The 137,424-nt window shown below is 40.8% G+C and overlaps 16 protein-coding genes across 18 annotated transcripts; 10 read left to right on the forward strand and 6 right to left on the reverse strand.

The window, feature by feature from the left end:
• Positions 1–7,556: 7,556 nt before the first annotated feature.
• LOC102716131 lies at positions 7,557–10,920 on the forward strand. The gene is made up of 5 exons (XM_006654376.3): positions 7,557–8,056; positions 8,717–9,169; positions 9,282–9,659; positions 9,742–9,809; positions 10,353–10,920. Exons 1-5 carry the CDS (start codon positions 7,616–7,618, stop codon positions 10,564–10,566), a joined length of 1,554 nt encoding a protein of 517 aa, XP_006654439.2. The 5' UTR covers positions 7,557–7,615; the 3' UTR covers positions 10,567–10,920.
• A 3,455-nt stretch (positions 10,921–14,375) lies between these two features.
• LOC102716412 (protein PSK SIMULATOR 1-like) lies at positions 14,376–21,282 on the forward strand. Of its 2 annotated transcripts, none has more exons than XM_015837656.2 (13): positions 14,376–14,481; positions 14,550–15,209; positions 16,353–16,678; positions 16,771–16,863; positions 16,944–17,034; positions 17,834–17,921; positions 18,318–18,415; positions 18,594–18,663; positions 19,531–19,634; positions 19,932–20,048; positions 20,175–20,251; positions 20,349–20,393; positions 20,474–21,282. In XM_015837656.2, the coding sequence occupies exons 2-13, from the start codon at positions 14,904–14,906 to the stop codon at positions 20,985–20,987; spliced, it is 1,929 nt and encodes a 642-aa protein (XP_015693142.1). In that variant the 5' UTR covers positions 14,376–14,481; positions 14,550–14,903; the 3' UTR covers positions 20,988–21,282. The 2 variants fall into 2 exon arrangements, with proteins under 2 accessions (XP_015693142.1, XP_006654440.1); XM_006654377.3 differs by having other exon boundaries at positions 14,611–15,209.
• A 994-nt stretch (positions 21,283–22,276) lies between these two features.
• Positions 22,277–24,937, reverse strand: LOC102716689 (DAR GTPase 3, chloroplastic). The gene is made up of 9 exons (XM_006654378.3): positions 24,788–24,937; positions 24,344–24,490; positions 24,105–24,221; positions 23,882–24,025; positions 23,699–23,785; positions 23,190–23,305; positions 22,901–23,082; positions 22,728–22,785; positions 22,277–22,639 (listed from the first exon to the last, which is right to left on the reverse strand). The coding sequence occupies exons 1-9, from the start codon at positions 24,923–24,925 to the stop codon at positions 22,516–22,518; spliced, it is 1,113 nt and encodes a 370-aa protein (XP_006654441.2). The 5' UTR covers positions 24,926–24,937; the 3' UTR covers positions 22,277–22,515.
• Positions 24,938–35,912: 10,975 nt separating this feature from the next.
• Positions 35,913–39,439, forward strand: LOC102702101 (protein NRT1/ PTR FAMILY 5.10-like). Its single transcript, XM_040524711.1, has 4 exons — positions 35,913–36,297; positions 36,384–36,601; positions 37,779–38,308; positions 38,407–39,439. Exons 1-4 carry the CDS (start codon positions 36,144–36,146, stop codon positions 39,221–39,223), a joined length of 1,719 nt encoding a protein of 572 aa, XP_040380645.1. The 5' UTR covers positions 35,913–36,143; the 3' UTR covers positions 39,224–39,439.
• Positions 39,440–39,996: 557 nt separating this feature from the next.
• Positions 39,997–48,647, reverse strand: LOC102702381 (G-type lectin S-receptor-like serine/threonine-protein kinase At4g27290). The gene is made up of 7 exons (XM_015837123.2): positions 47,312–48,647; positions 45,458–45,577; positions 45,213–45,337; positions 42,899–43,115; positions 42,172–42,421; positions 41,910–42,039; positions 39,997–40,359 (listed from the first exon to the last, which is right to left on the reverse strand). Exons 1-7 carry the CDS (start codon positions 48,645–48,647, stop codon positions 39,997–39,999), a joined length of 2,541 nt encoding a protein of 846 aa, XP_015692609.1.
• Positions 48,648–62,707: 14,060 nt separating this feature from the next.
• On the forward strand, positions 62,708–67,021 carry LOC102702662 (protein NRT1/ PTR FAMILY 5.10-like). The gene is made up of 3 exons (XM_040523794.1): positions 62,708–62,891; positions 63,009–63,226; positions 65,410–67,021. Exons 1-3 carry the CDS (start codon positions 62,783–62,785, stop codon positions 66,730–66,732), a joined length of 1,650 nt encoding a protein of 549 aa, XP_040379728.1. The 5' UTR covers positions 62,708–62,782; the 3' UTR covers positions 66,733–67,021.
• Positions 67,022–70,166: 3,145 nt separating this feature from the next.
• On the reverse strand, positions 70,167–72,204 carry LOC102702943 (amidophosphoribosyltransferase, chloroplastic-like). Its single transcript, XM_040524372.1, has one exon. It carries the CDS (start codon positions 72,202–72,204, stop codon positions 70,549–70,551), a length of 1,656 nt encoding a protein of 551 aa, XP_040380306.1. The 3' UTR covers positions 70,167–70,548.
• A 5,453-nt stretch (positions 72,205–77,657) lies between these two features.
• Positions 77,658–80,670, forward strand: LOC102716969 (probable magnesium transporter NIPA6). The gene is made up of 9 exons (XM_006654379.2): positions 77,658–78,014; positions 78,246–78,302; positions 78,379–78,469; positions 78,603–78,763; positions 78,836–78,963; positions 79,076–79,213; positions 79,292–79,384; positions 79,482–79,599; positions 80,274–80,670. Exons 1-9 carry the CDS (start codon positions 77,861–77,863, stop codon positions 80,399–80,401), a joined length of 1,068 nt encoding a protein of 355 aa, XP_006654442.2. The 5' UTR covers positions 77,658–77,860; the 3' UTR covers positions 80,402–80,670.
• A 6,358-nt stretch (positions 80,671–87,028) lies between these two features.
• On the forward strand, positions 87,029–87,998 carry LOC102717249 (cypmaclein-like). The gene is made up of 3 exons (XM_006654380.2): positions 87,029–87,178; positions 87,290–87,323; positions 87,467–87,998. Exons 1-3 carry the CDS (start codon positions 87,113–87,115, stop codon positions 87,646–87,648), a joined length of 282 nt encoding a protein of 93 aa, XP_006654443.1. The 5' UTR covers positions 87,029–87,112; the 3' UTR covers positions 87,649–87,998.
• A 3,489-nt stretch (positions 87,999–91,487) lies between these two features.
• LOC102717525 (uncharacterized protein At5g49945-like) lies at positions 91,488–95,962 on the forward strand. The gene is made up of 3 exons (XM_040524111.1): positions 91,488–92,644; positions 94,718–94,921; positions 95,239–95,962. Exons 1-3 carry the CDS (start codon positions 91,601–91,603, stop codon positions 95,464–95,466), a joined length of 1,476 nt encoding a protein of 491 aa, XP_040380045.1. The 5' UTR covers positions 91,488–91,600; the 3' UTR covers positions 95,467–95,962.
• A 1,620-nt stretch (positions 95,963–97,582) lies between these two features.
• LOC102717990 (transmembrane protein 18-like) lies at positions 97,583–99,396 on the forward strand. The gene is made up of 4 exons (XM_006654383.2): positions 97,583–97,818; positions 97,920–98,025; positions 98,799–98,947; positions 99,078–99,396. Exons 1-4 carry the CDS (start codon positions 97,678–97,680, stop codon positions 99,171–99,173), a joined length of 492 nt encoding a protein of 163 aa, XP_006654446.1. The 5' UTR covers positions 97,583–97,677; the 3' UTR covers positions 99,174–99,396.
• A 330-nt stretch (positions 99,397–99,726) lies between these two features.
• Positions 99,727–105,933, reverse strand: LOC102718270 (embryogenesis-associated protein EMB8-like). Of its 2 annotated transcripts, none has more exons than XM_040523979.1 (14): positions 105,629–105,933; positions 105,456–105,545; positions 104,851–104,918; positions 104,685–104,776; positions 104,468–104,557; positions 103,500–103,622; positions 103,274–103,351; positions 102,929–103,014; positions 101,911–101,959; positions 101,637–101,693; positions 101,121–101,251; positions 100,958–101,041; positions 100,482–100,548; positions 99,727–100,407 (listed from the first exon to the last, which is right to left on the reverse strand). In XM_040523979.1, the coding sequence occupies exons 1-14, from the start codon at positions 105,877–105,879 to the stop codon at positions 99,925–99,927; spliced, it is 1,749 nt and encodes a 582-aa protein (XP_040379913.1). In that variant the 5' UTR covers positions 105,880–105,933; the 3' UTR covers positions 99,727–99,924. The 2 variants fall into 2 exon arrangements, with proteins under 2 accessions (XP_040379913.1, XP_006654447.2); XM_006654384.3 differs by having other exon boundaries at positions 104,685–104,782.
• Positions 105,934–108,274: 2,341 nt separating this feature from the next.
• On the reverse strand, positions 108,275–110,686 carry LOC102718551 (subtilisin-like protease SBT3.3). Its single transcript, XM_006654385.2, has 3 exons — positions 110,355–110,686; positions 110,023–110,117; positions 108,275–108,632 (listed from the first exon to the last, which is right to left on the reverse strand). The coding sequence occupies exons 1-3, from the start codon at positions 110,633–110,635 to the stop codon at positions 108,529–108,531; spliced, it is 480 nt and encodes a 159-aa protein (XP_006654448.2). The 5' UTR covers positions 110,636–110,686; the 3' UTR covers positions 108,275–108,528.
• Positions 110,687–113,840: 3,154 nt separating this feature from the next.
• Positions 113,841–119,664, reverse strand: LOC102718835 (serine/threonine-protein kinase SAPK4-like). Its single transcript, XM_006654386.3, has 9 exons — positions 119,345–119,664; positions 119,123–119,197; positions 118,663–118,764; positions 118,518–118,571; positions 118,259–118,351; positions 118,051–118,143; positions 115,080–115,184; positions 114,886–114,984; positions 113,841–114,792 (listed from the first exon to the last, which is right to left on the reverse strand). Exons 1-9 carry the CDS (start codon positions 119,465–119,467, stop codon positions 114,457–114,459), a joined length of 1,080 nt encoding a protein of 359 aa, XP_006654449.2. The 5' UTR covers positions 119,468–119,664; the 3' UTR covers positions 113,841–114,456.
• A 9,244-nt stretch (positions 119,665–128,908) lies between these two features.
• LOC102703219 lies at positions 128,909–129,866 on the forward strand. Its single transcript, XM_006655290.2, has 3 exons — positions 128,909–129,070; positions 129,183–129,346; positions 129,452–129,866. The coding sequence occupies exons 1-3, from the start codon at positions 128,909–128,911 to the stop codon at positions 129,864–129,866; spliced, it is 741 nt and encodes a 246-aa protein (XP_006655353.2).
• A 3,177-nt stretch (positions 129,867–133,043) lies between these two features.
• LOC102703496 lies at positions 133,044–134,320 on the forward strand. The gene is made up of 3 exons (XM_040524373.1): positions 133,044–133,218; positions 133,416–133,566; positions 133,984–134,320. The coding sequence occupies exons 1-3, from the start codon at positions 133,044–133,046 to the stop codon at positions 134,318–134,320; spliced, it is 663 nt and encodes a 220-aa protein (XP_040380307.1).
• The last annotated feature ends 3,104 nt before the right edge of the window (positions 134,321–137,424 follow it).

Consider the following 137,424-nt stretch of genomic DNA (forward strand, 5'->3'; position numbering starts at 1 on the left):
ATGATCACAGTGTGACAGAACACGTGTCTGGTGATTCTTGCTCGGCGACAAACCGTCCAGATCAGGCGAAAAAACATTGTATGTAATCTCTCGGTTTTTTTCTCTCTTTAATTTCGCACAACAATGCATATTTCGACAAAACTACTATAAAGCTGCAGATGAAACCTAACTCATTGTGTCAGAGTCTAACATCAAAAATATCAGGAAACTATATATAGACCACAGTTTTACCGTGAAAACTGCGTATTTTGGGTTAGACTCTTGCATCGTTATCTCAAGCTGCATTGCTCGCTCTTGAGTCGTGCCGGCCGATCTGCCCCTCATTTGATTATGCCGGTGAAAGTACGTGGCACCGCCGGCCAGCCGCGCACGCAAAAAATGTTGGCCCGGCGCTCTTTTCTTGAGAAAGCCCAGTGCTCTTCCTGGGCCAATTGCGCATTTCGTCGAGTTTCCTTGGCGGAAAGTCTTTTATCCTTAGGGGTGACACCATGTGGCTTGTAAGCCCAAACTCAGCAGCTCATATATATATATATATATATATATATGACCATTTGGATGATCATTAAAAAAGATCCTTCATCCATATCACATTGCACTTCAAGATATCATCCATATTTATTTTATTAATATTTTGTAATCACCTATTCTCATGTTGATATTACTCGCTTCTCTTGTGATTAGATGTTGAGATATACATGGAGGAGATAACATCTAAATTTGGATTACCATATTTTTGTATGATAGAATGCATGATCCGTTGGAGCCTATTTTTTTCTTCATATCATGCATTTTAAATATAGATAATGGGATGCATGAGCTGCTAAGTTTGCTCTAAGGCCGTGTTCGGCTATCTCAAATACTTATTCAGACTTCCTCGTTTTCTAGGTAAGCACTTCTCGAACTGCTAAACGGTGTGTTTTTTACGAAAAATTTTATAGAAAAGTTCCTTTTAAAATACATTTTAATCTATTTTAATATTTTTATAATTAATAATTAACTAATCATATATAATATATTACAACGTTTCCGCACTAGATAGCTTACCCCAAAACCATTCTAACCAAACGTGGCCTAAACCGTTCTATGTCTCTTTGTGTGTTGTAAATGGATCCTTCTTATCTCGAGGTATTTACATTTTGAAAAAAAAAATGCATTCCACACCTGGAGACAAGATCACATGTCTAAGAGATCATGTAGATGTTCACACCTTGACACAAGCTCGAGGCTACCAAAACTTCAACCTCTTACGTACACTCGGCTCGAGTACATAATAAAGAGTATTTTAATAATAATTTATTGAAAGAAATGATATTTTAAGTCAATCATATTAAATATAATATAATATAGTTAGGACTTAAATTTAATATATAATACCAACACATATTTGTTTATCATTTAAATATATACTAATTCATAATTAACCTACTGTATCATCAAATAAAATAAAAATAGTATATAGCTAAACTCATAAGAAGCTCAGCTAGACAAAGATCACAAGTTACGGATCAGACTTTAAGCATGGTTTGTCTGGTAATTGAACCTAGCTCGAGTCTGAGTCCGAGATGAAACCAGCTCGAGCAGCCAAGGATCTTCGAATTTTTTTAAATAGAGATTTGATTCGGTCCAACAAAAAGTAACAAAAAATGTCTTGAGATAACAGTAACTCACGGTACCAAATCGTTTCTGATCGTTGGATCTAATAGTGCACATTCTACTCAGCTAGATCCAATGGTAGGAAGCGATTTGATACCTCGAGATACTTTTTGTTGAACCGAAGCAAATCTCTTTTTTATAACCCTACTCTGTGCCCACCAAATTGAGGGAGGATTCATCTATCCATTGAGCATTTTTGTTCATCGGTTGAAGATGAAACATGGCATGGAAGCCTAGAGGGGGTTAATCGTTGCCATTCTGCCCATCCACCACCACAGGCAAGATATAGACAGAATCACACGTCTAAGAGATCATGTGGATGTCCACACCTTGACACAAGCTCAAGGCTACCAAAATTTCGAGCTCCTGTGTACACTCGGCTCGAGTACATAATAAAGAATATTTTAATAATAATTTATTAAAAGAAATGATATTTTAAGTCAATCATATTAAATATAATATAATATAGTATAATTAAGACTTAAATTTAATATACAATACCAACACACGTTTGTTTATCATTTAAATATATACTAATTCATAATTAACCTACTGTATCATCAATAAAATAAAAATAGTATATAGCTAAACTTATAAGAAGCTCGAGCTCGGCTCGACAAAGATCATAAGTTTTGAATCACTTTAAGCATGGTTCGTCTAGTGTTTGAACCTAGCTCGAGTCTGAGTCCGAGACGAAACAAGCTCGAGCAGCCAGCGATCTTTGAATATTTTTTTTTATAGCCCTACTCTGCGCCCACCAAATTGAGGGAGGATTCATCTATCCTTTGAGCAGTTTTTGCTCATCGGTTGAAGATGAAACATGGCATGGCAGAGAAGGTGCTTGATCATTGCCATTCTGCCCATCCACGACAGGCAAGATGCAGACAAAGCGGGCATAGTGCCGACCTGCAATTTTTACATTTTGGCTATTTTAAAAAACTTATTTTATAAATAGATCCGTGAAAAATCTTATTACACAAATAGATCTTTTTGACCGCGTCAATGTCATTGATGCCGTCGTTGTATAGGACGGCGCCAATGTTATTGGCGCCGTCCTCCTACCACACGAACTCAACAAAATCATTTGGAGAACGGCGCCAATGTCATTGGCGCCGTCCTATACAAGGACGGCGCTTCGTTGACACGGTCAAAAAGGTATATTTATGCAATAAATTTTTTTAGATCTATTTATAAAATAAATTTTTCAAAAGAGCCAAAATATCATAATTCCACTAGTGCCGACCATATGCCATTGCTAGCCTTTATCTGGTCAGGTAAAACAGCGAGCAAAGCGGCCGATCCACCGGCGCACCACTACGACCCGCGCGTGAAGTCTGGCTGGAAAGCTCGTCTCCCGACGCCGAGGACTGCCGGCCCATACACCGATTCCACGGACGCTCTTCCGAAGAAAATGCTATTATCTCGGTACCACCATATAGTCATTCATAGCTTACCATAGTTTGAGGTTGGGAATAAAAAAAACCATGTATCCCTTCGTAAACGTGAAATGAATAGAAATAAAAGAATAATTAGGATAAAATAAAAATAATTTTAAACAAGAGTAATTGATGAGATAATTAGTAAAATGCTCTGAATTTATATATTTTGGTACAAAATTTAAATCTTGTAAATACTTATATTTTAGAAATATAACAGAGGGAATACCTAAGTATGAATTCCCCTATATAATAATATCCCTCGACAGTTCTGATTTGCTTCACTAGAATTACGAATGTAATTGTAGTATAAACTCGGACAGTTCAAATGAATTTGACATTGAATATTTGGTTTAATAGGTATAGGTTATTATCATTTGTTTTAAATAGTCAAATGCCGTAGAAATAGGAGAGGGAGGGGGCAAAACTTCGCTGTGCATTTTTGTATAATTATTTATAGTATCATGATATATGCTATCAATTTTTTAGAAAGAAATATTTCCTTTTTATTTGGTTGTTAGGTAAATGATAGGCTTCTGTATCTAGATGTAGCATCTCTTATACTGTGAGATGTGGGTAATATTGATCTTAATCTTAAGCTATTTGTTCTTTTAAAAATAAAATAGTATGGAATGATTAAAAATCTAATATGTTTTCAGAAATATAATCATTTCATCTACCTAAATGTTCATATATTGAGATTCCTAGCGGCTCGAATTTAGGGGGCATTTAACTTGTTGTCACTCTTAAAATTAGATTGTAACAGATTTGTCAGCGATGTCTATGATACGTGGACCCTTATATGTCTATGGTATATGAGTCTAGTAACAAATATTTTATCAGCACTTTAAGAGTGAAAAAAAAAAGTTAATTATTTCCGAATTTAGGGAGGTGGAACCGTGTAAGTGAGGAAGGTGAGAGGTCCAAAGGATGGGATGCCCGTCTGCCAAAAGTACGCAAGTTGTAGCAGGGGAGGCTAGAGGGTGGGACATGAAGGATATTTATTTTATTTTCTTTGGAATAGATTTAATTTAATTGTCTAAAATAATGGACCATCAGTTCAAATGAAAAAGAACTGTGAGACTTTTTTTTTCAGAATTTCTAGTATTTTTCTTAATTTACTACGTTGTTACTTGATGGCATATAGCACTGGGTGTTTAGGTTACCCAAAAATTTCAGGTCGGGTTTTTCGGGTTTCCAAAATCAATACCTGAAATTAGCGGAAAAAATTCTAAGACCCAACATTTGGAGTACCCGCAAAATTGGGTTCAGATTTGGGTTACCCATTATAACCTGATAAGTGCTTAGCATTCTGGAAACAAATATTCTAGATATCTTTTGACACAAAAAATAGCAGTTATTCGGTGGCATTCTCACGAAAAATAGCATACTGTAAAGCCACACAGATTGTCTCAAGTCACGTATTAAACTGCTAAAGAAAGAGATTGTGGTTTTACCTGATTTCTTGCCTTTCTTATTAGTTGCGTGAGTGTGGACCGGCGATTTCACCTTTTGGGCTGGACTCAGACTAAACAAATCAAGAGACTGTTGCTCATATTTTAGGTTAGCACCTAAGACACAAACCTGATTGACCCAAAATAAATTCGGATTTTTAGACTTGGAACCCACAAATACAGTTTAGGCATCGGGTTTCGGTTCTTTGGGGTTTAGGGTTGGTTTTATTTGGTCCGGTCTTCGGGTTTCGGATTTTGTTCCCCGTGCTAATGGCATAGGAGCACCATAGATAATGTTTAATTGACTTTGAGCATACATTTGTTTTATACTGTAAAACTTTTAACATTGTCCAGATTTAACCATCAATGAATGCATATAAGTAATATATATTTCTAGATTTATTAGCATTCATATGAATAATAGAAAATGCTAGAAAATTTTTGCATTATAAAATGGATGGCGTAATACGTATACATCTTTATTTATTCATTTTTGCTTGTAAGCCAAAATTTACATTTTATCCTTAAATTTAAAGTTGATTTTGGAGTTTTCCGTCATACTTTGTTTTTTAGTCTTAACTTTTAGATCACTAAGAACATGTATAAAAAAATTTTATTTTAAATTATTTTTCACTTGAAAATATATTATTTGTCATATACCTTGAAATATGTGTAAAGATAACTCAATACTCACTTCAATGCGATAATTCTTGTCATTTTAGACAATGGTATGGTCTCCAAAACCTATCTTTGACTATAATTTTCTCTTATATGTAATAAATAGTTGTTTTTTATTTTTATTAAAGGACTTTTAAGACTTATCTACACACTTTGTATCTTCAAATAAATATGTTTAAAATTATTAACAATCAAAATTTTAAAACTTTAAATTTAGCCTTATCCAAAATGATCATAATTATCAAACTGGAGGAAGGATACGAACACCAACACTTTTATGCTCCTCGAGTAAGTATAATAGTAGATTATAAGCTACTGTAAAGGAAAGAGAGAATAAAAAAAAGTGTGATTCACTTTCATGCAAGAACTAGCTATATACGCACTCCAATAAAAATACACTAAATGCAAATATGAGAGAAAAAAATATGAGATGAAAATTATAGTCAACTCTATAGCCAAACTATTACATGTGTTGGCTCTGATATAAACTTATAGGTAGTAAGTTAGTTTTAATACTCCCGTCACTTTTTATTAAACACTATTGACTTTTAGTTCTATGTTTGACCACTCATAGTATTAAAAAATATATTGTAATTTATATTTTTAATAAAAAATTTAATAAGATGAACAATCGAATATATATACAAAATTTAACAACGTCAATTAGATAAAACAGAGATAGTATTATACGTGTTTGGTTTATTACTTCACTTTACCACGCCACACTGTTGTCATGTCACCGTTCCTTAGGCGTGTACTTGTTTCGACGCCACAACTTTATCATGCCACACTTTCTTAACAGTAGGCCCAACCCATTATATTCACAAAACTAGTGCTAACATTGCCATACTTGTTTGTTACTACATATTTCTTAGCAATATTTTCAGCACATACCATAACTTAACCTAGACTTAGTTATGGTAAGGCTAGACATCAACCAAAGTACCAAACAACCCCTTAAACTTGCTATAACATACATAGGGATGGCAACGGATATATACCCGTCAGGTATTTAAAGAACGTTATCAACCCGTGTAAATATTATTGGCCCACACCCATTCCCGTTAACTGTCGCAGGTATAGATTTTCCCCGTCCCCGCCCGGAGTAAATCAAACCCGACGGGTAACCCGTACCCGAGTACACACCCGATTGCAATGTACATGGATGACAGTAATACAGTATATACTGAACATTCAATAGTGTGTAATTAAATATGCAATTTATGATGCAAAGCCAAAATATTAGATGAAATCATATTCACCAAAATAAAGGATGGATCAAAGTGTCCACTCTCCAAACATATATTAATAGATCAAATAGTTGTAATACAACCATACAGGTTCAATGAGGCAGTGACTAATTTGACTAACATATCACCAGTTTAGCAATCACATCAGACTTTCAGATTCAAGAAATGAGACGGAGAAGAGTCGATAGGTGAGAAGACAAGAGGCGATAGATTGAGACTGGGACGCCGGCGACTCGCGGTAGGGGAGGCGGCAATGGAGTGAAGGTCGGGAGGTGGGACTATACGAGTGCAGCGGCGGCGTCTGTGGAGCGGAGGTCGAGAGGACGCAAGCCCGACCGAGTGAGGCAACGGCGTGCGCGACAGCAGCTTGCGTGACGGCGAGCAGGTGAGTGCGGTGGCAGCGCGCGAGCAGGCGAGTGCGCGCGCGACCGCGCGAGGGCAGCTGCGGCGCGACCGCGCGAATGCGAGGCTGTGTCTCTCGCACGGCGATGGCTGCGGCGCGATGGCGGCGGCAACTACGTCTCTCTGTGCGGCTGCGAGGTACGTGTGAGGAGAGGACTGAGGCACGTGGTCCTAGGGTTTGCAATTTGGGATATGGCCTATTGGGCCAAATTAGTTGATAGACATATTTGGGCCCATTTTAATATACTACTAAAATAAATGGGTTACCCGACGGGTAACGGAGACGGTATATATAGAACATCTCTACACCCGTTGGGGATGGATTTTTATTCATTTTAATACCCGCAAAGAGATATAATTTCATACCTATCCTCTAATAGAACAAATACCCGTCGGGGTATCGGGGCCATTGCCATCCCTTACTACCGATCAGACCGACGCCCTCCTGAAACCGGGGCGCGGCGCCCCTTGCGCCAATCCAGCGACAAGCCCATGCTTCCGGGCGAGAAAAAAGAAGGCGTAGTAAAACAATCCGACGGCCCGTACTCCGTGGTCCACGATCGCGAGGGGACCCACCTGTCGCAAGCCCGTGCACCGCTGCCTCCCCCGCCCGCCCTCCTCCTCCCGCTCCCGCTTCCCGACGCAGCTCGCGAGGCGGAAGGATAACCCCAAAACCCCCTCCACCCCGCCCACTCCACCTCCAAACCCTAGATGACCCCCGCCTCCGCCGCCGCCGCCGTAGATGCACAGGCTCCCCCTCCTCCTCCTCCCGGCCACCATCATTGACGCGCCGCTGCTCCTCGTCCCCTCCTCCTCCTCCTCCATGGTCTCCATCCCGGCGCTCCGCCTCGGCTCCCCCGCGCTCCTCGCCACGCGCCGCCCGCCCCGGTGGCTCCGCTGCGGCGGGGGAGCGGCGCAGCGGGGGATGGCGTTCTCCGTGGAGGCCGCGAGGCGTAGGTTGGAGGGGGATAGCGAGGATGAGGAGGGGGAGGAGGATAAGCGGAGGGGCCGGGCGGCGGAGAGGAGGCTCAGGGCCGGCGGGAGCGCCGCCGCCGCAGCAGTGGCGGCGGTGGGGAGCGGGGAGCTGCTCTCCATTCCCGGGGTTGGGCCACGCAACCAGAGGAAGCTCGTGGACAACGGATTCGAGGGCGTCGCGCAGCTTAAGCAGCTCTATCGGGATAAGGTGCGTGCTTTGCGGGCAGTATGTACAGCATTGGTCTGTTCTATCCAACAGGTTTCAAATTTGGCGCCTTGAATGTGAGTGCTATGATTTGTTGCTGTTGTTTGGTTATTCTGCATAAACGTCACTCGGCTGTAATGCACCAGGTCTAGCATTTGAGTTTGTGTATGCAAACGCGGAACTCAATAAACTTGCGCAGCTGTATGCACTCCTAAAAGGGGTACATTTGTGTTGATAGCTCCCGTAAAATGCTTGCGCTGTGAACAATAAGTTCGTTTAGCCTTTTGTCTTACCTTTTCCCGTATAACGTGAAAAAAAAAGAATCTTACTATATTCCTGTTTATTCTGCCATAGCATCACTAGTATTTTCAGTGAGAGTTAAAATTGTTATTGTTTCCTATATACCGTTCTTGAATTTCCTATGCATGCTGCTCATTTGGTCTGACCGTGTCCTCCAGTTATGCTCTAGTTGATCTACATCTATATGGTATTAAATTTGCGATAGATGCAGTAACCCCGGAGATTTATTTTCTGGGCTTATTTGCAGAAAATCGTAACTATGGATTGACGATACAAATATCCCAAATTAACTTTATACTCCCTGCAAAAAGAAAAAAAACTCCATAGTATCTTTCCTGACCCATTTTTCCCTTGTGCATGCAGTTCTTTGGCAAGTATAGCGAGAAGATGGTTGAGTTTTTACAGAGCTCGGTTGGCATCATTCATAAGAACCATGCTGAAAGTATAACTTCTTTTATTAAAGAAAGCGTTGACGAGGAGCTGAAGGATTCAGACTCATCTAAGCAGAAAAAGAGGCTCACCTTTTGCGTGGAAGGGAATATTAGTGTTGGGAAGTCTACCTTTCTCCAAAGAATAGCTAATGAGACCATTGAACTGCGTGATCTTGTAGAAATAGTGCCTGAACCTGTTGCTAAGTGGCAGGATGTTGGCCCTGACCATTTCAATATATTGGATGCTTTCTATGCTGAGCCACATAGGTATGCCTATACTTTCCAAAATTATGTGTTTGTGACAAGGGTCATGCAAGAAAGGGAATCGTCAGGTGGAATCAAACCTCTCAGACTAATGGAAAGAAGTGTTTTCAGTGATAGGATGGTAAGTCTATCTTACATGCAAATGCTAGTGCAGCAACTGAACAGAACACTGCAGTTGCCTTGTGTCACAGTTATCTTTTATGTGGCTAAACTCTTATTTTGTTATTCATCAGGTATTTGTTCGTGCTGTTCATGAAGCTAACTGGATGAATGAGATGGAGATCAGCATTTATGACTCGTGGTTTGATCCTGTTGTGTCATCACTCCCAGGTCTTATCCCTGATGGATTTATCTATCTAAGAGCTAGCCCAGATACTTGCCACAAAAGAATGATGCTCCGGAAAAGAGCAGAGGAAGGTGGTGTTACTCTTGACTATTTGCAAGGTTTGCATGAGAAACATGAGAGTTGGTTGCTTCCTTCGAAAGGAGGAGGTAATGGTCTATTATCTGTCAGTCAGCTCCCTATGCATATGGAAGGTTCCTTGCCTCCAGCGATTCGGGATCGTGTCTTTTACTTGGAAGGAGATCACATGCATTCGAGCATCCAGAAGGTATATTTCCCCGACCTTAGCTTGCTTGCAAAGCTCCAATACTAAGCATAGTACTTACATAGGTGTGCCTTTTGCTATATAGGTCCCTGCTCTGGTCTTGGATTGTGAACCTGACATTGATTTCAACAAAGATATAGAAGCTAAACGGCAGTAAGTTTGCAAGTCTTCACTATCATAACTGCTGTCCATAGCATTGAATTTACTTCAAATTACTTGGTTCCGAAGGCCCTGGTGCTTGTGAATTTTTAATTTCTTTAACCTTTTAATAAATAATTTTATTACTACACCTCCTAGTTAAATATTTTCATCATCTGAACCATTTTGACTATGTCACCCCTCCTGGTGTGGCATAAAGGGCTGTCATGTCAAGCTGAATGGCGTGCCAGGGTTGCCACGCCAACAACTCAATATGGTAGCGTTGTCTTGCCACATTAGGTAGGGTGGCGTGGCCTGGCAAAAAGGTTTAGATGGTGAAAATATTTACCTTGGAGTTTTAGAAATAAAATTATTTATTAAAAATGTTTAAAAAATAAAAAAACCGTGCTTTTTTATGTTATTATAAAGCTTTGCTTTGACCCTGCTAATGCAGTTTTAGTTATCATTTGTTGGATGTCAACATCAACAGGTAGTAGTGTAAGACCTTGTATATTCGTCTGCAAATCAGCATTCTCATTGTATCTTTTTCCTACACAGATACGCTCAGCAAGTTGCAGAATTCTTTGAATTTGTGAAGAAAAAGAAGGAAGCTCCATCTGAACAAACAAGCACTGGCAAGAACCGTACTAATCCACAGATTATGCTTCCTCCCAAAGGTGGATTGTGGGTTCCTGATGGAAGAAGCCCTTTCTCAGGATCTGCTATGAATCTGGACTTCAGAAGAGCCATGTCATCCTATCTCTCAACATAGGATTTCAGCTCCAAAATGAAATTAGGATCTCACAAACGCACGCCTACTGACCTTGTAAATGCCCTATGCGTTGAGTTAAAACCTAGGTATGCTAGCCACTGATGTAAAATAGTCTCCTCCGCATCTCCATTTTGTAAATGATCGTCTTTCGGGGGTTTTCATGTTTTGTAGTAGCGTCAGCTTCCGTCTATGTGAGTTCTGGTGAGGACCAGTATTTGTATCGTTTTGTTGGTTGCTGACTAGATTCTGTTGAGATGGTCCGGAACTCTTGACATCTGAGAATATTCTCCAGTACTTGTTTTACTGCTTCATCAAGGTTGCCATGATGATCATGCGTTTTTTTTCATGCGGATCAGTGGCGTTTGTTTAACATTTGGGGAGGTGATTGTTCGGCTCTTTTATGGAAAATGCTGAACGATATATTTACAAATAAAAACTAATTTGTGAATAAATTTTCTATATATGTATTCTTATTGATCTAAAAGTTAAGACTGGAAAATAAACTTTGGTGAAAATATATTAGAATCAACCATAAAATTAAAGTTAAAAATTTAAATAATTTTGGTTAGAAGTATAATGAGAAAGCGGTGGTGTTGGAAAAAACATTGGTGGTAGGTAGAGTAAGAGTTGTTGCATGGGCTACCACCCAATTTGGGAAGGCCTCTCACCTAGAGAACATTTGGGCCATCCTAAAAGATTGCATTGACTCCCAAAGACATAATCAGCCATTTTACAGTACTTGGGTTGGAGGTTATTACAAACAAAGTTTAAGTGCCTTAAAGTTCAACTAATCCGTGTCTGAATTTTACCTTCATTTCTTATTACAAGGTGTTATGGTTATCTCTAGTTTCATATGGCATATATGAAACATAATACGTATTCATTAAAATTAATCCACTAGGTAGGTCAAATCATTTCATAATAAAAAAAATAGAGGAGCATTGACGGTTGCAAATTTGAAATAAATTAATATAATTTTTAGGGCCTATTTGGGTGGAGGAAAACATATGATTTGGATTCTAAGGATTAATTCCTATAAAACCATTTGGTTGGTAGGAATAAAATTTTTCTTTCCTACGAGTTGCAGAAAGAAATATATAAAAGTTTTTATCCGTTCAAATATCTTGAAAAAATATTATGGATCAATGTGAACTGAAATTCCTCTAAAACCAAATAATTCCTTAAAATTAATTTAGATAATTTTTTTTAAAAAACAATCATTTAGCTGTTGGAAAGCGTGCGCCGGACTTGAGAGATTTTCTCCTTCCATGCGTTGCCGAATGGAGCCCAATACCCTGTTCCACGGGGGTACTACATAGCAAAAGCTTGCACATCGTGTTAGGCAAATGTCTGTGTTACCCAGAGACATCTTTACTTTGGTTTCGGCGGCTGGTCGTACTTGCAAACGTACAGAAAATGGTGACGCCCTTCCTCCTCCTCCATGTCCGTTCAAGAGAGCCGGTAGAAGAAAAGGCAGCCGGAGAAAACTTAAACGACCGGCCAAAACCCCCAAAACACGGCAACGGCAACGGCATCGGCCAGAATTCGATGCCGTCATTCCCTTCGTCTACGCTAATCCAATTATCCCATCGTCCTGGCAAATGCAGTTTATAGCTGATTTGGACATGAACACTGGATGTCTTGGACTCGATTCATCACCTAACGAAGTGGCGGCGATTGGTGGGCTCGTTCGGTGGCAAAAGCTCCAGTTGCAATAGGAAAAAGGAGAACGAGAAAAGGAGAGAATGGCCATGTGCTTGGAACTTATTTTTCATCATTGATATTTAGATCGTTAAAAACACGTATATAAAAGTTTTATTCATCGATTATATTTTATTTGTGAATATGTCGTTTGTCAATCACTCCCTTAAACTAATTAACAATTGCGTGTTATTTATTTATACTTTAAAACTTCTCATATAAAACCCCTTAAATCCTAAGCATGAAATAAAACTCGAGACTTCTATTTCTAATACCATAATACCATATTGAAGCGTATGCGCTACCAATAAAACCTAATGAAAATACATATACTCCAATAAGAACATTGATAAGCCGGTCAACGTAAACTAGTTTTGCAACTTTTATTTTTCTCCTCGAAAGGTGAATATTCTTCCACGATGTTTACTGCTTTTCTACCTTTAGGTTGGAGGAACGCAAAAGAGGGTGACTCTGACTCTGCCTCGAGATCTCTTCTTCTGCACAATAATGTTCCTAGGTTGGTCTGCACTATGGTCTTCTCTGCATCACCATGCATCACGTTTTCGTCTCCGTGTTTTCGAGCTGATTGATTAAACGCAGTGGTACGTGCTAAGAGCAAGACTATTAATATAGCCAACAAGCTGGTTATAAGTTTTCTTAAAATCTTCTTTTAGCCCACACATATACTAGTTAGCTCTTTATTATTAATGCAGGACCCACATATCACTCTCACAGAGTTTCTTGGTTCCTGTGACCAAACTAGCTACAAGCTAACGGCCTGCTTATACTCTCTCTTAACGGCCTACTTATACTCTCTCTTATCTACTCTTTCCTCCACATAAGCATATAGTCAGTTTATAACCTGCTATTATACTTGTCTAATCATGTTTGTTTTAGGGAAGGCGGCTGTTGAGTAGGCATGTGGGTGAGTGGGTCGATCAGAACATGTCCTCTTTAATTCCCTTTTTAATGAGGTTTCCAGAGCAATACTCCATGGAATAAGTACATTCGGGATATGGCAATTTGACTCAGCGGTGGCCAATCGTTGATTGTTCTTCAGTGCCATCTCGTGCGCAGCCATGTGTCAATTAAGTCTTTCATCTTTTTACTTATATTTATAAGTCAGAGTCAAATTTTTAATATTAGATTTAGAATTAATTTTAAGATTTTTTCATCGTAGTATTTTTTAGCTATTACTTTTATATCATTAAGAACATGTATATAAAAATTTGCTTATAAATTATTTATTGTTTATAAATATATTGTTTGATTTTTTTAAAAAAACCGTTTGACCCGCATTGCCTGCTCTCATCCACGCCGGGTTCTACCCTCCAAGAGAAAGATCATTCTCCTAAACAAGGAGAGAGGCATGTGATGATATTTAGGTTTTATTTGGGAAGTTGGAGGTTTTGGAAAAGCATCTGATGAGTAGTTGGATATTTGAGAATAGAAAAGCTATCTACTAACCGCTCATGCTTAGGAGTAAAGTCCGACTCTTTCGCCTGCTTTCTATCTTATCGGCTGTAATTAGAAGTCGAATTTTAAACTTTACCTTTTGAGTTCCTGTTATTAAAGCTCAAACTACACATCCCTCCTATGTTCCTGCTGGGCACTCTCACTCTCACTCTCACGTTGCACATTTGAAAAAAAACATACGCATATCTAAACAGACCAATTTCTCATATTTATGATCGTTATGCATGAATATATCAACACGGAACAATTTATCGTAAAACCTGGTTTTCTTCATACTTATTGCAATATTTATGGCTTAGCATAACATGTACCTAAAACCTGGCCTTTTGTAAAATCTTCACGAAAAAAATATTTACTTAACTAAAACCTCATAAGCTAATTTACAAGGTAGCCTTTGTAATTTTGTCAACAACAAAATAAAAAGAAAAACCGAGCTGGCGAGCTTCAACGAGCCAAGGTCGAGCTCACCTGAAAGCTCAAGCTAGGCTCGAGTCTGTGCCGAGCCGAAGCCTTGCTCAGCTGACTCGAGCTCGGCTCGTTGACAGCTCCAGTTTGCGTGTACTTGGTGTTCGGGTGGCAGTAGCATTATACCAGCTTGACTTTGCTGCGCTCGCTGCTCCCGGTGGAGTAGACTCTGCTACTTGCTCCCTCTTCCTTCCCATTCATTCCCAAATCCACCCAAAAGGCGCAATCTTTCCTGCCTCCCGATTCGCGCAATCCCCGATCGATCTGCGCCAGGTGCGTGGCTGCTGCCTTTGCCTCTTGAATTCCAGGGAAAATTTTCATTTTTTCCTGTGTTTTTGCAGATTAGAAATTGGGTCCGACGTACTGACTTGCCCCGCCCGCGGCTCCCTTTGGCTTCTGCAGGTTGCTGGTTTCATGGATTGGAGTTGCTGGGACCTCTCTGCGTGGAAACCCTCGTGCTGACCTGATTCGGTTGGGGTGTGGTTGATTTGGGTCTTTGTTTGGAGGACTTAAAGAGTCCTTTGGGGGTGGTTCTTGCAGGTTGTGATTAGGGAATCCTGGAAGATTGTGGAATGGGATTATATAGTTTTCTGTAAATAGGGCGTGAAGACAGTTCTTTTGTATACTTTGGTGCACAGAAGGTGAAAATTTTGGTTAGAACAAGGTGGGGATCAGGATTATTGTGAAGGGAGGGGATGGGAGGCCTCTGCTCAAGGGTTTCAGCGGTAGACAAGTCTCCGAGTGACACCACGCTTGTTCGGGACCAGATAGTTGATCCTGAGCCTGCTGTGATAAAGGGTGCTAAGCTGCCCGTGTCCGAAGAGGCCACGGTGAAGCGGCTGGAAGATCAGCAGCAGTCTTTTGCTTTCTTTGAGAGCGTTGTTCCTGGGCTTGCTTACAATGGTGCAGATGCTGGTCAGGCAGGATCTAGGACACCACAACTGGCCCGGACTCTGTCGCAGAAGGTTGGTTTGGGCAAGAATAAGGCCAGTGCTGCAAAGGTTGGATGATTCTCATGCCCACCGATTTAACTTATGATGAATTAGTCGACAATGTAGCACATTTCGTTAACTGCCAGTTGTTCAAGTGATTCTACAGCCCTTAGTTTGTTAGGTTGCAGTCATATTTGCTGTTCCTGTGCTGTTATAGAGAGATCCACATGATTATTATCATTCAGTTGGTATATAACTATGCTTTGACTATTTTTTTATCCCCTTACACCTCCTTTTGAAGTTGGAATACCTGTTCAGGAAAAATTGGTTGGCTGAATGTTTCTTGGAAACTAATTGTAGATATACTACTAGTTAGCACCTCACAAAAAAACTGGGGGCATCCATGTGTTTCTGAACCCTATTCCTTAATACTAGTTTGTGTACTCAGTTGCTTCTACTCCATTAGCATGGATATAAGTATATTGTAGTGATTATTGCTGGCGCGCTCACTTTACTTTGATTAAAGATATATACCTATAACTCTATGGTATGGGTTGTGCAACCTAGGATACCATTTAACTTCCTCCTGTTGAGTGTTATGATAACAAATTACACAGTAAGTCTAAGTTTGAAACAACCACTTAATGGGCAAAGAAAACTTTGGTAACTTGGACACTTGGTGTTTCAGTATTTGTCTGTGGTAATTGAATTAAGTGTTGTTGATGATAGTTTCCAGTTACTAGAAATAATTACTTTGGTTGTGAATTGTGACTAGTGGTAATTACTGGCAATTAGTTGCAATTTTCATTAGAACCATCGAAAGATCTCAATAAGCTAAACACCATCTCAGTATATACCCAAAACAATCTCATGCCATCTCATACAGTAAACCCAATAACTACATAAATCACTTCATGAGAATCTGCTCATCCTTCCAACACTGTCCGGTTCAGAATTGATTTGTATGGGCAATCCAAAACTGTTTTACTTTTTGACCATATTTGATATTGGGATTCACTTTTCTAGTGTACATCAGTACATATGTTTCAATGAAAACAATCCAGTTTTCACAATATTCTTGTATGATATCCAGAAAGGATGTAGTTTTAATGATCCCATTCTTTCTACAAAGGTCTCTATGTTTTCCTTTATGTAATTTGACAAACTATTCCTTATCTATTATTCTTAACGGTAACTTGGCAATTGAAACAGGTTTCAGAAGTGAGCTCACTTTTAGGAAGGGCTGGTACTGTTGGGTTTGAGAAAGCAGTGGAGGTTCTAGATACACTTGGTAGTAGCATGACAAATTTAAATACTAGTAGTAGTTTTATATCAGGCTCTGCAGCAAAAGGAAACAAAATATCTATTTTGGCTTTCGAGGTGGCAAATACTATCGTTAAAGGTTCCAATCTTATGCGAGCGCTCTCCAAGGCCAACATAAAGCACCTCAAAGAGGTGGTGCTTCATTCAGAAAGCGTTCAACACCTTATATCCAAAGATATGGATGAATTACTCAAGATTGCAGCAGCCGACAAAAGGTTAAATATTTCCTAATAGATATGTGTTCAGGTTACTGTACCACAACCTTTTGTTAAAAAAATCTTGTATCTTAATTGTTTGGTTCTAACAGGGAGGAGTTAGAAATCTTCTCAAAAGAAGTTATTCGATTTGGAAATCGTTGCAAGAATCCTCAATGGCACAGCTTGGATCGTTACTTTGAAAAGTGCAGTTTGATCTCTGCTCTTGTATTTAATGAAGGGTCATGCCAGGGCACTAATCTATATTTTGTATTGATTATTTTAGATTGTCATCGGAACGAATTCCTCAGCATCGCTTGAAAGAAGATGCAGAGTCAGTGATGCAGCAATTGATTGTTTGCGTGCAATATACAGCTGTAAGAATTGACAAAACTATTTGCAAGATTATAAATGTTTACATGTGGCTTCCTTAATTTAATTTTGCAACTCTGAAGTTTAAAAAACTCTGCACCTCTAGAGTTAAAAAAACAATTTTATAGCATTCTCTGCCAACTTTCTTTTTTTCAACCAAGACTCTGTGGGTATTTCCAGTGTTAACACTTTATTTTTTTCCCATAAGAGTTTTGTAACAAGTTTTGGTATTCTACTGTTAGTGCCAGTACGCCAGTAACTATGCAATATACTACCTCTGATAATATGTGCCATTCATCTTGGAATGCATGAAGAAACTATTTTGGTTTTGCCATCAACTCAGTACAGCTATATCCATCATGAAAAATACATGCCATATTGAATAATTTCTGACTTATGCAACAGCACATTATGGTGGAAATTAGCGCCCAATTGTAGTATCTATATTTTTTTTCTTATTTGACATCCTAGAATGTGCGCAGTCAGTGTTTTTTAAACTTTAACCAATGATATACATAAATCCATTTAGTCATATCATGTGAAAATTGATACTGATTGATTTGTCATCATATTATTTCAATAGCATCATATCCTTAATATGGCATATTAACATATAATTAGCAAAGGTAACAAACATGGTTATTTTGAACTGTTGATGTTGGAAACACCGAAGCAGAGGCAGTAGTATAATTTTATTTGGATCCTAACATCCTTGATAAGATTGAACTGATTCATGTTATTTCAGGCTTCTGTTTATAGATTCACATATTGACTTTAATTCTCTTTCCTTCTTTCCCCCCTTAGGAATTATATCATGAATTGCATACTTTGGATAGATTTGAACAAGATTGTCGTCGTAGACAGCAAGAACTGGATGGTTTGAGTTCAAGAGGTCAGTTTGTTTGTGTTTTTATGAAACTGTATTTAACCCATCTGGCCTGATTGTACTGTAAACAACTTTGTGTCATATGAAGTACTCAGCTCTGTATTTATGCTTTACTTCAACAGTTCTGATTAGTGAATAGGCAGTTGCCATTTTCTAGTTCAGTAGTTTTTATGTTATACATTGAACTATCACTATTCCCTTCCTTGAAATATTATTCCCATGGTTGTCCTTTTCTCGTTCTTTTTGATGAATAAGAGTTAATAATATAACTTATGATGCATGTCAAGGATTTGTAAGTATTGTAGAAATTAATTAATTTATTTCTTAATCAATATGTACAGATGGCTGATGATATTTTGACTTTTGTTTCTAATGTACTAAGAAATTTCCTTTCATTTTCAGGTGATAGTCTGCATATGCTAAAGCAGGATGTCAAGAGTCAAACTAAGCATGTCAAAGGTCTGAAAAAGAGATCACTTTGGTCCAAGAATTTGGAAGAGGTTTGTAGCAGTTGCTTTGTGTGTGTGTATAATATTTTATTATATTACCAATGCTGGTTCAAGGAAGGCATAGGTTTTGAATCACCACTAAATGGTTCAACACAATAACCACACTATGCACATGACCTTCTATCATAGCATTCTTCAAGCTCTGAAAAATATTATGCTTTTTCCCCAGGTGATGGAAAAACTTGTCGACATTGTTCACTTCTTACATTTGGAGATTAATAATGCCTTTGGCCTTGCTGGTATAATCTTTATGGTGGCTTTCTTGCATGGAAATATGTTGCTGTTAGCTCATTTTTAACTGTTGTTGACTAATAGTGTTTACGGATTTGATGCTTTTAAGAATAATACATTTGAATTGTCATAATAGACATACCCCATCTATGCTACAAGAATGTATTTTATGTACTTTTTTTTAGCTCTATCATTCCTGTAAGTTTTCCGCTTGATCCACCAAAAAACTGTAGAAGGTGAAACTAAAACCTTAATTTGATTGTGTTTATTATGGCAATTGAAGATTGAATAATCATTTTATGGACATCATTATCAGTCACCAGTACTGTCTGGAACACAAAATTCATGCCACGAAAGTTTTATAGAGCTAGCTACTTTTGAACCCCTAACCTAGGAAACTTATGATTATCTTGTTCTTTCATCCTGTTAGTGAAGTCATACCATACTCTAAACTTGTTTAAGCTAAATGCACAACAGCAATGAACATAAAATGCCATTCATACGATCTCCACTTCTCTAGAACTGAAACTGTGACATTCAGCATGATAGACCATGAGATGATCCGCTAAAACTGTAGTAGTACTCAACAATATGTTATCCAGAACTTTTTTCATATATACCTTCATTGCCAGCAAGGCAATCATTCCCATGAACTCCACAGGAACTTGGGTGAAAAAATGCCTTTGTAACATGCATGCACAAACAGCAGTCCTTTCTCTTCCTGCTAGTCTAAATTCTGCACCTTGGTGTGTAACTGAAGAGACTACTTGTTATTCTCAATAGGCTTTATAATTTTAATAATAATTTATTACATACTGCCATTTTTTTTTTTGTGAAAATGATCTAGAGGCTCATGCTACCATATCTGACTGCAGACAGTGAAGAGCCACAAGAACCAGGTGGTAAACAACACAATAGATTGGGACCTGCAGGCCTTGCATTGCATTATGCAAATATCATCAATCAGATTGATACTCTTGTAAGTACACAAAAATCTACTGATCATCTTAATTACCACCTTTTCATCTAGAAGATAAATTGCATTAACCATGTCATGACTTACCGATGCAAATATACATGTTGTCTCTTGAATGGTTGACTATTCTGTTAGCGAAATTGAGCATTACTTTTATGATGATCATAATCAGTTGTAGTTTCCTTAAGAAAGAAATCAGTGGCAATTTTAATTATCAAATTCTCAACCATTTATGTGAGCTCATCTATGGTTATTGCCTGGACTTTTGTCGGCAACATTATCCTAACAATCAACTTGCAGGTTTCTCGATCAAGTTCAATACCTCCCACTACAAGGGATACATTATACCAAGGTTTGCCGCAGACTATCAAATCTGCCCTCCGTTCAAAGTTACAATCCTTTGAAGTCAAAGAAGAGGTATGCTAGGCTGGAGGTTAATACTTGCAAATTGCTATTATTATGAGTGTACATATGTGAATTACAGTCCCATCTGTTTGTTATATATGTCTAACACAAGCACATGGTGGTGCTAAATGGTTGCAGCTGACAGTTTCTCAGATCAAAGCTGAAATGGAGAAAACTTTGCGATGGCTTGTTCCTATCGCAAATAACACGACAAAGTAATCTATTCTATCCTTGCACCCCTATGACTTGATTACTAAAATCTGCCAAAAAATTCCATTTCTTACTGAGAGTATGATTGTCTGTTCACATCAGGGCTCACCATGGCTTCGGTTGGGTTGGAGAGTGGGCAAATACAGGGTTTGTGTCTGACTACAAACGTTTTTAATAAAAATGAAGAAACTACTATTTCTCAGTGACAATCTGATTGTTTTATGCAGATCTGAGATGAACTACAAGTCATCAGGGCAGATGGACTTAACCCGAATTGAAACACTATATCATGCTGAGAAGGAAAAGGTTGATGGACATATACTTGAGCTTGTTGTATGGCTTCATCATCTCATCAGTAAATCCAAAACTGCCAATGGAGGTATAAGGTCTCCCATCAAGTCTCCTGTCCGTTCACCTACACAAAAGGGTATCACCTTGACGCTAGACAAATCAAACAATTCATCGCCAATACTCACACAAGAGGATAAGGATATGCTAAGGAATGTTAAGTTCAGGAAGTTCGTCCCTGGAATAAGTAAAAGTCAAGAGTTTGACACAAAGTCAAGACATAGCAAACAGATCAGACTGATAAAGAGCAACAGCCATTCTCCAACCAGTGGCAGTAGGAAAGACTTGCTTTTAGTTCGGAGATCATCCATGCTTCCTGTCATCGACTTCCAGATTGATAGGACCAAAGCTTTGGACTTAATCGACCGACTTGATGATCTGAAAAAACAGTGACGAATCATACCTGAAAATGGGCAGTCATCTGTCATCCTGAAAACCATAGCCCCAGCAAGGACGTCAAAAATTGGCGTTAAACTGCAGCAATGCCGCCCGTCTGAGGTGAAGAACTAGCAGTATGCTAATTTATTGGCGCTTCGAGTAACCAGTGGTAGCTCAAATTGTATCATATACCTTGTACTGAAGAAAAGGAGGAACTGGTGTACAGAATATTTGTTTAGTTGATTCTGCCTGTACAAGAAATGCAAGTCTGTTCTTTTTTAACAAGAGAGGATTGTACGCGTTCTGGAAATTCATGACTGATCAATTCTGGTGTAAACCTGTCTAGTAAACTGCACATCACTGAACAAATTTCACACTGCACTAGTCTACTAAGTCACGCGTTCAAGACTATAACCTCTCTATATTAAATGTTTTTACTCTGTCCGGTTAAAAATATTTTATATTGGAAGTATTAATAAATGTTTTAACACCATCAAGTTAAAAATATCTGACATCGGAATATTAGGATTAGTTCTTCCAACTCAAAATATTATTGACACGAGGGAGTACATATTGCTTAGAGTAATTAGCTTAGATTTCTAATAGTTTGTGTTGATTTGTAATTAAGAATGTTATCATGACAACATATAATTTATACATTAGTTGGACTCATAGATTCCATCCGTGATTAATTTCTAAATGTGTCTGTTGTAGCATATGGTAAAGAGGATTGACATCTGAAATGTCTAGCCATCTTTTGGTAAAGAGACAGCTGTAAATTTGCCACTTATTGTAAAATTTAAAATTATAAAAATATCATTATTAGAACTATTATTCGAGTGACATCCGAGGGTAGTCTGGAGTTTCTATTCGTGTATTCCCTACTGCTGTTTCGGCTCCTTGTTTATGCAACCGTGACTGTATTGCTTCAGCTGTTGGCCAGTTTCCTTGACCATGAACTCCTTGTGGTTTTCTCTTACTCCGTTTTTACCAAATTTAGTTTTGTTTGCATATTCAAATATGTGTTAAAAATATATTAACAGGAAGTATAGGTACAACATAAACACAACTAGTTTGGTATATAATAAATAAATATTACCATGGAAATAAAAAATATTATAATTACGCTAGACATTTGAAATTTATCGCCAAAACAAAAAGTACATAATTTTACTATATACATGTGTGGTTAGCTTTTCACTTAGAAAGATAGCTACCAATTTGGAAGGGTTCATGCAAGAGCTCTCAGGGTCCATAGGGAAGCTCTAAATTAGGCAAAGCTGAAATAATGTTCAACAAAGATATGTAGTTATCTTATCTCAGCCTGCCTTGTTCTCTTACAAATTAACTCTAGTCGTTTACATCCAAGTAACTACGTTTCCTCTACACAAAGGCGCAATCAATTCCATTCTTCATCTTCGTTCAACAGAACGTTTACGCTATGATGGTTGCCACAAAGGGCACTGTAATTCATGTGTGCTGAACTATGAACAAAGCACTAAAGCAGCTATAACATCTAAAGAATGTGTGACATCTCCATTGGTCATGTTGGGGGTCTCTCCAGGGCAACCCAGCCAAATTTGCCTTTTCGGTAGTCAGATAAGATGCGGAAGGCTGCTTGGCTGGCATCTCCATTGAACAAGTGAACAGAGAGCTTTGTCACAAACCTGCAACTCGTTAAGTATGCCGTTCAGAATATTGTCCAAACTTCTAATATCATCGAGGAAAAAAAATGTAGAGAAGATTGAACTGTACATTTTCCCACAATCGCTATCCATCTCAAGCCTATACCGTCTTCGAAACGCTTCAGGACCTGTGTCACATTAAACCATCAGCAACAGTGGGAGCCATTCAAAGAAAATTTGTGTCTTTCAATGCATTATGATCCAAACATAATATACCAATCATTAGCTTGTCAGAGCACTAACCTACAGCTGGATGTCTTACTAATAACTGCACGAGAATCGCTGCCACATCTGCAAAGTCATATGACCTTTCTCCAATATCATCACATATAGCAAGTTTAATTGCAGCTGTCTGGTCACTAATTCGCATAGGCAAAATGCCAGGTGAATCTAATAGCTCTAAATCATTCCCAAAACGAACCCACCTGTTCAGTGTATTGAAATGTTAGAAATGAAAAACCGGAAACTTCATGTTAAATTTCTGCAAAGAGAAACTAAGAGTTATATAAATCCATGCAATCAAGTAGCTTACTTCAACTCTCTTGTAACACCTGGTCTAGGTGCTGCTGGACACATTCTTCGTTTTAGCAAGCGATTAATTAAGGAAGATTTGCCAACATTTGGGTATCCAACTATTCCAGCTCGAACCTTCATAGAAGGAACATATAATCAACAAAAGAATAAACAGGTTGTAGGTGTTCACTTAGCAGAAGAACCAGTAAAATTTTGAATTCTCTGCAAGTGAGGAAAAAAGACCTCTATTATAGCAGAGAGCACCAAAAAACTGCTACGGCATCATTCATTTCAGGAAGCAAATGCACTACCAACTTCCTAATTCAATTCAAACCTACCAGAAATTCAGAATTTATATCATAACATTCAGAAAGAAAACATGCAAACATTGTGTCTTATGGCATCACAAGCAAGTTGAAGAATGCATTGGTTTTTGAAATATTTGCAGAACATGATAATTTGCAAATACAAAAACAACAAAAATAAAACGAAGCAATCCAAGACATGGCAAGGAGTCAAATAGATTACCGCACGGGGAAGTAACCCCTTTTCTCTTCGCTTTGTGTTCACAGTAGATGCTAGTGATTTTGCCATTCTTCCTAATTTCATTGTACCCTGACCAAGAAAGAAATTGGAGACGGCGGTACATATAATAGCATAATCCAGAATGGATCATGCCTACCAAAGCTACATATAAGGGGGTTATCTTACCATACCCAGTTGCCCATTTGAGTAAACAACTTTGGTACCCTGATTAGCAAAGTAAGAGGCCCATGCATTTCTGTCCTCAGTAGACACCATGTCTTCACGGTTCATGACTATGATCCTTTTCCGATTGCCTAGCCAGGAATCCATCTGATCATACAAAACAATACTCATCAGTACTATCCCATGTCACCTGTTCCACAGACATGAACAACAGGAAAACCGTCACCTTAGGATGGCTTGTTGCCAAGGGAATCCTAGCGTCGCGAACCTCTATGACAACATCCATAAGCTTTAGCTGTTCTTTCAGTTCCTTCTCGGTTTTTGCAATATGACCAGGATACCACTGAAAGGTGGGCAAAGAAATGGGAAAAAAGTGAGCTATATCAAACATCAGAGCTAGTACGGCATTGCATTGCATTGCACACATCCGCCTGTTGATTCCACCAAAGCACACCTGACATATACCTGCACCGGGCGCAGGGATCTGGTCCAGTATCGCAAATCCGCATCCAAATTCTCCCAGTACATCTCTTTGTTTGAACCCTCGTTATCATATAGCGAGCGGCCTAACCTCTCTTGCTCATACAAACCCAGCAGCGTGTCACCGGCAATCTAATGATACACCATAATACGATCAAAGCAAAGATTCATCAGAGCTACTGCTACGAAGAAATGAGCTTGTTCCAACCAGCAGCTGGCCATGAACAGGTGCAAATTAGCACAAGAAAGGGAAAAACGGAGGCCTGATTTAGGAATTCCCCCCATAAAACAGGGATCAAGAAAACCCTAAGTCCAGCACGGGAACCAAGTCCACGCAGCACAAGTGAAACGAGAACAAAAACAAGAACCACTCGTCATGGATAAGTAGCCGAACTGGGAGCTTGTTGGAGCGGTCTACGAAGTACGAACCGAGGAGGATTCGCTGGCCACCCTGAGAAGGACGCGCCCGGGAGGCCTCCTGAGGAGTGCAAGCGCCGTGGCGGGATTTACCCTCCCCGGCGCCGGCGCGAAGGAGGCGGTGGACGGAGCCAAGGAAGCGGCAGCCATGGCGAGTGGAGAGCTGGGGATTAGCCCAAACAGTGCAGTGGATATTACTCCCATCCTGGCCGTTGGATCACCCGCCGAGGCGCCGAGATGCGGATTCCCTCCTTGACCTAGATGGGCCGGGCCATACCGGGCCGGGCCGTACTGGTTCGGAAATGAGCGAGCAGGCCGGAATCCGAATCGGACTTCCGAGCTTTGGTGGCTATAAATTGCGTGACGCGCGCAGTTCATCCTCAGTTCGTCGATCGTTCACCGCTCTCGCGCGCTCTCTGCGGCGCCAGCCTCTTCTTCTCCGCTCTCCGTCCGTGTGTCCCCGGAAGGAAGCGAAGCCAAGTTCTTGGTGTTCTCCCGATCGTCGCCGTCGTCGACGACACGCGAGATGGCGCGCTCTGAGCAGTCGGCCGCCGCCGCTCCTCCGGCGCTGCTCCCGACGCCGCCGAGGAGCAAGATGATGCCTCTGCTCCCGACGCCGTGCCTCGTCATCCTGCCGGCCTCCTTCGCGTCGCCGTCCCAGCTGGCGCCCAAGCCCGGCCGAGCCGACTCCGTCGCGAGGTGGGACGCGCACAAGGCGGGCAGCGTCGGCGCGACGGCGTCGCCGCCGACCGAGCGACGTGCTGCCAACAAAGGCAGGAGCAACTGCCGCGCCGACGCGTGCGATCGCTGGGACAGCAACAAGACGGCGAGCCCGAGCAGGAGCAGCACGTCGACGTCGTCGTCATCGAGCCGCGCGTCCTCCGCCGAGCGCTGGGACGCCCACAAGAAGGCGCAGCTGCAGGCTGGCGCGGTCGACGGCGAGAAGGGCAGCGATGCCGCCAACACCACGAGCCCCTCGGGAAACAGCAAGCAGCAGTACAACGAGAGGAGAGAAATGTTCGCCGGCCCGTCCTTTGCCTCGCTCTCGCCGGAGCCGTTCATGCTTCCTCTCCCCAATTTCTTGATGGCTCACTAGCAGCAACTGCGATGTAAGCAATCAAGCAATGACGGAAGCTCTCGAGCAGGGTGATGTCACATTTTTTAAATTTGTCCATGTTCAGAAAAAGATCCTCAGTATGTACAATGTAGTTTTGATATGGCCTAGGGTATATTTTTGTACAAGATTGTTTATCTCTGTAACTGAGATTAGTTTGTTCCTACATTTAAAAGAAATTTTTTTGTTGTTACGTCGAATGTTCGATCAGATGTCAGAAGGGGTTTTCGTACGTAAAAAAAACGAATTTCATAGTTTACATGGAAACGCGAGTTGAATCTTTTGAGCATAATTAATCCGTCATTAGCACATGCAGGATTGTGTAGCACTTATGCCTAATCGTAAACTAATTAGGCTCAAAAGATTCATCTCACGATTTTTCCCTAACAATGCTATTAGTTTTTTCATCTATGTTTAATGTTTTATTTATGTATCCAAAGATTCAATGTGATGTTTTCCAGAAAAAAATTTGGGAGCTAAACGACCCTTAGTATCACCTCTGTCCCACTCTATTTTTAGGGCCGGTTTAGATCTATTTGGAATAACAAACGACAAATGATAAAAGTTTTGGTGACAAAAGTTTTGTCATTGTATTTTTGCAACTTGGTGCTTAGAGGCATGCAAAAGTTGCTATTTTTTGAGTAAAAGTAAGAGGTGGTCCGCATCGCTATGCGCTTTTTGACGAAATTTGCTACTCTAGACTGCCAAATGCCAAATACAAAGTTGTCATTTTCTTATCCTAGTGTTTAGATCCATTTTGCCAAAAAGTACTCCAAAATGGCAAAACTTTTGTCATTTTGAAGGATATAAACAGGGCGTTAGTTTTTTCTTGTTTGCCCACAATGACTTTTTAAATAAATTATTATATTGGAGTTTATTAAAGTAGAAGATAAATGTATCGAGATTTTTAAAAATACCGGACAGATACATTGGGATTTTAAAAAAATAAGAACATTCTAGTCTTTAGCTCCGTTTAAGTATACGTGAGGTAGTGTAAAAATGAAGTTTTTTTACGGCAGGAGTAATAGAAAAATAAAGCAAGCTTGAGTTTGCACTAGCTTCTGAAAATAAGAAATGGTTGTATTGACGGGTTCTTAGCACACACAAATTCATGTTTTCTGTTGACCACTTTTACTGTAGCACCGCGTGGGACCTCTTGAATTACACTAAAATACCTCTATTTGCACACAACTACATTAATTAAGCAAACATTTCCATTGCATTGTGTATCTACTGTCAGTCCGTCACTGTTTATATAATAATATGTTTGCTTTATTGCTTGGTGTGCACCTTCATGCTGTCATGCAAATCTAAAAACAAAAAACTTCAGAATTTCAGTAATATCGAACTTGTAGTTTCATACGAGAGGTGGGATATAGCTGCAACTTTTTACAATCATATTAGACTGTACAATCTGCACGAATAAACTCAAAAACGGTTTTTAGTTACACGAAAGACACATACAACACATGCATATCGCACATACTCGCAAGTATGCCACCTTATAACACATTCAAAAATAAAGGCACAAACCGATAAACTGAAACATCAAAAATATTGGACTCAAAACTATTGAACTTGTAAACCTAGGATGTCATCGTTTGGACAGTTGGACTTTTGTCAAAAAAAAGCAAAATGACATATTACTAAGTATGTTTTTTTAAAAAAATTCTATAGGAAAGTTGCCTGGAAAAACAGTGCAGTGGATATTACTCCCATCCTGGCCGTTGGATCTCCGCCGAGATGCGGATTCCCTCCTTGACCTAGATGGGCCGGGCCATACCGGGCCGGACCCGTACTGGTTCGGAAATGGGCGAGCAGGCCGGAATCCGAATCGGACTTCCGAGTTCCGAGCTTTGGTGGCTATAAAATCGCGTGACGCGCGCAGTTCATCCTCAGTTCGTCGATCGTTCACCGCGCTCGCTCTCTGCGACGCCAGCCTCTTCTTCTCCGCTCTCCGTGTGTCGCCGGAAGGAAGCGAAGCCAAGTTCTTGGTGTTCTCCCGATCGTCGCCGTCGTCGACGACACGCGAGATGGCGCGCTCTGAGCAGTCGGCCGCCGCCGCTCCTCCGGCGCTGCTCCCGACGCCGCCGAGGAGCAAGATGATGCCTCTGCTCCCGACGCCGTGCCTCGTCATCCTGCCGGCCTCCTTCGCGTCGCCGTCCCAGCTGGCGCCCAAGCCCGGCCGCGCCGACTCCGTCGCGAGGTGGGACGCGCACAAGGCGGGCTGCGTCGGGGCGGCGTCGCCGCCGACCGAGCGACGTGCTGCCAACAGAGGCAGGAGCAACTGCCGCGCGGACGCGTGCGATCGCTGGGACAGCAAAAAGGCGGCGAGCCCGAGCAGGAGCAGCACGTCGTCGTCGTCGTCATCGAGCCGCGCGTCCTCCGCCGAGCGCTGGGACGCCCACAAGAAGGCGCGGCTGCAGGCTGGCGCGGTCGACTGCGAGAAGGGCAGAGATGCCGCCAACACCACGAGCCCCTCGGGAAACAGCAAGCAGCAGTACAACGAGAGGAGAGAAAATCCCATGGTGTTCGCCGGCCCGTCCTTTGCCTCGCGGCCCTCGCCGGAGCCGTGCATGTTTCCTCTCCCCAATTTCTTGACGGCTCACTAGCAGCAGCAACTGGGATGTAAGCAATCCAGCAACGACGGAAGCTCTCGACCAGGGTGTTGTCACATTTTTTTTAATTTGTTCATGGTCAGAAAAAGATCCTTAGTTCAGAAAAAGATCGTATATCATCTGATTTGATACTCCCTCCTAATTTTTTTAAAACGTTAAACTAGCCAATATCTTATATTTGTGTACGAAGGAAGTATGTTCTAGGATAGGCTATATCGTTGTACAAGATTGTTTCACTATCTTTATAAATTGGTTTGTTCCTACATTAGTACTACCTCTGTCCCACTCAATTTTTAGTTTTTCTTGTTTGTCCCATAATTATTTTTTAAAAAAATATTGGATTGAAGATTGTTAAAGTAGTGGATAAATGAATCGAGATTTAAAAAAGTATCGGACAAATCCATTAGGATTTTAAAAATAACGAGCCTTTTAGTCTTTAGCTCTGTACAAGTATACGTGAGGTAGTGTAAAAATGAAGTTTTTTTTTACGGCAGGAGTAATAAAAAATAAAGCAAGCTTGAGTTTGCACTAGCTTCTGAAAATAGGAAATGGTTGTATTGACGGGCTTTTAGCATGCACAAATTCATGTTTTCTGCTGTCCATTTTTTACTGTAGCACCACGTGGGACCTCTTAAATTACCCTAAAATACCTCTATTTGCACACAACTACACTAATTAAGCAAACATTTCCATTGCATTAATTGTGTATCACTGTCAGTTTGTCACTGTTTACATAATAATATGTTTCAGTAATATCGAACTTCTTATTTCATACGAGAGGTGGGATATAGCTGCAACTTTTTATGATCAAACTACCCCGTTTCATAATATAAGATGTTTGACTTTTCTGATTACAACGTTTGACCATTTGTCTTATTTAAAAATTTAGTATAAATATAAAAAATGACAAGTCGTGCTTAAAATTCTTTTGATAATAAAATAAGTCACAACCAAAATAAATGATATTTTTATAATTTTCTAAATAAGATAAATAGTCAAATATTACAATAAAAAAGTCAAACATCTTTGAATTACGAAACCGAGGGAGTATTAGACTATACAATCTGCACGAATGAACTCTTTTTCCCCCGCAACAACTTCAATTTTCATTTGAGAATTTCCCTCGGCTTAATCCGATTCCGAGTCGGAGGCCGCCGCTCCCCATCCATGCAACGCCCCCGATGTCGAAACGGAGTCGTCGAGTCGAGTCGAGCCGAGCCTTGGGACGATAAATATGCACGCCAACTCCACGGGGGCAGTTCATCAGTTCGTCGTTCTCTCTTCATCCACAGCTCTCCTCGCCACCAGCCTTGCTCTGCTCGTCTGCTCCGTGTGAGTGTCTGTGTGACCGTGTCCGTGGTTCTTGGCTTCTCACCCGATCGCCGTCGCCGAGTCCGGCCCACGAGATGGCGCGCTCGGAGCAGTTTGTGGCCGCCGCCGCCGCCGCCGCCGCCGCCGCTCTTCCCGCCCTGCTCCCGACTCCGCCGAGGAGCAAGATGCTGCCTCTGCTCCCGACGCCGTGTCTCGTCATCCTGCCTGCCTCCTTCGCTTCGTCGCCGTCGAAGCCCAAGCCCGGCCGTGCGGACACCGTGGAGAGGTGGGACGTGCACAAGCCGGGCGGCGGCGGCGTCTCGCCACCAACCGAGCGACGTGGTGACAGAGGCAGGGGACTCAGCCGCGCCGACGCGTGCGACCGCTGGGACAGCAACAAGACGGCGAGCCCGAGTAGGAGCAGCTCCTCCTCCTCGTCTTCATCGAGCGAACCGTTCCGGCGAGGAAGCAGCAGCAGGAGTCCCGCCCGGTCGTCGTCGAGCCGGGCATCCTCCGCCGAACGCCGGGACATCCACAATAAGCCGTGTCTGGAGACTCAGGCTGGCGTGCTCGCCAGCGAGAAGGACAGGAATGCCGCCACGACCATGAGCCCGAAGACAGAGGAGGAGATCAGGAAGCCGTGGTGGTACAACGAGTCGAAGAGGTTTGCTGCGGAGGCGCCCGCGAAGTTCGCCGGACCGTCGTTCGCCTCGCCGGAGCCGTGCATGCTTCCGTTACCTAACTTCTTGAAGGCTCACTAGCAGCCGATCGATCGGAAACGGATGCAAAAATATGAAGGAAAGCTCTCGAGCAGAGCATGGCGCATGCTTGTCTGTAGGTCGATCATTAGGGCTTGATGGGGGTTTCGTGATACATTATCAAGCTTTTTATCTTTACATATTCGAAAAAAGAGTCTTATGATTCGATGTGGCTTGGACAGCAGATTTTTGTTTATTAGTTTGCAAGTACTCCGAATGTCATTATTTGATCTGTAAGCGGTCTGATGTAAGTTCATCTATTGGTTTTGTTTCTATTTGAGTGAAAAATATATAAATAATAGTTTCTGATCAATTGGAAGGCTTTACTGGAGAAACAAAAGGTGAGACGGCTATGTTTGAGAGATTACGGCAATTGAAATAATAGCTTGATCGAGATACAAAACTTGTATTGTAAAATTTTGATATATTCAAGCACTAAAATTTAATATCTTGAGATATTTTCTTAAGAATCGTAAAATCACCCCAACTCATAGCTGTACTGTGTAAAACCATAAAATGGCTCTATTTACCCACATGGAAATAAAAGGAGAGAAAACAACCATTGCAGTTGTACTGTACGTCCCATAATAACTTTATTTTTTGATTTTTGTGTCCAACACTTTAACCATTCATCTTATTAAAAAACTTATAAAAAACTTAAAAAACTAGTCATACATGAAGTACATTCATGATTTATCATCTAGTAATAATAAAAATATTATTCACAAAAAATTTTAAATAAAACGAAGAGTCAAACATTGCATTTAAAAATTGAAAAGTAAGCTTATTTCGGGATAGAGGCAGTATGTCCCGCTGATCACCAGCAGGTTTTTTCCAGAGAGTGTACCTCGGATGCAGATCCAACACTCCAACAGCAACCTCATAATTCCACATGTTCTCAAACTGCTGACTTATATGCTAGCTGGGACCTGGGAAGAGGATAGTTTATCTCGAGACATTCAAATTGAACGGCCGGTAAGATACAAATACATGAACAAACGAAATCAGGAATTGAAACGCCAAAACTGTCAGCCGAGAGAAGTAGCAAAGCGGGACTACGAACTTGCTCCTCGAAAATTGAACATGATACAGTTCATTTTGTGGATGATATCGAACAAAAATTAACTACTGCACATGCTGAAAAAGCTTGAATATGCCTCCGGTGCAGGCAGCAATAGTACTCCATTGATCGATGGCAAAGAATTCAAGCCAAATATGAGGTTCAGAAAATATGGAAGTTCAATGCAAAGGATTATCAAACATTAAATAAAGTTGATTTTTTTAAAAAAACATTAACATGTACATATTATTAAGTGTGCTTGTAACCTAAAATTTTCATAAATGTCTAAAGGCTTTTCAAAACTTGTTCAAATGCCATACAACAAAACATTTTGTAGTTTGGGTCATTTGTGCAGATGCCGTGCAACCAAGAGTTACGCGAACTATCACAAACATTAATATGAATATTTCTATTTCAATGCTGCTATACATACGACGGAGTCACGACTCCGTTGCATGCGGACGGCACGGAGGGCAAGCGGGCGCGTGCGGCGGACGGCAGCGGCAGCGGCAGCCTGTTCCGCGCGGCGGCGACGCATACAGACGGAGTCGTACTTCCGTCGTACGTACAGCAGTTTCGTTTCAATTTTTATTATTTTACAGATTTTGTGTTTTTTACTGGGACAGTTTTACGTTACTTGAAAAGTAACCCGAGTACCAAATTTTTTTTATATAAAACTTTAGTATCTCCAGATACATAATACTAAAGATACCAAAATATTGTGGAAAAATTTACGGTATTTAAGAAAGTAATTTGATGCATCGTTTCTAGGATGTTGTTTCCTGTATACAAACCATGTTAAATTTAAAATATTTCAGAACCATAGATGACGTTATGAAGATTAATCTTTTTTATGATACACAGCATGTAGTTTAGTCTCGATATTCAAATCTTAATTGTTTTTAACCTATAAAAATTATGATTTTTTTCGAAAATTAGGAAATAAGATACAATGCTACCTAAAAATTAACTTAACATGTGATACGTATAAGAAGTATGAAAATGCTATATGTATAAGAGAACTTATCCCCATTGGCATTCTTCAGCTCCGAAATAAATTGGTGAACATTCACTTGTTTCTTGCATATCAACTAAATAATTATTTAAAAATAATAATGTGATAATATAGATTAATATAAGATATATCACTTTACAAACATGCATACTCAAACTTAACTTCTATATGTTATAACAAAAAAATAAATTAAACTGAAACTAGTACATGCATCACCATATTTATATTTGTTATTTTTCTTACTACTTTACAAGTTAAATTTAAACTTGCATGTTTTGCATGTTTTTGGAGTTATATAATTCATATTAATATAACTTATCAATATTTTTATATTTTTCACCCATGTGCTAAAGAGAGTTTCCAAATCGCTTCTCTTCCACAACTCCAGGTCCTCCAGTTGGCAATTGGCCCTCCCTCTCTCACCAAGCACGAACTCCAGAAGAAACTGCACCTTCGATCATTCCATCCTCCATAATCCCAGTCGAGCTTTACTACTTCCCATCCTGTGGCGATAAATATCCAGCGCCTCCTCCTCCTCCATGGAGCGGTCCACCAATTCGTTTGATCTTCGATCACTTCGCAGCTCTCCTCGCCGCCAGCCTCTTCTCTGCCAAGTGTCCGTGGTGAGAAGTGAGTTCTTCGCGTCTCGCTCGTTTGATAGTCCTCGACCAGTGAGATGGCGCGCCCCGAGCAGTTTGTGGACACCGCCTCCGCTCTTCCTGCCCTGCTCCCGACGCCGCCGAGGAGCAATATGCTGCCTCTGCTCCCGACGCCGTGCCTGGTCATCCTGCCTACATCCTTCGCGTCGCCGTCCCAGGCGCCCAAGCCTGGCCGTGCGGACGTAGCAGAGAGGTGGGACACGCACAAGTCGGGCGCTGGCGGAGCGACGACGTCACCGCTACCGACCGAGCGATGTGTTGTCCACCGAGGCAGGAGGATCTGGCGCGGGGACGCGTGCGAGCGCTGGGACAGCGACAAGACGACGAGCCCGAGCAGGAGCAGCGCGTCGTCGTCGTCGTCGTCGTCCTCCTCCTCCTCCTCGAGCCCAAGCAGCAGCCGAACCAGAAGAAGCAGGAGTCCCGCACTGGCGTCCTCGAGCCGCGCCTCGCCCTCCAAGCGCTGGGACATCCACGAGAAGCCGCGGCTGCAGACTGGCAATGCTGCCATGACCACGATCCCGGCGACAACGCGCGAGAAGTTCGCCGGACGGTCCTTCGACTCGCCGGATCCGGCCATGATTCCATTGCCAACGTTCTTGATGTCTCCCTAGCAAGCTCGGACGCAATGCAATCAAGGGAAGCTCTCCACTCTGGAGCAGACTGCATGTCTATAGAAGGTTCATGACGTTTGTCCTGACAAGGGCTTTCATCATGCTGGGCCTATTGGGCCATGTATTTATACTCTTTCTCTTTAAAAAATGTCATTTTGGAATGTGTATGGTCAAAGTGAATTGTAAAAGTTATTTTAAATATAGGTTTTTGCCTTTTTGGCATATGAAAAAAATGTTATAATCAAGTTCGTCCTGACAAGGGCTTTCATCATACTACACCTACGTAACTTTCTTTTTAACATGAGTAATACGTTCATCGATAGTTAAACAAAGAGCAATACAATTAATATGATAATATATGAAAGGAGAGAAATGAGTATGGAAAATAAAGAAAAGATATGGGGGTTGATCTTTTGGTTTTTTAGGGAAAAATCAAATGGTATATTTTAAAACAAAAGATTATTTATGAATAAAACAGTATATTTTCAAACAAAAAATAATTTAAAATACAAGGCTGCAAAAATAAACTATGATGAACAAAACCTAAAATCAACTCTAAATTAGTGATTCAGACTTAAAATTTGGCTTATAAGTATAAAAAGCTAAAAGACGAGCCAGATGTTTTAATTAGTTGAGTTGTATATGTACATGTTGTGATTAAATGGGTCAAACGATCCAAAATATAGCGACAGGCTAAAATTAGCTAGAAACATACATACGAAGTTAGGTTATTCTTACACACATACGAAGAGTCGGAGGCCCAAATTATCTTTAGTCGTTTTTTTTTCACAAATATGAACCTCACCGGACCAGACCAGGCCTTGAAAAGACTTGCCCTAGCCCTGACATGCTAAGAGCAGGCCCACCGGTTAGCACACCATAGTACCGTACTTACACGGTACACACACAGCCAACTGACCTTCCTATTGTCACGTTCAAACCGAGGATGCGTAGAACTTTTTTCCGAGAGGAAATCCATTATATGCCAGTGACTTTTATCTAATTAATGGGATATTATAGTATGTAATGCCTCGATCAGGTTGAGCTCGTGTAACCACGCAACGCCAGCATTGGCTAGGATTCTCTTCGTCCTAAAATAAACCAACGTTTCACCTTTTACTATTTGACTCTATGTCTTATTTAAAAAAATATGATTAATATTTTTATTTTTAATAGATGATAAATTATGAATAGTAGTTTACGTGTGACTAATTTTTTTAACTTTTTAAATTTTTTTCAAATAAAACGGATGGTCAAACGCACGCTGGACACGGAAACAAAAAGAAATTGGTTTATCATGGAATAGAGGGAGTACTCGATCAGGTTGAGTATAGGTTTATGTGTCAATATCATAGTATCCCTCTAAGGCCACGTGCTTTAAATGGGTTTATTAACCTAGATTTTCTCATTTTTCATGTGCATTCTTTCTGAACTATTAAACGGTAAGTTTTTTTAAAAAAAATTTATGAAAAAGTTGTTGAAAATGATAACATAATATATTTTTAAGTTTCTTATATTTAATACTTGAGTTTTTTTACCATCCTTAAGGAGATACCAAGAGTTACCATTCTTTTCCATGTAAAATTTGATAGCATCTAAGATACCAAATTTTATATATAAAATATAGGTACATCTTGATATCTTCTCAAGGATGGTAAAATTAATCTTAATACTTAATTAATCATGTACGGACACATTTTGATTTCTAACAAATTAAAAACGCGGCCTAAGTTTGTGAGTTACACACCATTGAAAAACACGGGCGATGCGTGACGAGCGCGGCCGGAACCCACGGTGTCCCCTACTGCTCGTCTACTATGCCGGAGCAGCGTTGTTGACGGCGACGAGCCTACGGTGGTAGCAACCTGGCAAGCCACGCACGCCCGTCGGATCGCGCCACGGAGGGCCGGATCCCTCCCGGCCGTGTTTTTGGCACGGATATATTCTCCGTGCCTGGCGAGTATTTTAGTGCTACTAGTAGTACCCGCCGCCGCCGCCGCCACCGCGAGCCAGGTGAGTAGGTAGGTGACCGAGCGGTTGAGAGACCTCCCTCTCCATGCGAGCCGGCGGGAGCGTGCGAATTGCCTAGTTCCTCCTCCTGCCATCTCTGACTTCTCGAGTTCTGGGAGTCACAGCTAGCTGCGACTGCGAGAGTGAGTTCTCTTCTCGAGGCCACCACGTATATATCTAGCTATAATATCCTCGCGAGGCCGGCGACGACGATGCCTTCCGGCTCCGACGCCGCGGCCTACGACCCGCTGCTCGCGCTGGACGACGGCGGGATGGCGGCGGCCGTCGCCGCCCCCGTGGACCACCGCGGCCGCCCCGCCCGCCGCGGCGCCACCGGCGGCTGGAGGTCGGCGCTCTTCATCATAGGCAAGTGCGGTGTCCTCGATTGGCATGCAGAAGAAGATCGGTCTGACTGACGGTAGGACGCGCGGTGAATCTTGGGATCTGTGCAGCGGTGGAGATCGCGGAGCGGTTCGCGTTCTACGGGGTGTCGGCGAACCTGATCAGCTACCTGACGGGCCCGCTCGGGGAGGGGAACGCGGCGGCGGCGTCGGCCATCAACGCCTGGAACGGCGTCTCCCAGCTGCTGCCGCTGCTCGGCGGGGCCCTCGCCGACTCCTGCCTCGGCCGCTACCGCACCATCCTGCTCGCCTCGCTGCTCTACATCCTGGTAAAAACACCTAAAACCGCCATTTTTATTCTCTCTTTCTCGTTTGTTTTTTTTTTTGGGGGTCTTGCGAAGAAAAAAAAAAGGATCACGTTGGTTCGGCGTGGGCGAGATCTCGGGAGTAAGCTTCTTCCAATCAGGATATTTGCTTCGCGAAATTTCATTCAAGTGGTTGGTGTGCTCTTGTCGGGGCTCGGCTAACTTATCGTGCAACACGACGAGGAGGGGCGGCTTTCTTTAACGAAGGCCCACAAGTACTTTTTGATGTTTTAAGAGGGAGGAATCGATCAATCATTCAATCTTCGTTAACGACCTCTTTGTTCACCCCGTTTATTTTTAAATCTTAAATTTAGAGTTATTTTTTAAAATTTTTTATCATAGTTTTTTTTTCAACCTTAATTATTAATCGCTAAAAACATATATAAAAAAAATATTTTAAAAAGCCAAAATATCAACCCATGACTTGAAGGAGAGTGCAGATCAACCAAGAATTTTTATCTGGCTACGCTATACCCTGCACATAAAATCTGCTAATGACATAATAGTAACGCAACTTGTGCTATGTACTTTATGTTCCCATGTGTGATGTGTGTGGATTCTTTTATTATTTGAACATTTTTATTAAAAGCAAACCACCAAAACCCACGTTAACTGGACTGGCGTGGCAGATTAATAAATAATATTCATTTTTTTTGGAATGGCAAGTGGCATCTCTAACCAAAAGATTTGTTTCAAAATTTTTAATTTTCTGGTTTCTATATTGAGTGTTTAATCACCTATCTTATTTACGCAAAATACTATTCATGTTATTATCTGATAACAATAAAAATATTAATCACAAATTTTTAAATAAAATTAATAGTCAAACATTACATAAAAAACTAAAAAAATAAATTTATTATGGGATGGAGAGATTATTTACATATAAAATAGGGTTTCAAGGGTTTAGTTTTGAGATTAAAATAAATAAAAGTTTCACATAACCCAAAAAAAAGAATTACCGTTCGTTGATAATTTGGTAATGGGCTACGTGAAGTTGTGGGCCGAGATGTGAATTAATCGGGCCTTCTGTGTATTTCCATTCCTCAATAAAATGATCTATTGCTAAATTTCAAAATAAAAAAAGAAGATTTTATTGCTCTCATCACTGATCGGCAGTTCGGCACGACACTGCGTGCAGGGCTTGGGCATGCTAGCTTTCTCAACCTTGCTCTCCACCGGCGACCACCAATGCGGCGGCAAGGCATGCCCGCCGTCGACTCTGCAGGTGGCATTCTTCTACGTCTCCCTCTACATGGTGGCCGTCGCGCAGGGCGGCCACAAGCCGTGCGTGCAGGCGTTCGGCGCCGACCAGTTCGACCCGGGCGACCCGGAGGAGTCGGTGTCCAGGAGCTCCTTCTTCAACTGGTGGTACTTCGGCATGTGCGGCGGCACCGCCGTCACGCTGGTGTTCCTCAGCTACGTCCAGGACAACATCGGCTGGGGCCTCGGCTTCGGCATCCCCTGCGTCGTCATGGCCTGCGCCCTCGCCGTGTTCCTGCTCGGCACCCGGACGTACCGCTACTACGTCTCCGCCGTCAGCAAGAAGGGGCTGAGAGCTCGTGCCAGCGACGCCCTCGCGGCGTGGCGGAGCAGGCGCAAGTCGAGCCCTCTCCCGCTGCCGGCTTCGCAGGAGCGCCACCGAACGGCGACACCGGCGCCGGAGTTCAGGTAGCCGTAGCTAGTAATGCTCGCTGCACTACATCTTTGCACGCATGGTGTTCGATCGATCACCGGATGCCGTCTGTTTTTTCTCTACGATCTTTTAGCACTCGAGTCGACGAAGACGAGCAGGAGATTGTGGCGGGCAATGCAGATCTCATCGAGCAAGCTAAGGCCATCGTCCGGCTGTTCCCAATCTGGGCGACGTGCCTGATCTACGCCGTGGCGTTCGCGCAGTCGTCGACGTTCTTCACGAAGCAGGCAGGGACCCTGGACCGGCGCGTCGGCGACCGGCTAAATGTCCCACCGGCGGCGCTGCAGAGCTTCATCAGCATCACCATCGTGGTATTCATCCCGATCTACGACCGCGCCATCGTGCCGCTGGCGCGCCGCTACTCGGGCGTCCCCTCCGGCATCACCATGCTGCAGCGCGTCGGCGCCGGGATGGTGCTCTCCCTGGTGTCCATGCTGACCGCGGCGCTCGTCGAGACACGCCGGCTCCGGGTGGTGCGGGACGCCGGGCTGGTCGACGAGCCGGGCGTCCCCGTGCCGATGAGCCTGTGGTGGATGGTGCCGCAGTACGTGCTGTTCGGCGCGGCGGACGTGTTCACCATGGTCGGGCTCCAGGAGTTCTTCTACGACCAGGTGCCCGACAAGCTGCGTAGCCTCGGGCTGGCGCTCTATCTCAGCATCTTCGGCGTCGGCAGCTTCATCAGCAGTGCGCTCGTGTCCGGGATCGACCGGGCGACGGCGGCGAGGGGCGGCAGCTGGTTCTCCAACAACCTCAACCGCGCGCACCTCGACTACTTCTACTGGCTGATCGCCGCGCTCAGCGCGCTCGAGCTGCTCGCCTACGCCTACTTCTCCGTCACGTTCAAGTACAAGAACAAGGGAGCTCTTCTTGCGGTTTCCACCTCGGGTTAATTAACTAGCGATCGATATGCACACAATTAACCTGAGCCTGTCAGGTAGTAGTATATGGTACATGAATCAGGGTACATACCGTACATATTTAAGCTGCTTTACATTATTTGATATTGCTGTCCGATTTGTGCTTCCTGGAGAACTGCGGTGTTAAGTACCTTTTGACAGTATGTTCAACGAATATAGTCAGAACTGTTTGTCTGGCATTTAAAAATAAATATTAAATGGTATATTTATAAACGAAAAATAGTTTTTAATAAAACTATTTATATATACTTTTAGTAATATAAAAGTAAACTTTTATGTACCTATAATTTTAGCTTATATTCATTATAGACAAAAAGAACGAGGTCAATATATTTCAATAGAGAATTCCTGTATGCCACTGAAATTATACCTGGTACCTTCTATGGCATACAAAAAATCAAACTTCCCTTTATACCATTTACTTAATTTTTTTGATTTATGTGCCACTGCTGTTAATTTTTTCATTCAACTCCGTTAACCAATAGTATTTTGCTTACGTTCCTTTTATGCCACTGCATGCCGGAACATAGAATTGAAAATTGATTCTTTTGAATAAAATTTGAAATTAAGACAACAATAAAGAAAATTTCAAAATTAAAAATTGATATTTTTGAATAAAATTTGAAAATTGCCAGCAACAAAGAAATTTTCAAAATTGCCCTCGGTCTTCTCACTGCGAATTCGTGGCACACGGCAAAGCAAGTAGTATCAAACAGCAATTGCCCTCGCCGGGGCGCTGGGCCTTTCTACGTGGCATCGGCCGGAGTGGTGGTGGTGGCGTCCAGCGGTTCCGACACGCGCAGCGGGGGCCTGGCTCTGCCGCCATGAATCTCTGGCCTCTGTGGCCGATCGATCAGGGAGCTCGGGCTGCTCAGCATCGCCACGACCGTGGACATGGCCGGCCTGCGCTCCTTCGCGTCCTGCACGCAGAGCAGGCCGATCTGCACGCACCTCGCCAGTTCACCCGCTATCTCGGAATTACGCGCAGGGGGGGCTTCTTCTTCTTCTATCTCGGAACCAGCCGCGGCGGCGGCTTCCATCTCGGGAGAAGGCTCCACCATCGGGTCAAGAAGGGACAGTGCCCTGCCCCGATTCCACAGCTCCCAGGCCTGCATATGTATGAAAAGGATTTGCTTTGTCAGCTACCTATGCTGCTTTCTCCAAATACCTTTTTAGATACTGAAATTCATTCATCCATGACTAACTTTTTTTACCCAATTATTATAGAAATTACAAGATAAATGACTGTAAAATACAAATTAATAACTTGATCTAAGCAATAAAACTATAAATAGTGTGCAACTCTTGTATTTCTCAGACTAATAAAAATATATCTCCGAAGTCCATGGTTAATCCTAAGTAGATCAAATTTCACTCCCACTACCATTATCGACCGATGTCAAACTAAAATAGAAGATAATGCCGGAGAATATCTGAGCTGTAGATTAGTAATCTATCACGACCATGTCATTACTTTTACCATCGAATCCAATTCATGTGAAGACCACCAAACGTGACTTGAAGGTGGCCATGACATTTAGAATGTACAGTCATTAGGTTTTCACCTAGAGATAGAAGGTTACGAGGTTTTGCGACATTCTCTTTAAGAACATTTACGACGTCCACATGAGTCATCAATTTCCCTCCTAAATAACGGTGATGTATCATTTCATCAGCAACAAAGGTGACCAAGAAGCAAGAGACAGCAATAAAAGCATCGCCATGGATCATGGCAACCTCCGAGCATCCTAGCTCCCCAAAAGTCGGCTTCTCGGGAAGCCCCAACACCTCAGGCTGCCAGAGAGCTCCCTAGATCCATTGCCTTACACTACATGAACAAGCCGTAGGAAGAAAATGAGTTCAATGATCCCCACCACACTGGCCTCCCCCTGCCTTGTCATCGCAAACAGTGACGAATCCAGGATCCGAAAGCTGAGGGGGCGGGGATTGGTTACCTTCTTCCTCCTTCCCTCTTCTTCTTCCTCCCCTCTTCTTTCCCGTCCTCTCTCCCCTATTTTTATAGGGGATCCAACGTGTAGGGAGGGTTGGAGCCTCACCAGCCTCCCGCTAGATCCGTCGGCCCCTGATCGCAAACACTCAATACGGTGGAGGAGGAAAAGATCGAGAACATGGCAGAGACGAATACCAGTGAGACGAAGGATGTGAACTTAGAGACAGAGTAGCCACAATGCTCCATCGCACCTACCATGCAGTGGACGCCCATCGTCCGCGTCAAGTTGGTGCCAATTCTACCTGGTGGCTCCAAGAGTAAGGACTCGTATGACACCTAGATCACAAACACCCTGCTCTCGTTGCCTCGATTGCAGCTCCAGTGGCTCAGGCGGCGACGAGACAGGGGATGACGACGACAGCGAAGCTAGGATCGTCTCGTCGCCTCTATGTAAAACTGATCTACTAACCAACCTTCGTGAGATGATGAGAAAATTTATACTACTTAAGAAATTAGAGGAAATGACTATGCTCTTTAGCATAAATTTTGGTATCTCGTATATCTTCTTAGCATTAGATACTAGAATTGTTTTTCAAAAAATATAACTATGGTACCTTTTTTATGGCTATAAAATTATTCAAACAAAAAATATCTCAAAAGTCTAAATGTAGTTACCCAGTATTGGTAATTTGGTATAACACCACTTACATGCGGAAGAAGACTACGCATGGGACCGTTCCTTTGTCCACTCAGAGTTTCAAGAAGAATAACACCAAAGCTATAAACATCGCACTTCAGTGTCATATCCCCCTGCAAATACTCCGGGGAATCGTATCCCCTACGTACGTGTAAACCAACCATGTCAATATGGCATTGCAAAGAACAAAATGGAAGAAAAAAAAGCAATGAAAACATGCACGATTGGCTGTTCGTAAGCAAGAGATTAATTGGAGGGTGTGAAATAACTCACGGTGACCTAACAATTGTGAGAACGGAAGGGTCTGGCTGATCCGGGTCTTCGACGAACAACTTCGCGGTGCCGAAGTCCGAAATCCTGGGCCTGAAATTATCATCCAACAGTACGTTTGGAGGCTTCAGATCCCTGTGGATGACGCTGATTTCGCTTAATTCCTCGTGCAAGTACTTGACGCCATGGGCAATGCCCTGAATGATATCCAATCTCTGTCTCCAGTTGAGCATACGACGGAGGGCAGGCTCACCTGTCAATGCCAAGCACATATATGGTGACAACAAATGATAGATGATATCATGAGAACTCTGTAAACTATACGAGATTTGCTCTGGTTCAACAAAAAATAGCTCGACATACCAGTACCTTGAGGTATCAAATCATTTCTCACTGTTAGATCTAACTAAGTAGGACGTAGTACCTTGAGGTACTAAATCGTTTTTCACTATTAGATCTAACTGAGTAGGATGTGCATTGTTAAATCCAACGATCAGAAATGATTTGGTACCACGAGGTACCGGTACCTAGAGGTACTTTTTTGTTGGATTGAAGCAAATCTCAATATATATATATATATATATATATATATATATATATATACCCCCTCCATCTTTTTTGGTTAGTTCAAACATAAACTAACCAACATCATTTATATAAAATAGAGGGAGTATAAAGTAATTACGAATGTAGCTTTTCCCCTTAGCATATTAAGCACTTCTGGAAATACCAAATATGTAGCGGTCCAGACTCCCTTTCCGCATGTACTCATATATTAGCACACGCTCACGGTGTGCACTGCAGTAGGCAAGAAGAGGGAGAAGGTTGCCATGCCTGAGCTCGGCCATCACCTCCACTTCTCTTATGAAATCCTGCTCGCCTTTCTTGGTGAGGGCTGATTGGTTTAGCCGTTTCACCGCAATCATTCTCTCATCGGGTAATATACCCTACAAATTATACGATACATATTGTAATCATACATAAATCCATCTACAATCTGCATTGTACTCTATGACAACTCTACTAGATGGAGTTATTTATCACGTAAAAATAAGGATTTTTTAAGATATTCTTCTGTAACTATGAGCCGGATCCAACGGATCTGATTTTCTTATACCACGCTAGTATTAGAAATTTTATAGGAGTGAAATTAGAACTAAAATATATAACATTACAATAAATTTGTGCATAATATTTTATATTAAAATAGATAAATTGCTAAGTATATCTTATCAAAGTGTTAAACAAAATATTTTATATACTTATAAAAATATATGGTTAGATTTCAATTTTACTACACTAGTACCCTTCCTACCGAAGGTACCGTAACAATGCCAAAAATAATGAAATAGAGGGATTTTAAAAGATAGATTTGTTTAGGTACTACAAATTTGAGTAAAGTTTAAACCATGCAGTACCCATCGATCCCATGGATGACATTTGCATTAGCTACTTGATTAAACAGGTAACTGATCAAGCACTTGAAATAATTAAAGTATTGTTGCGTATAAACTAATTAGAGTAAATTATATTTGAACCACACAAATTTGTTAAGGAGATGCCATCCAGTACATAGACTTACAAGACATTTGTCTTGGTTTATAAACTTGTACAGTGAGTACAAACAAAAGATAAAATAGCACGCAAATAAAATGAAAGGTGGCAAGGGGCCTCAAGGCGGTTAAATCTCTTGTTGATATTGAATAGGCATGCCATACTATTAAGATGGATGTGTGTGTTTGGTTTTCTGTTGTCTCAAGTCATCAAAAACACCCCCATGACCTTTAGATCAGAAACATGAGGACACGTACCAGTTATTTATTAGTTGACTCTATTAATCATCATGTATGCAAATTTGATGACATTAAGGAAAGAGAGAAAAGGAGACACAAAAGTCATTGTCATGTATGACAACGGCTAAAAGTCGATTCTTACCATTTATTAAAGAAAATTATGTTGTATGTGGGTGAATAAAAAAGAAAAGTAGTGTAATAAAAATTGTTTTGTTGTATTAATGAAGAAACTATCCTTCCGTATACGACAAATATCCTTCCGTATACGACAAATATCCTTTTTGGGATAATTATGCCCCTTCATATTTCTACTATCATCAAGTGAGATGATAGTAAAATATATCAGAACCATTTGATAAAGTTAGATCAATTGTTCGAATTTATTTCTAATACCAGTATAGAGCACCATAGCTAGATTTTTTTATTTTTTAAACCTTTTTAATAAATAATTTTATTATTGAATCTTAAAGAAAAATATTTCACCGTATGAATTTTTTGGCCACGCCAATATTAGTGACGTGGCGAGATCACAATGCTACCACACATAGTATTTGGCATCGCCACCGACACTAGCGTGGCAAGCCTATCATACCAAATACTCTGCATGACAACATTGTCTTGTTGGTGGTGTGGCTAAAAGGTTTATACGGTGAAAATATTTTTCTCCAACGTTTAGCAATAAAATTATTTATTAAAAAGGTTTAAAAAATAAAAAATTGACAGAGCTATACCTCCTAAAGATTCAAATATTCCAAACTATATGCATATGGAAAATCCAGATATTTCAAACTGAAATATGTTTTAGTTTGGTTTTGTAATACTATATGCAGTAATTTATTTTTTTTTTTGAAGTATAATTTGTTTTCGCATAGCATTTGTGCTTAAATTAAGAGAGCCATTATGGCATTAATGTTTTTGTTTTTTTATTATGGTTTACTCTCTGTCTCAGAATATCATCATATCTGGTTATATATCTGGATATCCGTCTTTACAGATATCTAGCCAAAGCCCAAAACTGCTTATATTTTAGGCTAGATGCAGTAATTAGTAATATTTAGGAGATGAAACATATTTATCAACACATAAATCAATACATAAAGAAATAAATAAAGAAATCTATGATCAAGATATGTTACCTCTTATGACGGAGCACTCTATAAAGATCTCAGTGTCTCATAGATAATCTCATAATCCAATCAAACTGAAAGACAAATTAAGTTCGATACCGAGTGAAACGGTAAGTAGAGTTACCTTGTAAACTACACCAAATCCTCCTTGGCCAACCATGTTATCCTGAGAGAAATTTGCTGTGGCCGCCTTTACAATACGCAGCCTAACCGGGCGAGCTGTTGTAGCAGGATTCTGAGGGATACCTTCTGCGTCTGAGATGAATCAATGTCAATAAATTGTTTTGGAACTTCCTGAGCCGTGGCTAATGCTTATCAGATTGAAGACGAAAATCCTACAAACCATATATTAGAGAGCGGCACTTTTACCTGAGCTTTTGTGTTTTCTTCTCCACACCCAAATTGCAAGGACCAGTATGATGATAAACATGAAAGACAGTACTGGTGTGACAATTTTTGCGAAAGGAAACTTTCGGCTCCTATCCTCATCTGTTATGCACAATAGTTTATTGACATTAAAATGAAGTTTATGTCGCTTGACACTTTTGGTAACCAAATTTTACGTTACAATCTGCAAAAAATGTGGTGCTTTTCAACGGTAAAAGAATCGCACTATAGTTATGAGCCTACGTACTTACCAGGTGCCATTAATTGCACTATATAGGATATGGAGATATAGAGAATTTTTCTGGCCCACGGGACGGAGAAAGGTTGTAATTTTGGTACCTTTTTTATTCGAGATAATCCCTTGTTTTATATGGTAAGGTATTTTGTTTATCCTAAATTAAACGTACTTATATTTATCAAGTTTATAGAAAAATATAGATACATTTTAATACAAAACAAATGGGCATAAAAATTTTAATCACAAACACATTGGTTATTAAAATTTAATCATGTACTAAATATATTGGTTACATTCCTAATTATAGTGGTTTATATTGAAGAATCCGTGACAACTTTAACTCAGTAATAGTTTCAAAAATAATAAATAAAATATTACAGACTTTATAGTAGTGGTTCCATACCCTCCCTCACAAATCTCAAAGCATCACCAAAGGGGTAGATAGTGTTTGTCACCCCTTGTATTTTTCTTTTTAGATTGTTGAAGGAGAACATGGAAGCATGACCCAAATTATTAAAATTTGGAATTGCTGAAATAAATAACGTGTAATGTTTTAAAATTATGCTAAAATAAAGAACCCATAACATTTTCATCGGCATGTTTTACTTAGCTCGGACGAAAAGCAAACTAAAATAAACATAATAGTCCATGTTATTTAACACAATGTCTTTAAATTGATGATGTTGGGTCATAGTATGACCTACTTAATCAATGTTTAGCTCTCTCGAAATAGAATTATTGATTTGTCGTGGTTTAGTAACTCCCAAATATGGAATGAGCGCCTACGTATTTTATTTAAAACGTCAATTCAATTTATGGTTCGAATACTATGGTTTACCGGATCAATAGTTATATATATGAGTATTTTTCATATTCTTGAGGTATTACGAGGTATCACATTTTTCTATGCAAAATTTGATACATCTAAGATACAAGAGGTACCATATTTTCTATAAAAAATAGTGATACCTCCTCTTACCTTTTTACCTTTTTAAGGATGATAAAATTGCTCGTCATATATGTATAGTTAAGATTTGAGCTCCTATAAAATGTCGAATTGATGTACGACACGCTTTTGCAGTTGTGATATTATGATCTACCTGATCAATCGTCGGATCTTTTTGTTGAATGTGAGGGCTTCTAGATAAGTGTTAAATTAGCTATTCAATTTACAGTTTTGATATTATGATCCATCTAATTAATGGTTGAATCTTTCTGATTAATGTGAGAGCTCTTAAAAGTGAGCTATAGTATAGGTCTAAAAAGTATATAATTAGTATAGGCATATAAATTTATATGGTAGATTTAATAAAAACTAAACTTGTGTTCTGCTTGATTCTGCCATGTTTTTATAAACTTAGTGAAACTCCAAGAAGCTTGAGTTAATTTGGACAAATCCAAAACACCTTGAAATATATACGTTGCAAATTTTTATTAGGACTCTTTTACCATCCTTAAAATGTATCTTAGGTGCAAAAACTTTTAGTGCAAAAATTCTGATACATTAACCTTAAGTTAATAAACTTTTACGCTAAAAGATATGACACCCTAGGTAATTTTTGAAGGATGGTAAAAAAAATCTCCTGATATTAACATACCTAATTCCGACTTTGCCGACCTCACGTAGAGATCTTGCCCTCCATCCACGTAGCGCAGATCGACGAGGTCTTCCATCCAGATGATGCAGCCACTCCCGGTGGCTCCTCCTCCGACGTCGGCCGGGGCGTAGGCCACGCAAGAGCAGTTGGCCAGGCACCGCGCCCTGCACTGTTCCAGCGTGATGCGCACGTCCACCGTCGCGTTATGCGCGTCGGGGAGCTTCACCCCGCGGACCACGACGAAGCCGTCCGTGGTGGTCCCGCTCCCGCTCCCGCAGTCCAGCGACGCGTTCCGCCGGCATCCCCCGGAGTTGTCCCTCATCTGCCACGCCGACGGCGACGCCGGGCTGAACCCCCTGGCGCAGCTGCAGAACGACGTCGACGCCGCGCCGGCGTCGCACACGCCGAACGCCCCGCACCTGCCGTAGCTGTCGCAGAGGTCCCTTGGCCCCTGGAAGAAGGTCTTCCACGAGCGTGTGCTGGGGTCCCACACCAGGCGCTGCACCACGCCGACGTCCGTGAGCACGATCCGGGAGAAGGGCACCCCGGCGTCCTTGGCGACGTAGCTGTAGGTGACCTCGCCTGGGCTGATCGTCATCCGGTAGGTGAACATGTCGGAGTACGTCCCCATCTCCGGGATTCCGCTGAACCAACGCCCGTTCCACGGCCCCGTGCGGTACCGCTTCTCGGTGCCGTACCAGAGGACGTCCAACGGCGCGCCGCTCTTCGTGTCCGTGGCGTACCGGTAGTTCCCCGTGGAAGGGTCGCCGGCGGAGCTCCACGACGAGAGGTACCACTCGTGCCCGGTCCACAGGTTCTTCCCGATCTTCATGGTGGGGAGCAGGGTGTTGGATGGGTGGTCGAACGACTGCCACACGACGACGGCACCACTGCCACGGCCAGCGACAACTAGATTGCCCGTCTCGAGCAACCGCGCCACTGGGGACGACCCAGGCGCGGCGGCCGTCGTCGTGTTGGAGGACCAGACCACTCGGCCGGAGCCGTCGAGCAGGAGGAGGCTCCCGGTGTCGGTGATGGCCAGCACCCCGGTGGTGTCCGTGAGAGGGCGGTCGCGGTTGGCCACCCAGCAGACGGCGTCCTCGGACACGGAGAACCATACGCCAAGGTACCTCATGGTGGACACCCCCGGGGAGAAAAAGCCCAGGGTGAACGACCCGCCATCCGAGACGAGCCTCTTGCCGTCCGTCATGTTTCGAGCCTTGTCGAGCGTGTCAGTTGGAATGTCTGCAGCTGTACTTCTCAGATGAGGCAGGAGCAGCCATGGCAGTAGGAGGTGAAGGAGAAGGATGTTTTTGCAGCAGGCTATTGAACTCATCTCTAGAGAGAGAGAGAGATGTTACTTGCTCAAGGTCACCCGTATGCACATAATCGCGTTCTCTGTCACTGCATTTTATATGAGAATGTGCACGCTTGTATACTGTCTGAACCTTTTGTTTACTGACTGCCGCTTAACGGATTAATTGGTCAAGCATCTGACTTGAGCCATTGTCTGTGAGTCTGTCACACTGTCAATTTACAAAAGGGAAACCACGTGCTTAAGCTGTGTACGAAAGCAATCGTAATGGTGACTTCTGGCTAGCTTATTACATACAACACGTCTTCCGTTCCAGGTAATCTCATAATTCTCGTTTATTTTCGCAATAATAAATCTACTCCCATTTTATATACTTCTGTGACGTAACGGTATTTGTTTGAGTTGGATTCGGGGAAGGCTATGTCAGTCGAAGAAAACGAGCAGTATCATGTATCAATTTAGTGGCTCATCTTTTAGTTTTTTTGTTTAAAAAAAATCAAACGGTATATTTATAAGCGAAAATAATTAGTAAATAGAACTTTTATATACATGTTTTTATTAATTCAAAACAAAGGCTTAAAAATAAAATATAATAAAAAAACTCCTAAATCAACTATAAATTAAAGATTAAAGATTTAAATTTTATACTAAATGTACGTCGCTTTTATTGTGGAGCAAGAATCCTCGTAAGGAAAGGTGCATTATCAACTCAAAGAGGATGACTTGCTGACATGCGCACTCGGTAACCCTGAGCACCAATGTCGTACAAGAGGACATCGTCCGTCTCTTATAAGGCTGGGCTTGCCAAGTATAGCTAGCAATACAAGAAGAGAAAGATTGGCAAGGAAAACAGTGAGCTATGTATGAAGCTTATATATATAGAGAGAGGGTCTACCTACGGTGAGTTGTAACTCACGGGCTGTTTCATGAGTCGGGGTCTGAAAACATATCAAATCACCTCTAAATTTTGATTTATATGGCTCACTAGATTCTTCATATCAAAATCTTGTAGCATGCAAAAAAAATTTCATTTTTAGAGATTTTTAAAATTTTTTTTGAGATTTTTAAAAGTGACCGTACTATATTAATAAAATAATCAGTGTGTTATGTATCACTTTAAAAATCTCAAAAAAAATACTTAAAAATCTTTAAAAAATAAATTTTTTTGCGTGCTACAAGATTTTGATAAAAAAATCTAGTAAGCCATATAAATCGAAATTTAGAGGTGATTTGATATGCTTTTGGATCCTGACTCACGGAGCAGCCCGTGAGTTGCAACTCACCGTATATATATATATATATATATATAAAGTCCAGGATAAAATACAAACTATAATGAAAAAGAAGTCCAAAAAACAACTCCAAATTTAATAATAAAAATTTAAAATTTGACTTATAAGCATAAGCAATAGCAAAAAGATGTGGATGATAGAACAATGCGCAAATAACGACTTTGCGTTCTTTTCGACCAAATTATTCTTCTACTTTTGCGCACGCACTTCCCGAACTACTGAACAATGTATTCTTTTACAAAAAAGTCGATTTATAGAAGTTCATCATCTCACCTTTATAGAGTGAATTTTTAATTTTATAGTAATTAATTTTATCGTTTATACTATTAAATAACTATCAAAGAATTAGATAAACTTTCATTTTTCATCTTTTATCTTTCATCGATCAAAAGAACGCAATCATATGTATGAGCGGCACAAGCTAGTAAAGTAAGGAAGAGAGAAATTGGATGAAAATTTTCTGAGATTTACACGATGATGCATTTCTAGGAGTTAAAAATCTTTGAGTGGATTCTATTCTCTGTTGAGGAATTCATAAGAAGTTGGATATTTTCCAAACCTATCCACTTGAGGTTCACTAATGCACTCATCCTCCACTAGTGGGAATTCTTTCCTTACGCATGCAAGATCCTGCCTTCACAAACTTCCCCCTACTCACACAACGAATTGAAGGCTCAAGGACGACACATTGCCAGCTAATAGTCCTCAAAATCCAAGTGTAACAAATGCCAAACCATGCATGATATCAATCCTACGGTTCAAGATCCAAGAGAAAAACACACCACTAGGTCTTAGAGTTTTGTTTAGATTAAAGTTTAATCACTACTACTTTACCTTGTATTTGTGTACGTCGCTAGACTGGCAAGTTACTTGTATTAAAAACCTCACCTTATTGATATTTTAATATATCATGAGTTTTAATAAAAAAACCTCACCTTATTGATATTTTAATATATCATGAGTTGTAATTCAGATTTGCAATTTTATTGCTTTTATGTTGTTTTTGTTTTTTAAAATTTGCTTGTAGGAATAAGGATGATCAACACCAACAAGATCAATATATCAATCGCTAAGGTGCAAGACTGTGACATCTCGTGCATTTGAAGTCAGGCCAATAACTTCTCTTCCAAATCATAGTTATATTCAACATACCAAAAGATTAGGCCACTCCTGCCCACATCATGTTATAGATATGAATTTATCTACAATAACTCCATATTATGAGCTTGTGTCGGCTAGATCCAACGGCCCCTGACCTCTATGCGGCTGAATCTCCCTCGTGGTGGTGGAGGGAAGGAGGAGGAGGACTAGAGGGGACGGTGATGAGGAGGAGGACTTACGGTGGTGGGAGAGAGTGAAGAGGTGCCAACTGGAACCATCAATGGAGACTGTGAGGAGAGAGCGAGATCGGTAGAGGCATCGAGCTATAGAGAAAGAAACATTAAGACTTCAAAAGATTTATAGATTTATAGGTTGATCGACTCAACTCGATCCCCACACAAGTGTTAGATCTTTAGAGTACCAATAAAGAACAATTAATACTATGTTCCACGCATTAGTGTATGTTTTTTTTACTAAATCGACACTTATTTATTGGTCGTAAATCTGAGCCTCATGTAGGAGGCACAGGAGAGCAGGAAATTGCTCTACTTTTATATGATCTGGTTATTAGGTGTATAAACTCACAAAACGTGCAATTATGCTATTAAATTTTCCAAATGTACCTTTGTCGGTCCAAACACGTGTTCAACCACCGTCGTGTTGATGTAGCATGCTAGCTAGACTGCCATGTTGGCGTCACTCTCACATGGGAGACGCGTGACACCACTCACACCATGCTATTTTCTCCGAGACAGCCCTCCTTTCTTCTGAATTTAACAAAATTTGTGAGTGGTGCCATTACATGGTAATAGGTACAAATTATAATGGTGTAAATTGACTGATATAATTACATATAAAATATAATTGTATCTATGAAAAAAAAATCTAGGAGTTCCATTCATCAAACATAATTCTACTCTTAAAATCTAGTGGATTGCTACAATCGGTATTCCTTTTTGGAACAAAATGATTCCGATGAAGTATCAAACACGATACATCATCAGCATCAGATCTGATACTAGAAATGAGATGATTCCGACGAGGTATCAAACATGATAACTCATCGGTAACAAATCTGATACTGGAATGGAATGATTCCAACGAGATATCATGTTTGATACCTCATCGGTATTAGATCTGATACTGCACCAGTTCTAGTTGGTACCAGGGTGGTAACATCTGATACTCGTTAGTACCACCCAAAAGCTGCTAAATCCTTGTCGTCGTCGTGGTGGTGTGTGTGTGGGAACATAAGGTAATAGTTGCATGCTAAATCTAACTATATCATTTAAAAACTATGGACATGTGTAAAATACATGGAAAATTCCATTGTGTTGGTATGGATTTTCAGACTCATCATTTAGTTTTTGCTTCTGCTTACAAGCCAAAATTTAAACTTTCAGTCTTAAATTTAGAGCTGATTTTGGGATTTTTTTTATTGTGGTTTATTTTTTAGTATTTGCCTTTAGATCGATAAGAATACGTATATAAAAGTTTTATTCACATGTTACTTTTTGTTTGTAAATATACCATTTGGCACCCTTTTCTTTTCTATATGCGTAATCCATTTTAGAACTAAATTTTGCTTGAAGTTCATTTTACACAATTACAAAATTGCTTATTTTCCATCCTCAACTTTTAAAACGGGAGGCATAACATCCTAAAGCATATTTTATGGTAGCTTTGTGTAAGATCATAAGCATGATTAATATTTTCTGATGAAGGGTGTTGGTGCGAGTGTGTGTAACTAATGTGAGTCAGGTTGCGATATCTGTGCTCGGAAACGGTTGGTTTGTCTCTAGTTGTGCAGGTGACTTGAAGTCAATATCGGTCAATGGCGGTGGGATCGTGACTAGGCTCAGGGAGGAGCTGAGGTCCGGACGATCGAGGATGCCAGGTGACGATATTGAATACGAGTTGGCACATGGTGGAGCAACACCGTGTGGGATGGAATCGTAACGGGCTTCACATGTTGTATGTGTAAGCGCCGGAAAAATCGGGAAGTAAATCGGATCAAAACTGGATGAGAAAAGAAAAGGAATTTGCTACAGGTTCGGACACTGTAGCAGCATCGTTACTGTAGCGCGCGGCACTGTAGCAACCGGATCGGATTACTGTAGCGGACCCGGATTACCGTAGCGCGGCGGGTACTGTAGCAGTCGGACTACTGTAGCACGCCTGATTTTGGCATGTTGGATTTAATTAGGAAAACTAACAGATGAGCCATATTAGTATAAGGAGTCCTACTCCTATTTGGTGATAGACTTTTCGATATAAATAGAGACCGAGGGGTATGCCCCCGGTGTGCTTTTGTGAGACTTAGTTGTTGATTCTAGATCGACGATTTTGATAGGAGTGCTGTTGGTGCACTTTGTAAATACCAGTTGATGCAATAAAGTCAAGATCATTCAATCTACGTTTTCGACTTTCATCTACTGATGATTTTTTGGATTCCGACGATCCGATCGACGTCATAGGAGTGGCACGATTCGATGATCTGCTCGGCGGCACATGAGCGGCGCGATCAAGATAGCGGCGACACAGGAGCGACGCGATCAAGGTAGCAAGTATTCGTCAATTTCTTCGACAGAGGTAATCCTTTATTCCGCGAAAGATTTTTGGGTTCTATTTTTCCCTACCATTCACCCCCCCTCTGGTAGGTTTGTTTGATCTTGTTCGATCCTACAAGTGGTATCAGAGCCTCGTTTTCTATTTGATCTTCACCGATCTTTAGATTTGTTTGCCATGGCTGAAAAGTTTTCAAACAAACCTCACATATTTAATGGATCTGATTTTGACTATTGGAAGAAAAAGATGGAATCTTATATTACATCTCAGGGTTATGATATTTGGCTTAAAGTTAATCAACCTTATGAGATTCCTGAACGCATTGATACTCCGGCTCTAAAATTAGAATTTGAAAATAATTGCAAAGCGCGCAATATTATTCTGAATGGGATTTCTCGCTCCGATTTTTATCGTGTTTCGCATCTTGCAACTGCTAATAAGATTTGGAAAGCTTTAAATGATTTTCATACTGGAACTTCAAATATCAAAGAGTTGCGAAAGGATGTTTTCAAAAAGGAGTACATAAAATTTGAGATGAAACTTGGAGAATCCTTGGATGACTATTTGGCTCGTTTCAATAAAATCTTGAGTGATCTTAGATCTGTTGATGCTTCTTATGATGTTAACTATTCTCAATCTGAGATTGCTCGTCACTTTATGAATGGCCTTGATATGAAAGTTTGGGATGTTAAAGTTACTTCAATTCAAGAGTCTGTTGATATGAATGCTTTAACTTTGGATATTCTTTATACTAAATTGAAAACATATGAGATGAATATTCTTTCAAAAAGGACTGATTTGAAATCTACTGCTTTAATATCCTCATCTGGATCTTCTTCTGAGTCTATTTCTTTGGCAGCCTTTGCTGCTTTTACCGCCTTGTCCGATGATCAACTGGAAGAGATCAGTGAGGAGGACTTGGTTTTGGCCGCTAACAGAATTTCTCGAGCTGTGAGTAATATCAGGATCAGGAGAAGAGGAGGACCAATTCGATGCTTTGGATGTGGTCAACTGAATCACATCCGTTCTCAGTGCCCCAAGCTTGGAAGAGGTAAACAGGAAGAAGCTAAACCTCAAGATGCATCTAAAGATGCCAAGCAGAATAAGAAACAAATCAAGAATATGAAGATGAAGAAGTATTATCAAAAGGCGTTGGATGAAGCTTTTGCAGCTGTTCAAGAAAACAGTGACGTTGAGTTTGAAGATGATGAAGAAGAAGACAAGAGTATGAACATTGCTGGTGTTTGTCTCATGGCTAAAAGTTTTGAAGATTCTGACGATGACAACGAGGTAACTGGTCCTTCTAGTGTTGAATATTTTCAAGAAGTGATTGCTAGACTTGGTTACAAGATTTCTAAATTTGAGAAAAAAATTAGTCAACAAGAAGTTACTATTGATTCTCTTAATATTGAAAATAGTAAATTAAAATCTCTTGCTTCTAATGATGATGAATGCAAATCGTGTGATGTTTTATTTGCTGAAGTGAATGCTGTAAGAGAAGTTAATCAGAATAATTGCAAAAAACTTGATGTTGTAACCAAGAAATCTAGAAAACTTGAATCCTGTCTTGCTCTTAGCTTTACAATGAATACTAGATTGGTTGATGAATTGTTCTTGGCTAAGAGAGCTTTAAACAAATGTCGAGTTGCTGTGTTTGCTAGTTCTATGTTTAACTTGATTAGCTCTAAAAGAATCAAGCAATCTAGTGCTAAACCTTGCTTGACATGTCCTGCTAATGAGATGAAACTTAAACATGCTTTGGAATGTGTTAAACAAATGGAGGAAGTTGTTAAAAGAGATGAAGTGATTTCTTGCAAAAATTGTGCTAGTTTAACTCAAGAGGTTTCTTATTTAAAAAGTTCTTTGCAAAGATTTTCTGATGGAAAAAGGAACCTCAACATGATTCTTGATCAATCTAAAGTTAGCACACACAATCGTGGTTTAGGTTTTGATCCTCATGTTCACTTTTCTAGACATCCTCCTACTGTTTTAAGTATTGTTCAGAATGGTGAAATTTTGACTGAACCTGAACCTAAGACCACTGTATTTAAATCTGCTGGCATCATGTCTTCCTTGAGTGCTTCTTCATCAAAAGTTGTGAGTGCTAAACATGTTGTGAATGCTAAACCTGCTTTTAACACTAAATCTGTTGTAAATGCCAAACCTGTCTTTAGTACTACATCGGTTGTTAATGCTAAACCTGCTATATCAACTTGTGCTTCAACTCATCGTGATAAGTATACATGTTCCTTTTGTGGCAAAGATGGTCATATTGTTGGTTTCTGTTTTAGACTTGCTAGAAAGCAGAAAAAGGAACGGAAAATTGCTTTTGCAAAACAAAGATGGCAAAAATTGGCTTTTACCTCGAGACAGGCGGTTAGACTGCAGCAGTACCAGCAGTCAAACCGGTGTTATAACCCCCGTCAGAACGGTGGTAAAGCTTTGGTCAGACCGCAGGTTCCTAAGCAGTTAAACCAGCCTTGGGAGCATTTTTCTAAAAGGAAACATATTGAATTTTCTACTGGTTATGTTCCTGTTAGATCTGGTCGTGTGTCTCAGTACTGGATTCCTAAATGTTTATTATCTAACCCTAGTACTGAGACTTCGGCATCTGCTTATGCATAGGCATTTTTGGCGAGGAAGGAGAACGTGTGGATTGTGGACTCCGGTTGTTCGCGACATATGACCGGTGATAAAAGTTGGTTCTCCTCTCTCGTGAGGGCATCAAGGAAGGATTCAATCATCTTCGGTGATGCTTCTACTAGTACAATCACTGCAACTGGATCTGTCAAGGTAAGTGACAAATTTACATTGAATGATGTCGCTTTGGTTGAAAATCTAAAGTACAATTTGCTCTCCGTTTCTCAAATTGTGGATGAGAATTTTGATGTTCTGTTTAAGAAAAGTGGAAGTAAAATTTTTGATTTTTCTGGAGATGTTGTGCTTAATATTTCTCGATATGGAAGAGTTTTTAAAACTGATTTTGAAAGTAGTATTTCTTCTGAAGTTATATGTCTTGTTGCAAAGTTTTCTAAAGATGTGATGTTCTGGCATCGCAGACTTGGACATATTGGCTTTGATCATCTAACTAGGATTAGTGGTTCAGATCTTATTCGTGGTTTGCCTAAACTTAAAAAAAATGTTGATTTGGTTTGCTCGCCATGTCGTCGTGCTAAAATGGTTGTATGCTCGCATACTCCTACATTTTCTGTGATGACGGATGCACCAGGACAGCTCTTACACATGGACACTGTCGGTCCGGCTAGAGTGCAATCTGTTGGAGGAAAGTGGTATGTGTTGGTTATAGTTGACGATTTCTCTCGTTATTCTTGGGTTTTCTTTATGGTTACCAAAGATGAGGCTTTTGAACACTTTAAAAGTTTGTATCTTCGGTTGGCCATTCAACTTCCTGGATCTTTAAGAACCATCCGAAGCGATAATGGTGGAGAGTTTAAAAACGCTTCTTTTGAGAGGTTTTGCAATGAAAAAGGTCTTGAACATCAATTTTCGTCTCCCCGGGTTCCTCAACAAAATGGTGTGGTTGAAAGAAAAAATCGTTCTTTGGTTGAGATGGCTAGGACTATGCTTGATGAGTACAGTACACCTAGGAAATTTTGGGCTGAAGCGGTTAATACTGCATGCTATATTTCCAATCGTGTTTTCTTAAGATCAAAACTTAGAAAGACTTCTTATGAGCTTCGTTTTGGACATACACCTAAGATTTCTCATTTACGTGTTTTTGGGTGTAAGTGCTTTGTGTTAAAGTCTGGGTTTTTAGATAAATTTGAATCACGCTCTCGTGATGGACTTATGTTAGGATATGCTGCCCATTCTCGAGGTTACCGTGTACTTGTTTTAGAAACTAACAAAATTGTTGAGACTTGTGAAGTCACTTTTGATGAGGCTAGTCCAAGTACTAGACCCGAAATTTCAGGTACAATATCACAGGTTCAGGGGGAGGATATATTTTTGGAGGAAAGTGATGACGAGGACGACGACGAATTGTCAGCTGGTCAGACCGGTGGCACAATGTCAGTCAGACCGCAGGCAGAAGAGCGGTCAAACAGGCCCGGAGGATCTTCCTCATGTACTTCAGGTGCGGATGGTGGTGGACCTCCAGAAACCTCTAGTTCGTTAGAACAGGGTACAGAACATGAAAATTCATCTGAAGCCACTGCTCCACTTCATATTCAACGACGACATCCTCCGGAACAAATAATAGGTAACTTGGATGAACATACTACAAGGTCGAAGTTTGCTGAAACGATGCACAGGGAATTTGAAATGAGTATGATGGGCGAGTTGACTTATTTTTTGGGATTGCAAATTAAACAAACACCTCAAGATGATGAAGCGGTTGATCAAAAGGAATACAGAAGTATGATAGGATCATTGCTTTATCTCACTGCTTCAAGACCGGATATACAATTTGCTGTGTGTTTGTGCGCTCGATTTCAAGCTTCTCTGAGAGCTTCACATCACCAAGCGGTTAAACGCATCATGAGGTACTTACAACACACTCTTGAATTTGGAATTTGGTATTCTACTTCATCTTCTATATGCTTGAGTGGTTATTCGGATGCGGATTTTGGAGGCTGTAGAATTGATAGGAAGAGTACCAGTGGTACATGCCATTTTCTTGGTACTTCATTGATTGCATGGTCTTCTCGAAAACAATCTAATGTTGCTCAATCAACTGCTGAATCTGAATATGTTGCTGCTGCTAGTTGTTGCTCCCAAATTTTGTGGCTTATCTCAACCTTGAGAGATTATGGTCTTACTTTTGAGAAAGTTCCTCTCTTTTGTGATAATACAAGTGCTATTAATATTGCTAAGAATCCTGTTCAACACTCACGCACTAAGCACATTGATATTCGTTTTCACTTTTTGAGGGATCATGTTGAAAAAGAAGATGTGGAATTAAAATTTGTTGATACTACATTGCAATTGGCTGATATTTTCACGAAACCTTTGGATTCTTCTCGATTTGCTTTTCTTCGGGGAGAATTGGGAGTTATTCATCCTTTTGGCATCAATTAAGGGGGAGTTTTTGGCTCCGTGTTGCATTTTCCTCTTTTGATTTTGTTTTTGCATACATGTTTTAATTAATGCATGGTGTGTTTTAAAACCAAAAAAAAATCAAGAAAAGGAAGAGCTTTGTTTCGTGCCTTTAGTATATTGTAGTACTTGCTTGCAATACTTATTAGAGAATATGATTAGTAATCTAGCTTGTCTGCATTTTTGGTTTATACATGAGCTTTTGATATTGCTTTTAAGGGAGATGATGCATGACACTTAAATTCTATACTTGAATTAAGTAAATATGCAATTTTGATGCTAGCATATGGGTTGTTTTTTAAATGCTTATATATATGCTTTATTGATTTGTTATTCCTCAATAGCTTTTTAAATTGCTCAAGAGAATAAAAAAAATCTATTAGAGAAAAAAATGAATACCGAATCCTTGGACAGTCTTGACGACAAGGACGTATTCGATGTGAGCAAAAATAATGGGTGCCGAATCCTTGGACAGTCTTGACGACAAGGACGTACCCGGAATAATTGAGAGAAAAAAAATTGAGCAAAAAGGCTCAAGTAAAAAGGTTAAAAATTCTCTTGGTAATTTTGTGCTAGAGCTAATTTGAGAAAGAGTGATAAATACAATGGGTATATATGTACAGTATTTATTTTTCAATCTATGTGCTTGTACCGATGTTGCATTATAACTCTTTGAAATCATGAATTCTTAATGTTGACTTGATCTTAATTGCCATATCTCAAGTTCATGGTTTTATTTTAGTGCATGCTTGTTAGTTAGCTAGTCACTTTTTCTACCTTGTTATTGCAATACAAGTTCTTGAGTTACTATTGGTATATTGCAAAGCTCTCCGAGAAAAAATAAAAATAAAAAACCTTCATTGATGAATTCATTGTCAAAAGGGGGAGAACAAGGTAACAAAAAAAAAATTTGTGCATAATTGTCATACTCAAAGGATTTTCTTTCTTTTCAAAAGTGAGAGATTTTTGCATTGCATGCTTTTTGGAGTTTCTACATAAAAACAACAAAACAAATTTTGAAGTGTTTGCCAATGTGTTCATCAAGGGGGAGATTGTAAGATCATAAGCATGATTAATATTTTCTGATGAACAATTGGCTTGCCATTTGGTTTATAAATTGAATTTGGTTTGGAAACAATTAAGGTGTTGTTGCGAGTGTGTGTAACTAATGTGAGTCAGGTTGCGATATCTGTGCTCGGAAACGGTTGGTTTGTCTCTAGTTGTGCAGGTGACTTGAAGTCAATATCGGTCAATGGCGGTGGGATCGTGACTAGGCTCAGGGAGGAGCTGAGGTCCGGACGATCGAGGATGCCAGGTGACGATATTGAATACGAGTTGGCACATGGTGGAGCAACACCGTGTGGGATGGAATCGTAACGGGCTTCACATGTTGTATGTGTAAGCGCCGGAAAAATCGGGAAGTAAATCGGATCAAAACTGGATGAGAAAAGAAAAGGAATTTGCTACAGGTTCGGACACTGTAGCAGCATCGTTACTGTAGCGCGCGGCACTGTAGCAACCGGATCGGATTACTGTAGCGGACCCGGATTACCGTAGCGCGGCGGGTACTGTAGCAGTCGGACTACTGTAGCACGCCTGATTTTGGCATGTTGGATTTAATTAGGAAAACTAAGAGATGAGCCATATTAGTATAAGGAGTCCTACTCCTATTTGGTGATAGACTTTTCGATATAAATAGAGACCGAGGGGTATGCCCCCGGTGTGCTTTTGTGAGACTTAGTTGTTGATTCTAGATCGACGATTTTGATAGGAGTGCTGTTGGTGCACTTTGTAAATACCAGTTGATGCAATAAAGTCAAGATCATTCAATCTACGTTTTCGACTTTCATCTACTGATGATTTTTTGGATTCCGACGATCCGATCAACGTCATAGGAGTGGCGCGATTCGATGATCTGCTCGGCGGCACATGAGCGGCGCGATCAAGATAGCGGCGACACAGGAGCGACGCGATCAAGGTAGCAAGTCTTCGTCAATTTTTTCGACAGAGGTAATCCTTTATTCCGCGAAAGATTTTTGGGTTCTGTTTTTCCCTACCATTCACCCCCCCTCTGGTAGGTTTGTTTGATCTTGTTCGATCCTACACTTTGATGGATATGACTGTGATTTGTAGTTAACATGCACTTCAAATAATTAATTGTCGTGACCCTAATTAGGTGAGATTTATTTCCACAAAATATGCATACTAAAGGTACGTCTGAACTAGAGAAATCACGTCCATTTCAAACAAAACAATAAAAAAAACATGTTCCACGAGTGGATTTTATCTGCTTTGGAAAGTTTGGGTTATAAATAACCGGTTTTATAGTTTAAATCCAAACATATATTTTAATTAAATTTCGAGGGATAAACATAGAATCTGACTCGTGTGCGCTAACGGAGGCTCTAGAATAATTTTTCACGGTTGTAAGGGTGCTACACAGTACACATTATTGGAAGTAACATGTCTTTAACAAATCAGTTAGCAAATCAACTCTTCGCGTGAGAACGGACACTCCAAATACAATCTTTCATTTAAGAATTTTATTGAAAGAAATACAGACTATTAAAAAAACATGCCAACAAAAACGATGAGCAGCTCGTCCGATAATCAATTGACAGCAGAAATGCTTATAAGCTAAAATTTAAAATTTTAACCTTAAACTTGGAGCTGTTTTAGAGTTTTTATCCAAGTTTTTTTTTCAACATTGGCTTGTAGATCAGATCGTTAACAATATGTACATGAAAATTTTATTTTGAAATTATTTTTTATTTGTAAATATGTTATTTGCTTTTTCTTATGAAAAAACAAACAATTACCCCTTAAATGCTACGATAGTTTTGCTCTGGAATGACAATTGGACCTGCACGTCTAGCGCCCCAATGGGTTTTGTAACCAGTGGGTGTGGGTATGTATGAAGATTTGTACTCATGGATTTATGGTAAGGGCTCTGTGATTTATGGGTTAGGTACGAGTTTTAGATTTAACCCAAGAGTGTTAATTGGAACAAAAAAATCTAGCGATACCTTAAAATACTCTGAATAGAGCATGTTATTGTTCGGTATTATAAACCGAGAGCACTAGACTGATTGACTGCTTAATTGATATGATTGGATCACTAAATGTTAGGATTCAACTAGTTTAGTTTTACTTGCTTGCTATTTCACTTTTTTCATTTGTTTTTGCTATATTAATCAATCAAATATGTTTATTTGCTTGCTACCAGTAACTAAATATTGGAGATAGTTAGGATGTTTTTTGTTTGACATGGTTTCACCCGATGGGTAACTATTGGGTTTCGGATAACCAGCATGGAATTTTTTTAAATTAATATTATTTTAATGAAAATCACAAAAATAAAGGGCATCCGAAGAAAATCGTAAATTTAGAGGTCTATCGAATGGTGGGCGTTAGACAGGGGCCTATCGAACAGAGGGTTCGAAGGAGTTCGACAGGGCCCACCACCCGTTCGACTGCTGAGCCAACCAGGCCTGTCGAACTGCCGCAGTTCGACAGGGGGCCTGTCGAACTGCGGCAGTTCGACAGGGGGCCTATCTAACATGGATGTTATAGCCGTGCATTAGTTTGATTATGATTGAGTTTCTCACTGCTGCCTTCAAGCCTGACATGGTTTTCATAATTGGTGTCTCACGGTTTTATAAAATACTTTCAATAAATTGTAATACTTGGTTTCTTATCTTATCTTTATCTTTTTCATGTTGTAGTGCGCTTGAAGCTAATCGGTTCCCATATGAGTCTGATCAAATCACGTGATGGATCTTTTCTCTATTTTTTTTTTCTATAAACTTGATCTGTCCAATTGAATTTTTCAATTTTTCTCTATTATTTTGCTCTCATTTTTCTTTGATTAATCTCAAAATTTCTAGTTCGTAAGAGACAGCATAGAAGGCCTCATTTTCTATTACTTTATATATATAATAGATTCTCAAACCTTTTTTCCTATTACTTTATATATATAATAGATTCTCAACAAAATTCTCACGAGTCAGTACCCTGAGTCACTCGGACTTCACTCAGAAGATGTCGTTCCGAACGGGCGGACGGTGGCCTACAAAAGCACTAGAGCTCCATCCAAATTCCAAACCGGTATCCCACAGCTCGCAGCCTCGCGCAGGCATGGCGCCGGAGTCGGGCTCTGGCCCCTCGGATCCCCTCCTCCCCGACGCCGGCGCGTCCCACCGCCGCCCCGCCACCGGCGGCTGGAGGTCCGCGCTGTTCATAATCTGTAAGCCAACTGATACAGTACCCTCAGATCGCGCCTCCCCGGAGCAAACTTGCTCCCTCGCGTGATTCGTCTTCGCTTACACCTCGCCGGGGTTCTTTTTCGGTCTTGGGATTCCAGGGGTGGAGGCCGCGGAGCGGTTCGCGTACTACGGCATCTCCGCGAATCTGATCAACTACCTGACCGGCCCGCTCGGGGAGACCACCGCCGCGGCGGCCGCGGCCGTGAACGCGTGGTCCGGCGCCGCGTCGATGTTGCCGCTGCTCGGCGCCGCCGTCGCCGACTCCTGGCTTGGCCGGTACCGCACCATTGTCGCCTCCTCCGTGCTCTACGTCACGGTCAGTTCTTCTAACTCCACACCACCCCCACCTTATCCCTACCGTTCTTCATCTCAACGCCGCGATTTTTTTTTTGGGGTGGGGGGGGGGGGGGAATTTGTTCACCTAGCGCAGATTCAGTATCATGTGGATGCTGAGCTGGGATTTGATAATCATAAACCTCCCACGCAACTGCGTTGCTTGTCAATGCTATTAGTTGCGACCTTGTTTTCAGTTTTATCTGCGCAGATTACGGAAAGTGACTAAACATGCAAAAGCCGTATCGAGCGGCGATTTCAGCGTGGAGAAATGGCTCAGCTGTTCTGAGTTTTCTGACAGCTGAGTTCAACAAGACGCTTGCGAGCAGCGGCACTCTCGTTACGCGCACGTCAAATGGTCATGATTTTTTTCTTTTTGAAGATGATTTTGCTGCACGTAAACACGTTGTCATGTCGTCCCCGGAGAAGTTCCAGCTGTTCAGTTGGCTAATTTATACCGTGAGCCGAGTCGTTTTCAGTGGGTGGCACTGCAGCAGTGTAGTGATCATGCTCAACACGTTCGGACGGGGATGTATCATGCATCTGTTTGCTTGTATATAATTCTTTTCAGCATTACCGGGTTGCTGCTTTCAGTTGAGATACTTCGGAACTATCGGTGTAGTAGGAGGCTAGCCATATCTTTCGTGCCACTGTTTGGTGATGGGGATCGGCGGATCGCACAGCCTGTCTTGCAGAAAGTATGAATGTACTTGCCCCACTCAGTGCTGTATGATCCAACTAGATTTATGCCTTAGGCTGCGAAAAAATTTTGGGAGACATGTCACATCGATACATATGGTCATATATTTAAAATATTAAATATAGTCTAATTATAAAATAAATTTTAGATTTCGTCTGAAAACCGCGAGATGAATCTTTTAAGTCTAATTAATCTATCATTAGCATATATTGGTTATTGTAGCACTTATGACTAATTATGTATTAATTATGCTCAAAAGATTCGTCTCACGATTTCGCCTATAACTGTGTAATTAGTTTTAATGTTCATATATATTTAATAGATGTCCAAAGATTTGATGTGATGTTTTTCGAAAAAGTTTTTAGTAACTAAACATGGCCTTATTTGGTAGCTTCCTGTAGCAGATCTCTAAAGATCAGAAGTTTCTCAAACATTATTTAGCTTTTAAGAATCTATAGCTATATAATCTAGAAAATCGGCTTTTCTATTGTTGTTTCTCAAAAATTTTAAGCTCCCCAAACATGACCCTATACCAGTTTAATAATTGTAGGAATTATTCAACTCAGTGTTTGTTTGGAAATTGGAGCACATGAGTTTCACGAAGATCAGTTCAATTCTCACTTGAATCGGGTAAAAAACCGATGTGAGATTCATGCCATCGCATGATAAAAACCCATCCAAATGGAATCTAAAATATACACCCTCGCCTTTTTCCTATGCATATGTTTATAAGCTAAACTTTAAATTTTAAAACTTAAATTTGAAGTTGATTTTGATGTAAGTTTAATTTATAGCATTTACCTTTAGGTCGTTAAGAACATGTATATAAATTTTGGCAAAAATTTGCTACAGGGCATCGAAAGAACGTGTAATTAGCCGGTGGGCACCATAAGATCACGAATTTGTTGCAGGACACCACAAAAATGTGGTAATTAGCTGGTAGACACTCCTACCATTATTTTATTATTTCAGAGTCAATTTTTTTTTAAAATGACGAGATTAGCCTTGGTAGTCAACCCGTTATGCCGACTAGGTCCAGTCAAATCAGACCAGTCGGTCTCGGCGCCGTATCACACCCGAACCCTAGCCTACAGGGTGACTGAGCAGGCGGCGGCGGTGACCCAGCTACGGCAAGGACGGCGGCGACCCGCTCATCAAGGGCAATCTTGTTATTTTTAACATTTTTGACTCCGAAATTAATAAAATAATTGCCGGAGTGTCTACCAGCTAATTACCATATTTTTGTAGTGACATGTAGCAAATTCGTGATCTTACGGTGCCCACTGACTAATTACACGTTTTTTTATTCCCCGTAGCAAATTTTACCATAATTTTTTATCCACAAATTATTTTGGGAAAATTGTTAATAAACCGTTTCACTTATGGTTATAAAAAGTTAAAAAAAAAGATAACTACCATGGTATCTGTTTTTGCTCATCCAAGTATTCAACATGACCAAATGTCAGGGGCTAGGCTTGCTGGCGCTCTCGTCCATGTTCTCACCGCCTCAAAGCCAACAATGCAGCTCCTCCGGCGACGGCCGGCGGGTTTGCCAGTCATCCTCCGTGCAGACGGCCTTCTTCTACGTCTCCCTCTACTTAGTGGCCATCGCGCAGAGCGGCCACAAGCCGTGCGTCCAGGCCTTCGGCGCCGACCAGTTCGACGTGATGGACCCCGGCGAGTCGTCGTCGCGGAGCTCATTCTTCAACTGGTGGTATCTCGGCATCTGCGCGAGCGGGACCGTCACGGTGGCGCTGATGAGCTACGTGCAGGACAACGTCGGCTGGGGGGTCGGCTTCGGCGTGCCGTGCATGGTGATGCTGCTCGCGCTCGTCGTGTTCCTGCTCGGGACGCGGACGTACCGGTTCTACGACGGTGGTCCCGGCGGCGCTCATGGCGAGGCCACCGGCACGTTCTCCGGCGTCGGCAAGGCCGTCACGGCATGGAGGGAGAGCTGGCGAAGAGGCGGCGGCGGCGGGTCGGTAGAGGTAGAGCACGGCGAGTGCGCCGAGAGCGCCGTGCTCGCGGGGGAGGTGAGGGGCCTGGCGAGGCTGGTCCCGATCTGGGCGGCGTGCCTGCTCTACGGCGTGGTGTTCGCGCAGCCGCCGACGCTGTTCACGAAGCAGGCGGCGACGCTGGACCGGAGGATCGGGTCGTCGTCGTCGTCCTCGTTCCAGGTGCCCCCCGCGGCGCTGCAGAGCTTCCTCGGCGTCAGCATCGTCCCCTGCGTCCTGCTCTACGACCGAGTCCTGGTGCCCGTGGCGCGCAGGGTCACCGGCGTCGCCTCGGGGATCACCGCGTTACAGCGTATAGGCACGGGCATCGCCCTGTCCCTGGTGATGCTGGTGGTCGCCGCGCTCGTCGAGACGAAGCGCCTGAGCACGGCGAGGGACGCCGGCGTGGTGGACGGCCCCGGCGCGGCGGTCCCGATGAGCCTGTGGTGGATCTTGCCGCAGTACCTGCTGCTCGGCGCGGCGGACGTGTTCGCCATGGTCGGCATGCAGGAGTTCTTCTACGACCAGGTGCCCGGCGCGCTCAAGAGCCTCGGCCTCGCGCTCTACCTGAGCGTCATCGGCGTCGGCAGCTTCATCAGCAGCTTCCTCATCTCGGCCATCGACGGCGTGACGAGGAGGAACGGCGGCACCAGCTGGATCGCCGACGACCTCAACCGGGGCCATCTCGACTACTTCTATCTGCTTCTTGCCGCGCTCACCGTGCTGGATCTTCTTGCTTACATATACTTCTCGACGTCGTACATTTACCGAACAAAGGTTGTCAATGTTCACTGATTCATTGATCGATGCACCGGTATAGCTTTATAATAACCTGCTGAATTCGAAATCTCTCAACCTCTGGGAATTAGTAACCGAGGTACTGAATTCGGCAAGTTATGATACATCTAGTTACAAGATTACAAGGGTATAATGGTAATTCCAAGGGAACAATGTTGGTTCTTTTTTCGGTGCAAACTTTTCACATCTAGAATAGTGGTTGATTAGATTCGTGTCGGTATAATTTCATCAGTTTTGAAACATATTATTACAGTTCACAAAACTCAATTCACACTATAAAAACAATTTCCGTAGACAAATCGTTAGTGTGTGTCTGTGATGTGATCAATCGTGAGAGGAGAACACAGGAGGCCTGCAGAAACTTATTATCCCAGGCGGGCCAATAAGATGACCGTCTAGGAAAGTAATGACATTACCGTTGACGGGTCACTGTGAGAACTGTATAGAAAAATCAATTATACAAGCGGGTGGGCCTGCTTGTAATAATGGAAAATTCAAAATAATACATTTTCTACACCTAACTTTTTCATATAAAGTCAGATAAGTATGACTTTTATATGAAAATTGTTGGTCTTGACGAGATCTAAAACTTTGTAATCAATAATTTCTTTCATTTGAGATTTTTTTTACGGGCTCAAATATTCACTATAATATTCATATTGTTTATAAAATCTCATATCTATGTTCCAAATGATCTCAAATGAATATGTGATCTATACGAAAGTTATAGAGCTTGACCAGATATATAATTTTGTAATCAATTATCTTTTTATTTAACATCATTTGTAAACACTGCAAAATTAGAAGAGGTGAAGTCAAAATAATAGCATGTTGCTTTTAAGCAAAAGTGTCTTGTAGTGTACTGGTAAGGATGAGTGTAGGTGAATATCAGGTCATGGGTGGGTTCAAATCATAGATAAACCGAACAATGCTAACAATGTTCCTTTTGAACTCGGATCTCCACAGAGGTCTTATATCATCTCTTGGTCCAAGAGAGAAGCAGCTTATTACACCCTAAAAGCTCATCAAGAAGTGAGGAGCTTACTCTACCTTTAAATTGGTGCAACTCTCCCTAATTTTTAATATGGGATTATTTCAATACTGACTACCCGCTAATTAGTGGCATATTTCAAATACCTGTAAAATTGTAAAGTCATGACTTTAATTTTGTGGATTGCAATGTCGTGTTTCAAAATCGGAGAAATTATAATGGTATTGATCTAATTAATCAATTTTTGGGTGCTTTGAAATTTTTTTTAGGATTTGCACGCCACAAGAGTTTTTCCCTATGTCGTCCTCCGGAAGAAAGGATTGTAAAGTCCCTTGGAGTGGCTCTATATAAAGGATTTTACAGAAAAGTTACATTTTGGCCCTGTTTAGTTCCTAAAAATTTTTCCCAAAAATATCATATCAAATCTTTGTACACCTAAATAGAACATTAAATATAAATAAAAATTAAAACTAATTATATAATTATGAGGAAAATCATGAGACAAATCTTTTGAGCCTAATCAGTGCATGATTAGCCATAAGTGCTACATGTGCTAATGATGGATTAATTAGCCTCAAAAAATTTGTCTCGCGGTTTCTAGGTGGAATCTAAAATTTATTTTGTATATATGACCCGTCTCCCAAGAATTTTTAGGAACTAATCGGGGTATTTGTCCTACATCTTGAAAATTTTCCTTTTGAGTCATCTCTTCTATAATTTCTGTTTCTTGCAATCCTCTTCTTTCCATACGCATTCTTATGAAACTACGTTTTTCCTTGTCTTTTGTCATCCCTAATTCGCTTGCAATTAGCAAAGTAAAAGTCGAATTTCATTGCCTACGGACTACAGTCATGATTAGCCCTAAACCGCATAATATGCAATCATATGAACTTTTTCCCCTTTCATCGTGAGGCGATAAAGCATACTCCCTCCATCCATTTTAAATATATATGATACTACTGACTTTTTAACATGATGATTAATCATCTCTTATTTATAAATTCAGTGCAAATATAGTAGATGTAATTCACGCGTAGAGTTAAAAAAATAGCTTACAAACGTTTTGTAAGTAATACAAATAATCGAACGTCATGTGTAAAAGATCAACATCATTTTTTTTCAAAGAAAAACGTTGGCAGCACTTAATTTATGAACAGCTAATCATATCTGAACAATGCTGATGATCCTGCCCAATTTTAGTCGTAACAACTGCAGCAAACCAGCAAAACTGCCATGATGAAGCATCGGGACCCGTTCGGGGACCGGGATCGCATTCACCCCCCGATTCATTTTCGAGGTCGGGGCGGTTTTGGTCAAAACCAGCAAGTGGTATAATGTTAAGAGAAGGCTAATAATATAGCCAATAAGTTGTTTATAAGACTTCTTATAATTTTCTTATAACACACTCATGTAATAGTTAACTCTTCATCTTTAATGTAGAATCTTGATTTTTGTGCTTGAGCTGGCTATAAACTTATAGCCAGCTTCTTCTCTCTCCTTCCTTCTCTCTTTCATATTAGCGTTTAGCTGACTTATAATCTGCTATTATACTTGCTCTAACAAGAGCACACATCATGAATCTTGATTCTTGGAGTTAATGGAATTTTCTAGCTGCAAAGTGGTAGCGCAGAATCCCTCGAGTTCCTCAGCGCTTCTCTCACTTCATGAATCTTGATTCTTGGAGTTAATGGAATTTTCTAGCTGCAAAGTGGTAGCGCAGAATCCCTCGAGTTCCTCAGCGCTTCTCTCACTTGCAGGTAGTAGAATAACATCGTAAAGGCCTTGGAAAGATTTATGGCACCAAATCCAATTTACTACCATTGGGTACTGGTATCAAGATGTGGCCACTAGCAGCTCGTCAACTACTAGTAGTATTATCTCATAGAGCAAAGCTAATAATATAACCAACACGCTGGCTATAAAAAGTCTTATAATATTTTCTTAGTCCACTCATATATTAGTTAGCTCTTCCTCATTAATACATGATCCATATGTCACTCATAGAGTTTCTTGAGTTTCTTGGTTCCTGTGTCTGAGTTAGCTACAAGTTTACAGCATGCTTACACTCTCTCGTCCCATTCCACATAAGCATATAGCCAGCTTATAGTCTGCTATTATACTCAGCTTATAGTCTCCTATTATACTTGCTCACGCTACAACAGAAATTCGCTGAATTGTTCTCGCAGCAGGAATAGAAATGTTCTACTATCAGGATAGCAGGTATTGGTCTCTTGTCTGATAGAAAGGGAACCAACGTAAAAGCATATTTATGGTGACACGGATGAAATTAACCCAAAGCATAAAGCTCGAAAAGAACTCTTTTTGTTCAAAGATGTCCCAAACAAATTCTTCTGGGTTCAAAAGGTCCTAAATGGCGGAACTCCAGATAAAGTTTTTCTTTTCAAAAGAAAAAAAAGGTATATAGTGGAGACTGTTTCAATGATGGCAAACTTGAAAAGCCTCAGAAATTTGATGGGGATAATTGCCAGTAGCTCAAGGCACACAAGCAAGCATCTGATGTTCTCAGCTCTCAAGCCACCACAGCAATTCGGCGTAAACATGTAAAGCACTGGAGCTAAACACACACTCAAACAAAGACTGGAGCTTTATCCGGCTTAGCCCTATCGAAAGATCGATCTCATCAGTAATTCAGCACCGTGATAAAAATTCCTGACCAAATATACTAACAGCACCAAAATTTCCATGTCCATACAAAATCTGATGATCCCTATTGAAGCCGACGGATGCAGAGGAGCCGTAGAGCAGCAGAGCAGATCTCACCTGCTCGATGAGGTAACCAACCACTCTCCAGTGTGACCAGTTCACTCCTCGACCTCCATGACCGGCTCCGGCAGCGTGGGCAGCACGGGGTACTTGCGCGAGAAGCAGGCGTCGCAGTAGCCCTCCGCCTCGGCGCCATAGATGCTGTGGAGCTTGTCGAGCGAGAGGAAGGCGAGCGAGTCGCTGCCGATCTCGCGGCGCACGCCCTCCAGGTCCATCCGGTTGGAGATGAGCTCCCCCTCGCTGGGCGTGTCGATGCCGTACAGGCAGGAGCCCACCACTGGCGGGCTCGCGATCCGCATGTGCACCTCGCGCGCGCCGGCGTCGCGGAGCAGCCGCACGATCTTGCTCGAGGTGGTGCCGCGCACCAGGGAGTCGTCCACCACCACCACGCTCTTGCCACGGATCACGCCGTGCACCGGGGCCAGCTTGAGTTTCACGGCGAGGTCGCGGATGGCCTGCGTCGGCTGGATGAAGCTGCGACCGCTGTAGTGCCACCGGATGAGGCCCTGCTGAAACTCTAGCCCCGACGCGCGCGCGAACCCGAGCGCGGCGTAGAACCCCGAGTCCGGCACCGGGATGACCACGTCCGCGCCCGGGGCGGGGGACTCCTCCGCTAGCGCGCGGCCGAAAGCGGTGCGGCGCTCGTGAACGGCGTGCGAGAACACGACCGAGTTGGGGAGGGCGAAGTAGATGTGCTCGAAGACGCAGGAGCGGCGGGGGCGGTGCGGGACGAGGCAGGCCGAGGAGACGGACATGTCGCGGCGGTCGACGACGACCACCTCCCCTGGCTCCACCTCACGTTCATAGGTCGCCTCGATGAGGTCCAGCGCGCAGGTCTCCGACGCGAACGCGACGGCGCCGTTGCGGCGGCGGCCGAGCACCAGCGGGCGGAAGCCGTGCGGGTCGCGCACGGCGAACATCTTGTCGGCCGTCAGGAACAGCAGCGAGTACGCCCCCGCGAGACGCTCGCACGCGTCGCAGATGCGCGAGAGCAGCGGCCGCGACAGCGACGTCGCAATGAGGTGGAGGATGACCTCCGTGTCCGACGACGTGTTGAAGATGGAGCCCCGCGCCTCCAGCTTGTTCCGCAGCGCCTGGTAGTTGACGAGGTTCCCGTTGTGCGCCACGGCGACCTGCCCGAACCTGTACCCGGCCAGGAACGGTTGCACGTTCCGCAGCGACGCGGCGGCGCCGGCCGTGGAGTACCTCACGTGCCCGATGGCGGCGGGGCCCGGGAGCGACGCCAGCCGTGCGGGGTCACCGAACACGTCGGCGACAAGCCCCAGCCCAGTGACCGACTTGAGCTTCCCGTCGCCCCCCACGGCGACAATACCGGCCCCCTCCTCCCCGCGGTGCTGCAGCTTCTGCAGGCCGAGGTAGCAGAGCGACGCCGCGTCGGGGTCCCCCACGACCCCCACCAGCCCGCACTCCTCGCGCGGGTGGTCGTCGGAGCCGTCGTCCTCCTCGCCGCCTCTCCCATAGGAGAACGGGGTGACCCGGTCGGGCAGCAGCGCCCCGACCGGCGGCCACAGGCGGCAACCAGAGCCGCCGCCGCCGCCGCGGGGCAGCAGAGCGAGAGAAGATGGCTTGGAGGAATACCTGAGTTGCTTCTGTTGGCGATGGCGATGGTGATTCGATCCCGCGGCGGGGTGGAGGAGGAGGAGGCGCGAGGTGGACGTGGCGGCGGCGGCCATTCCCATCGGGGAGTTCGGGGAGGGGGCGGCGAGGGGTTGGGGGATGGATGGGTTTCCCCTCCGAGGAAGACGTCAAGGGGCGGGATTTAAAGAGGGTTTTGCTGGTCCGCGACTCTCCGCCGTAGGATGCGACGTGTTGGATACCATCGGTATCGTACGTAGTATCTTGTGCTGGTTACTACAGCCTACTAAGGGTTTGTTTATATCGAGTCCCTAGTCACATCGGATATTTAAATATTAATTTGAAGTATTAAATATAGACTAATAAAAAAATTAATTTTATAAATGAGAGCTAATCCGCGAGATGAATTTTTTAAGCTTAATTAATTCATAATTAGCAAATATTTACAGTAGGATTACATAGGCTAATTATGGATTAATTAGGCTTATTAGTTTAGTCTCGCGAATTAGTCCAAGATAATGGATGGGTTTTATTAATAGTCTATGTTTAATACATCAAATTAGTGTCTAAATATCTGATGTGTAGCCCTATCTAAACAACCCTTAATTAAACAACCCTTAATTAGTAAAGGTATATCTAACCCACGGTTGAACTACCTTTAAGCCGCGTGAATCTACTCTATCTATTTTATACTAATATATAAAACTTTTTAGCGTACTTTAAATCTATACTTTATATTAATAAATCTAAATATATAAGAGGATATGTATATACAAAGTCTTTTTTTTTATTGTGTGCAACATGTTTAAGAGCAAGTTCAATAGTATAACCAACTATTGGCTTTAATTTATCTAGAGTCAATCTAATAGTCAATTTATATAATAGCATAAAACATATATTACTATGTCTCATATATCATACACACATTATATTTTAGAGTACATTAGCTATAAATCTATAGCTCACTGCTTTTATATCTTATCTCTTATCTTCTTAAAATATATTTATAACTAGCTTATACTTATAGTATGCTATTGTACTCGCTCTAACTAAAATTAGTTATAAATCAAGCATTTTATATTTATTATCAATAAGTCGGAGCAGCTCTTAAAGCAGGTACAATAGCCAGCTATAAATATATTTTAAAGAGATAAGAGGGAGAGAGAAGAGAAGTAGGCTACTAATTTGTAGACAGCTGCACATGGACACCAAGATAGAGTGTGTATATAATATGTGGGACTAATATTTTATAGGTAACTATTATATGAATGCACTATTAGATTAACTATAGATAAATTGGAGCAAGTAGTTGTTGAACTTACCCTTATCGATTTCATCTCTGAGCATGGGCTATCACCGTGGGTCGCCGTCTCCGAGGTAAGCCGAGGACGTAGTGCCCCCGTACCTAAATAATAAGATCATTTTTTCGGTTTTGAGTCTTCGTTTTATTTAAGAAAAAATTCGATTAATATTTTTATTGTTACTACATAATAAAATATAAATAATACTTTACGCATAACTAATATTTTTTAAGTTTTTTAACAAATTTTTTAAATAAAACAAATAATCAAAGTATTGAGGACAGAAATCGAAAAATAACATTAACTTGGGACGGAGGCAGTAGATTTCTCGTTTAAAAAAAAGGTGCAAGTCGGTAGTGCACTAGTGCGACGGAGCTCGAGGCTCGAGGAGGATGGCCCACTGCCGGATGGGGCCCCATTCAGTAGCCGCCACGGGAGCGGTGGATTTTTGACCAGGCCGTGTGGCAGGTCGGCACCACCACGGCGGCGCCTGGTCCCATTTCCCTGTCCAGGACAGGGCCCCACGTGCGCACCGAGTCGGTCTCAAACTTTTCAGCGGACACGCACAGCTGCGGGTGCGGGCCACCGTGCAACCTGCTACTTGGGCCGACACTGTTCCGAGCGGTGTGGATGTGTGGGCTCGATGAGCGGCCCAGTAAAAGGCTCACGAGTCACGACCGCTCCCTCGGTCACGACTTGGTCCGTCGTAAATGCCCTAATTAATACTGTTTGCAAATGTCGCAGATCGTATGCGTATCAGCCTCATCGTGTGAAAGTGCGAGATGACGTTGAGCCCCCCGCCCCAAGCAGGTTTACGCCGTGACCGTGATGCAAATACATCAGCCTCCATCGGTTGCTCACTTACCACCACTAACTGAACCTCTCTAGAAACATATACTAGATACACCAGCACAGCAACATAAACGCTACAGTCCAACGAACGAGGCAAGGCGAAAAAATAACGAGCGAAGGGGCAGGGAGGAACACAGTCCACAGAAACCACGTAGCAAATACCGCGAAGAACAAGAACAATCCAATACTACAACGGAGCAGCCGAACCAAGAAAAAAAAATTTAAATAAAATTTAAATAAGACGGATAGTAAAACGATGGACACGAAAACAAAAAAATTAGTTTTTTTTTGATAGAGGAAGTAGAGGGTTAGTATCACTCTAGTTTATTTATTTATATCATCCGGTACTTATTAATTAGAAAATAACATATACATAACATATCACCTCTAGTATATGCACCATAATTATTATATTGTTATTTTTTAATTATCGATTTATTAGTCTATTTCTTTCATCTCTCTGTAAAAATTAGAGGTGACTTGCCCTTTTGCTCATCATATGAGCTTCTATGATATCTTAAAAAGACAAATACCTAGTGGCTCGTAATTTCTCTAATACGCCCGGAATACAACATGAAGGCCAATCGCGGCAAGCAAGCAACCAACAAACCAGGCGCTCAAATCACACGATTCGGGAAATAAGAAGGCCGAAAACACTAGCAGCAGCAGCCAGCCAGCCAGCCAGCAGCACAGAAACAGACCGCGCGCGCTAGCTGGGCCTGGGCAGCCCCGATGAGCGCGCGTGGCGAGCGGAGGAACTTTTTGAATTTTGAATTTTATTGATTAAATAATCTACAAATTTAATTTTATATTTTAAAAAAATCACAAAACTAACCTCCTGCCGTTCTCTAGTAGGGCGGAAAGATAACGTGGCAAACGGCCACTCGAGCGCGAGAGACGGCCGGAAACGGCGGCATGACAAATTTTACGTTTAGCTTCTTTTCATCCTTACAGAAGGCGGAAAGGGGGTAAATGTAAAATTTGTCTTGCCACCCAAAATGTTTTTTATTTAATCATGGTTTTATACATATATGTATAATGTATGAAATTATTAAGTTATACATATATGCAAAAATCAAAGAAAATATGTTTCAATAGAGATTCAACCTTTGGTCTTCTAGATAGGAGAGAGACGATAACCACTCAGCCAAGATACTACATGTGATTGAATAATCAAATACATTATACATATATGTATCAAACCGTAGTTCAAATCGAAAAATTTCAAGTTCAATCTTAAAATTCCCAAGCAGCACAACAATTTTAATTTAGCCCTTAGGACGGAAAGGGGCTAAATATAAAATTTCTTGTACACCGTTTCCAGCCATCCCTCGCATCCGAGCAGCTATTTGCCACGTCACCTTTCCGCCTTTCTACAGGCGGCAGGAGGTTAGTTTTGTGATATTTTGGAATACAAAATTAAAATTTTTAATTATTTATTAAATAAATTAAAAATTCAAAAAATTCGCGAGCAGAGGGCGTCGCGGGAGAGAGAGAAGTCCATCGGCATTCAAGCCACGGCGGTATCTGCAAGGCTGGCCCCCACGCCTATGATGAGTTGGGATCTGGATCGCGCAGGCGGCGGGCGGCATGTGAGGGGCGTGCGTGCGCTGTCGCGCGGTGGAGCCGTCCGCTGATCGTGCCACAGATCTCTCTCACCCAGCCAGCTAACCACGCTGCCCATTTTGTTCGGTAAACTGCCCTCTGCTCCCTGCTACGGCCACCCCCCCCCCCCCCCCCGGCGCCCCAAGCGTGCATCAAGTATCAACAGGTGTGGTGTAGCTGCCCCTGGCAAATTAATTTCCATGAGTCCAATCTTCTATTATCAGCAACCAAACATCCGCTATTTTTGTTTCTACTTATATTTATAAATCAAAATTTAATTTTTCAACCTTAAGCTTGGAGTTAATTGTGGATTTTTTTACTAAAGTTTATTTTTCAATCTTAGCTTTTAGATCGTTAAGAATACGTATATAAGTTTTTTATTCGTAAATTATTTTTTGTTTGAAAATATACCGTTTGACTTTTTCTATAATCACCCTAGAAAAAAAAGAAGATAAGACGTGTACAAATATAATCAAGCCATAAAGAGTCAAAGATATTACATGTATTGTAGCAGTGTATAAAAGTAGAGGCTGGGTTTAACCTTTTTTTTCTAAAAAAATGCTACTTAGATTTATTGTTTAGGTAAAAGGAGAGAGAGAAAGGAAAAAACAACCGTGTTCTGAAACACAGGACGTGAGGGAAGTTCACAAGGAAGAAATAATTATTCATGTTGTGAACTTAAATTTGAAGATTGTCATGATGGCTATGTTGCTGTACTTGAAACTGGCAGGTGGGCTTAAAGTCGATAGATACGAAGGTTGATAAGCTCCTCCTTGTACATTGGTAATATTTCGAAAAAGAAAAGATATATAACACGATTATGTGCTCGCGTCTGCATGTAGTATCCCTAAATTGGGATTCTGGTGTTGTGTGGCAGGAGACAACGGATGCATGGGCGCGTGCCATACGGTAGACAAGTGGTCTGGGATGGTGGCATAGAGGTTGGAAAATGATGCAAGGAGAAGGGTGCAAATGTGGGCGTCTGGGTGAGATTCGCATGGTGTTACGAATGGACACTGACGAGGTTGGCGTCGTGGAAGACGGAGAGGGAGATGACATGGCTGAAATCTTTTATCATAGTTGATGTTCTACTAGCAGCAGTAGGAGAATTCTCGTGTTCAGATAAAGTGGCAGGGACTAAATAGTGCGATATTGATGGCAATAAGCATCGCCTCATTGTTATTATGGCATTGTAGTTGCCCCTTTGGCACCACTGTCGTTGCCATGTAAGTAATGGCAAAGAGGCGGTGGAGGGAGGAACGAGGCGACGTCAGTGGTGAGATAGTGGTAGTGGCACTCCCACAATCATCATTTGCCACATTTAGATCTATCTACACTACAAAGGAGATATGTTGCCCTATAGGTATTAGACTTATACTTATATATTACGTCTTATATATTATGGTATTGTCTCTCTAAGTTCTAATGATATGTACTATAATACGTTTTAATTAGATAAATGGTCGGAAAAACATTTGTTGTTTATATTTCCAAATAACATAAAATCAGGATGAGAATGGTTGATTTAAAAAATGATAGTCAATGGTCACGAAAGCCCATACTCCATTCGTTTCATAATATAATATTTTTTATTATTATCTAAATTTATATAAGTGTTTACAAATCTAGATATGTATAAATCATTTATATATTAATCAATGAATAAATTTACTCTAAAAAGTTACGAAACGAAAGGTTACTTTCGCCTCTACAGATAACTGCAGATATGCGTGTAATCATTGTATGTATCCCAAGCGAAGGTAGGTGCAAAACAAGAATAAGATACTCCCGTTATTACACTTGTTCCCATTTCCCCTTCTCTCCAACCCCGGACACCCACACGTACGAACAGACCGCAAATATCGAACACCATCAGGCGAATTAAGCGCAGATTGGAACAGAGAAATCCAAATCCGATCCTGAGCCAGAGAATTCGAAGCGCACAGGCGGGCACGCCCCAAATGCGCCGCCGGGCACGAGCCGCAGCTCGCCGTCGATGAGTCGCGCCCCTCCGGACGCCGCCGGCGACCTCTTCGCCGCCAACCTCAAGGGCTCGCTCCTCGCCGTCGCCTCCTCCGCCTTCATCGGCGCCAGCTTCATTGTAAAGAAGAAGGGGCTTCGCCGCGCTGGCGCCGCCGGCTCTCGCGCAGGTCCGTCCGTCCGCCCGCGCCACCGGCCACCGTGACGCGCCTTAAATTAATTTTATTTTATTTTTATTTTGTTCTCGTTTGCAATCTTTGGCAGCGCCTCGCGTTCTTTGGTTTCTTGAGCGTTGTTTTGATATTAGGTGGCCAGGAACGTTTAAAGGCGTCCCTTTTATGGCCAATCTGGTGTTCTTCGTCAACGAGCGCTGTAATCTTTTTGTTCATGGTGAATTTCAGGTGTTGGAGGCTATGGATACCTCTTGGAGCCTCTCTGGTGGGTTGGGATGATTACAAGTAAGTTATTGCTTTCTGGTTGGTGGACAGTGCAAAATTATTCGAAACTCTTCATCAAAAAATGGAAATTTTGTAGTGTTTATTGGTGAAATTGCAAATTTCGTGGCCTACATGTTCGCCCCGGCTGTTCTGGTCACTCCGCTCGGCGCTCTCAGCATAATTGTCAGGTAGAACTATGAGTCTATGATGTGTTCCGTTTACACCTAAAATTCCATGGTTACAACGCATGGTTTGAAACTTTGAATTGGTTATAATCTGTGCATGCTCATGCGTGCTGAATTTGTGATCTTTGTGGAGCAGTGCTGTTCTAGCCCATTTCATCCTGAATGAGAAGCTGCAACGGATGGGTGTGTTGGGCTGCGTGCTCTGTATGGTTGGGTCAACAGTGATCATCCTTCATGCTCCTGAAGAAGAGACACCGAGCTCAGTGGAGCAGATTTGGCACTTGGCAACGCAACCTGGTATATGCCTGTTGTTTCCCTTTGTACTTTATTATGGTCAATTATCATAATTGTACTTTATATTTTCTGCAGCCTTTCTTTGTTATGTGGCCTTTGCACTGGTGGTTTCATTGATCTTGATGACGCATTGTGCTCCCCGCTATGGGCAGACCAACATAGTGGTGTATATAGGAATTTGCTCCGTGATTGGATCTTTGACGGTATATGATGCCTATGGACTAAATGCCTTTGTTGTCAACTTGGTCTGGTGTTTTTGCCAGGTAACTTGGTCTGGTGTTTAATTGGGTTGTTCCTTTAATTTTTGTTTGCTAGGTAATGAGCATAAAAGCTGTTGGCATTGCAATCAAGCTTACAATTGAGGGCATGAACCAGGCTGGCTATTTCCAAACTTGGCTATTTGCATCTGTTTCAGCGATATGCATAATTATTCAGTTAATTTACCTAAACAAGGTACACATGTGATCTTTTTTCTTTAGGTAAGAGCAATTTTGATGTTTAATTGCATGCTGACATCGTGATAACTTTCAGGCATTGGACACTTTCAATACCGCAGTTGTGTCACCCATCTATTACGCGATGTTCACGTCCCTCACAATTTTAGCAAGTGCCATAATGTTCAAGGTATGTACCATGCAGGTTTTAAGAAGTTCCACAAATGCCGTTGCTTTTAGTCCATTTACTAGAGTACAAATTTGAGAATATGTTATATGATTTCTAGGATTGGTCTGGACAGAGCATAAGCAGTATTGCTTCTGAGATCTGTGGATTTCTTACTGTGCTTTCTGGTACTGTCGTATTGCATTCTACAAGAGAATCTGATCAGACTATTTCTCCAGGTAATTATTTCTTAGTTTTAGTCAATCAATTCTTAGCTACTCTTCTATTAAGATGAATGCTATGTGGTACGTTTTAAGCACTCATGGACATCATGCCGACAATATTATTTGTGCAAATATGCATGTGTGGTTTTCCCAAAGTTGAAGTGATTTGGTCACTGCAGTTTGAGCTGCCTTATGGTAACAAAGCTGGCTTAAGTTGTGGTTGTTGAGAGTGGGTGCTTTACTTTAGTGTTAAAATCAGTACCAATCTGGCATTTTTTTACTGAAATTGTTGGATTCTTATAGCAGTATAGTCGCTTTAATCAAAAGTCATTTAGTATTTTGATTCAAGGAGATGGACTTCATTCTGTTAACTGTGGTTGTCATAGGCTTCAACTCATTGCTTCATAGTTATGGATCAAGAAACAAATGGTGTGCCCATTGAAAAGTATTGTCGGACCTACTATTAATGATGTCTTGGTACACATGTCCTTTTCAACTGCTTTAAGGTTCCCCCACCTTTCTTTAGAGTTTGTTCCGAAAAAAAAGGAAAAATCACAGCGACGGATTTTTTTCTTCAAGATATTGCTATAGCATATTACAATCTGTGATATTGTAGGTTACCCAATACTGTTAATCTCCATATTTAGAGTGCTAAGGTAATAATTCCAGTTTTTTTATTTACCATACAGACCTTTATACTCCTCTTCCCCCAATATACTGGCATATCCAAGGCAACGGCGAGACAGTGAAACAAAAAGAGGATGATTTACTCTCTGCTGACTTCATCACCATAATGCGACAAGATTACTTTGTGTAAAGAGTATAGACCTCAACATCGTCTTCCAGCAGTGACAAGACCAAATCAGCTGCAAAAGTTTTGCAGGCATTGTAGGATTAGCTCGTGTGTGATCATGCTGCATCCAAGCCAACAAACACCCTCCAAAGGAGCATCGAAGTAGCCTGCCTTCTTTTCCTCGGCATGAAAGAAGGATCTGCTGCTTGTTTAGCGAGGTGGTGTGGCATGATCTGTTATGTGTATCTGTTCCTTTTGAGTCGAGGGGCAAGTTTATGAGGCTGCTCTGGCTAGTCTGACGGATTTTTTTGTTTTGGCTTTCAGTTTCTGACGTTTGTCTGATGATGCTTGTATATTGTACAGTCTAATATCAATGTAAGTTAGATGTACCACCTCCCTTCTTTTGGTGAGGCACTGAGGCTGAACCCATTCGAGCAGCTCTATTGAAGGGTGATCACCATATTAGCTCTGCAGGGTGTTAAACTCTGCTGTTTATACTGGTGTAGTATGCTGTACACTGGTTTAGCACTGAGAGTCTGCTGCTGTCCTATTGTACTCCTGACATGGTAACAGTTATTCTTCCGTGCAAATATTGTTGAGAACTTGAAATGGTTATTGCTGGCTGCTGCAGTGCTGCTGTCCAAGCAAGAACAATGTTGTCGTGGTCCGATGTCATAACGGGATAATCATGTTTAGAAGAATAGCCAGGTGAAGTCGGATGGTAGGGAAGAGATGTCGAATTAGATTGGGGAGATAACATCTAGGCAAGGGAATGGGATTAGTATTTATTCATTCTTAATTCTAAGTGAATATAATCCCATCCTTCATATGGATGGTAAAACTTGACCCTAACATAACTAACTCGATATTATCTCTTAATCCTAACTCATCAATTACACTGTTGCTACAGTGCAATCATGTTCACCCGCCGGAGTTGTCTCTACGGGCCTTGGCCCCTCGGTCCAATGCCCGCGGCAAGCGTCTCTACGGTATTTGCAGTTGCCATGGTTGTATTAACTCCATATAATCACCGATGAGGCGACAACCATTTGGTTCTTCAGACAGTTGTTCTGGAGCTCAACATTGCGCTTGATTTAACCATTTTTGATTTCAATAAAGTAGGAACAAACCATTTAATCAATATATTTACATTAAACTGCTTACCTGACTACTTGTAAACTATAACAGTACCACCAACAATTTATCATCTACGACACTTTGTCAACTCATATATTACTCTACATTGCACTAACAAAGCAACTGAAGACGAAAATGTGTGTGTTTTGACCGTGAGAAATCTGTATAGCCCTATTTTCCGATGGAGCACCCTGCTCGACAGTGGAGAGCTTCCCTTGATTGCATTGCATCCGAGCTTGCTAGTGACTAGTGAGACATCAAGAACATGGGCAATGGAAGCATGGTCGGATCCGGCGAGACGAAGGAAGGTCCGGCGAACTTCTCGCACGCTGTCGCCTGGGTCGTGGTCATGGCAGTATTCCCAGTCTGCATCCGCGGCTTCTTGTGGATGTCCCAGCGCTCGGAGGACGACGCGCGGCTCGAGGACGATAGGGCGGGGCTCCTGCTGCATCCGCTTCGGCTCCTGCTTGGGCTCGAGGAGGAGGAGGGGGAGGAGGAGGACGACGACGCGCTGCTCCTGCTCGGGCTCGTCGTCTTGTTGCTGTCCCAGCGCTCGCACGCGTCCGCGCGACAGATGCTCCTGCCTCGGTGGGCAGTACGTCGCTCGGTCGGCGGCGGAGGCGATGCCGTCGCTCCACCGGCGCCCGTCTTGTGCGTGTCCCACCTCTCCGCAGCATCCGCACGGCCGGGCTTGGGCGCAGGCAAGATGATGAGGCACGGCGCCGGGAGCAGAGGCAACATCTTGCTCCTCGGCGGCGTCGGGAGCAGGGCAGGAAGAGCGGCGGCGGCAACAAACTGCTCGGAGAGCGCCATCTCGTGGGCTGGGGACGATCGAGCGAGCGAGACTCCAAGAACTCACTTCTCACCACGGACACTTGGCGGAGAACAGGCGAGGAGAGCAGCGAAAGTGAACGACGATCGAACGAATTGCTGGACTGCTCAGGAGTGCGGCGCTGCATATTTATCGCCTCATGGGCAGGCAAATCGACGACTCCGATTCGGAGTCAGAGCATTTCTTGCTCCGATGGGTAATGGTGTCCTCCGAGTCGGATTGAGCAGAAGGGAAGTAGAAAAGCTCGACTCGGATTACGTGGAGCGAAATTCGAAGATCGAATGATCGAGGGTGCAGTCTATTCTGGAATTCGTTCTTGGTGAGAGGAAGAACGAATGCAAGAAAAGTGCTGCCAACTGGAGGACCTGGAAATCTGGATGAGACACCTCAAGGTTGAAGAAGGCCAAGGGGATACAATGGTCAGATCAAGTTCTCTCTCAAATCCAAAAAACCAAAAGTCACTGGTATTTATAGTCTCTCCCTACAACTCAACTTTGCAAAAAAGAAAAACAGTCATACATGATTACTGTCTTATCAAACTTTACGCGCTTACCGAACTGTGTGTATTTTGAAAAAAAAACTATATGAAAGTACATCATCTCACATTTTTAATGTTGATTTTTAAATTTGTAATGGTTAAATCCATTATTTACATCATTAAATAGCTATTAAACAATCATATAATCTTTCGTTTCTTATCTTTGAACATGGCCATATTTACAAAAGTGGTGGTCATGTGGCATTGAACAACGGAAATGAACGACTCATGCAATCTTCAAGAGAGCAAGATCAAACCCTTACCATAATCATAGGGGCTTTTTTATCATTTTAAAAAATAGCTTAAGCTACTAAAAATTTTAGTACAAATTTTTGGTATCACAAAGTATCTTAAAACTTGAGGTACTTTTGAATGGTAAAAAAACTCTAATAATTACAGAACACCAACTTTTTATCTAGCGGACAATTTGGACGTATCAAAAAAGTAAAAAAAATCATATATTCTTGTGATTAATTTTATTTATACCAATTGGTTGTTGACATGTTTGAGAAAAAGTGCTACAATAATATGCAGGTTCCTTTCTTCGAGAAGGTCACGGTCATGTTAATTTTCAAGATAATTTCCTAACAAAACACTTTCCTATAGGTTTAATTTTTTTTGCATGAATTTAAAATAATCAAGTGGGACCAACTCCTTGAAGTCCCTCAACGGAGCGTAAAATCTTTGTCATCCAAACTTTGGTAAAAAAAAATCATATTTCCCACTTTCTCTCTTACATTATATTTGTTATTTCCTGGTTTGTTATGTTTTCATGCTTGTACTCGGTTGATTACCTACCTTGGCTCATTTTTAGTGTGTGAGTGCCCTGGTTGCATTCTCTTCGAGGAATAGAACCCATGGATTAGAAGTTCCGATTACTCTGATCAGAAGAACCACAGAGTAATTAAATTATGTTGCTAAGTTTTTTGGGTCTTTCTCCGATGCATTATACTAACAGTAGAACTAATCTCAGCACTTGATTAAAAAAGGTGTTTTTACTTTATTAATAGTATGTTGTAATTTTGTTTTTCAATAAAGATCACAATAAAAAATGATATTACTCATTTAAATTTTTACTATACCTAATATTGTTGGTAGTATAATTTAACTATAATTATCTAATAAAAATAGATCAACAGTATAAGTACAGACCGAAGTTTTTTAGAAACGTCTATTCAACCTACCCCCGAGACGACTCAAAAATTCTTTCACCTTTATCTCCAATCCTTTTTTAATATTGTGCTGGATATGCTAGCTGTATTAATAAAGTGTGCTAATAGGATGGTCAAATATCGGGTGTAGTTTCTCGGCTAGTTGATGATGGATTGTTTGTTAATTTTGCAGTATGCAGATGGCATGTTAATCTTTATGGGCAATGATTTAGAGAAAGCTAAACATATGAAATTGCTACCTTCTATATTGGAGAAGCTTTCTGGACTTAGATCAATTTCTATAAGAGTGAACTTTTTTTTTTGGCCAAGCTAACGAGTATGAACAACAGTACCCTCAGTCGCTCAGGTGTTGAAAATGAACTTTTCTGGTTAGATAGCTAGCTTTAGGGATGCATTATAGGAAGTCATGTAATAAAGATTGGAAGGCAATTGAAGAAAGAACCGAGAAAAAACTTAGCAGTTTGAAAGGAAAACATCTGTCTGTAGGGAGAAGATTGGGTCTGATGAACTCTGTGTTAAAAGGCTTAGTATGTTTATGATTTTTTATTCCTAAAACATTCTCCAAAAAATTAATATCTACAGGTCTAGGTTTTTTGTTGGCAAAGTGTGGTTACAAAAACAAATATAGATTATCAAGATGAGATATTATTTACCAATCTAAGAGCAATCTGTTTATGATTTCTATATCCTTCGTGTCCAAACAAACTACTAGACACAACTCTTATAATACAAATACAAACACTATTAATATACATATGAATTTAATGCTATTCATCTCTTATCATGTCTTTGGTGTTTTGTAAAAACTATATCTTATGCAAGACATAGTTTTCTTTTTTTTATTTAATCACTTGTCACATCATCTTTTATTTTATACGGCAAACTCATTTAATTTTATAGAAATTATTCTAATAGTGGCATTTTGAATGCTCTAAGTTCGAACGATGTATTTTAAGTAAATGACTCTTTAAGTCAATCAATAAAGTCAGTGCTTGGAAAGACCTACTTAGGCTACGTTCGTTTGCCAACGCAAGTAACCCATATTTGCCTAGCTTTCCACGTGCACGTTTCCTGAACATCTAAACAGTCTGTTTTTTTGAAAATTTTCTGCAGAACAGTTGCTTTAAAAATTCAGATTAATCTATTTTTATAATTAATAATTAATTAATCATGTACTAATGTATTATTTTATTTTCCACGCCGGCTAACCAACACCACGTCGAACGCAGCCTTGGAAGGAAATATTTAAGGAAAAAAGTCTATTTCACCTCTTTGAACTATCAGGTTTGGTCTACTTAACCCCTAATGTACGAAACTGGATATTTCACCCCCTGAAGTACAAAAGCTAGATCAAATAACCCCTTTAAGCGGTTTTGTATGTGGTTTTGCCACGTAGATGCTGACGTGGGGTAGCGCTATTGCTTATATGACACAAAGATTGACCCATTAAACCCAAGTTCAATGTTTCTTTTCACTAATTGATCAATAATCTAAAAATACATATTATCTCTAATGTTTATCATTCTCAAGCTAATTTACTTGTGGGAAAAAAGTACTGAACTGGCTACATCCATATCATTATCCCCTCCTTACTCCACATGGCCAAAACCACCACCATGTCATCATATACTCAACAAAACCATCTATAAAACCACTCTATTGTGGGTATTTGAACTGGTTTCGTACTTCAGGAGTGGAATATTTCATGCATTAGGGGATTAAGTAGACCAACCCTGATAGTTCAGGGGTGAAGTAGACTTTTTCGAAATATTCAAAGAACCAGATAATTACTGAAGTTGCTAGAAAACTGGATGATTCACAAATTTGGTCGGGCTTATGAAAGTTAAGGATAAGTATTTGGGATTAGGTTCTTTCATTATTAACGATGGAAGATAAATTATATTTTGGGAGGATAAATAGATTAGAGATGTTTCTTTCGAGCTACCATATCCATCTTACAATATTCTTGGAAGCAAGAATGTTTCAGTGGCAACTACAATAAATTTTGTACCGCTTAATGTTTCTTTTTGAGGAGTACTAAGGGCACTTATAAAAGTGTTTATGAGTTGACTATCTTAATTATCATGTAAGCAAATTTGGTGACGTGGAGGAGAGAGTAAAGCTGTTTGGCGGACCTTTTATTTGTCTTGTCGTCATAGTTACTTTCTTAATTTGCTTTTGGATATTTCTATCCAACAACTTGGTAATAATGTGCTGTAGCTTCGTTCAAAGCAACTATCGGATTATCTGTCCATTATTAAAAAAAACTCCATCCCTATAAGATGAATGACTTTCATAAAAATTAATCTTTAGAATTCTAAATCTTTCGTTTTTCGTTTTCTGTGGGTTGAAGTTCCTCCGAACCGAGCCTTCCTAAACTGACTTAACCCTTTTGAGTTTTGATGGCAGTGATGTTTACTGTATAAACACCCAGAAAAGATGGCCAGAACATAACTTGGAGAAAAAAAGTTCAGGTGTATTGACACTCTTAAAGCCAAAGACAAGAACACGGTACATTTTCAGGCGAAGTGAACTGCATTATCTCTAGCCACACTTCTCCGTTCAGCAGCGGGCAGTGTGTACTGTATTAGTCGATTACAGCATACAGATACAACTAATCGCTAATACCAGCCGCTGGTTTCCCATCGAAGGAAGTGTTAGTATAGCTAAAGCCGCGTTTCCGCGGTAATATATACTGTATAATCCTAGGAGCTTTTTAATCATCCTTGAAAAATATACAAAGTATGATAACTTGAGATATTAAAAATTTATATAAAATTGTTGGTGTCTTGAGATAACCGTAAAAGAACCCTAATCCTGGTCACAGAAGCAAACTGATGCATGCAAGGTGTGCGACGTGGAGAGCCCAACACGGAACCACCAACGATGAGGAGGGGGGCACGCAGAGCTTGCTCTGCTGCGTGCTGCATATATACGCTTATTTGCCCCCCGGAACGCACTGATCAGCTGGCAGCCTCATCCGCCCCTCCTGCCCTATAAATTGAGCTACCAACCGGCGTCTCTGCTTCATCATCATCAACCTCTTTAATTTCACCATGGCTTGTAAGGCCGGCAGGTCGCTCTTGTGCATCTCGCTCGTCGCCGTCCTGCTCCTCGTCGAGGTGAGCAGATACAAGGATACACACGAAACGGTTGCCTGCATTTTTTTTTTCAGTAACTGATCCGATCCTCTGTTTAATTAATTTCTTTGTTTTGATCCCCATGTACTGCAGACCGCTACTCCCCATGGACAAGCCTACGCCATCGGTAAGCAATGAAGAATGACGATGATGCATGAGCACACCAACTCGATCGATCAGGCCATGCATCTAGCTAGCTAGTTCAGTTTTCTGCGTGCTGTATGATGAACTGATGGCGTATGTACATCTCTGTGTCTGCTGATCTGCTAGATTGCTCGGCGCGGTGCGGGTACCGGTGCAGCAAGTCGGGGCGGGCCAAGATGTGCCTGCGGGCGTGCGGCACCTGCTGCCAGCGCTGCGGCTGCGTGCCGCCGGGCACCTCCGGCAACGAGAACGTCTGCCCCTGCTACGCCAACATGACCACCCACAACGGCCGCCACAAGTGCCCCTGATCTCTATCACCGATCACCGTTCGTCTCCGGCGCGCCGCCGGCCGCCGGCGGCGGCGGCCACTATCCCGTGGATAGCTACCATAGTAGCATGTCTACCTTGTGATACTAGCTGCCTGCCTACGGCTCACCTGTCCATCACGCGTCTCTCTCTTCTCTCCGTGCAGCCTGCATGCATGCATTGCATGCTATAGCTTGCTTGCTTGCTGCAGGCACACCGTATTTGTGTACTGCCACTTGAAAAAAAATTATGTATCATCTGTGTGTGTGTGCATATGTGCCGTGCTGTGATCATGTACAAGTGAATAAGTTACATATAATGAAAAGTGTTTGCTCTATATTATTATTGCATAGCAACTTTCTCGGTTTTGCCCTGCAATGGTTTTGAGAAGCTTTTGGGGTGACCAGCGACAGCAAACGCTAGCAATGAGCACGATGCACGAAAGCCATTTTGTGTATGTGCGCGCGTGCGTGCATGCCAGCATGACAAATGACTGGCACGGCTCACAAGGGAAGATTGCTCGTGCGCTAGCTACTGGTCACGCGGGTGCATTGTAGCTTTGGCTCTTTGCTGCATGTGACCAAAATATGCAGCAAATTAAAGCTGCGTGACCCAAAAAAAATATGGTAGCAGACTTTGGGGTTTTTTAAATTAAATCTGCTTGACAAAAAAACACGAAAAAAATATATTTTTAACCTTAAATTTAGAGTTGATTTTGAAGTTTTTCATCGAAAATTATTTTTCAGCCTCAACTTTCAAATTATTTTTTGTTTGTAAATATAAAAATTTTTATTTATAAATTATTTTTCGTTTGTAAATATATCGTTTGGTTTTTTCCCGTATAATCACCCCTATAAGAGCAGCTGCCATCAAAACACGGTCGATCGGCGCCATCAGCCACCGATCACTGATGGTGTTAAGTGTTAACTGTTAAGTCGAGCTAACCACATCTTAGACCACGACTTAGTAGTGAATAGTGATTCTCGCGTGCTCATGCATACGAAGGCCCAATAATGCACTAAACAAAGACATGGCCTACTCCATCAGGCCCGGCCCAGTAAGGGAAGTGAGTCACATCACATGCTTCCATAGTCCCAATAATGCATTAATGCTTGTCTTCAATTTCCAGAAGGGGAACACAAAAAGAAAAGAAGAGATTGTCTTCGACCTCCAATCCAGCCGAAGGAGAAAAATAAGAAAGACAGCAAATAGAAAAACTCACCAACAATGTTGTTGGATGATAGGTACCCCTAGCATTTATGATGTCAAATGTAACATAAAGGCTGTATGAAATATATACGCATCCATTTTTCATCTTTTAGGTTACGCTTACCAGCCAAATTTTAAATTTTTAACATGTTAATTTTACGATTCTTTCATCATAGTTTATTTATTAGCCTTGGTTTTTAAATCGCTATAAACACATGTGTAAAAGTTTTATTCGCAAACTATTTTCCGTTTGCAAATATGTCGTTTGCCGTTTTTCTTGAAAAAGCGAAAACATAACCCCATACCCAATAAATATAGTTAAGAATGTACCCATAGCATGTTCTAGAATACTCCCTCCAGTTTCATAATGCTTTTTTTTTTTGACAATTTTGTGTTTAAACTTTTAAAACTTTGACTATTAATAACTTAAAATATTTAGTTTGAAAAAACTAGAATAACATGTATAAATGAGTTATAAATAATAATTTAATAAAAATGAATATTTATTTATATATAATTTTAACAGAAAATCAAGGTCAAATATAGATTGGAAGATCGTGTCATCATCCAAAACGGTGAGAACCATCAAACTAGAGTGAGTATATATTTGTAGTTTACAAAATAACCCTTGCTAGGGTTACGTGATTAAGGGATAAAAAGGGTATTTCTCTTTTTATCCATGTTTATTTTCATAGGTTAACCTAAATAGGGAGACACTCAATCTTTTGCAAGATTTGACTCGCTTCTAAATCTCTTCTCTCGCTCTAACTCATAGGACTAGCGCATCCATACCCACCTATTATTTATCATAATATTTATCATAAGAAGTATTTAATATGTTAGTACGTAGGTCTACCATATTCCCAACACTACACGTCGAATGGTAAATGTATCTTACAATATGAGTTGCATGGACCCTAATCTTACGAAGAAGCATGAAAGGAGGAATTAACACATTGACCTAAATGGCAATAGCAGATGACTAGGAAAAAATCAATGTTGATGCTGCCTTCTCTCTAGAAGATGGAAGATGTGAAGTTGGGGTTGTGATCGGTAAGTTTACTAGGCAAGTTCTTCTATCTTCAAGGAGGTTTTTCTATAGTGTGTCGTGACATCGTAGGCATAGTTACTTGCATGTTGTGAAGACCTAAAGCTTGTTGCTCAGAGAATTCAAATGCCGGTAGAGATCAAGATGGGCTAGGAAATGGTGGTAGCATGGATTGCACTCAAAGAACAGGAAAGATCATGATGAACCTTCCTTCCAAAGAAGATGAAGGCTACAATGGTGACTCTCCATGCAGTAAAGAGTATGTAATATGATAGCCCACGAGCTTGCTCACTTTGATAAATGGACAACCCATTATACATGGATTGGCATGACCAATACCTTGTCTTGTGTATTTAGTAGATACTGCAACAAGAGTGCAATCCTATTACTTAATCAACAAAGCTCGTTTTTTGGCAAAAAAATGAGCGGGTCATGAGGATTGAACCCATTAGTATCCTTCATATAGTGCTCTGACCGCGGTAACCTAAACTACAATAATAACATGTTGTATTAGATCATTGGGAAGGGAGGCAGTATTAGGATAAAAGAGATGGCGTTAGACTTTAGAGGGATATGATGTGAAAGCTACCGGTGATGTGTGCTGGTTTAAGGCCGAACAATAAACTGATTGGTGGTGATTAATGTAGCAAGATTAAGTGATGGACCGATGTTGGTTATTGACATTGCTCATCGTGAGTGGTTAGAAAGCGGGAGTGGCTAATCTAGTGATGTAGAATGAGGGGTTAGACACGATCATGGTTCTAAATATCTGATTATAGCCGCCGCTATAGCTAGAGATAGCGGTTGGAGAGGGGAACAGCTAAGCGAATTGATTTTGATGCTTCAATTTCGCTTCATTGAGCTATTAGCAACATTTAGCATGGTCTGTATCTATATAAGTGTCATGGTCCCTCCAGCTTGTAATTCCTATCATTTTGGACAATAACATAGTTTTTAAAATTTATATTTAACTATGATTTTCTATCAAAATATTTTATACATAAATAAATATGTACTTTTAAGTATTTTTAAAATTCATGTATACATGTAGTACTATTGTATTTAAACTTACTAATAGTTAAAATTTTGAGTAAATTTCATGAAACTACAAGTACTTGAGACAAATTATTCCAAAAGTACCAATTTAACAATAAAACTTTTAGAAAACAACAGATTTAAATTCTTATGTCCCAAAACTATAGAATTAATAATAAAATTTTAGAAAACTACATATTCAAGGTATTAGGTATTGTATCCCAAAACTATCAAAAGAACTGCATGTTTTAGAGTTTCACTATTATAATTAATTTTTTAAGTTACAAGAGTTGTAGTTATGTGATAAAATTAATGTTAAATATGTAGTTTTGTAATATAATATCTTACGTATGTATATTTATAAAAAGTAATATCAAATATATAGTTATGTAATACATCGCTTTAAATTTAATCTACTATCCATAATTTTGTCAAATGACCATATGAACTACGCAACCTAGGGAGCAGTAGTAGATCCATCCAACGATCAACAACTTCCGCAGTTCCTCCGCTTGTTGAGCGCCGACCTTTTATCTCTCACCTTTTGCAACAGCGGCGGCGATAGCCAACATCTCTTTCGTCTTCCCCACGCGGCCACCCAAAAAAAAAAAAAGGAGAAGGGGTTAATTATCCCCTCCTTACTTCCACCACCTCCCCCATCCATGGCGACGGCGGCGAGCTTGATCCGGCCGCCACGCGCCGCCCTGCTCCTCCTCCTGCTCGCGCTGTCCTTCTCCCTCTCCCTTGCCGCCCACTTCGAGGGCTTTGACTCCGACGACCTCCACTCCGCCCACGCCGACGACGCGGCCTCGGCAGACGGCGACGACGACGAGGGGCTCGAGGTGGAGCTCCCGCCGCCTCCGCCCATCTCCCTCTCCACTTCATCTCCTTCCCCTCCGGTGACCACCACCACCTCCTCCTCCGCGTCCAACCCTAACCCCGATCCCAACCCGACGAGGGCGACTCCGAACCCCACTCCCGCGCTCGATCTCTGGGACGAGGACGAGTTCGAGGGCATCCCCGTGCCGGAAGCGACCTCCTCCGACGAATCCTCCGCGCCGGCCGAAGCTGCCCCCTCAGATCCCGTGGCTGATGCCGCGGCCGAGGCGGCGCCGGCTCCGCCGAGGCGGCCCGCGGAGCTGCTCCGCGCGTACTCCGTCGAGATCGCCTGCGTCAGCTTCCTGATCTGCTTCCTGCTCAACTACTTCACCGGGAAGCGGCAGAACGAGGCGATCGCGCTTGCCTGGGCCACAAGGTTTGCCACCAGGGACTCCATCTTCGACAAGAACTTCAGCCTCCTGGGCACCGGCGACGGGAAGGACACGCCGCTACTGATGAAGGAAGGGCAGGACGTGTTCAAGTTCTACGCCAGTGGGAGGCGGTTCTGCCAGGGGATGCTCGCCACCATGGAGATGCGCGCTCGGCACGACCTGCTGTCCAAGCTGGTGGAACTGGTCTTCCCCAGGAAGGACACCATCACGTTCGAGGTGGTGATGAACGAGGAAACCATGGACCACGTGGTGTTGGCTGTGGCGAGGAAGAAGGCAGCCAAGACGATGCAGAAGGAGGAGAGGGATCTGCAAAGATTTGCTGGGGTTCTTACCTCAGCACCTGCTGGGAGAAGGTGGGTTGCTGACGAGCTTGCGGTAGTGGCCGAGTCAAAGGAGGTTGCTGGGGATATGATTACTGAAGCCGTGCTAGACCAGGTAATGATTTAACCTGCTTACTTATCAGAAGTTATTTTTTTTTATTTCTAGCAGAACTGGGTAAATGGTTTCTTCTGGTAAGATAGAAGAGATGGATATATTGAGACGTCCTGTAGGTGTTGATTCTTTAATGAACCTAATATAGGTAACTGTCCTCTAAATAAAATTGTCTATATTTGGAATCAGAATAGAACACTACGGTAGAAGTGGGGAAGTGCAACATTTGTCATTTGACCTGCTTACTTATTATCAGAAGTTAAAGTTTTTTTTTTAATTTCTAGCAGAACTGGGTAAATGGTTTCTTCTGGTAAGATAGAACAGATGGATATATTGAGACGTCCTGTAGATGTTGATTCTTTACTGAGCCTAATATAGTTAACTGTCCTCTAGAATAAAATTGTCTATTTTTGGAATTATAATAGAACACTACGGTGGAAGTGGGGAACTGCAACACTTGTCATTTGAGAAACATCTTACTTGAATGAATAGTAATGTTAATCACGAACATGGAAGTTGGATAAAGTGTAAAGAAATTAAATTGTAAATTGATCTGAGTTTCTAGCTTTTGGGAGAATTTGCACTAATTGGTTTCGAAGTTCATAACTATTCTTGTAACAACATTTTTCATAGGGATGCAGGTGCGCAATCCTGCTACCTGCATTAAAACCGACTTAATGGTTCATTTCCCTCTTGCTAGTATAAACTTTGGAACACAAAATTAACTACAATTGTGACAAGTGGGGCAATAACCTGCTTGCCCGCCCCACTTGCATCCAATTTTTCCACAATATTAACTGACATACTACTATCAAGTAATGTAATGCACATTTTGTTATGTTTGTAATTTAATAATGAACATATTTTATAAAACCACATGTTTTGAGTCATCCATAACACAAAATCCTTGTTATTGAGGCACTCTAACACAAAGCCCCAGGTTTTGCAATCTTTTTCAAGGAAACACCAGGTTTTAGGGCAAAATGCATTATATTTGGCTATTATACTTATACACAATACTCAATACATGTATAAAAAATAATATGTTGTATTTTCTAAGTAGATACACACACTGGGCACTTTCTCAACAAACGTTGCTTGTCAATTGTATTAAGTTTGGGTTTATGGAATTCATACCCATGGTCCTGTTACCAGGGTTTGCATCTTATCTTTTCCATCATGAATTGGGGAAGTTAGGAAGGAAATAGAGTAGCTGGTATAGGAATGGGTATTTTCAGCCTCTAATTATGTTATATGCTTGGAAAATGGAAATACTGTTTATTATAGTGAAATATAAATATTTTGCATAAATCTGAGTTTTTGTGGAACATTTTGACCTAAAACCTAGGCTTCCTTGAAATAAATTGCAAACACTGGGGTTTTGTGTAATTGTGTTATAGATGCCCGAAAACCTGTGGTTTTATGAAATTTACTCTTTAACAATTGTAGAATGTAGTATTACAATGATGACTCTTACATAACGTTGTGTTTCTATTGAACATGCCATATTTGTCTTGAGAAAGTTGATTACTGTTACTAGCTTACGTTTTGTGTATTTGGATAGGAAAGGGCTGAAGGAGTACCTTGAATTTTTAACTGATGAGTTCTCCCAAAGCCACCATGTATCGTTTTAATGGCTGAAGTAACACCTATTTCTTAATGCTATGATACGTTTGTTGCATATTGTGGTACATGTCTAAGAAAATTGGATGGAGGGTTTTTACTTAAGGATCAATGTAGCTTTCATTAGAATTTTATCATAAGCTGGCTTAATATGGGCCTGTTTGGGGGAGCTTCTCCCAGCTGCAGCTTTTCCCAGAAGCTGCCCCAAACGGTCCACAACTTCTGAGAATCTATAGTTACAGATTCTGGAAAATGAACTAAGAATCCAGAATCTGGAGAAGCTGGGTTTAGGAGCTTTTCCAGATTCTCAGAAACTGGCTACCAAGCAGCTGCTTCTCAGAATCTAAAGCTCCCCTAAACAGGCCCTATGTTCCTCATGTCTTTAGTAAAGACTGAGCAATGCTATGCAGTGGCATACATCTATATAATATTCTGCAACCGGTTTCTCTGCAGGTCCTTGGTGACAAAGCGTTTGAGAAATTTGGGAAGTGGTTCATCTCACTTCACTTTTCAGATCAATTGGCAGGCTCTTACAAGAAAGTCCTTTCGTTCAAGTTCGTACTGCCAGATGCAAGCAACATGGCCGAGATGACAAGATTAGTTGCCCTCGTGCCATATTACATTGATTTGATTGGACGTTACAAGCTCAGCAGCCATGTGAGTATATTATCTCTCTCCTTTTAGGTCAGAGGCCACGTTCGGCATATGTAAGGATGAGGCTTTGTTATCTGGCACGGAAATTAGTACATGATTAATGAATTATTAATTATAAAAAAAATAAAATAGCTTAATATGATTTTTAAAGTAACTTTCCTATAGAAAACTTTCGCAAAAAAAAAAACACTGATTAGCTGTTCGGAAAGCGTGTGCTCGGAAAACAAGAGAATTTGGGGTTTAGTTGCTGGGCAGACGAACACGGCCACAATCATTTATCTGTTATGGTGTCTGATACTTTCTATTCATCTTAACCACAGGCTCGTTCCAAAACTGAAGGTGCACGATCAAAAGCTGCTCAGGAGGCTTTCAGGGAACAACAGGGCCTAAGGCAGGAAGCCCTTCAAAGGAAAAAGGCAGAGAAGAAAAAACTTATGGAAGAGGCAGAGGCCAAATTGAGCGCTGAGGCACTCCGCAAGAAAGAGGAAAAAGACAGGGCTCGTCAGATGAAGAAGTCAATGCCCAAAGTTAAAATGCTCCGTTCCTAGTAGCATCAAGAATATGCCATGATCATCGGCTTTGCTATTCAGTTGCTGATTAGCCTATAGTTCAGTGCCTGCTAGATTCATTTCTGTTTGAATTTTGGGCCGTCAATATTTCCCTACCCTGGGATCAAGCTAAACCGAAAGAGGTAAAAGGAATCTTCTGATGTTTTGACATTGTCAGCTTGTCGGGGGATGAATTTGAAACGCTGAGCTATGCCCACTGCGCGGCTGTTTTCTTGTATTAATAGTCAGTCGCAGGCTGGAATGGCGTCAAGTTTGATTTGTCCCCACGATCGTTCATTTTAGTTCATCTGAACTTTGTTATGCAGCAGCTCGTTTGTAAGAGAACTCCATGACTTGCTGTGTAATGCATTTATAGATACACTGCCAGAAACTCAACACTACATCACATAATTTGAGTCGATTTATGAGTTAATCTCTATTTATGCATGCATGTCTTCAACTTGTTGAAGCAGTAATAGCTGTTCGTATTGTCGTATATGCAGTAACTTTTTACAGTGCTGTGCGCTATACTGTGTTATGCGGCGTCAAACACCGTATTTCATATTTTATTTTGAGAGCAGGGTACTTCCAGCTTCAGAAATTCTTGGAGTTCGATATAGTAAGACATTTTGTGCACGTGGCTGAAGAGGATTTTCTAATTTTTTGCTTGTTATTTAATGGTTTAATGTTGTAACTTTAACAATGAGATTGAAAATTTATTTAAGAAATAAGAGAGGATAAACTTATGTGCAGAAATATTTTGTTAAAATGTACTTATCTAGCAATTTAGAAAATGAGAGTGCAAAAGCTGAGATAAATCTAAACAAAGAACGTATCACAGGGGCTACCATCCCTTATTTCTTAAACTAATAAACTATATGTTTTATTGCAAAAAGTTATCGTCTCGAATTGTTTTATTTGAGCTAAAGTAGATGTTTAACCTTTCTAATAGTTAATTAAGTTGCTTATACCTCTAAATATTATAAAGAGATCAGATATCCAAAATATCTAAGGATCTCGCGAGAAAAACGCCATACATTACTATGCGTGTGTTTCAATATCTTTATAATAAAATTTAGAAAAATCCTGTGACAGGGAGCCGATACAGTAAGAATAAGTGATATAAGTGTATTTTAAAATTTGCCGCGTCATAATTATGTTTAGAGAGAATAAAAAGAGAAAAGAACAAAAACGAGCTATCGAGCGGTAGCACAAACTAAAACAGTGTATGTATAGAAGAGGTGGATCATATAGTATATGTTTGTGTGTGGCTATTATATAAATTAGCTCTTAATGACATGAAACAAATTCAGAGTAGTTGGCTCTTCTTCCATTTGCCCTTCCCCTGAGAGAGAGACATTAGGTTGGAAAAATGCATCTGCGGCTTGACCAATCTGACGCTCTCCGCTTTCTCCGGGCTGTTTAGTTTCCAAAATATTTTCTCAACAACATCACATCAAGTTTTTGGATATCTAAATAAAACATTAAATATATATAAACATTAAAATGGAGGAAACAGCGAGACGAATCTTTTAAATCTAATTAGAACGTGATTAACCATAAGTGCTACAGTAACCAACATGTGCTAATGACGAATTAATTATACTCAAAAGATTCGTCTCGTGGTTTTGAGGCAGAATCTGAAATTTGTTTTGTAATTAAACTAAATTTAATACTTCAAATGTGTGTTTAAAGTTTTGATGTGATGTTTTTGCAATTTTTTTTCAAACTAAGGGGGTGTTTGGATCCCCAGGTTTTTTCTTGTTCCTGTCACATCGAATGTTTGGATACTAATGAGAAGTATCAAATATAGACTATTAATAAAACTCATCTCATACTTTGAACTATTTCGTGAGACGAATCTATTGAGCCTAATTAGTCCATGATTAGGAAATGTGACGCTACAGTAAATATTTGCTAATCGTGGATTAATTAGGCTTAAAAAATTGTCTAATGAAATAGCCTTTATTTATGCGATTAGTTTTGTTATTGGTTTATATTTAATACTCTATTATCGGTCCATATTTAATACTTCTAATTAACGTTCAAATATCCCATGTGACAATGGAGTAAAAAAAGTCTCAAATCCAAACAGCCACTAAACAATCCTTGTAAAAACATCTCTGCACATCTCTCCATTTTTCATCGTCCTGAATATTCTGGGCCAATCTGACGCCCTCCGCTCTGCGCCTCCGCCGCTCGCGCCATCCGATGGAGGAGGTCCAGGCCGCCGTGACGGCGCACCTGGACCAGGTGTCAGGCCTCGTCCAGGCGCTCTCCTCCGAGCTCCGCCGCGGGTTCGGGCCCGCCGCCGACAGCCTGCTCGCCTTCGTCCACGCCGTCGACTGGACGGTAGCACTTCCCCCCTCGATCCCCAAAACGGAGATCACCGATACCGGCCGCCTCCTTTCTCCTTTACTGATGAGATTCGCGCGCCTTCGAGGTTGTTTCAGGAGCCATGGCTGATGTGCTTGATGGCATTCCACGCGATTCTGCTGCTCACGGCCGTCGGGTTGAGGAGGAACGCCAATTTCCAGCTCTTCTTGCTGTTTCTTGCTTGTGAGTGTCTTGTTTCTTTTGCGCTTGTTCAGCATGTTTATGACTAATAATACATTGCCATCGGAGAAGAGAGGCTAGGTTTGTATATGCAGCAACATCTACCACAATCCTATTGTGTTCTTTTAGTAGTATATTTGAAGTTCTGATTGGGAAACTACTTAATCCAGATGTTAGTGCAGTGCAGTGCAGTTCAATATTCAGACCTGAATATTTTGGTACAGCCCGAACATGTCGCCGTAATTGGATCAATAGCAATTAACAATCTAACTGATTTACTGCTTTTGGTCTAACATTAGTATATACACCCACCGAAATGTTGCTTTGAGCACAAAAGTTAACTAAGGTGTGGCAGAAGAGAAATGTTCATGATATCACAATGCAACTATGATAGGGGTTTGAGTGGAAAGAATGTGACAAAGTTATATCAGGAGGCGAAACCTTGTAATTTTTTTTAAAAAAAAGTATAAGGCTGAAACTTGTAATATGAATCAGAGGGAGCACACCATAAATGATCAACATTTTATCATGCTGTCATGATGCAGAATTACATTATTCTTAGTTTCTGCCAATGTGCCACTTAGATTCACTTCTTACTTTCTACCACAGAGCTTGAGGTTGTGGCTATTGTGAGTTTCTATAATTGGTATCGTCTGGTATTTGGAAGAAGACAACTGATATCTTAAGACATTAGTTGGCAGTAAATTATCTAGAATCAAAACCTGGCTGTTTAATCTGATCACAATCTGATTGGTTCCATGGCTGCCTATCCGCAGATTCAGGAGTTTATCTTGCTGAAAAGATAAATATCTATATGGCAGATCACTGGAAGAGCATTGCCAGACGGAATTACTTTGACCGTGCTGGAGTTTTCATTTCTGTTGTCTGGTCGGGTCCCCTTATCGTCATATCTATGGTCATTGTGGTCAGTAAAAGAGCCTTGCATGCCCTACTGTTTAAAGTCCCCTTAACTAGTTAGTGTTGTGCTGTATCTATTTATGGTCCAGCTTGTATTTACATTTAAGTATTTAACTCGTAGACTCTTACTAATCCAGGTTAGCTCCCTTATTACATTATGTCGGTTGATGGTGAAATGGAAGAGAGCAGAGCTAAGGCATCGGGCTCATCTTGCTCAGGACAAACAGGATTGATTGAAAGGAACATTATGTAGGTTGATGGTGAAACGGAAGAGAGCAGAACAAAATGATTGGAGATAATGGTCTTTAAGATCGCACCAATGCATTGCTCAAGTCTTGGGAGGATGCCCAAGAATCAAATCAAGTATTGTAACTGCTTGGTGTTCAATCTCCTGATGTCGTTAGCTGTTTGTTGTTAGTAACTGGTACATCAGTTTTGTTCTAGTGGCCATGAACTCTAGTAACAGCTAGGCATACTATTTCATCAATATTATTAGACCGAGTATATGGTTTCATCCTGTGACCATGGATGTAGTTTTATTTTAAATGGATTACGATAAATTGGAGTCTACACCTTGGTGCTAGTTTTTTTTCCTGTTAACTTTTAAGTAGTAATATTATTGGTATAAAGTAAATCAAAGTTAATAATGGCGGTACCCATGAGTGGATCCACTTGCAGTGCAGACGTTTCTATCCCTCTTAACCCTGTACTTGGGATCCACTATAAACATCGTAAATGTAATTAGAATAACACGTGAAGCGCAGAATAGAAGAAATGCACAACCAGTAAAATACTGGGAGATGTTTAATAATTCCAACTGCAGAAAATTACAGAGGAATCGAATCATTACATGACAGCATTTAACATCTATATATTTTATTTTCTTAGGCACTGATATACAAATATGAACTTAACTGGTTGTTGCCATCATTTTACATACTACACGTGAAACAAATATGTGAATGTAGTGTAAATATAATTGTTTTAGTTTCTTAACCATTTGGCAGGCAGAGAATTCCTTAACTTCTTTCTAAAAAAGATAAAACCTAGGGTACCAAGCAAAGGCCAAGATGTCACAAGAGCAATGTAAGCAAGCAACCAGACAGTTCTCCCCTGCGATCGAGTGAGCTGGTTAATGGATTTCTTTACAGGAGCAATGACATCCTGGATTTTATCTGTGCTTTCTTCCGCCTGTTCTGGTGATCCTACAGGGTCTTGGGCTGATGTTACATCCTCTTGTGAGCTGTCACCACAACACCCATTCTGTACTTCTGTGGCGATTTCATTCTGTTGCACATCAACTTTACCACTACGGAGTTCCATTTCATTGGAAATAGGGTTATCTGAGTCACTGTTGTTGGCATCATCATTTGTCACCGCAGTTACCATCCCATCTTCCATGAAATTCACATATGGGCTTTTATCGATGGATGATTCCAACGAAGTGTGCAAATTGTGTTCTTGTGCCTGCATTCAGCCACGTCATGTTATATCATGTATTCGTGCTATCAAAAGCTGATTTGTGATTTAATAACCACTACCTTTTGACGATGCATGTAGGGGCTATCATGTAGAGCAAGGAGAAACTCAGATACAGCTCCCACCCACCTACCAAAGATTCATATAGATAAACACAGATACACACTGAATTAATCACTATTGGGATGATAATGTAGATTGAAGATACATCAGAAGTGAAGAAAGAGGTGCAATTGGTATTTCGAAAGCGGATTGAAGAATTGTCCTTTGTCCTTGCCCAATCATATCCTCGCAATATAATTTACACGCTTGCACTTCCAAATACAGTTTTTTTTTTGTTTTTATGGATGTATATTCCTTCTATTTATCTAAAATATGCTGGAAATTATCAACTTCAAGTAAAACAACCTTTCCCTAGGACTCACAATTCGTTACAAAATATCTATTTGCAAATTTCTTACACCAGCAGGTCCAGCACTAGGAAAAAAGGGGTAATGGCGCATCTGTCTCTACTAGTTTTAGGGGGCAAACAACGTACCATAGCTTTCCAGCAGTTAACCCTTGGAAAAAGGCAAGATGACCACCGTTATGTGTAGTTGCCAAAACAATGTTTTTGTTTGCCCTGAATCACGCAATGTGGACCTCATCAATACACAGAAAAACTTTAGGGAGGTGATCTTTTGAAAGAAAAATAAGCCTGCCTGCATTCGTCCCAGGGAATGGCCTCCTTTGTGCAAAGGGGATCATCAAGAGCACTGATACAAAGCAGAGGAACTGACACATTACCAATGTAATTTGCACTGCTGCACCGGCGGTAGAATGTGTCCACTGTCTGACAAATTTATATTGATGCAAGTTAGATGTTTACTGGTGTTAAAGAAATAAGGTTAAGAGGCTTACTGGCAGTTCAATTTAAATTTTGTTTACTTGTTACAAAATCGGATTTGATGCACTATCTTATGGTCAATTCTGATCCCATCCCCTTCCAAATCAGAGGTGATAAACTAATTTGGTCAATTTCTGTTTCAGCCAAACAATTGTGTTCATTTGCCCATGTCCACTTCTACCTTCAAATGTAATGATCGCCAAAGTTTGTTTGTTATGTCGTATCAAGGAGCAGTGCAATGCTATTTCATCTAACCCATAATCTTAAGCAATGCTAAAAAATAACTTGCTTTGATGAACAGAAGTGCTGGAACTAGCATTAGCAAGAATACCTCATATTTTGCAACCACACAAGTGGCATGGCGGTCAAATTCCCTGATAGATCGCGACTGACAAAATAAAACAGAAGATGATATGATAAGTGCAAATTTGTGTAACAAGCTAATTAATTTAAAAGTAGTCTGCTATAGCCTCTGCTAACCAGTAGATCAACAGGGAAACTGAAACAACGCTCAAATACTTTGTCATGGTTCACAGGAAGAGCTACAATGTACAGACTATATACACATAAGATAGTAGATCAACAGGGTCAATCAGTCAATGTACCTTTCTAATATCTTCCCAGTTAGCAAGTCTTGCCAAGACGGGTTGGTGTCTGCAAAAACAAAACGAGGGAAAATTCAGCAGTTGACTATGAAGAAAACTTACATTCACCATCTTTGGCTGTCATTATGCAGCATGAACTTACACTAAAACTGTCAATCTGGATGATGGTGCAAGCCCTAAGCATTTTATCATGGCATTTGTATATCCGGTATATGTCAATCAAATTCATTAAATTATTACATGGAACCGGAAACTCACCCGTCACCATCAAAGCAAAGCCTTAAGGGAGATGTAGTCTACAGTAAACTTCTCAAGAGTAAGACAGCAGAAATACAAAGAAACAACCGTTAAAGGAACAAAGACTTCATATTTACTTATTTAATCATTTCTTTTCTTGGTTGACCACAAGCAGAACTTCTTTACTGGACATTTCACCCTCTCCTCATTCTCTAATTTGATATTTGTCAATTAGTGCTGGTTTCTCTCCTACAACTTAATACAGGCCTCTTGACCCTCCAAATCCCCACTTGACAATAGGCAATGAGTGAGACCAGCATGTGGGATCTGTTGAAATCAGCAACACTAATTAAACTATTTTCACCTACAATCAAAACTCTAAACCAGCATACCAGTCCATAAATTTGTATGGGATGCAGGCCGTTGAGACCATGAGCTCAAGAATAGTGTCTTGTCATGAAATGAGTTGCCCATGACCACAATGATATTCATTTTAACAAGATTGTAAACACACATTTTGATTGATATAGGCAACAACTTTGATCTTTAGCTAAAGGCACAAAATGCAAACTATCAGTGCCATTGCATTTTGTTTAAAATGCATATCATGCAAAATGGCAAAGAATCATGACCAATTAGTGCAGAAAGAATTTATTTGATAATTAGCAAACCTTGATTAGCACAAAATATAGGAACTGTATCAATAAAGGTCATGGCAAGCTGTATAAATGTTAGCCTTTTTTGAATGATTAGCCCATAAAGAAGCCTAATGAGAACATACAGTTTTGCATATCCTTTGAGACCAATTGCAAGAGCTTTGTCATAACATCGTTGTACAAGCTTGCGCTGAATAAATCTGTTGGTCACCTGCAACATTGGTTGATGTAACAAAATATTACAATAGATGTAAGAAAATTATTTAAGTGGTATTGGTGTGAAATAAAGCACTAGAACAGAATATTGTTTGCTATTCATTAAGTGAGACAGACTGAAGTAGTTTGAAACTAAAATGGATAAGTATCAATGTATCATAATGCAATGTTGTGTTTCAATACAATTATTGGTGCATAAAATAGTACCAATAAAACCATAAAATAAAAATTGCCAAAAAATTGCGGACACTGACCACCAGATCCCAGGGTGAGCAAATAGATACAGCACCAGCCAGAGGGGTACCCTCACCTTCTTCCCCGAGATACTTAACCTAAAAGACAACAGATGAAAACAAGATAAACAACTTGCAGGTCACTTTTTGAATATCAACCGCAGTAGATAATGCGTGCGTGGAGCAAGAGCAAGCAAAGAGATTATGCAAAACAAAACAGAACATCTCAAAAACAGAGAAGGTCTACCAGAACATTGGCACCTATGCTTGTCCCAACAGCAAATAATGGAGCCTGTGGATATTTCTGATGAAGATAATTGACAATCTCACGGAAATCTTCTGTCCATCCAGCATTGTAGAAGCAATCAGACTGCAAGGATAAATACTAGGTTGAGGAACAACAACCAGGTAAGGCCCCCTTTGATTCAAAGGAAATTCATAGGAATTTTAGAGGATTTTATTCCTATAAGAATTTTTCCTTTGAATCAAAGGAATGAATCCTATGAAGTCCTATGAAATTCCTATGGAATGCCTCTTCCCATACAAGTTTTGGAGGAAATTTAACAAGAGGTAGAACCTCATGGAAAAAATCCTTTGAGTCTTTATCTGTCCTCAAATTCCTGTTTTTTTCCTATGACCCAAACGGCCATTCCTACGTTTTTTCTGTGTTTTACAATTCTCTGCTTTACACTTACATTCATGTTGGAATCCTATGTTTTTCCCATTCCTCCGTTTTTTCATTCATGTGATTCAAAGGGGCTCTTAAACATTTTCATCAACTGCTACCAAATTAATAATGATTCTGTGACATAATTGTCCTAGTGTCAGAACATCTCTTCAAGGATTTGCTAATTTCCATACAGATCATTGGTTGACGGTTTGGGCTTAACTCCATTTCACCCATTTCCACTCATGCAAGTATCAACGTAATAGACTGGGGATATGGGCCAGATGATTCGAAAGCTTAATAAAAACTGTGAAAGTGGTACCATTTTCTCTATCGAGAGGTGTTGATGCAGCGATTGCCATTAATAATATGGAGAAATGTTGATTGATTGATGATCAGAAACAAAAGGAATGCATAGAATAGGATCTATGGCTATGAGAGAAAGCAAACTATGCTAGCTTCATGTTGCTGGTTAGTTCAAGGGAGAGTAATAAATAGTCAGCATTCAAATGAATGTTATTAAAAAATTGACATAGGAGGACACTTACAGTTATGGAAATGCCACCCAGACCCCTATGATTGCTTACAACAACATTCCACCCTTTGCTTGCCATAGAAAAGACCAAGTGTTTCAAATACTGCAACAGACCGCTGCATCTTGTTTAGAACAAGTAGGGAAGGTAGACAAAATACATAAAATGGATTTTATGGAAAATTCCAGATTTCGTTTAAACAACGTTTGGTAGGGAAATCATAGGGACTTACAGCAGCAGTAGAATCACTAGTTAGTCCAGGTATCACAACAACAAGAGGCGTTGAATCATCCCTAGAGATAACTCCATCACAAAAACCAACATCTGCTTCTGCAATATAGAACTATCAGGCATCTCTTGCTAGCCTATTGATATCAAGCTATCAAAAAACATCAGACCTTCACAATCAGAGGCTAGTAACCAATCCAAAGCAATGGTCCCACCATCATGAACTGTGTACAGCTGCCTGCATTATGCAGAGCATTATAAATATGGCGAGCTAATGTCATAACTTTTTTTGCAGGGAATAATGTCATAACTTAGAGGTCAATAAATATGGCAAGCTAATGTCATAGCCATAACTGCAGTGTTGTTCCAACTTTAACTTGGGATGCGCAGTCAAAAAACAACACGAGTCTCAACTCTAGTACTCTCTACCTTATAGTAACTGATCTTACTGAAATTGGAAAACATGAGAATGCTGACACAATTTCTATAACAGAAAATGAGCATGTTTATCTGCACACCACATTTCTGCATATCCCAGATTTCATAGCAGAATTTATTATTCTTTATTTTTCTACAAAATTCGTGCAACAATCATAAGGGGGAAAACCCCGCACAGGCATATCTATATGAAGAACTTCTAATGGATTAGACCATTGAGGTTTTCGCCCGGCCGGTGACGGACCATCGACCTCGTCAATGTGCAATCAAAGGCACCCACCTTGGTGCACAAATTCAGCAGTAAACAAATAATATTACGATCTGAATTGACTCTAACCTTCTATATGTGAACGAAGGCGGTCTGCCAAAGATGCTCAGGAACAGTGTCTGCAAGTGAGGGCTCGCTAGCCACGGGGTTGCCAAATATCTACAATGTCAGCGATGAAGCCGATGAGAGATATCTTACAACATCTTACCACGAATGCACACAAGTCGGAACTCTCGTCTCACCTGCCGTGGAGGGAGCGGCACTTGGAGGCCACGCGGTGGTAGACGTGGGAGGCGGGGTGGAAGGTGAGCGCGACGCGGCGCCCGCGGAGGCCGCGGAAGAGGTCGCCGACGAGGTGGAGCTCGAGGAAGCGGTACAGGAAGGCGCAGGCGAGGAGGGCGGCGGCGACGGCGTAGTGCGCCGGCGGCACCAGCGCCGCCGTGCGGAGCAGCAGCTCGGCGGCCGAATCGCCGGCGGCCGCCGCGCTTCCCATCGGGCTGGGGCCTGGGTGGATGGAATGGGATGCTCGGGCAATGGTCTCAGACACGTGAGTCGTTCCGTCAGTTAAGAAAATGGGCGTTCCGTGGGGGCCCACCCTGTGAGAGTCGTTTCGGCACGGTCCGCCCGGAGCAGTGCCACGCGAGCATTTTTCCCTTCTGTTTATAATCAAAACTTTAATATTTAATTTTAAATTAATTTTAAGAATTTTTACTTAATTTTATTTTTGAGTCTTAATTTTCAGATCGTTAAAAAAAAATATATAAAAGTTTTATTTATAAATTATTTTTCATTTCTAAATATAACGTTGCAATCACTTTATATGTACCCTACGATAGATGCTTTCATTAGAATATTTATTTTTGGCTTTTAATCAATACCAATCAAGCCAACTTCTTCTTTTAAGGTTTTAGGCGAAAAGAAATAAAGAAATATCCACAAGATTGATCAAAATTACAATCAAAAAATAGATATTGGATAGTTGTATTATTTATACGACAGCAGCATAACTATCATTCCAATTCTATTCGCTAAAGTATCTTTAGTAACAACTCCGTTGGACAAATTCCATGTAAAAGTCTTTATTTCAATATCGATGGTTTATTATAGATACATAGACTGAACTAAAAAAAAAAATCATTCTGATGAAGATTCCGCCTTTCTTTTAGCTTGTTCAACTAGCCCATTAGTCTCATGTAAAACGAGGAATGCGATTAACATACGAATAATTGAAATTTAAATATTTAAAAGTTGAAAAATAAATTTGTTTGATTTTTAAAAGAAACTTCTATATGAAAAGTTTTTTAAAAAATACATTATTTAGTAATTTGAGAAGCGTGCTAATGGATATCGACGGAGCGATTTATGTTATTAGGTACCTCATTCGTTTGGTATTATAAAATCTTGTGTGTTTGCTCAAATTTATCAGTATATCCATATATATGTTTTGTATACATATCTAGATTCATTAGCATATAAATAAATCTGGTAAGGTTAGAAAGTCTTATAATAAAGAATAAATGCAATAAAGAATAATGGGCCCTAGCCAATATTTATTTTTGTTCAAATAAATATTATAATTTACTAACCAAGTTATACAACTGACAAAATTGTAACCTACGAAAGCTCCTCGAAAAGATAAATCAAGTGAAACAGAAAACACCTACAAACACTCCTCGAAAAGATGCATAAAATGAAACAGAACCCACCCCTCGAAAAAGATACATCAAGTGAAACAGAACTCATAAGGCATCATTGTTTGGCTTTTTCGTAAAAAAGTCAATGACATATTTATAAATAAAAAATAATTTATGAATAAAACTTTTATATATACATTCTTAGCGATCTAAAAGAAAAAATAAACTACGATAAAAAACTCTAAAATTAATTTTAAATTTAAGGTTAAAAATTTAAATTTGACTTATAAGTATAAGCAAAAGCACAAACATGAGGCGATAATGTCATCACAGTTATAAGTGGTGTACCTATCCAAGAAGCAAAATTGTCATCAGCCCCAAATCTTCCCGAAACCAATTGTTCCAAGTCATTAACGAACAAATACCCTAGACTTGAAATTTTCAAATTTTCAGAAGCTCCAACAGAAAAATATGAATCACTCGGTTTTCTTACAAGTTGGGTAACTACAAGTTGCTTTAAAAAATTCTTATCAATCCATTTTAATTTTTTTATATCTAACAATTAATTAATTATATGCTAATGCAATTGTTACATTTTCCGTGCATGTTCCCAACCCAAAGATAGAACACAGCTAGTCCTCGTCAATAACTTCACAACTATTTACTTAACACGAGTCTCAATATATATCTTATGAATGCATCATGTTCCTGTGGTTGGCAAATGATATTTAATCTTGGTAGTCTATACTTCTTATGGTAAATTGATCATCACTTTTCTTAAGATTCATCTAGGAATTTAAAAAAAAAAACATGGGCAAACTTGATACTCCATAATACATAATAATCAAAGCTAGTCTTTTACCTACTGACATGCGTTTGCCTTTCCATCTACTCAGTTTTTTTCAAGTTCTTTTCTCGATCAATTTCCCATCTTTACTAATTAATTTCCTTAAACGCATTGAAATACCAAGTATCTATCAGCAATGTGTTACTGCTACTATTTGGAAAAGTAAAGCCAACAAGCTAGCTATAAGACTTCTTATAGCATTCTCTTAGTCCACCCATATACTAGTTAACTCTTTATCATTAATGCAGGCCCACAAGTCACTCTCACATAGTTTCTTGGTTCCTGTGTCCAAGCTGGCTATAAGCTTACAGCCTGCTTACACTCTGTCTCATCCACTCTCTCCTCCACATAAACATATAGCCAGTTTATAGCCTGCTATTATATTTGCTCAAAAGGAACTCAGCCAATCACGACCCAAAGTACAGGCAGTCTATACTTCTTATGGTAAATTGATCTTCGCTAACATTAGATCAGCACATATTATGTAGCGCATTACAATTTTTTTTCTTTTGACGAGTCATTACAAAGTTCGGACACAAGCTAAAGGGTCACTGTATCCATTGGATGCACAGGTGTTGCATTTCTTATTCTTATATATTACAACCATTAGATGCACTCACCAGAACACTGGTACAGTATACTACACAACCCTCTCGGCCTGTCAGCCAAGCCGGTTCATAAGGCCCACGGTGTTCGTTGTGGTAGCCCCAGGTCCATGGAGCTGGTAAGTCTGGCTTGGTACAACCTGAAGAACACCAGGTTGCTCTGCAAAAATAGAGGCAACAGGCAAGTTAGATGGAGGGGTACAAACAGAAGTAGACATTTGGGTAGGTACAACTAAAGGATCAAGTATAATTTCCTTACTGGTGACTTAAGCATATATGCTCTAGAAACTCTATGAAAGTTCAAAGAAATCATGTCTGAGGTAGTCAACAGCCAGATTAAAAATTGGCATGTACATTAGGAAATCTTTCCCAATTTTAATGATGACCAACAGTACATTAAGAAATTTGGCAGCTGTATGGACATAAATTGCATCTATGTGGGAACCAATCGTGTTAGAAATAACAGTTAAAAGACATTCATAAAACCCACATGAAAAGCAAAACCATGACATATATAATCCCAGAAAATGAACAGATGTAAATCCAACTCATGAGGAAAAGGTTTTATTTGCAAATATCTTACTGGTTTGGAAAATATCTTTCAATAACACTTTAAACTATCAGAATTCACAATTATCATTCAATAGGAATGTTCATACTATCAGATAAGTATAAATTTATACATACTGGTCTTCATGGGAAATTTTGGACCAAATCTTAACATCATAAATATGATCCAAGCACATTATTATGAGGTATGAAGGATTAATAACAGTTTGTAATGTGCACTCCTCCAAACAGATTCTCAGTAGCTTGTGATATACTGATATGTGTATGCAATTAAACCTGAAAGGGGCCCGTAACAGAAATGGGCATTTGCTTTCACAATTACTGCGGCCTGAAACTTGGGCCTGTGAGCAACATGGGGAGATTGCTTTTGCAATTATTATGACTGAAGACTACGGTGCAAGAGCATGACATTTCGATATCCATTAACATTACCGCATAACATCACCATTCCTACCTAAGTCCATGAATCTAAAAGCTTAAAGATATCCATTAGCGTTCCAATGGGATTTTATTAAAAAATATCATCAGTATGTTATTAATATTATTTTTTTGCATCTATCATCTCTTAATTACTGCATATATTTATTACGAACATGTGGATCTATTTATTGTACACATTTTTTTCTTCCCATGAAAAAATAGAGAGTTGGAGATGGTTGACATGCAGGTCTATAGTCAATTTTTTTCTTCTAAAATCCAAGGAGTCGGTGAGAGGGTGGCAGATTCACTACCACCAGCCACCACCGTTAGGAATGTTTATAAGAATAAAGATAAAGATATGAAGTTATTCAGTACGACCGCAGTGTTTCAAGTTCTGCCAAATCAAACATTTATATTCCAATAAGAATATGAGCCTCTGATGTTCATCCAGCTATTTGGTGCGACTACGAACAAAATTTAGTCTCTCTACTCATTTTTGCAGACAAGGCAGATCGGCAAACGAGCACAATTCTGAAAGAAAAATGGGATAGAGTACTCACTCTTGAGCTCCTCGACCTGCTTGGGAGTCAGCTTTGCAGAGAAGCCGCTTGCGGCGTGCTTGTAGTGGTACAGCACCGCATCCTTTGCCTTCTCGCTGCCAACAAACAACCCAGATCAGTAAATCGCCATACAATCCACCCCTCCCACAAATCAAATGACAAAACCCCTATTTCTACCCAGTACCACCATGGCCAATTGGGCATGCGCGTATTAGAGCTAATCGAACCCTATTTCCATCCCAATCGAACCCCTAGCGCCGGAGAGAGCACCACAGATCGCGGCAAACCGGGGGTGAAACTAAGCGGGGATCCGATCCCGCGGCGGCACCTACCTGCCGAGGACGGCGGCGAGGGTGCGGATGTGGAACTCCTCGGGGTCGGCGTCCGCGGGGCGGTCCACGTAGACGATGTGCACGGCCGTCTCCTCCTGCGCCGCCGCGGGGGCCGCCTGCTCCGGCTCGGCCGCCATGGCGATCTGCGCTGCCGCCGCCGCCGCCGCCGCGAGGAAGAGTAGTGCTAGTAGGATTGGGAGAGAACGCGGGGATTTGGTCTTCATCACAGTTGGATTCCGAGGTCGCTCTTCTGCTTTAATAGCCGTGTGATACAGTCTCATCCTCTTCCGCGTTTTGTTGGTTTGCCTTCTCGGCGAAGGCTTTTCTTTCTTTTCCCCGTAAGTTTTGCAGTTCGCACTTATGTAAAAGTTTGTTTTATCTGGGAAAAGGTTTTCTGGGCTTGACTTGTAGTATTTGAGAAAATGGTTTTCTTCTAGGTTAGGAAAATAGAAAAATCCTTCTCTATCCCCATCCACGGAGTATATCTTAGTTGGAATGACATATTTATAAATGAAAAATAATTTATGGATAAAACTTTTATATACGTATTCTTATAGATCTAAAAACTTAAGTAGAAAATAATCTTTGATGAAAAACCTTAAAATCAACTCTAAATTTTAAGGTTACAAATTTAAATTTTAGCTTATATACATAGACATAAGCGAAAAAGATGAGGGGTGCAAAAGTTGTTGGATATATCAAATAGTTTGTGGTTCACAATTTCCTTCTACTTCCCTGCTAAATTAGTATATCTCTGTCTTATGTTAAGATTATTTTTTAGCTTTTATATATGATGTTTTGACTATTCGTCTTATTAAAAAATATAATTAATATTTTTATTATTACTATATGGTAAAACATAAATAGTACTTTATGCTTGAATAATTTTTTAAGGTTTTTTTAATAAATTTTTAAATAAGATGAATGGTCAAACGTTGAAGCATAGAAATTAAAAAATAAAGTTATTATGGGACGGGGGTAGTATTTCTTCTTTGTTCTAAAATAAATATATTTTTCATCATTACATTGGAGTTTGTGAAAGTAGGAAAATAAATACATTAAAATAGATAAAGTGAATGACAGTATATTAATATTTGATAAAGTACTTGTGTGTTATACTCTTTTTATTTTTTTTTATGGTAGTATATTTGAGATGGATAAAAAAGTTATTTTGGCACAAACAGACAGTAGGTCTGAATCACCGCTAAAAACATCAAACTTGCATGTATGTGTATAAACGCGTTTGGTTGTCTGCGTAGGACTTGCTCGTATCGTAACTTCGTGAGTGCCAGCATCGTTGTGTTTGGTTGCCTGCTCATCGCAGTCAAGCTCAAGCCTAGTTCATGCAAATCATATATTTATCTCCCATTGTAGTCAGCTCTCCCTCTCTTCTCTCCGCTAGTGAACGAACAGGAAGCACAAAGTCACCTCTCCCTGATGAGTCTTTGCACTTCCTCTATGAGTTTATATTTAAATATACAACATTGTTGGCTTATTTTGGTCGAATACTTAAACTTTTTAAAAATTTTGACCATTAATAGCTCTCAAAATATTCAGGTTAAGATATGTAATTATTTGAGTATGCACCTCTACGCAGAGTAAAGCATATGGGCATTCACTAACCCTGTTTAGTTTGCAAAAACTTTTCGTAAAAACATCACATCGAATTTTTGGACACCTAAATGAAGCATTAAATATACATGAACATTAAAACTAATTACACAGTTACGTGAGAAATCGTGAGACGGATTTTTTAAGCCTAATTAGGACGTGATTAGCCATAAGTGCTACAGTAACCAATATATACTAATGACGGATTAATTAGACTCAAAAGATTCGTTTCGCGGTTTCCAGACGGAATCTGAAATTTGTTTTGTAATTAGAGTACGTTTAGTACTTCAAATGGGTGTCCAAAAACTTGATTTGATGTTTTTGCGAAAACTTTTTACAAACTAAACAAGCCCTAAACTTATTTGACCATATCACGTAGATTCCCGAATTCTCGAATTACATATATTTTTAGCCTCCCCTCCCGTCCCACTTATCCTAAGGTGCCTTATAGGTCTAAACAAGCTCCAACCTATTTCCATATGATAATGTGGCATGCTACAGCTTAAGTGTAATCACAACCAATAAAAAATAAAAAAATGGTAAGACTCATATGTCAGTGATAATTGTATCATAAAATTAAAAGAATTTATAGGACCCACGTGAAAAGATTAAAAAAACACCATCTATATTCCCTCTCATCTCTTCTCTGTCACGTGTCCTTGCTAATACACAATGGCACGACATCAGCCCATAAAATGAGTTGAAACTCGTTTGAACCCGTATGGTACCTATGACATGTTTAGAGGTCTACAAACCATCCTAAGAGTTTGTGGACCTTATATTTTACTCAAATTATAATATGCAAAGCAGTAAAGTGCATGAATCAATCCTTAAACCTGTGCACATGTATCATATATATCCCCGTATTCTTAAAATATATATTTAGCTCCCATAACTTTGTTGGAGCATGTCATTTTGGTCCCAAACTACCGCAAGTTATCTAGAATTCATACCACTCCAGAGGATTCTAGGGGTCTCGTGGTAGTTTAGGATCTCGTATTTTAATAATATGTGACCTAAATCTGTATTTTGAAAATACTCTGACCACATGTAAACCAGTTTAAAAAACCGAACGCGTACTTTACTCTATCCTACCATTAATCCATTATATCCTAATAGGAAAATAATGGCTCAAATTATGAACCGAATAGATTAATTTTGATTTAAATACGAAGATAGGCCGTTGCTGTACAAATTTAAAAGGTCGATTTTAGACGATGACCTCCGTACTGTCTCAGTGAACAAGTTATCAATTATATATGTGTGCAGTGCTATGCTTCTTAGAACTAGCAGAATTATAGTTTGCTTATAGCTAACATCACGTTTTACAGCAATCTATTTGTCTCATGCGGCGAATTCAGACCTAATTTAGTAGCTAACATCTTTTCGCTCACGCTTATGCTTAAAAACTCAAAACTTAAAACTTAAATTTAGAGTTAATTTTAGAATTGTTCGTAGCATAGTTTATTTTTTAGTTTTTCATTTTAGATAGGTGAGAACACATGTATATTTTTTTACTTGTAATCTTTTAACCATTAATAAGCTGTTTGGTTTACGCTAATTTCAGTGAAACAGTGAGGATGAACCTCCCGTTATCCGCTCGCCTGTCCGTCGAGACACCCTCTGGATTTTAAGACCGGAGAGATTACCCTCGGCAGGTTCAAGCATCTGTGATCTCCATCTGGTGTTCAGTTGCGTTCATCCTCCCTGCTGTATATCTTGCAAGATATCTATAACCGTTGAAAATTTCCACGGTTACGTAGATCAAACCTTTTGTGTAAAACTGTTGATATCTAAAAATAGTTTTTACACTATAGAACGTGATAAGACGAAAAAAGAGGTCTTAACTGTTATTCTGCTGTTGAGTAACGCTATTGATGAATAGATTGATCTTGAAAGGTACTGCCATGTTGTAGTGTACAAACTGTACAACATTAAAGCTATTGAGCGTGCTTTCTCCAAAAAAAAAAAATAAAATTGAGCGTGTTCGGCTGTGATTTCTGCCGCAGCCGCGCCAGTTGCAAATGGCTGCCGGCTGCATCTGGTTTGAACAGCGGCAGCCAGAGCTGAAATCGTCGAGGTAATTGCAAAGACTCGACTGGTTTCTGCCTTTCTGGCCGTGCCAACAATGATAGCGGTCATTTCAGATGAACCCTAAACATGGTAGAGATCCTCCTTAGGCTTTCGCCAAGCCATGAAGCAAAGGCTAGGCTGATGCTCACCGGCACATTACACTCCAAATTATCCAAAAATCTCTTTATCGGAAAGATGACCAAATGTATTCCATGTACAGAACATCTCTCCTTCAGAATAAATCTAAGATCACACATACAGTTCAATTAAAATTATGTTACAGGATGCAAAACGGAATTAATTTAGACTTACGGTGTATAACTGCAGCCAGAATTGCATTCAACCTTCCAGACGCAAGCACTTACGTAGCAAGGCTGAGGCAATTTAGCAACACACCCTCCAACCTTACAAGCAGCATCTAGCCGATGCTAAGTGCTTTCATACCCAGCATGTCCTTCTCATGGACCTCCCTTAGGATCTTGTCACGTTCATCTTCTTCCTCATTCTCTTCTGGTCCCTCCTCTTCCTGCTTTTCCTCCTCATCTGATCTGTAATCGATATAGCCATCGCCAAATGATTTGGGTATTCTCTGTGCTTCTTGCATTATCGTCATGATTTCTCCACTAGTTTGGTCCGAGAAAGCAGGGATATTGTCTTTCTTCGTGAAGTAGACAGACTGTGCCTCTTCTGTGAGCTCTCTCGGCAAATTCTTCAAGAACCATGGATGTTTCTTTATTTCGTTCATGGTGATTCTCTATACAGGAAATATATAGCCATATCAAAGCAAAGTCACCTATGGACGTATTGATAGGGAAACCCAGATAACTGGTGAGCTTGGTGTCATTACCTTTGATGGATCGCTGACAAAGATTCGTGATATGAGTTCTCTGCAATCGGTAGATATGTGGACTTGCTCTGGTATCTCATATTGTATTGCTTTTATTAGCTGCGAATTAAGATAAGCAGCCGGAATTCATGAGTACAAATAAGGTGGCAAACGAATATTGATACAAGTGCCAATGAGATGGACTAAGCTATCACCTTGACGGTCTTCATGATATTCTTGGGGTCATCCTTGTCTTCAAATGGGTAGGCTCCCACAAGCATGACATAGAGAGTAACCCCACACGACCATACATCTGCAATCTACAGTACCAGCATACACTTGTCACTACTTGAGTGTGCTATTTACCAAATAGGAGTACAATTGAAAAGTAAGAGAGATTTTCTTCTATCTGAGTTTTCAATTTGTGATAACAAAATATGCAACCAATATTTTACCGGTTCAGTCATTGCTTAAGTTCACTTCAGTTCTGCACTGCTTTTCTTTCTAAAAATGTGTAACTGTACTACGGATTAAGAAATCATAGGGTATATCACACTAACATTGGCTTATTTCTCATTGAGAAATCACTCCAAAATCATTTTCAGGAAGGATATAAAGGAAGAGCTTCTTTTTCATTCTTAAAATTATAACTTGAGGTATCACAATTTCTAGTGTAAAAACTTTGTAGCTCTAGACACTAGTTATCTTGAAACACCAAAATTTTATACTAAAAATTTGTTACCTCAAGTTATTTTCTCAAGGACCATAAAATTTCCCAAAAGGAAAAAAAAATAATAACAACGTCATGCACAGTTTGTCAATTCCAGTTAGTGTCCCTAGTCAATGATTCAATTGTTACTAGCACATTGTCCATGCGTTACAGTGGGATTTAATTTTAAAAGAATATCATAACATGTTATTAACATTAATTTTTGTATGCGTCATATTTTAATTGTTCCATATATTTATTGTTGACAGATGGGTCTATTAATCTCACGGTTCTTTTCTTCTCATAATATTAGAGTTAGTAGGAACAGTTAATATATGGAATCCACCATTATTTTTTCTTTTAAAAATAGAGTATAGATAAAAAAACAAGGAGTAGGTAGTGGTGGTGGTAGCAGATCCACTAGCAATGTTTATAGTTGTATAGATAAACTAATTGTATTGAAACTAGTAATAATAGCAGCATCTCTGTTCAAAGTTAAAACTATCAGTCTTTTTGTAGTCCATGAGATGGCATCGGGAGTTACTATATTTTCTACTATAAAATTTAATATCTCTAAGTACTGTATACCTCAAGATATTAATATCTTGTATAAAATTTGGTACTTTCTTAAAGAACCGTAAAATTGTTATAAATCTATGCTTGTGGTGGAAGGCACTGAAACGGATACCAATTTGCCTATGGCTTGCTAGTTGCTAATGTGATGTTTCCATATTACATCAGACCGTATTTGCAGAACAATCTAGGTTAATAGGGCAATATTATATTATTATTAAGAGATTTTTATCATCCTTGAAATGGTATATTAAGATACCACATTTTTAGTATGTATAAAAATTTGGTACCTCCAAATACTAGGTACTAAAATTTCACACTAAAAGTTTAATATTTTAAGTTATTTCTAAAGGATAGTAATTTTCTTTTATTATTAAATCACACAATTTGCAGCAATTTACAGCCTAGAGAAAAGCAGAGCACCACGTATAATTGGATTGTACTAAAAGATTGAGCTATCATGGTAAATTCATTAGGAATTTAGGAAGGAAAATCCATCACTACTGATAACTCCATTTTCTATTAAAACTAAGCAAACCTAGAGAAGCATGAGAAATCTGCGGGGCAAGTACCAATTGGTGGATAGTTGATCTGCATTTGCGGACAAGTCCACACAAATTTGCCAATGTTAACATATGTTGGGTATTAGGGCAACTTTAATGTGTATTCTAAGGAGGTGTATGCAGGAGAGAGAAACATGTGTAACAGATGAAATACAATAGATTAAGGTGCTAGGCTATAATTTCGAAGCAATTATGAATTATTTGGACAACTGGTGCTTATATTAAAAAAATATTTTAGCCAAAATATTTAATGTTGTAGGATAAGAAAAGGTGAGAAGAGAAGATATTTTTATCGGAGTAAGTCTAATCTTAGTCTAAGCTATATAAAGTCTAAAGATTGAAGCACATTTAAAACTAGCGCCTTATGAGATACCTAACAATACAATTTCTAAGACAATATGTACTAAAGATGCAAGATATCACACTTTTTAATGTAAAAAGTATATTACCTTGAGGTACCAAAAATTTGTACTAGAATTCTTGGTATCTTGAGATACTTTTCAAGAATGATAAAAAAGCCCCCAAAATAAACCTAAACGAATCCAAGCACCCAATACCATCTCTGACAATGACAAGGTAACAACTTATCCTTGATTACTGTTACACCAATTTTTTATTCTTCTACAACTCACGAACACTCTGTTGAACAGAAAGAAGCTTTCCATTGATCTAATTTTGCTAATAGCTAAGTAAGAAACAAACCTACAAATGTTTCTACCTTACAGAGCTTCACCAATTCCTGATATAATTGCATGATCAGATAAAATGAACTATGTTTTCTATTAAAAAAACAGTACTATGAATTGGCTTTTGAAGCTACCATCATCAATGAAATCAGAAAGACAGTAACTGTGGATAATTAAACATGATGTTCACAAAGAGCATGGCTGTTCAAATTGCTTCATTTATATAAAGTTAACAAAATTATTCATCAACGTATACATACAGGTGGCTAAAAAGGAATCTATAATATCTAAAGTCCTTTTCTCACGTAATAATGTCAGAGTGAATTCTCTGGAAAGTTGAAGACACAACCAAGCACATCCTGTACCATCTTCTATCGTCATCTTGAAAAGAAACCAGATCTCGCATGCACTTTTGAAGGAGAATTTCAATCATAACACCCAAAGTGCTTAGAAAGTAATAGTTCTACATCTAAATAATCAGCCAACAGGTTTGCTGACATGAAGAGTGTATATATGCATGCCACCGTGAAAGTAAAATAAGAGCATATACCATATATAATACCGAAATGAATAAATTCAGTGGTGTGGTTTTGAAAAATACTACTAAAGAAACATCAAAGTACATATCATAGACAAATAAGAGGTAATTTAACACCTTCCCATCATACTCCTGGAGGTGTAGTATCTCTGGCGCAATATAAGCTGGAGTCCCCACTGCTGATTTCGGCCTTGAATGCAACACCGATGACTGTTAAAAAATGGCAAACAATTATTCCGGAGCAAACTCTTATAGTCTCATAGGCACATCAAGAACTACAACGACTACAAACCCAGAGCAAACTCTGAATAATTGGAGTGTATACCTTGGAGTACCCAAAATCACATATCTTCAAGCGAGGAGCATCACTGCCATCTAAGAGAACATTCTCCAGCTTCAAATCTCTATGGCATATTTTCTGGGAAGTAACAAAGATAATAGCAATATTTAAGAATATTTCAGGTCACACACGTTATTTGAGAAAACATAGTGCCAATTTCTACTGCAGAGCAAGATGTGAACTCTGGATTATTGAATGTGCAGATAAGATGAGACCAATTTACCAATTTATCGTTTATTCATACCATGTGATGGCAGTAGCTTACACCACAGATCAACTGCTGGAAGAAATATCTGGCCTGCATTAAGCAGAGGAAACAAACTTGCATAAAACTATTATTTATTTTAGGGGAAGAAAATCAAGATAGGAGAGATATTATATATTGTGACCTCATCCTCACTAAATCGTTCTTGATCAACAATTCGATCAAAGAGTTCTCCACCAGCCGCATACTCCATCACGATTGCAAGATGAGTGGGAGTTAGGATCGCCTGTGAAAAATTAAAAACAGAGCAGGTCTTAACTTGTTCATTTTATTCCACATGGTGTGGCATATAGAAAAACAGAGATCAAACTAACATAAACCCATAAAACCGAGTTTAAACCATAAAGTAATGAGAATTGAAGGATAAACAAAACACATTCCCCGGAATTGTCGCCTTCAACTAGAAAACACCAGCCACGAAATTAGGGAGGAAAAAGAAAATACAAAATCGGAACTTCCCCGCAGAAATTATATAAGCACTGCACAGCAGCAGATAGTTAACTAAGGTTTCTGCAGATAACCGATAGAACACTGAGTAAACAATCGACGACTACCCATTAATCCAAAAATGTATGCTCCTTCACCTCTATGAACTGGATGACGTTGGGGTGCCGCAGCGAGCGGTGGTTGATGATCTCCCGGTAGGCGCTCTTGTTAATCTGCGCAAACCAATCCAAAGACCATCAATCATAACAATCCAACGCTTTCTGGCGCCGGATCCACGCGAGCAAGGCCAAAACCCCAACCCACACAGTGCACACACCCCCCAAAACCCTATTATACTAGTAGTATAAAAGGGGACCGACCCGGTGATCGCCGCGCGCGATGGTCTTGACGGCGACGAGGTCGTCGGTCTCGCGGTTGCGCATCAGCCGCGCCACCCCGAAGTTGCCCGACCCGATGCCCCGCACCTCCTCGTACTTGTCCATGCCCGCCGGTGCCGTCTGGTGTACGTGGCCCCACCCAACGCCCCCCCACCTACCAGCGGTAGCACCGTCAGTCGAGAGTCCCACGAAGGGAAGACCGCCGCGCCGCCGCCGCCGCGGCCGCCGTTGGGGACGAGGAGGAAGGGGAGCTCGACGAAATCGGTGATTGAGGGATACAGGTGGAGGCGGTGTGGCGTGTGCGTCGCTTTGCCGTGCGGCGCGCCTTGTGCCGTGTCCTTATATATAGGACTGGGGGTGGGGCCCACGGTCAGTGGCCCACCGGCGGGCCTAGGGAAGGAGAAGACGACGACGACCGGTTCTGCGGCACGACGAGTTCACGACACGACAGACGAAGGATTTTTGACTTTATGTCATTGACACATTCTCAAATATCATTTTCCTTAAAAAGTTTAACCTTTTGTTATAAGAGAGCAATATTTTTTGTTATGTATCATTTTTTAATAATATGTAGCTACATAGCTAACACTAGACGATTTTGCCCCTCTTCTTCTATTTTTCCTCCTCCTGCACCCACTCTATTTAGCCGGTCCGAATTATTGTTGTTGCTGCAACCTCTGTCAGAGTTGAGGAGAAATGTTGTGTTCGGGAGATGAAATATGAGGGTTAGTTATTCGACACGAAAACATAGTAATAGATTAGTACATGATTAATTAATTATTAATTATAAAAATTATAAAAAAAATAGGTTAATATGACTTTTAATGTAAATTTCTAATAGAAAAATTTTATAAAGAATATACTGTTTAGAAGTTCAGAAAACATGCGTGTGAAAAAAGAGGTAATATAACTTAGTTATCCAATCCAACGAACACGACCAAAGAGGAGCAACAGTACCTCGAGTTTCTTTATCGTGGCCCCTTGTCCATGGCTGGTCACTTCTCGCCTCCACCCCCTCCACTGGGTTGGGCAAGAGGAAGAAGATGACGACAACAAGATCATGTATCATATGGATTGTTGAGTTGGCAAGCTAAAATGACAAGAAGCAAAGAATTAGTAGATTCGGATGACAAAAGGTTAAAATCTTTAGGGAAGATGATATTTGAGAGTGAGCCAACGAAGAGAGTGGCAAATAGTCCAAAACCCTGACATATGATGGCTCACATTGATTCACAGTTACCACTCTTATAAGCCAAAATTTAAATTTTATAATTTAATTTTAGACTTGATTTTATGGTTTTTTATCGTGTTTTTTATAACTTTTGCTTTTGAGTCACTATGAATACGTATATAAAAGCTTTACGTGCAAATTATTTTTTGTTTGCAAAAATGTTTTCACGTTTTCTTCTAAAAAGGGAAACGATGGGAGCCGATGCCTATGAAACTGCTATGAGATTTTTTACATACTTGATTATCTGATCATGTGATAGTCATTTGAGAACTATGAATAACTAAATTAATAATATAATATGAACCTAAAAGTTTGCTTAAAAATTGGCTAAGAAGTTTTTATGTATAAGCTTTACTAGAAACGTCATGTATGATATCGAAAAACATGTACATGATAATAAACAATAGAGCGTTGGTGATTTTCCTTTTTTTTCCTAACTAGTGAGGATAGTACTTACGACTAGGATTTACATTGATGGATCGATTGGGATCTTATTGTCCACGCTCGATAGACAATTCGTATTAGTATCTTACTGAATTAAATTAATTGGATTCATGCCATTTTAATTTTGACAATTAAAATTTTTTAACTATTCATGATATTAGTTACATGTCATTCGAATTTTAATAATTTTTTAAATGTGCCATTGCAATCGAGATTTTTCATGAGAGTGTGTATTAAGGGTATAATTTTGTCAGTACCTTTATTTCTTCTTCAGCTCTGGCACATCAACGGTGGCTCATGTTCTCATGTTCATCTATATCCTCTCTCTCCCCTCAATCATCGTAACATCTGTGTTTTGCATTTCCTTCAAGACGCACGAGAGGAGGCCCACAAGCTTGAAGTATCCACCCTTGTCCTATTCCCATCCTTGCCCCTTGAATCACCGTTCCCCTCTTTGTCCCCATCCTCGTGTCCTAGCGCCGCTCATAGAGGGAGGCATCCGCCTCGATCCGATGGAGCTACAATGGAGGTCTTGTTTGCCTCCATCCATCCACCATCCAGTAGTATCTATAACACCATGAGGACCTGACTGCACCCTTCGTCTTCAGCAAGCCAGTAGATCTATCGCCTCCCGCTTGCCCCCCTCGAGTTGTCCTCTTTCCCCACGCAGCCAGGGTAGTGCCTATTGCATGGTTGCACGCCAAGCACGACACACTGAATGAATGCAGATGCGCTTTTTGAGGGACAATAGTCACAAGAGAATAATGACAAGGAGGTCTGTTGAGAGCATGGGCTACGATGATTCCTCCGCCGCCACTACCATCTTCCTCTCCTCCTCCTTTGGACCTTGTACTATTCGGTTCAGTGCCGGTGGGAGGCACCCACACATCGTGTCACCTCATTGCAGTGGGAGCTTGAGGAGGGGGATGAGTCCTAGACGATTGTTGTGGGAGAGCTCCTTAGCGTTGGTATCGAGGGTTCGCCAAGAACGCTATTTGGCTAAATGACGAAGTTCGTCACCCCTAGGTGTCAGTGGTTCATTTTAAAATTTACGACATTTCAGTGGTACACGACCAATATCACAAATAGTAATGGCATGTTTTAAATCGACAAATTTGTAATAGCGTGGATCCAATTACCCATACTGAATTAGGCTCAGATGGTTTGGAATGCAGAACTCTAAAATAATTTATGGATAGAATTTTTATATCTGTTATTGGCAGTTTAAGAGCATCACCATAGAACTCCAATATAGCTTTCAATTCTACAAATTTAGGTTTGTGGATAAATTAGTTCAACAACTGCTCTTATCCGCCTATCTGCTCTCTCGCTCTCTACTTGCAGGGAGAGGTCGCACTCCCAAACAACCCGCGGGAGGTGTAGATGTTGATGTATCGGGTAGGGACAAATTTATCTACGTTGTGAGTTTAAATGTACCTATTTTTTTATTATTGGAAGTTAATTTTGAATTATCTATTAGAAAGAATAGCCTATCACACACCTAAAAATCTGATTGGAAATCCTAAAAAGAGAATTAATTATATATAAGCTCCATGAGTCAGGGTCCAAAAGCATATCAAATCATTTTTAAATTTTGATTTATATGTTTAATAAATTCTTTATATCAAAATCTTATACATGCAAAAATTTTAAGCATTCTATATGAAACATATTATTTAGAAGGTTGGTAGCCAGGTCCATCCATATAAATCCAAAATCACCGGTAAGACTGAACGTAGCCCAAGTCCAAGAAACGAATGGCTTCGAATCAGCGGCGGAGCATCCGACACCACTCGCCCTGAGTGGCGTGCACAGGTTTGGAGTTTGTCAGCGCCTGCGGCGGCGGGCGACACGTACGCCGCGCGCGGCGTGACGGTGCGAACTGTAGAGACGCGGTGCGATGTATGGGGCACGACGGCACGTACGTTACGTATACGATGCGCTCGGCTCGGCGTTACGCTGCGTTTGGCCGGTTAATCCAGAGCCGAGGAAAAGACACGGAGGGAGGGCAGAGCACAGACGAGAGAAGCTCCCGTCCCGACCGATCAGAGGGCGACGCGCATGCCTGCGGATCGACGACCTAGCAAGTGCATGCGAGTACGTGGGTAGGTAGATCTAGCCAGGATGAGGGGAGCATGCAGATAGGTCCCCGTCACGGGCATCCGCAGGCCGCAGCTCGATCCACGCCATGGGTAATGGAATGGCCGTTGGTTGGTCAATCGTTCTCGGTGTTTCATAGCACAAAGTCAGTCGTGGATGCAGTGCTGCAGCTGGCGCTGTCTTGTGGCTGCTACTCTTTCGATCTGCGTCGTGGGACGGGATGGAACGGGACGGTGGGAGTCGCTGAAATAGGGAGGGAAATGTCCATTTTGTCTCCCTTGGTATTTAAGCTAAATCCAATTCACCTCTCTTAACTGTAAAACCGCCTATACAGTGTTTCTCAATATTCAATATATAAGTGCAAGTTGGCTCCTTCGATCATGGTTTTCGAAGTGGTTTTGTTGCATGTTGATTGGCTAACAGGCACGGACGACCGTGGTCTACTCGATGGACACTGTTCAAGAAAAAAAAAGTACATAGAAACTACACGTCAATCAAAAGAAAAAAGAATGAAACCTCATAAGAATCACATGTCAATGCTTATCTCCACGTCTCTCAAGTCTCAACTCTCGTAGCAACAACCATCATATCGAAGGATGGAAGCAGCGTTGCCATTGACTAGTCATTCCATGCACGGCAATGACGTGGGATGAATAGAAGATGGTAGCACGGCAATGACGTGGGATGAATAGAAGATGGTAGCAGTGGCTCTCAAGGGAGAAACCAAGTTAGAAGCTTCTTCTCAAGGCGGTAGTGTTTAGTGTCGGGCAAACTCGAACTTGAGCCATAGATAGCTAGATCCGGGGTACGTGTGATTGCAGTGGCAAGTTCCCATGGGCCATGGCGGGAGAAGTTGACGTCATGCGGGACTCACCAAGCTCCACCACTGTTGTCTCCCTTCGCCCATTGACAGGTGGACAAGGTAGTGGTATAGCGAGTGGTGGACCGAGCAGTGGAGCAAACACCACTTTGTTAAGCTCATGGATCCTAGCAAGAAGAGCGCAACAAAGAGAAATCAACTAGTGGTGGGGATGCTCTTGTGGAGATGGTATAGAGGTTGGACATGAATATCTCGAGCATGACGAAACTCACTAGAGTCATGAGCATACGGAGGAAATCAAGCTTCACACCCAAAAACATTGCCAATTCATATAGGTCACCATCGTCGCTTTCACCTTGCTCCCCCAAGAGCTCTGCATTGCCTGACCTCGAGCTTCTTTTTACCACCAATGTGGGCCACGTGAACCCCTACCGTCGTGCGTGTTTGGGCTCTACCATCATCGCCATCCCCTCATTCCACTAGGTCATGGGCTCTTGTGGGATTTGGGTATAAGAGCAACAAGACTGCTATTACCTCCGTTTCGTATTGTAAGACTTTTTATCCTTGTCTAAATTCATCAATTGATAAATACATATAATTTATATATATATCTAAATTTATTAGCATCTATATGGATGTAAGCAAGACTAAAAAGTCTTATATTATGAAACGGAGAGAGTAGAAAGTTATTTTCAAGCTCCAACTAGTAGAGAGAGAAACCGAAGGAGAGGAAGAACTCACTACTAGACAACCAACAAATAACAACTTCCTAGCTATGGTGTGGTGTATATGGGTCTTGGGTAGCTTAGAGAGAAGTCTTGTAGTCCGATTAGGGTATGGTCCGAGTAGTTGTAACAGGTCAATTTATTGTATATCCCAAGTAATTGTATATAGGAGGTTATTCTCATCTAGGTTTCCTATAGGTTGTTACTTGAGCTATTATGGAAACCGTATCTCATTTTCTCCGGTCCCTTGAGCTATAAAAAGGAGCTGGGTAGCCTTGTTGAAAGGGACGATATGTGTGATACTTGAGCCGTATCACTTATTTTATTCACAATTCAATCTACGCCACTAGAGTAGGGTTTACCTCCATCCTAAAAGCCCGAACCAATATAATCTTCGTGTGATTACCATTTTTCCACAGTCTTTCGGACCCCATAAAATATTTCCCGATCATAAGAATAGACCAATAGTGATAGCGTTGAAAACTCCAATATAAAGCATAGGATTTAGGCTTCGAGGTAGGAGTCGGCAATGGGAGGAGGGCCGGGGGAGAGGGAATAGGAGGCTTTTCCCAACCTTTGAAAAGACATCCTTTAGAAATAGCCAAATTGGCAATGGGGCAACAACAGAGATGAACGGGTGGCATGGCGGCATGGGCACCCTCAAAGCCGCATAGATGGAGGCTAGTGGTAGGTGTGGCCAGTGGCAGGGGCGAGGGGCCTTAGAGTTAGGAGGTGATAGGACGCGACGAGACACTAGAGATAGGGAAGATGACAACACTGAGGAATGACAATGTCGCCTACCTTAGAGAGGAAGCCAGGTGGGGGCTTGTCGATGTCGTTGGTGGCATTTGGTGCTATTGAGCCAAGGGGTGACATCGGCACACTTGATCTACTCTAACATTGTCATACGGAAGAGAAAAAAGCAATGAGGTACATTGCTATTTAAGTACGTGTCTTGACGCAATAGTAAATGTAAAAAATGACTAAATTTTAGGTTATTTTCACGTGACTAAAAACTAGAAAATCCTTATAAACATCTCTAATTAGCTGTATTTAATTTAACCCAAATCCTCTCCTAGATGTCAAGTGTTTGTAGTATTTTATATTTGTGTATATATAGAGGGGATTTGCCCGTGCGGCTTTGGCCCACGAGGAGGGATGAAATGGCCTAACTCCCCAGAAAACCCGGAGACAATTTTGGCCCAACTAGACCCAATTCTACGGTGCGCTGCGAGACGGCAACGAGTCCTACGACTACGAGAGACCAACCCGGCGGCTGATCCATCATCCATTGCGCACCACGGCGCAATCGCCCGGCGCGCGTAACCGCGGCAGCAAAACCCCTCCGCCTCCTGCACGCACGTACGACGACACACGCACAGCCGCGCGCGCGGGGTGCCTGCCACCGTGCCACCGCTACGGGCCCCCGCCTGCGCGCGCGTCTTACTTATTCCGAACCAAGCGTGTCTTCATGGGACCCAGGCGTCCAAACCACGAGCCGCCCGCCACACAGCAATGGACTCGATCTCTCGCTGCTCCATTAAAACGCCAACGCGAGGCGAACGCGTCAATGGCGCCGGGTCGCAGCGCCTCGCCTCAATGGCGCCGGGCCGCAGCGTTACGCAGCGACGCCAAGGCCGAGACAGCGTAGGTTTGCAATTGGGCATGAGCTGGCTATTAGCCTATTTTAATCAGCGAGTGTAATTCTCATCTTCCAAAATTAGTTGGCGGCCATTACAGAGCCCGTGTACTTGGAGGCAATGGGACGGGATTATATTTATAAACAAAAAATAATTTATAACTAAAACTAAGTTTTATATATGTTTTTATAGCAATTTAAAAGTAAAAGGCTATAGTGAAAAAATACTATAAATTTAAAGTTAAAATTTTTCTTCGACTTATAAGCATAAGTGAAACGGTAGGAGGATGTGTCGTTATAAGTCCGCCGTAGGAAGCCGGATATATACGCTGGAGTATTACCAAATGTCAAATGTGGATACGGTCTTAAAAGTATAAAGGTCAACCATATAGAAGAAGCTATGTGCTAGCTGCAACGGAATGTACCTTAAGAACTCCATTTCCTAAAAGAAGAGCAAACTGCATGTATCTAACTAAACTATTGCAGATAACTGGGTCAGCGCATCTACAGTTCATCATAAGATTAACATAATGTTTTAGTTTTCGAAAAATAAGATTAACATATGTTTCAGATCGTTGGGCGCCATGTGATGCCATGGCTGACTTTGGACTTGGTCCATGTAGTATATTTAATTTATGTTTTATAGGGGTCAGAGTTATTAATTTTAACTTGTGTATTAATATTAATACACAAGTTAATTTAGCAAAAAAATAATATGGTGAAGACAACAGGCATTTCATTTAGAGTAAGAGCCAATTCTATGTCCCATGCAAATTCCTTCGATCCTTCTGCATCCCTGAGATTTGTTTTATCTCTTATATATCGATGAGTTTATATTTGGATCTCTTACGTACACATTCTGTTAGTTGATCATTAGTTTGACCGTTAATTCATGTAGAAATGACTTTAGTGTCCTTGGTATATTGCTAGAAGCTAGAAATATTTGATTTGTAAATTATTTGGGTTGTGAATAATAATAAGAGATAAATTACTAAATATTTTTAAAAATAAAACATAATTTCATTAATAATTAAAAAATATTTATTGTATACAGATCAAGCTCCCCACCAAATTTCAAAATTACTTTTTACGAATATGCAGTGAAAAAAGATTCATCGAAAAAAGACAAAGGAGATGGAATTATTTCATTGGAAACTATCAATACATATTTAAAATTAATGTGTAGATTTAACATATTTTTTTAAAAAAATATTTTTAGAAAATAAGTTTTATTTTTTTAAGTTTGGCATTAACTGATTGTATCCTTTTATTTTAGTATAAGTTACTTTTTGGACACAAAAATTTATCAAGTAGGTAGCAAAAGTATAAGAGGGATAATATAGTCATCTGAAAAATATTTAACGATCAACTAATGGTCAACTAACATAAATGGTACAAAGGGAATCAAAATAAAAAGTTAGATGTATTGAAGGGATAAGGTAAAATTTAGGTGTACAGAGGAGATTGAGCAAATTTTCCTGAATAAGAACTCCACGGGCTATGCAAGCTATGAAAGCTCGAATGCTGCAAAGTAGTAAATGTTCCAATACAGCACGGTATGCATTTAAACCGTTGGAGGGGGTCACAATTCACAACCTAATGCTTACCTTCCTATCATTTGGTTTCTTTCCGTCCATGTCCTATTCCCTTGCGCTTTTACTCTTTGTGTTTTTCTTCTAGCTGAATTTATAATCGAACCAACTTATATATTTAGTGGATAGGAGTTTTACAGTTTACATTAGCATTTCTTATTAGACACACTAAATTTACCACCTGGTGGTGTTTTATGGGTTATATGGTTTGATGCAGTCAATTAATCACGACTTCCATTTGAGAATAAAAAGACATAATAGATTTCTATACGGACTCCAATCCTATGATTTAACTATTAATTTCTTTTATAATATATTATTACCCACAACTATGACATTAATAGGTAGCATACGTATCAACATATTTTCAACTAGAAATCTAATAAAAACATATATTGTTAGTTCAATTTAGTAGTTAAAATTTTTAAATCCCGACTTTCTGGAAAATAAAGATATCTTCTATGCCTCCATTCTTTTATGTATATAAATCTAAATATAAGTGATTTTATGGATGAATCTAGACAAACAAATACTTGTTTAGATTTATCCCTATAACCCCTTTTATTCTAGAACGAAGAAAAATAATTTAGAACAGATGGACTGTCACAAATTTGAAATCGAGGCTCTGCCCTTCGTAATAAAGAGGCCATGGAATCAATTTCTAATCAAATATTGCAAACACAACAATGTATGGCGGAATTAAACAAACTGCGAATCCCCACCACCTTGCCTAAACACAGGGAATAATTAATGAACCAATCATGGAGACATTAAGTATATACCCAGAGATCGAACATGGCAACAACAACGTTTATGCATCATGGCTAGCTCTGTCATTAATTACGACCTCCTCCCGTGGTAGTGGCATAAATATGCGTACTCACCATGTGATCGATCGATCGAGCTCGCAAGACCACTACACAAACACTACACACATTTACGACGGCAGCATTGTCTCTGGAATAGTTGATCGATCGAAGGGAGAAGAGTCCGATATGGGGAGAAAAACGGAGGCCGCCGGCGCCGGCCGGGAAGAACCGGCCGTCGTCGTCGCGATTAGGATGGACAAGACGACGATCATCGTGTCGTCGGTGGTTGGTTCCCTGGGCGTGCTCAGCGCCATCCTGGGGTTCGCTGCTGAGGCCGCAAAGCTCGGTGTAAGCATGCACGCACGAACACTGCTTACTCCATCTCTCTAGCTAGTGTGTTCTTGTTGCACGTACGTACTAATGGCGTATGTAATGGGATGTGTGTGTGTGTGTCTTGCAGGATTGTGCATCGGCTCTCGGGCTGGCGGTCACCGCGTCCATCTTCCTGATGATGGCGCAGGTCACCGTGGCGGCCGCCGGCGGCTGCTGCGGGTGCTGCAAGTCCAGGGCCATGCCGTCCGAGGCCAAGCGGATCGTCGGCGTGGTGTGCGCCGCCATCTCATGGTGAGTCGTCATGCAACAATTAACGTAAGATATCGACGGTCGCGCGTACGACGTGGTGATCTCACGCGCTCTCGCTGCGTGCGTGCGTGCATGGCGTGCGTGCAGGGTGGCGGCGGTGGTCGCGTTTGCCCTGTTCGTGGACGGTTCGATCGGCGCGGCCGTGGCGTGCGTCGGCCTGGTCGGCGAATTCGCGGGCGCGGCCGTGCTGGTACTTCTCTCCACGGGCCTCGGGATCACCTCCTTCGTCATGCTCCGCACGCAGTCGCCGCGGCCGCAGCCCGGCGAGGGTGGCGCGGCGCCGGCCCCGCGGGACGGCGCCGAAGAACCCACGCCGATCGGGACCCCGATGGACGGCCCCGGCCAGTTCCGGCTGCCGACGCCGCAAAATCCTCAGGCGCCTGAGCCACTGCCGAACTATCCACCGCCGGCATACTCTCCTGCGCCGGCTCAAGGGAACGCCGGCGGTCAAGCAGCGAACCAGCAGCTCCCGCCTCATCCACAAGGGCATGCGCAGGTCTAGCACCGTGGCGCATATATATATCATCGCGCTCACGCGGACGCGGTACGTGTTGAATTGAATCGATCAGGGGCTAACACGAGAATGTAAAACCCTTGATCGTGCTTCAGTGTTTTGTTTTTTTTCATTGGTTTGATTTCAATGCTGATTTGTACAAGGCCAACTCTATAATTTTGAGGGTACTAGGTGAACTCGGTATCATAAGTCCTCTAAATATTTTTTTTACTTGTAATATTGTTGATGTCAAAAGTTGATTCCGACGTGTTACACATATAGGTCTAAAAGTCTTCTTAGATCGCTCCAGGGCATGATCTAAATTCTTAGAAAATATACAGGTGTGTCCGTCAGTTTAATCCTCCGACTGACCAGATAAAAAATAAAATAAACCGATCGGCTATCGAGCCGATAGGTAACTGACAATCCAGCCGATGAGATGTTGATTGCCGATAGGCTGAATAATTGGATGTTGAGCTTGGAGATCGGCTAGAAGCCATGATCAATTAAAATTGATGAACATGTAATTCTCATAAGCCGGTGTAGCACAAATAACTACTGATCTAAACAAACAAAGTCGATTGGTATATAAACAAGTAAAGAATCAACTACTCTATTGATATAAATACAATAAGTATGCATACTACCAAGGATCATCGATAATAACCAACTGACGATACTCTAAGATCTATAAAATATCTAACATAATTTACTGGAAATAATCTTAGAAGAAAAGAACAAACCGAGACAGTTCAAGATTATGTCTAGCAATGTTAGACTAGATACTAAACAGATCTAGATCGTTATCAAGCTGATAAGCCGATTACTGATAGTTTATCGGCTGGAACTCTAATAAAACAGTGAGCAAGATACATTGACCTGACATAAACCATTTGATAAACGTAATCTAATAGACCGGACCGAGCCGAGGCAATATTAGATTGAATATGTCAAATAACAAATATCAAATTAACGTAAATCACCAAAAGTGGTCGAACAGATCAACCGAAGATTACATAAGTAACCTAAGTTGAAACTAATACGATAACTAGCAATCATAAAACCAGATTAGAAGATCAAACTAAACCGAGACAGTTCTGATCTAGCCGACATGATTATCGGGGCCGGCGGAACATAGGACTTATCCTTCCACCGAAGATCGAAGCGATGTAGCCCCACATCAGGTGACAAGTTCGGCTGGTGATAAACCTCGAGAAGGAGGGTGGCGGTGTGCCAAAATTATATTGATCTGTGATGTAGATGATTACAATAACCCTTGGGCGTACATATTTAGACCAATGAGTGAGTACTATTCCATATAGGACATGTGACACGTTTTTTTATAGATAAAAAGAAACACATGCACAAGTCTCGATCGGACTCTAACTCTAGTCCCTACTACATATGTCACATGTTTCCTAATAGATAAAAGAAAATAACAAGTTCCAATCAGACTCTAACTCTAGAGATAAAAGGAAAACTACTAAAACATGCCTAGATAGAATTACCGTCATGCCATGGTTTTCACAGTTCCGCCATCTTGAATTTGGGTTCTTCTAGATAAGCTTTCCATTGACTTGTTACACCCTTTCTTTAACCGAATCCAATAAAGAATTTTATTAAATTTGGTGTTAACACATGCCCCCTAGTTTTGAAGCATGAGAACCGCTTTAAAATTATCTTCACTTCTCCAGCTTAATGACTCCAAAACTCTTCTTCCTTTGCCTCTTGTAATCGGCTTTCATGAGTCGACACTATCTTAATTAGATGTGTCAAACTTTAAAACTCATGGCAAAATAATTTGTCTTTGATACGTTCTAACAGTCGTCCAGATGCAAGATCGGCTAATTGTTTATCATTTAGGCTTAAGACTATAGCATCGGCTGCAAACATTACTAAATTTTTATATATATTCTATAGCCGATTCATCTTCCTGCTACTTAACCAGAATTAAGTCTGTATGTTTCGTCTCATCCATGCCAGCAAAAAAATATTTGTGAAATTGTTTCTTAAATTTGAACAAACTTATCCTATTACAGACGAAACCCCATTATTTCCCAAATTTGGACTCCTTCGAAATTCGATTCCTTATCCCATACACACATAAGCTCCCATGCTATGTCGTATGGAATTTTTACCACCATATGCATTGTTCTTTAGCCTAAGCATCTCATATGTAATACTGATCGTCCAGATATCATCTTCTTCCAAGTTAATTCCGATCCATCACTGACAATATTCTACTGAGGCATCAAAATACATCTACATGCGAATCAAACAAGAAACCGTGTCTGAGCATAAATTCTATTCTAACTTGACTCAACATTAGCATAGCAATAGTATCAGTACGTATAAAAACCATCTGGAAGTCAAATCTCTAAATAACAAATCCGAAAAATTGAAAAGATTAGCCAAAATTGAAACCGATCTAGTAATTCTGAGCAGACCTTATCGAGTCAACCAACACCTCCACCTCGCCAAAAGACTTCGAATACCAAAACCAATTACCTCACGTACTAATTGTTCATCATAAATTAATAACTAAAACACACTTTGATTTTACAATTGTGACCCTGCCGCCGCCGTCCTAGCCTCTTTCGGTGGCTAGCTAGCTCAGATAGTGGCGAACTGAAGAGGGGAGAGGTGGTGGCGCGGCCTAGGACGTGGAGGCATGGAGAATCACCCAATACCCCCGCGACCGTAAGCACAGCAGCTATAGATATGTCTGCCAAAGTAGCAAACGCGTCGTCCTACCGTAGTGATCTTAAGTATGCTGTGGACGGCTGCTTGGTTATTACTAAGCCCGTACAGTATATATATATCAGTTTAGTGCATGTAAACTGTACTGAAGACGACACAGTCAGAACTACGCCCGGATAAACTGTCATTAGTGCCTCGATCACAACATGCCTATTTATTAGAGAATGAGAACGATTCATTGAGATTTGAGAGTGATGTTGAAATCACGCTGAGCATAGCCAATATATACTCACGTCGCTGTTGTTTTATTAAGCTCCTCCTGTTGGCAGGAGCATATATAAACCGTGTGCCCATCGATCGAACTGTGTCAAAGTGTGACTGAGCGTCGTCTGAGCCCAGCCCTCTATATAAACACGCCCACGACGCCCAATCTTGTACATCGACCAGCGAAAGAAAAGAGAAAGATCGAGAGTCCGATCGATCGATATGGCTAAGAGCGAGGTGCCCGCCGGCGGGGAAGCGCAGCCGGCGCCCGCCGGCGTCGCGATTAAATTTGACAAGACGGCGATCATCGTGTCGGCGGTGGTCGGGTCCCTGGGTTTGCTGAGCGCCATCCTGGGCTTCGCCGCTGAGGGTGCGAAGCGCAACAAGGCGAGTTCTTGTTTAATTAGCGCTACTGGATGGAGTATATGGTAGATCATGGGCTACTAGTTGACTACGTGATGCTTTAGTGACAAGAGAAGATGACGCGGGAGATTGATCATCTGTACGTATATAATGTGCATGTGTTTTTCCAGGTATGCAAGATCGAGGTGAGCAACGACTTGACTGTCTCGACGTCGACGAACAACTCGGCGGCCGTCGGGCTGGGGGTCTGCGCGGCCATCTTCCTGCTGATAACGCAGATCACCGTGGCCGCCATCGGCGGCTGCTGCGGCTGCTGCAAGTCCCTCGCCATCCCGTCGGAGACCAAGCGGATCGTCGGCGTCGTCTGCGCGGTCTTCTCATGGTGAGTACGCCGGCTTATGGTACTAGAGTATCACCAACAACAGCTCATCTAAATTTGGTTATTCATATTTTTATTTGGATGATCATCTAAACTGGTTTTATCCTTTATATCTCTTTCTATTCCACCAGATCATCCATATATGACATCATCTATATCTTTTTGGAGGATGGAGAGATATCATCCAAATATGAAGGTTGTTTGTCCTAATATAGATGACATCTAAAAATAGATGATAGGATGACCGTTCTGTTGGAGCTTAATTTATAGTCTTCATCCTCTATTTTTAGAATATAGGATGAGATAGATGAGCTGTTGGTATACTCTTAGCCATGCCGCGCGCGCCGTGATCGATCGATTGTCTGCGCACTGCATATATGCGATACTTTTGCTACTGGTTAATTGTTGCTGTGCTTGCAGGGTACTGGCGGTGACCGCGTTCGGGCTGTTCCTTGACGGCGCGATCGTGGAGTCCGACTGCTTGCACATCATCCAGGGCGGCTTCTTTGCGGCCGGCGGCGTGCTGACCCTCATCGTCACGGCCCTCGGGATGACATCCTACTTCATGCTCCGCACGGAGCGGCAGCCCAGCGAGCCCGCGGCGGCGCGGCGTCGGCCGGCGCCTCCGGTGGACGATGATGAACCCACGCCGATCGACGTCGGGGTCCCGGTGGGCCCCGGGTTCCCGCCGGTGTCTCCGGTTCGTGCGCCGCCTGGTCCTGCTTTTGCTGCTGCTCGAAGCCATGCTCAGGTGTAGCACCCGACCTCACTGTGATCATCCTGTGTTGGGTCAGAATCAAGGGCCTACTCGTGAAGTTTCTGCTGTGATTTGAAAATTGTCATGCGTACGATCTAGTTGTACGACTTACGTATGACTAAATTGATTAACGGATACAGTAACACTTCTAGATTGGTCGATGGTTATATGCTTTTAGTCATATGTAAGTCGTATAATTTGGACGTATGTACCGTAGTGCTGGTGATTGCTGTGTATTTGTGACACATGCTGCACGTGTATCTGTGCTAGCCGCGGTTGTGAGTTATTGATTTCTGATGTTTGGGAAGTCACTCATAACTTCAGTTTTCATACTTATGCATGCAAGAACTACCTGGTTGTGTCATTTTTTTTTTCAATTACAATAAGGTGAAACAACAAATTTATAAACGGGAAATAATTTGTATATAAAACTTTTATAAACATGTTTATAGCGATATAAAAGTAAAACCTCTAAAATCAAATTCAAATTTAAAGCTAAAAGATTTAAATTTTGATTTATAAGCATAAGTGGACGCAAAAAGATTAGGATGAGCATGTAAGACATGTATAATATATTCACCCACCATCTGCAAGTGCGCCTCTACTACACGTTTAAAAGGACCCAAGCCAATGACAAATCCGTAACTACACTACCTGTTTTTTTTAGATTATTCACCGAACTATTTGCTTCATGCTTCGAAAGATACATTTTAATCTATACACCACTTGATTTAAACTATTTATTAAGTTTATTCTCAGAATCTTTAATTTATCGTAATAATTAATTAGATAATCCATATTAACAATTTGATCAATAATCTAAATTAAATGAGACTTCCTATTGAAAGTGCACTCGTGTGTGCATAATATATACGGGTATTAAAATTAGAACTTGGAAGGTAGAGTTACAAGAACTCGTACGCCATTGTACCACCGTGTGTGTATATATATATATATAAGTAGAACGATTATTTGGTTTTTTTAGAAAAATCCAAACAACATATTTGTAAATGGGAAATAATTTATAAATAAAACTTTTATATATGTATTCTTGGCAATCTAAAAGGTAAGACTGGAAAAATAAACTTGGGTAAAAAACCCCAAAATCAACTCTAAATTATTTTTTAATTAGTTTATACATAGCAGATTCTTAAACGTGATCGCATGTCATCTGGATATCCATACTCTCAAAATACACATCTATATCTCAAAACTTGCTAAATATATATCATGTTCCAAACTATCACGATCTCTTTGGGGTGTCATATATCGTGACATTGTCCTTAACAAGTTAGTCATGGTAGAGTTAAAATGTTAGAGTTTTTTTTTACTATTTTTAACTTTTAAAAAGTGCATCATATTTTTTAGCATAAAAAATTAGTATCTTAAGATAGAATGTACCTTATGATGCCTGAATTTTATATTAAAATATTTTATATCTTAAGATTTTTTAAGGATGGTAAAAAAATTCTAAAGATTATGCCATATCATCATTGGTGAGGCATGCCATGTAGAATTTTAGAGGGGTAGTGTCAATTTGGAGATTACGAGAACATAGAGATAGAGACGAATAAATTTATGGAACGGTATAGGCTTTACCTTTTTTTTTTACCATCCACACATGATCAAAATTACTCTTATATGATAACCGGACGTACACTTTACTCTTCCTTTACCATCACACACAAAATATATATATATATATATATATATATATATATATATATATATGTGTGTGTGTGTGTGTGTGTGTGTGTATGAAGGCGTGGATAAAAGTCTACACCACATATGTGAAGTACGATATAGCGAACTGCGATTGCAATTAATGTATTGGGCCACTTGGGGACACTTGTTTTGTCTATGTATTCCTACACACAGCATATAACTAATCCAAGCGCTATAGTTACGACTTAGGAACTGATCAAATGAAAGTCTCCAGAAAATTAAATATGTAAAGAGTACTATAGTGTTATAAATGTTTTAAGGGCACATATAGATGCTATTTTTAAGAAAACGATGCTTATAACATCACTGGTATCCATGCCAACCGATCTTGCAACTATCTATGTGCCCATATGGTCGTATGTCATTCTCTCCGTTTCATAATATAAGATTTTTTTAAGCTTATATAAATTCATCTATTAATCCATTTATATATTTTATATATGTGTCTAAATTCGTTTCATATAAATTTAAATAAGACTATAAATCTTACAATATGAAATATATTGAATACATAATAGCATTATTCTAGAGTACGAAGAAGATGGCTTTGTCCAATGATGTGACTAGCTATGTATATGGACATCTATAACATTATGGTTGGCTCTATGTCGCTAACAAAAGGCTAGAGTATTCACTCCATTTTTAATTAAATGTTTGAACTAATCAACGTCATATAAAAAATGGATTGATCGAGGTAGTATTTGAGAATGAGAAAACAAAATGTGTGTCCACTGTCTTCTAATTAAGAGCAAATTTATAGTTATTGAGAAGATATCAGGAGGTGTTACTTTTTTCTATGTAAATTTAATTTGGTACCTTGGGTACTAGGATATACCAAATTTTGCACTAATTTTACGGTCATTGAGACGATACTATCACTTTTTTCCAGTGTTCGCCTAAAAGGCCGTTTAGACCGTTTAAACGGTGTCTAAACGGTAGACAGAGTGAATCTGTCTCATTTAGGGCCTAAACAAAGAATTAAATGAGCTGAGCGTTTAAACGGGTCGAAACGGTTTAAACGTCATAAACAAAACGGTAATCAGCCTATTTAAACGGTGCGAGAGCGGATTAAACGCCGACTCGGCGAACAAAATTTGGTTCTCTTTTCTCTAGTTCTGATTTCTGAGTCAATCAATTAACCCACTAATCAATGATTGATTGAATGAGTTCCTATTGCTTTGAATCAGCCACGTTGTTCAATGATGGATGTAATTGTAGTGATTGATTGCTGGTAATATTTCAACTCTTAGTCTTGTGATTGTGTATTTTTGTGCAAAAAATAGGAAAACCGTTTAAAACATTTAATCCGTTTAAACAGTATACAATGGGTAACCGCCCGACTAGCGTTTAACGTTTAGGCAAACACCGTTTTTTCCTAT

This window comes from Oryza brachyantha, chromosome 5 (genome assembly GCF_000231095.2).
Source record: "Oryza brachyantha chromosome 5, ObraRS2, whole genome shotgun sequence".
Classification (NCBI taxonomy): Eukaryota; Viridiplantae; Streptophyta; class Magnoliopsida; order Poales; family Poaceae; genus Oryza; species Oryza brachyantha.

What these genes read in the sequence shown, in the direction of transcription:
- LOC102716131 (XM_006654376.3), top strand. Translation starts at nt 7,616, where the DNA reads ATGCACAGGCTCCCCCTCCTCCTCCTCCCGGCCACCATCATTGACGCG. An exon ending in TGCATTCGAGCATCCAGAAG is followed by an intron (nt 9,660 to 9,741) that starts GTATATTTCCCC and finishes TTTGCTATATAG; the next exon opens with GTCCCTGCTCTGGTCTTGGA. An exon ending in GATATAGAAGCTAAACGGCA is followed by an intron (nt 9,810 to 10,352) that starts GTAAGTTTGCAA and finishes TTTCCTACACAG; the next exon opens with ATACGCTCAGCAAGTTGCAG.
- LOC102716412 (XM_015837656.2), top strand. Translation starts at nt 14,904, where the DNA reads ATGGGAGGCCTCTGCTCAAGGGTTTCAGCGGTAGACAAGTCTCCGAGT. An exon ending in TTTGCGTGCAATATACAGCT is followed by an intron (nt 17,035 to 17,833) that starts GTAAGAATTGAC and finishes TTCCCCCCTTAG; the next exon opens with GAATTATATCATGAATTGCA. An exon ending in TAATGCCTTTGGCCTTGCTG is followed by an intron (nt 18,664 to 19,530) that starts GTATAATCTTTA and finishes ATCTGACTGCAG; the next exon opens with ACAGTGAAGAGCCACAAGAA.
- LOC102716689 (XM_006654378.3), bottom strand. Translation starts at nt 24,925, where the DNA reads ATGGCTGCCGCTTCCTTGGCTCCGTCCACCGCCTCCTTCGCGCCGGCG. An exon ending in GGTGTTACAAGAGAGTTGAA is followed by an intron (nt 23,083 to 23,189) that starts GTAAGCTACTTG and finishes TACACTGAACAG; the next exon opens with GTGGGTTCGTTTTGGGAATG. An exon ending in AGTAAGACATCCAGCTGTAG is followed by an intron (nt 22,786 to 22,900) that starts GTTAGTGCTCTG and finishes AATGTGACACAG; the next exon opens with GTCCTGAAGCGTTTCGAAGA.
- LOC102702101 (XM_040524711.1), top strand. Translation starts at nt 36,144, where the DNA reads ATGCCTTCCGGCTCCGACGCCGCGGCCTACGACCCGCTGCTCGCGCTG. An exon ending in CCTCGCTGCTCTACATCCTG is followed by an intron (nt 36,602 to 37,778) that starts GTAAAAACACCT and finishes CACTGCGTGCAG; the next exon opens with GGCTTGGGCATGCTAGCTTT. An exon ending in ACACCGGCGCCGGAGTTCAG is followed by an intron (nt 38,309 to 38,406) that starts GTAGCCGTAGCT and finishes ACGATCTTTTAG; the next exon opens with CACTCGAGTCGACGAAGACG.
- LOC102702381 (XM_015837123.2), bottom strand. Translation starts at nt 48,647, where the DNA reads ATGAGTTCAATAGCCTGCTGCAAAAACATCCTTCTCCTTCACCTCCTA. An exon ending in TCTGGACCGCTACATATTTG is followed by an intron (nt 42,422 to 42,898) that starts GTATTTCCAGAA and finishes TGGCATTGACAG; the next exon opens with GTGAGCCTGCCCTCCGTCGT. An exon ending in CTCACAATTGTTAGGTCACC is followed by an intron (nt 42,040 to 42,171) that starts GTGAGTTATTTC and finishes ACACGTACGTAG; the next exon opens with GGGATACGATTCCCCGGAGT.
- LOC102702662 (XM_040523794.1), top strand. Translation starts at nt 62,783, where the DNA reads ATGGCGCCGGAGTCGGGCTCTGGCCCCTCGGATCCCCTCCTCCCCGAC. An exon ending in GTCCGCGCTGTTCATAATCT is followed by an intron (nt 62,892 to 63,008) that starts GTAAGCCAACTG and finishes TTGGGATTCCAG; the next exon opens with GGGTGGAGGCCGCGGAGCGG. An exon ending in CCTCCGTGCTCTACGTCACG is followed by an intron (nt 63,227 to 65,409) that starts GTCAGTTCTTCT and finishes ACCAAATGTCAG; the next exon opens with GGGCTAGGCTTGCTGGCGCT.
- LOC102702943 (XM_040524372.1), bottom strand. Translation starts at nt 72,204, where the DNA reads ATGGCCGCCGCCGCCACGTCCACCTCGCGCCTCCTCCTCCTCCACCCC.
- LOC102716969 (XM_006654379.2), top strand. Translation starts at nt 77,861, where the DNA reads ATGAGTCGCGCCCCTCCGGACGCCGCCGGCGACCTCTTCGCCGCCAAC. An exon ending in CCGTGATTGGATCTTTGACG is followed by an intron (nt 78,964 to 79,075) that starts GTATATGATGCC and finishes TTTGTTTGCTAG; the next exon opens with GTAATGAGCATAAAAGCTGT. An exon ending in CAAGTGCCATAATGTTCAAG is followed by an intron (nt 79,385 to 79,481) that starts GTATGTACCATG and finishes TATGATTTCTAG; the next exon opens with GATTGGTCTGGACAGAGCAT.
- LOC102717249 (XM_006654380.2), top strand. Translation starts at nt 87,113, where the DNA reads ATGGCTTGTAAGGCCGGCAGGTCGCTCTTGTGCATCTCGCTCGTCGCC. An exon ending in CCGTCCTGCTCCTCGTCGAG is followed by an intron (nt 87,179 to 87,289) that starts GTGAGCAGATAC and finishes CATGTACTGCAG; the next exon opens with ACCGCTACTCCCCATGGACA. An exon ending in TGGACAAGCCTACGCCATCG is followed by an intron (nt 87,324 to 87,466) that starts GTAAGCAATGAA and finishes CTGATCTGCTAG; the next exon opens with ATTGCTCGGCGCGGTGCGGG.
- LOC102717525 (XM_040524111.1), top strand. Translation starts at nt 91,601, where the DNA reads ATGGCGACGGCGGCGAGCTTGATCCGGCCGCCACGCGCCGCCCTGCTC. An exon ending in CTGAAGCCGTGCTAGACCAG is followed by an intron (nt 92,645 to 94,717) that starts GTAATGATTTAA and finishes GTTTCTCTGCAG; the next exon opens with GTCCTTGGTGACAAAGCGTT. An exon ending in GTTACAAGCTCAGCAGCCAT is followed by an intron (nt 94,922 to 95,238) that starts GTGAGTATATTA and finishes TCTTAACCACAG; the next exon opens with GCTCGTTCCAAAACTGAAGG.
- LOC102717990 (XM_006654383.2), top strand. Translation starts at nt 97,678, where the DNA reads ATGGAGGAGGTCCAGGCCGCCGTGACGGCGCACCTGGACCAGGTGTCA. An exon ending in TCCACGCCGTCGACTGGACG is followed by an intron (nt 97,819 to 97,919) that starts GTAGCACTTCCC and finishes AGGTTGTTTCAG; the next exon opens with GAGCCATGGCTGATGTGCTT. An exon ending in TCATATCTATGGTCATTGTG is followed by an intron (nt 98,948 to 99,077) that starts GTCAGTAAAAGA and finishes TTACTAATCCAG; the next exon opens with GTTAGCTCCCTTATTACATT.
- LOC102718270 (XM_006654384.3), bottom strand. Translation starts at nt 105,879, where the DNA reads ATGGGAAGCGCGGCGGCCGCCGGCGATTCGGCCGCCGAGCTGCTGCTC. An exon ending in CTAGTGATTCTACTGCTGCT is followed by an intron (nt 104,558 to 104,684) that starts GTAAGTCCCTAT and finishes GGTCTGTTGCAG; the next exon opens with TATTTGAAACACTTGGTCTT. An exon ending in GCTCACCCTGGGATCTGGTG is followed by an intron (nt 103,015 to 103,273) that starts GTCAGTGTCCGC and finishes CCAATGTTGCAG; the next exon opens with GTGACCAACAGATTTATTCA.
- LOC102718551 (XM_006654385.2), bottom strand. Translation starts at nt 110,635, where the DNA reads ATGAGACTGTATCACACGGCTATTAAAGCAGAAGAGCGACCTCGGAAT. An exon ending in CTCGCCGCCGTCCTCGGCAG is followed by an intron (nt 110,118 to 110,354) that starts GTAGGTGCCGCC and finishes GTTTGTTGGCAG; the next exon opens with CGAGAAGGCAAAGGATGCGG. An exon ending in GCAGGTCGAGGAGCTCAAGA is followed by an intron (nt 108,633 to 110,022) that starts GTGAGTACTCTA and finishes CTATTTTTGCAG; the next exon opens with AGCAACCTGGTGTTCTTCAG.
- LOC102718835 (XM_006654386.3), bottom strand. Translation starts at nt 119,467, where the DNA reads ATGGACAAGTACGAGGAGGTGCGGGGCATCGGGTCGGGCAACTTCGGG. An exon ending in ACGTCATCCAGTTCATAGAG is followed by an intron (nt 118,765 to 119,122) that starts GTGAAGGAGCAT and finishes AATTTTTCACAG; the next exon opens with GCGATCCTAACTCCCACTCA. An exon ending in TTGTCAGCGATCCATCAAAG is followed by an intron (nt 114,793 to 114,885) that starts GTAATGACACCA and finishes TTTCCTGTATAG; the next exon opens with AGAATCACCATGAACGAAAT.
- LOC102703219 (XM_006655290.2), top strand. Translation starts at nt 128,909, where the DNA reads ATGGGGAGAAAAACGGAGGCCGCCGGCGCCGGCCGGGAAGAACCGGCC. An exon ending in CTGAGGCCGCAAAGCTCGGT is followed by an intron (nt 129,071 to 129,182) that starts GTAAGCATGCAC and finishes TGTGTCTTGCAG; the next exon opens with GATTGTGCATCGGCTCTCGG. An exon ending in GTGTGCGCCGCCATCTCATG is followed by an intron (nt 129,347 to 129,451) that starts GTGAGTCGTCAT and finishes GCGTGCGTGCAG; the next exon opens with GGTGGCGGCGGTGGTCGCGT.
- LOC102703496 (XM_040524373.1), top strand. Translation starts at nt 133,044, where the DNA reads ATGGCTAAGAGCGAGGTGCCCGCCGGCGGGGAAGCGCAGCCGGCGCCC. An exon ending in GCGCAACAAGGCGAGTTCTT is followed by an intron (nt 133,219 to 133,415) that starts GTTTAATTAGCG and finishes ACAACTCGGCGG; the next exon opens with CCGTCGGGCTGGGGGTCTGC. An exon ending in GTCTGCGCGGTCTTCTCATG is followed by an intron (nt 133,567 to 133,983) that starts GTGAGTACGCCG and finishes CTGTGCTTGCAG; the next exon opens with GGTACTGGCGGTGACCGCGT.